Source organism: Pristiophorus japonicus, chromosome 9 (genome assembly GCF_044704955.1).
Source record: "Pristiophorus japonicus isolate sPriJap1 chromosome 9, sPriJap1.hap1, whole genome shotgun sequence".
Classification (NCBI taxonomy): Eukaryota; Metazoa; Chordata; class Chondrichthyes; family Pristiophoridae; genus Pristiophorus; species Pristiophorus japonicus.
In genome coordinates this window covers 67236051-67351424 of record NC_091985.1, presented here as the reverse complement: position 1 = coordinate 67351424, position 115374 = coordinate 67236051, and the positions used below count along the sequence as shown (strand labels likewise).

The window sequence follows — 115374 nt, the reverse complement described above, 5'->3', positions numbered from 1 at the left end:
ATGAGTCTTTTATCAACCAAAATCTCCACCCTTACAGATGCTATGAATGGAATAACATGCCCAGTATTAATGAATAACACATAATTAAAGTATTGCCCACTGGAGATTACCCACTGTGTTGATATGGCTTTAAATGGTAGGCGTGAGGCCACCTCCTGGGCAGCAATGCGGTCGGGTGCTGATGCCCTCTGTCCTGTGCAGCATCAGGTGATCGCGGAGAAGGCTGAACCAGACTGTTCGCAACCTTGGTGTCATATTTGACCCTGAAATGAGCTTTCGGCCACATATCTGCAGCATAACTAAGACTGCCTCTTTCCACCTCTAACATTGCCCATCTCCACCCTTGCCTCAGCTCATCCGTTGCTGAAGCCCTCATCCATGCCTTTATTACCTCTAGACTTAACTATTCCAATGCACTCCTGGCTGGCCTCCCACATTCTACCCTACATAAACTAGAGGTGATCCGAAACTCGGCTGCCCTTGTCCTAACTTGTACCACATCCCGATCACCCATCACCCCTGTGCAGGCTGATCTAAATTGGCTCCCGGTTAAGTAACGCCTCGATTTCAAAATTCTCATCCTTGTTTTCAAATCCCTCCATGGCCTCGCCCCTCCCTATCTCTAATCTCCTCCAGTCCCACAACCCTCCCAAGATGTTTGTGCTCCTCTAATTCTGCCCTCGAGCATCCCTGATTATAATCACTCAACCATGGTGGCCGTGCCTTCTGTTGCCTCGGCCTTCTGGCATTCCCTGTCTAAACCTCTCCGCCTCTCAAGACACTCCTTAAAACCTACCTCTTTGCCAAGCTTTTGGTCACCTGCCTTAAGTTCTCCTTATGCAGCTTGGTGTCAAAATTAAAAAATCTCAATACTCCTACTATGAAGTGCCTTGGGTCGGTTCACTATGTTAAAGACGCTATATAAATACACGTTGTTGTTGGTGCTGCTGGTGTTTGCCTTTTCCCCATGCGAGAGCCCCAATCTTAGTTTTGCTCTCTCTTAAAATTCTAATTTAAAAAAAATGTAAGAGCTTACTCACTTTTACCGGTTTGCTAAGAATTCTGCATTTTGATTGGCTGCTAAGACAGTTTGTTGCCATCACAGCAGCTCGCACTAGGGATCTCCTAGTTATGCTACGTTGATTTGAATTGCACATCAGAAAACCTGAACTTCTCGACACAGAGATCAGGAGAACTTACTGTGGGGGCCAACAGTGAATCCCTTTGCTTCGCAGCTGACCGCAAATTCCGGGCCATTGTAAATTGTCCATAATTGTTTACCTATAACGCTGACAATTACTGTGCACTCACTCAGCTCTCAAAAATTCTCGTAAACTTTCTGTAGGCAAGATTCTTTGCATTCAGGTAAATTATGCATAAGGCCATAAGATTGGGCTGCTGCATCAATGCATTTTACTTCTTATAGAAAAAAGGCTCTAACAGATATATGGAACGAAGCAATAGACCAAACATCTTTACCTCTTCAAAGATGCCATCATGGAGGGCAACTGTGCAAAACACAAACTGGAGGTGCACAAGAAAATCCTGGTTTGTATAATTATAATCGTATGCCTTCATTGTACAAATGTGTTTCAGCAGCTATAAAGCAGTGACTGGTGAGTGCACTGTAAAAATGTCATATTCTGTTTGCACGGCAACAGGAACATGCCTATGTCTAATGAGTTACGAAGGTAAACTTTGCAAAGACATTTGCTGCCAATAAAGCTTTACATACAGCAGGCACAGATTGAAAAATCACAGCACGCTACTCAGAATTTTCTATTCATTGATTTTCAATGGAAAAGCATGGGCAGTGCATCCGTGACTTTACAACGTTCTGGCTGTGCTCGAGGCCCCATTGGCAGCATGGGGCCTCACAAAATTGACCCTAACATGTGCCTTTTTGTTTTGTTCCAGACACTTCAGCAAAACCAAATCAGTATCAATTCTCTTGCAGAGAGGGTAAATGGAGTAGTGACAAAGGATTTAAACTGGTAACACAGGGAAGGGCAAATCTTAGAGCATATTGGGACGAGGTTTACAGTAAGTAGTGAGGAATAATATACAAGCATTATATGAGGAACGCAGTACCCCAGATGGGATCTCACCATTGCTGTATACAACTGAAGCATAACTTCTTCCCCATTGTATTTCAGCCCCCTTGAGATAAAGGGCAACATTTGTCAATTCCCTTTGCAACTTCCTGCTCCCATTTTCACTACTTACTGTTCCTCCCAACTTAGTGTCATCTCCAAACTTGTATGTACAACTCTCTCTTCCTTCTTCCAAGTCATTGATAAATATAATGAAAATCTGAGGTCCCAGTACAGATCCCTGGGAACGCCACTCGTCACATCCTGCCAGTCAAGAGTGTATACCATTTATCCCTAGTCTGCCTTCTATCTCCCAATCTATTTCCAACTCGTGTCGCAATGTTGTCTCCAAGTCTGTTCACTTTTAGTACACATTACGCAAGAATAGCTAGGTTAGATGTCAGTTAAGTTCTTCTTTGGCATAATCACAGACCCTCTGGAATAAGTTGCTGGCACTTAAGAGTCTGGATTCACTGCAAGCATTCAAAAAGGAACTGGACAAGTTCATTAGCAGTGTGTGACCACTCAAATTATAGAACAGAGGTGGGTTGATGGGGATAGTGGTGGCAGTCATCGTGGGCACCTGAAGCTTGCTTGATCGCCTATTGAGGTTGGAGAGGAACTTCCCAGGTTTTTCCTAAATTGGCCAACTATTTTCTTCCCTTTTTTGCCTCTCCCAAGAGATTGTATGTTCGCTTCTGAGAAGTGGGTGGAGATGTAATGGGTTTAATAGTGAGAGTAGGTTGTACCATGTGGGGACGTGCTTGATGGACCAGCTCGTCTTTTCTTGACCTTTATTGTATGTTTATAATTGCATCTGTCACCTAATTACTAAAAGATTGAACATCTTTTGAATCTGATTGCATTGTGGCTCATTATTGCTTTTGCCATCGTGTCTAGTTTAGTATAATCTACATACATGGGATATTCTGCTCATTATACCCTCATCCAAGGTGAAGAAAAGTAATTTTTATATTAGCAGTCTTTAATAATTAAATATATTGTATACCTATAAACTTAGTTTTAAAATGGAGACCGGAAACAACATTCCGAATGGAAGATCAGAAACATACAGGCTGCAAGAGAAATGCAAAAGTCTATAGATCAGGAATTAAAGGTGCTTTGATCTAGGTGCGAACTGAATTGTATTCTATAGGGTTATTGGTGCTTTGGATCTTTGATAATGTGTGTTTAGCTTTAGGATTCCATGGGATTGTCTTCCATGTTATGGTGAGTTGGCATGGCTGTCTGAACAATTGGCTGTATTTTTGATTCCAGTCTACAGTTGTGAATTAGATGATGGGATGGGAGTGGTGCAGAAGCCATTTCCTGTGCCTATTAAAAGTGGAATTTCTCATCACCAATAGTGCGAGCTCCTTCCTTTTATTGATGTAGAAGCAGCCAAATGTTGCTTGGTCCTCCACATTTATTTAACTTTTTGTAATATATATTTAAAAATGTAAGAAAATATAATGAGGTTGTTCCAATCAGATTGCTCTCCTATTTAACTTGCCGAATTAGATAACTGCAGGTATAAGTTGGAATATAAGATTTTATGAAATTTCATTCTGACCTCTAAAGGTAATTAATAAAAAGTCAGGATATCAATTTAATATGGATTGAATTCTACGCATGGTATCTGATAAATGTGAAAATGAGTTGTTGCCCTTGAGGAATAGCTTTCTCCAAAGAATTCAAGAGGTTCTTACTTATAGAAGATTACAACCAATGCTTGGAATATAGGGCAATTCCCACCAAAAGTGATTATAGCAAGGAATGGATCCTACTACTTGACCCGTTAATAATGATTTGCTTCTAGAATTGGCAGAATCTGAAACACCAGCAAAAGATGGCTCCAAAAAACACGTGTAAAATACAATTTAAAATTTGTAATCTGTATGCAGGAGCTGCCATTTTGTCAAAAGATCAGACAGCACTGTTTGGGATGCCTTTCTTCACTATTCTGCAACTAGAATTTGAAATCCATAATCTGAGCATGGTTCGCAGGATGTTTGCCCTACGTCCACCAGTAAATGGGTCTTTTCTTAGCTGACCAGACTCGTTGTAATGCTGTGTTCATGTTCTGCAAGGAGACCTTAATTGAACTGCTACTAGCACCGGTAGGGAAAGCCACTTTGTGTTAAAGAAAACTAACCACATGGTAGAGCAGATTCTCGATGGCTAACGTCAGTGTTATAAATGATGGCTCACAGCAGTCCCAGAATGGGGAAGGGATTCCACTTGAATACTTTTCCATTCCTTCTTTTCTGAGAAGAGTATGAGGTGAGGCTACTTTCATTTATGTGCCAGAGTCAAGTTACATCAGCACCTCACCATGGAAACTATGTCGGTCAGTGATAACAAATCCAGTGCCGGGGACAAGGTAAATCACAAACATCAGCAGCTAGGTCGTCAAAACATTTTCTTTAAATCAATTTTAAATGCAATTGTCAGAAAATAGCTTGATTCTAAAATGTAGAAGCAAACAAATTATGGGCAAGTAATTGTTTTTGTTTAGAAATGCATTTTTCTGCATTTTTTTCATTATTTTTGGATCATGGTAAAGATCTTGGAAATTTTCCCCAAACTGTTTTTTTATAGATAACATTTACCCCCTTCCCAGTTTCTCCAACCCTTGGATTTTAGTAATAATTTATTACACTGCTTAAACCAAACAACACACACACACACACACAAAGATAAATCTATTCATTAAAGATTTATTAAGTAGGATATCTGTAATAGATGTATTTTTGACAGTCAATAGCCCTAGGGGTTTTGTCTTTGTTATTCATAAGGTTTATTTCTTATAACTGGATAAAAATACACAAAAAGGTGAAAGTAATTGTCATTGGTTAGTCTTATAAAAACATTTATAGTCAAAGACATGATCTTCCCATACTTTGTATCTTCACTAGTAACTGCGGCCAAAAAGTACATAGTTTTGGGCAGGCTCCTTGCCACTGACGCATATGGCTCCAGACTGTAACTCACGAAGAGGCTTGAAAGGGATACAGAGACTCTTGGCTCCCATGGATGGTGCACCTGGCTCAATATCCTGATCCCTGCAGCACAAAAATAAAATCTATGAGAACAAATGAAATATTAAAAATACCTCAAAGTTAATTCTCCTTCCTCAAAAATAAGATGGTCGGAGATAGACATTGGACATTTTATACGTGGATGAATCCAGCACATTTCCCTTTTGATATACAAAATCAAGATCGCTAAATGTGCGTAGAAAAACTGCAAAAGGGAATTATATGGATCCACAAAAGCAAAAAAAAAAAGGACATATACCTTTCATGGCCTCAGGATGTCCCAAAGCACTTTATAGCCACTGTATTTATAGCAAAAATGTCAGCCAATTTGCACACAGCAATGTCTCACAAACAGCAGAGATAATGACCAGATAATCTGTTTTTTTAATAACATTGGTTGAGGGATAAATATTGCTCTTTTGAAATTGTGCCATGCGATCTTGTACATCCACCAGAGGGCAGAAGGGGCAATCTCATCGAAAAGATTTTAATATTGTCACCTCGAGTTGAAGCTAACATTCAAACTGAAGTTAAAAAATAAGCCCACGTTTTTAAAAATATATTCAAGAATTAATTCTAGGTCAGTTTATTTGTGACTCTTACTCTGCAGATTCCTTAGACCTGGTTCAAATACTACATCAGACAGCAGCAATGGATACAGAATGAAGAAGATTGACATTTGCTTTTACCTTGTTGTCATTTTCTTGATCCAGTCTTCACATTCTATATTGCCACAAAAAGGAATCTGTACAATCTGAAATGAGGTGAGAAAACTATATAAACTAACAATCCTATAATCAGCAGTTGTACTTAAGGTGGGAGATGTAGTGCTGGAGAACTTTTGGTATTGTTTATCAAGTACAGACTAAATGCAGTGTAAAGTTTCCTGTGGACAATATGCCTTTAATCGCTACTATACTGGAGAGATTATTCCCTATATTTCCCATGCTAACCACACTTTGGCCTGAGATTACTGAGAGTGTTAGTATGTAGTAGCTTTGTTCAACAGGTCTATGCCTCAGAAGACTGGGTTGAAAACCCCAAATATTTCATGTAGGACCCTTGTATCTGACAGGCAGGGGATGAGGAAGACTTTCATACCATTAATCTTACCTGCGTTACCGCAAGATCCTGCAAATCCCCTGGGAGGACAGGCACACTATCAGTGTCCTCGTCCAGGCTAACATCCCCCAGCATTGAAGCACTGACCACACTATCAGCTTCGCTGGGCAGGCCACATTGTTCGCATGCCAGACAAGAGACTCCCTAAGCAAATGCTCTATGCAGAGCTCCTTCATGGCAAATGAGCCAAAGGTGGGCAGCGGAAACGTTACAAGGACACCCTCAAAGCCTCCCTGATAAAGTGCGACATCGCCACTGACACCTGGGAGTCCTTGTCTGAAGACCGCCCTAGGTGAAGAAAATGCATCCGGGAGGGCGTTGACCTCTTCGAATCTCAACGCCAAGAGCGTGAAGAGGTCAAGCGCAGGCAGTGGAAGGAGCGTGCAGTAAATCAGTCATTCCCTCGGCGAATATCCGTCCCACCTGTGACAGAGTCTGTGGCTCTCGTATTGGACTGTTCAGCCACCAGAGAACTCACTTCAGGAGTCTTCCTCGATTCCGAGGGACTGCCTATGATGATGATTCAAATCTAAGCCCCACAGGTGCTAACCAGCTGTGCTAAGTATCCCACATGAATATCTTAAAGTCAGCAAAAGTAGAAGGCAATTAAGTGAGGTCATACCTTTCCTGAATCTAACTCCTGCTGAAATTGTTCCATTGTATCAGCCAAAACCATATGCTCCTTTAGATCCAGAGCAGCCCTTATTGTAAAAGAGGAAGAAAAATAAAATGGTCAGAAATTACTACAATCTCTACCATGGAACAGAATAGCTAAAGGGAAATGAACGAGTCTCCCTATTGCACCGACTTTGCCCTTGGTAGTCGGTTCACTGTTAATAGTACAAAACAGTGAGTTGAACAGACAGTGCAACTAATGGCAAAACAATATCCTTTTCCTAGTGAACAGAAAAGGAAAGAATAGTTGAACCTTTACTTGTACTAGAATATAAAAAATGTGTACTGTAAACTAAGAAAAGTTATCAGTAATGTTCAACAATTGAGATATTCATTTTAAAACTTGAATGGTAGTGAAAAGAAAATACAAATATAGTATTTATAACAAAGTAATGTATATAATGTACTTGCCCTTCTTGGAAACATTATACTACGGTGTGATATTTCATCCAGTAAATAAAGAGACGTGCATTTATCTGGCACCTTTCACGACCACCAGATGTCTCAAAGCACTTTACAGCCAATGAAGTACTTTTCTAATGTAGTCACTGTTATAATTTGGGAAATGCAGCAGCCAATGTGCGCACAGCAAACTCCCATAAATAGCAATGTGATCATGACAAGATAATCTGTTTTTTATGTTGTTGTTTGAGGGATAAATATTGGCGAGGACACCAGGAATAACTCTTCTGCTCTTCTTCGAAATAGTGCCATGGGATCTTTTACGTTCACTTGAGAGAACAGACAGGGCCTCGGTTTAACGTCTCATCCAAAAGACGGCACCTCCTTCAGTGCAGTGGTCCCTCAGCACTGCACTGGAGTGTCAGCCTAGATTTCTTTGTTCTTAACTTCCCGGAGTGGGATTTGAACCCACAACCTTCTGACTCAGGCAAGAGTGCTACCCACTGAGCCACAGCTGACACAGATATCATAAGACTATTATGATAAAATGTTAATCATTGAGGAACTGAGCTAACAATTATTCATATTGAATTGCTCTGCTAAACTACTATGCAGACCAGCGACTGAAATGAAAAGGAATATTTGAAAAGAATCCAGGATATTATAATATTCACAAGATTTCCAGTATTAAAATGTTGTATTACCTAATTGGTTTACTGCATTTCAGCCACCAGCCACTATACATGCTATTATCCAAACAGAAGACACTGGGATATTCGCTTTGAGAGTTTGGCAGCTTACAGTAAATGTGATAACATGTTACTGGAGATGAAAATGGTTAAGTGATCTGAGGTGTCTAAAATAATGATGGAGAATTGTCAGCAGATAGGAAACAACTCTTCCCACTAGTAGGGAATCCAGAACACTGGGACATAATTTAAAAATTAAGTTAAGGCAATTAAAAACAAACCCATAAGAAACCTCTTTATACAAAGGATTGCAAGAAAGCCATAGATGCCAAAAGCAACCGAAGTGATTACAAGGGAGATACATGGGAAGTAAAGTTATTAATGGTTTGGAGAAAAGACGGGGAACTGGAATTACAAAGATAGAACATCCGGACTAGTACAGGCTCGATGGGCTGAATGGCCCTACTCCAGTTCCTAAAGTGAGCCCTTGTGGGGTTTGAGAGCATGACTTACTGATTTTGCTAAGTTACTGATCACCTTACTCAGGGAGGAGGTTGAATCGGTCATGCAGTCTGCTTTCCACTTGTCAAACTCCATGGCCTCGCCCCACTAATTCTGCCCTCTTGAGCATCCCTGATTATAATCGCTCAACCATTGATGGCTGTGCCTTCTGTTGCCTAGGCCTCAATTTCGAACTCCCTACCTAAATCTCTCCACCTCTCTTTCCTCCTTCAAGACCCTCCTTAAAACAAGGGCTAGAAAGTAGTCAAAAAGGAGGTCTGGCTGTACTAAATGGTTTATACTCCAATGCAAGGAGTGTAGTGAATAAGGCAGATGAGCTGAGAGCACAGGTAGAAACTTGGGAGTATGATATTATAGCTATTAGAGACATGGCTAAAAGAGGGGCAGGTACAGCAGCTCAACATTCCTGGTTACAGGATCTTCAAACGGGATTGGGGGGGGAAGATCGCGGTATTGATTAAAGAAACTATTACAGCGGTGAGGAGGGATGATATGTTAGAGGGATCATCAAATAAGGCCATATGGGTCGAACTGAAAAACAAACGGGGTGATCACACTGCTGGAAGTGTACTATGGACCCCAATGAGGGAGATAGAAGAACAAAGATGTGGGCAAATTTCTGAGAAGTGCAAAAACTATAGGGCAGTAATAGTAGGGGATTTCAACTATCCTAATATTAACTGGGACAAAATTAGTGTGAAGGGTATAGAGGGTGTGAAATTTCTAAAATGCATTCAAGGGTACTTTTTTTAGCCAGTATGTAGCAAGTCCAACACGGGAGGGGACGGTTCTGGATTTAGTTTTAGGAAATGAAGCTGGGCAGGTGGCAGGGGGCAGGGGTATCAGTGGGAGAGCATTTAGGTGCTAGTGACCATAATTCAATTAGATTTAAAGGTAGTTATGGACGAGGACAAGGATAGACCAGGAATAAAAGTTCTAAATTGGGGAATTCACTGGAGTTCAGAAGAATGAGAGGGGACCTCATAGAAACGTTTAAAATTCTGACGGGTTTAGACAGGTTAGATGCAGGAAGAATGTTCCCAATGTTGGGGAAGTCCAGAACCAGGGGTCACAGTCTGAGGATAAGGGGTAAGCCATTTAGGACCGAGATGAGGAGAAACTTCTTCACCCAGAGAGTGGTGAACCTGTGGAATTCTCTACCACAGAAAGTAGTTGAGGCCAATTCACTAAATATATTCAAAAGGGAGTTAGATGAAGTCCTTACTACTCGGGGGATCAAGGGTTATGGCGAGAAAGCAGGAAGGGGGTACTGAAGTTTCATGTTCAGCCATGAACTCATTGAATGGCGGTGCAGGCTAGAAGGGCTGAATGGCCTGCTCCTGCACCTATTTTCTATGTTTCTATGTTTCTAAACGCCAACTTTGTAAGCTGAGAAGTGATTTAGCCATAGTGGACTGGAAACAGCTACTTGAAGGTAAATCAGCGCCAGAGCAGTGGGAGGCTTCAAGGAGGAGATCTGGAGGGTTCAAGCCAAATATGTGCCCTTAAAGAAAAAGGGTGAGTAACAAATCTAGAGCCCCCTGAATGTCGAGGGACATACAGGGTAGGATAAAGAAAAAAAGGGAGGCTTATGACAAATACTAAGGGCTAAATGCTGCAGAATCTCTAGAGGAGTATAGAAAGTTCAGGGGTGAAATTAAAAAAGGATATTAGCAAAACAAAGAGCATGAAAAATTCTTGGCAAGGAAATCCCAAAGATGTTTTATAAACATATTAAGAGCAAGAGGATAACTAAAGAAAGGGTAGGGCCTATTAGAGACCATGAGGGTAATCTGTGTGTGGAGGCGGAAGATGTGGGTATGGTTCTTAATGAATACTTTGCGTCTGTTTTCACAAAAGAGAGGGGCGATGCAGACACTACTATCAAGGAGGAGAAGTGTGAAATATTAGATGAAATAAACAGAGAGAGAGGAGGTATTAAGGGGTTTAGCAGATTTGAAAGTGGATAAGTCCCCAGGCCCGGATGAAATGTATCCCAGGCTGTTAAGCGAAGCAAAAGAGGAAATAGCAGAGGCTCTGACGATCATTTTTCAATCCTCTCTGGCTTCAGGTGTGGTGCTGGAGGACTGCTAATATGGTACCTTTGTTTCAGAAGGGAGAAAGGGATAGACTGAGTAATAACAGGCCAGTCAGCCTAACCTCAGTGGTGGGAAAATTATTGGAAAAAATCCTGAAGGACAAGATAAATCTTAGAAAGACACGGATTAATCAAGGACAGTCAGCACAGATTTGTCAAGGGAAGGTCATGTCTGAATAACTTGATTGAATTTTTCGAGGAAGTAACCAGGAGGGTCGATGAAGGCAAAGCGTATGATGTAGTGTATATGGATTTTAGTAAAGTTTTTGATAAGGTCCCACGTGGCAGACTGGTCACAAGAGTAAAAGCCCATGGGATCCAGGGCAAAGTGGCAAGTTGGATCCAAAATTGGTTCAGGCAGGAAGCAAAGGGTTATGGTTGATGGGTGTTTTTGCGACTGGAAGAGGGGTTCCGCAGGGTTCAGTATTAGGTCCCTTGCTTTTTGTGATATACATCAATGACCTAGACTTGAATATAGGAGGTATGATTAAGAAGTTTGCAGATGATACTAAAATTGGCTGCATGGTTGATAATGAAGAAAGCTGCGAATTGCAGGAAGATATCAATCAACTGGTCAGGTAGGCAGAACAGTGGCAAATGGAATTTAATCCAGAGAAGTGTGAGGTAATGTATTTGGGGAGGGCTAACAAGGAAAGGGAATACACATTAAATGGTATGATACCAAGAAGTGCAGAGGAACAAAAGGACTTTGGAGTGCATGTCCACAGATCCCTGAACGTAGCAGGCCAGGTAGATAAGCTGGTTAAGAAGGCATACGGAATGCTTGCCTTTATTAGCTGAGGCATAGAATACAAGAGCAGGGAGATTATGCTTGAACTGTATAAAACACTGATTAGGCCACAGCTGGAGTACTGCGTGCAGTTCTGGTCACCACATTACAGGAAGGACATGATTGCACTGGAGAGGGTAGATTTATGAGGATGTTGCCGGGAGTGGAGAACCTAAGCTACGAGGACAGATTAGATAGGCTGGATTTATTTTCATTGGAACAGATGAAGCTAAGGGGAGACCTCATTGAGGTGTATAAAATTATGAGGGGCCAAGATATAGTGGATAGAAAGGACCTATTTCCCTTAGCAGAGGGGTCAACAACCAGGGGACATAAATTTAAAGTAATTGGTAGGTTTAGTGGGGATATGAGGGGAAATTTCTTCACAGAGGGTTGTGGGGATCTGGAACTCACTGCCTGAAAAGGTGGAGAGGCAGAAACCCTGACCACATTGAAAAAGTACTTGGATGTGCATCTGAAGTGCCTTAAACTGCAGGGTTACGGACCTAAAGCTGGAAAGTGAGATTAGGCTGGATAGCCTCTTGTTGGCCGGCATGGACACACTAGGCTGAAATGGCCTCTTTCCATGCTGAAAACTTCTATAATTCTATGAAAACATACCTCTTCGACCAAGCTTTTGGTCACCTGCGCTAAATTCTACTTATGAGGTTCGGTATGAAATTTGTAGCTCATAATACTCCTGTGAAGCGCCTCGGGACATTTCACTATGTTAACGGTGCTATATAAATACAAGTTGTTGTTGTTCCTTGAGATGCTCCTCACCAGAGGGAGTCCATGGATGTTTCAGAAGAATGGCCCCCAATGAAAATGGTGCAGATGGGTAACATTAGGTAGAACAATATTTAGTTCAAATACATGTATAGCGTGAAATCTAAAAGTTGATTTATATTTTCTGATAATTGGTACCTGTTATAAAGATTGGTTTGGATTTCCTCCAATAAATTATTCAGTTTTGTTTCAGCAGCAGCCTCGGGAATTGTAAGTTTGGTGGCAGTGTCTCGTCTGACAGCCACAAACTGATGATTTTTCATATCTCGGGGTCCAACCTCCAGCCGAATGGGTACGCCCTAAAATTGCAATAAATTAAAATATCTTAGCTTTATTGAAAATAGCATGTAATACTTGCTGCAATACAATGAAGCTGGATGAGGTGCTGCTATAGTTGCTCATGAATCTTTAATAAACCAGGTGAAAGATTCAGAGAGTGCTAACTAAGATAAAGGATACTCCTAATACTACACATCAGAGTTGAGTTTGTTTGACAAACACCAGACAAACCTTTTCTCTTAGCTATAAGCATAATTATATTTACTGAGTTTGATGATAAATTAGAACTCTTGGCTGGTAGCATTTTCGAATATTCTTATTTTAGGACATTCTTATTTTAGGATAATTAGGCTAGATGAGTTACTAGTCATACTGATGGCAGCAGGTATTTTGTGGTCATTTAAACCTACAATGCACATAGGTTAAAGCTATTCAGAGTGCATTTTAATCAAAGCTGCATCCAAAGTTCATGCTGTTAAAAGTAAATAGTAGAAAATGCATAAGTAACTATGAATCCGTTCCAATTACAAGTAAAAGTACCCTCAATAACTTACAAGTGTTGATGACTCAAAACATCAAAGTCAGCAAGAATGGTTTCAAAACATAAACACTGTACTACAGTATCCATCTAGCTCGCACTATGTAGAAAAATGAGCAGCGTATGGAAATTAATTCTGGTCCTAGAAATTGAACACATGTGCATCTTCTTTTCATATAGTGCAAAAGTCTACTGCTTACCTGCTGTTCACTATCTGTACCTTTATGCATTGTGGGCACTATACAGTAATTTGTCACAAGTCAAAACCTGTAATGCCAACAAAACTAACTAGAGAGGGTTCATGCATTTCAATACAAATAGAAGTTAGCCACTTACTTTCAACTCCCAGTGATTGAACTTCCAGCCAGGTGAGTAATTATCCCTCAAGTCAGCCCGGGCACGGATTCCAACATTAGTCAGCCGGTCAAGATACTGACTGCACTTCTTCATTAAAGAGTCTTTGTCTTCTTCTGAGAGACTGTTTGTGATCCCACAAGGTATTATTACAATCTGTAAAATGAGCAATTAATCATGAAACAAATTGGATAAATACTCCTTGATTTTTTTGTTGTAAATTCGGTGCTCACGAGGTAAAAGATGGAAACATTTTTTTATTTATGGCATTTATTGTCAGCATCACCTATCTCCAGATAAGGTATAAAATTAAATGCAAAATTATTTACAATCTGAATCAATTATCTTTATATGTGTGTAGTTCTCTGGCTCTCAGTGGACCATTCTTTTTAATGAGTTGGTTCTCAGCCATACTCATGACATCAGCCATTGAAACTGCTGTTTTATAAAGATAGGACCATCATAATATAGAATGACCAATGTGAATGTGATGTCTATTAAGGTGAAGCTGTGTCATTTTAAATGCACAAGCAAGGAATGACTCCTGTATTTTGCACATTACTGAGCAGAAGATAGAGAAGTCTAAGAAATTCAGCCATACCCAGTTTAATATCACTGAATACATCTCAGTCATATAGTACTGAACATTATTCCCTTTAGCGTTGAGAGTTTAAGACCCTGAGGCATCTTGAACTGTGACCAGCAAACCTCTTAATTAAGCTTCTCACAAACAAAGTCAGGGTTATAATTTTTTTTGCCTGAAAAGCAATTAACCTTGGAATGAATTTGCACAATTGGACATTCTAGCCTTAAATAAACGGAGCTTCACCTGTGCAGAATACACTGAGTGTTACACGATAAAGTATTTGTTCCTTTCAAAACAGTGCATCATCAGATTTACTGTGAGTAATGCCATGGGAGATCTGCTTGCATAGTAATACACAATGGAAACCCCGATTGTTGTGTTTTCTAGCAATCCTTTTTACTTACTTTTCCCACAAGTTTGTAACATAGGTCAGAAGCACTTCATTTGTAAATATGCAATTGAATCCTGCCCCACCCCCAAAAAAATACATTTGTAGGAACAGCAAGTTTCAAAGAACAAGTGAGAAACTACTATTTCAGTGAATTCAAAGGCCAAGTTCACTCACCCAGCTGAGTTTCAATGTCCCCTCCTCCAATTTCCCCAGTGCCCATGTTAAAAATATATTTTGTTGCCTGCCGTTTATAGTTGTACTTTATACAATCCCAGATTTAAAACTAGAAAATCCATCAACTATGCAGCTAATGATATTTAAACAGTTTATATTATGATTGTTGATTTGATGAAGGGCACTATAATTTTAGACCTCCATTTCGCAATGATGACTGCCTAGAATTCTGATTAAGTTCATAAACAAGTTTCGCAAGGAATTATCACTCGTCAAATAATTTTGCAGATTATTAGACTATAAACAGAAACTATAGTACATTAGAGTGTTATTTTAGATTATGGATTTCAATGCATTATTTTACCAGCATCATTTATCCTTGTACAAGGTCTATTCAGGCATTAATAATGTAAACTGCTCATGCCTAATTCTTATCTTCCAGGTACTTTGTTATTAAAATAAAATACATACCTGCAAACAAGCAACTTTCGGAGGCAATACTAAACCCTGGTTATCACCATGAACCATGGTCATAACCCCAATAGTTCGAGTTGTAATTCCCCAGGAGTTTTGGTATGCAAACTGCTTCTCTCCAGGTTTCGTTGGATCTTCAAACACAATCTCAAACATCTTAGAAAAATTCTGTCCCAAGTGGTGTGAAGTGGCTCCCTACAATTTAAAAAACAGCACTTCAATTACTACATCAATACTGGAGAAAGTTTATCTCATACAAATTTTCAGACTAAACCTGCAATACAATGTTGTATAAGATCACAAGAGACGAGGGGGTGAATTTTAACACTGAAAAACAGTGGGTTGGGGTCGGTTCAAGTGTTAAAATTGTAAAAATCTGAAACCCGACCTAACCTGCCCACTTCCAGGTTTACATAAGAACATAAGAAATAGGAGCAGGAGTAGGCCATACGCCCCCTCGAGCCTGCTCCGCCATTCAATAAGATCATGGCTGATCTGATCATGGACTCAGTTCCACTTCCCTGCCTGCTCCCCATAACCCCTTATCGCTTAAGAAACTGTCTATTTCTGTTTTAAATTTATTCACTGTCCCAGCTTCCACAGGCAGCGAATTCCACAGATTTACAACCCTCAGAAGAAATTTCTCCTCATCTCTTTTTAAATGGGCGGCCCCTTATTCTAAGATCATGCCCTCTAGTTCTAGTCTTCCCCATCAGTGGAAACATCCTCTTTGCATCCACCTTGTCAAGCCCCCCTCATAATCTTATACGTTTCGATAAGATCACCTCTCATGCTTCTGAATTCCAATGAGTAGAGGCCCAACCTACTCAACCTTTCCTCATAAGTCAACCCCCTCATCCCTGGAATCAACCTAGTGAACCTTCTCTGAACTGCTTCCAAAGCAAGTATATCCTTTCGTAAATATGGAAACCAAAACTGCTCGCAGTACTCCAGGTGTGGCCTCACCAATATCCTGTAAAGCTGTAGCAAGACTTCCCTGCTTTTATACTCCATCCCCTTTGCAATAAAGGCCAAGATTCCATTGGGTGGGGAGAGGGAAACACTCGCTCCTCCTATCCCACAAGCAGTGCTGTAAAGGCACTTGCCTTTATCAGAGGTGGCTCAAGGAGCGTGCAGCCAAGCCGCTCCCAGGTGGCAGGTTGACATTTTAAATGTTTTAATGAAGCTGGCAGATTCTGAGTTAGCCTGCTTTGCAGTTTAAACAGTGGCCGGCCAGGATTCCCAGCCTTCAGAAAACCCGGCAGCTGAAGGGAGGCAAAGACAACAAGAAGCCTTTACAGCACAGCTTGTGGGGTAGGAGCAGGAGTGTTTGTTTCCCTCGCCCCACCCAAGCTCTCACCCCCATCAGATTCTCCCCCTTACACAAAGACCCCCGTGGTCAGGGATCGGATTTACTTGCTCCTGCGGCCTGCTGGAACCCAAGCCTGTCAAACAGGATGACCTCTGGGCGGGGAATCTGTCAAGTACAAAAGACATATGCTGTGGTTAAATCTCCACAACATGCAGAGAAACCCGGATTTCCTGTCAGAGACTCCAGCCCCCAGTCTATGTAACCCGCCTCTATTAATATCCAGGCTGAGGTCTTTGAAACCCACCCTTAATTTTATCTCCCTCTTGATATCAAATATTTTTCACTTGCCATGTAGAATTAGTTATACTTTCTCTGTTCTGTACTCTTCTTTCAGCTCACCTCCCAGCAAAAATTGAAAGTGGCAAAATAAGATTTGAAATGGTTAAAAGACTTCAGCGACCCTAAATAAATAATTTATTTTTGTGGTTTAAGTATAAAATTCCAGTGGCTTTAAATCTAAAATCTCTCTCTCTTTTAGGCAGTCCCTCTGAGTCGAGGATGACTTGCTGCCAGACTAATATGAGTTCTCAGGTGACTGATGAGTCCAATTCAGGACCAACAGTCTCTGTCACAGGTGGGGCAGACGGTGGTTGAAGGGACGGGTGGGTGGGGGTGCTTGGGTTGTTGTGCGCTCTTTCTGCTGTTTGTGCTTGGCTTCTGCTTGCTCCCGGCGAAGAGACTCGAGATGTTCAGCGCCTTCCTGGATGCTTTAAGCGGTCTTGGGCCAGGAATTCCCAGATGTCGGTGGGGATGTTGCACTTTTTCAAGAAGGTTTTCAGGGTGTCCTTGAAGCGTTTCCTCTGTACACTAGGGGCTTGTTTGCCACGTCGAAGCTCTGAGTAGAGCGCGTGTTTTGGGAGTCGAGTATCGGGCATGCGGACGATGTGGCCCATCCATCGGAGTTATTCGAGTGTGGTCAATGCTTCGATACTGGGGATGTTGGCCTGAGCGAGAACACGGACGTTGGTGCACCTATCGTACCAATGGATTTGCAAGATCTTGTGGAGGCAGCGCTGGTGGTACTTCTCTAGTGCTTTGAGGTGCCTGCTGTACATAGTCCATATCTCTGAAGCATATAGGAGGGCGGGTATCACTGCTGCTCTGTAGACCACGAGCTTGGTGCTGGGTTTGAGGTCCTGGTCTTCAAACACTCTCTTCCTCAGATGACCGAAGGCTGCACTGGCACACTGAAGGTGGTGTTGGACTTCGTCATCGACGTCTGTCCTTGTTGACGGTAGGTATGGAAAATGGTCCATATTGTCCAAGGCCTCGTCATGGATCTTGATAATCGGGGGGAGTACTGTGTGACGAGGGATCTACCAAATCTAAAATACACTTCAGATTTAAATCAGTTTTAGCTACATAGTTACCTGTAAAGCTCAGGCCGTGCTGTACAAATTGTATTTTCAATTTTAAGTGTGTACACACCTGGATGGCTCGTCCACTGGCCGATACAAAGGCCTCCACTGTAGTTGTATAGTCACCACCTGCAAACTTTTCTTTTTCAGTCTTTCTTCCTTTTACTACAGGGATTGCAAGTAGTTCCTCGTATACTCGTGCGTACAGTTCCAGAATTTGCAAGACCTATGATGGTAGATATCAGCCAGCAAAAGTTAAGACAGCCATGGTATGCAAATCATAATACAAGAGTGCTTGGAAATAAGGCAACCTTGGCGTGGATGTTAATATTTAGGGAATCTAATATATTAAGAGGGGGTATCCCCTCATTGAATTCCCAAACTTACACCCTCCAAAATAAAACTGAAAATAATAGAAATACACAGATCAATTAGCATATGAAAAAAAGACACAGTGGTCTTTTGGCTTTGACCCTTCACAATGTATCTGTGGTGTAATGATTTGGGCATTGCGCTTCTAAGGTTCCGACATCAGTGACTGAAAAGATTCAGAAATGCTTATGATCTCCCCAGGTAATCTTTTACCGCCACCTAACAAGTAATTCTTCCATTCAGATAAGTTCTTTCTTGATCAATTGAAGGCAATAAAATTGTCACGTACAGTGACAAGTGAGAGCCAAATGAATGGGTTAATTCAGTTTGTAACTGCCGGTCTCAAGGGCAATTAGCAACTATTAAGATCTAGCCCCACCTTGTGGCCTGCAGTAGCAACTAACTTACTTTTAAAAAAAAATAGAAATCATACAGAAAATAAAAACCCAAGCTACATAGTACATGCTCCCAACTAAAAAGATACCATTAAACCATTTCTTTCATAACCGGTTTTAGACCAACAATTTAATTAATGCTAAATTATGACTATTTTAAAAAAGTGTATTCATATCCACCAAGAATATAGCCAACATTATTCAAAATTATTTTGTTTAGGGTTTGTTTTGCAGAAAAAATACCCCAAATTGAAGTGTATACCTCCTGCCGACCCCCTCCAATGTCTTACCTCCTCTGTGGCCTCCTCACGAGTAGCAAATGCTGTATGCCCTTCCTGCCATAAGAACTCACGAGTGCGTAGAAATGGCTGTGGGTGTTTGAATTCCCAACGCTGTGGAGTAAAGAAATCACATACAATTACGCACGACCAATATTAAATCACTGAGAAAACAGAAAATGCTGGAAATAACAACTTGCATTTATATAGTATCTTTCATGTAGAAACCAGCCAAAGGGACACAAGAGCACAAGGAACAGACGCCAAGCTAAGGTTAACCAAAAATTTGGTTGCAAAAGTGGGTTTTGAGAAGGTTTTAAAGATGGAGATAAAGAGAGGCAGAGGTACTTAGGGATGGAGTTCAAGAGAGAAGGGACAAGGAGGCTGAAGCTCTGCCACCAATGGCAGATGGGCAAAAAGCCAGAGTTGGAGAACTGAAGGGTGCAGGGGGATAAAAGTTTGGAGGAGGTGGCAGAGATACGGCAGCAGAGGCTGTGGAAGGATGTAAGGATTGGGATTTGAAATTCAGCATGTTGGAGGAATATGAAACTAATGTATGTAGGTAAAGATAGGGCAAGCAAGATTTAGTTACTCATATTTTGTCCTGTGCCGAGCTTTAACAAGTTTATGAAAGGTGAAGGACAGAATGCCAGAAAGGAAGACATTGAAGTAATTGATTCGTAAAAATGACTAAGATAGGCAAGGGTTTCAGCACTATTGGGGCTGAAGGCAATGTTGTAAAGGTAGAAGTAAGCAGTTTTGGTGATGGACAGAATGAAGGGCTTGAAGCTCAGCTATGCATTGAACAGGACAGTAACCATCTCTCACACCCCTGAGGAACTAGTTGAATTTTGACTGGTTTTGAGGAATTACAATTCACATCTTGTTCCAGCAACAACAATTTGCATTTATATAGCACCTTTAACGTAGTAAAACGTCCCAAGGCGCTTCACAGGCCCATTAAGAAACAAGATTTGACACGGAGCCACATCAGGATATTAGAACAGGTGACCAAAAGCTGGTCAAAGGGTTAGGTTTTAAGGAGCGGCTTAAAGGACCTAGGCAGCTGTAGGCATAGCAGAAATAGTGGAGCGATTAAAATCAGCGTTGCTCAAGAGGCCGGAATTGGGAGGAGCACAGCGATCTTGGAGGATTGTAGGGCTAGAGGAGATTACAGAGACAGTGAGGGGAGAGGTCATCGACAGATTTGAAAACAAGGATGAGAATTTTTAAATCGCAGCTTTGCCGGACCGGGAGCCAATGTAGATCAGTGAGTGTAGGGGTGATGGGTGAACAGAGCTTGGTGTGAGGTGGGATAAGGGCAGCAGAGTTTTGGATGAGTTCAAGTTTATGAAGGGTGGAAGATGGGAAGCCGGCCAGAATAACATTGGAAGTGTCAAGTTTAGATGTAACAAAGGGCAGCATGTAGATGAGAATAGGAGGGGGCCAAGGATAGATCCTTGGGGGATTCCAGCGATAACCGTGCGGGAGTGAGAAGAGAAGCCATTGCAGTTGATTCTCAGGCAACGATTAGATAGAGAAGAATGGAACCAGTTGAGAGCAGTCCCACCCAGCTGGATGATGGAGAAACATTGAGGAGGATGGTGTGGTCAACCGCGTCAAACACTGCAGACATGTTGAGAAGGATAAAGAGGGATATTTTACCACAGTCACAGTGGATGTCATTTGTGACTTTGATGAGGGCCGTTTCAATGCTGTAGCAGAGACGGAAATGGGATTGGATGGGTTCAGATATGAAAGTGCGGGAGAGGAAAGGGAGATTGGAGATGGGGCAGTAGCTTATAAGAACAGAGGGGTCAAGGGTGGGTTCTTTTTGAGGAGGGGGATATTGACAGCAGATTTGAAAGGGGGAGGGGGGGAAAATCAGTGCCTGAGGAAAAGGAACCATTAACAATATCAGCTAACATGAAGGCCAAGAAGGGAAACTGGCTGTTCAGCAGTTTGCTGGCAATAGGGTCAAGGGAGCAGGAGGTGGGTATCATGGACAAAATGAGCTTGGTAAGGGCATGAGGAGAAATAATGGGAGAAACTAGTGAAAGATGAGAGTTCAGGGGGAAACTTAGGGAAAGTTTGGCTGGGTGGGCGAGGGAAGTGGAGGGAAGCAGCAGAGGCAGCTGAACGGATGGTCTCAATCTTAATGACCAAAAAGTCCCAGAGCTCCTCACACTAGTTGTTAGAGGTGAGGGTGAAGGAGGCAGGCTTGCACTAGGTTTTCATTTGACTTCATATATTAAGATCTGTACAGCTTTTTATAAAAGCTTTAAGTAAATTGTATAGATTTTATTTTAATATACTTTTTTAAAAAAGACTTAAAGGGCTAGAATTTCCCCAGTCTGTCGTTATTTGATAAATAATGTCATTTTAGTGAAGAAATAAGAACAATTTCGCCTTTTTTAAATGGGGGTTAATTTGGCCACAAAATACGCCCATCAACACCAAAAATACAGGCCCTGGAAGGGGAGAACACACAAAAAAAAATTGCAAAAAGCAATCAAAACACATTTACAAGGCTCTTAACTAAGTAATCGCTGCAAAAGAATTAAAAAATAAAAATTTTAACTTACTTTTTTTGCAGGTCTTCCTACTTACCGACAGTTCTGAGGCTGCAACACTTGCTTTTCTCGTGCGTTTTTTTCATCCGAGAACGGGTTTTCGAATGGCCAAACTTAGGCGGTGCATTTCTTTTTTCGCATTGCACATTGGTGATCCGCTTTATGGCGATATTTTGAAAACGCCATTCTTAAACTTTGGGGCATTTTGTGCTCTTCATTTTAGGAACAAAAAAGCACTTTTAATGCGGAAAAAAATCGCATTAAAACGCGAGTTAGGCTGGGGAAATTCTAGCCCAAAGTATTTGAATTACCTTTTTTAAAAAAAAAACAATCTCAGGTTTAGGGGTTTAAGACGACAATTTGTAGTGAAGAGAAGCCGGAGGTTATCTTGGCATTACAGGATGATTCTGGAATAGTGAGCAGTTTTGGCAGAGGACAGCATGTATGGGATTGCCCACATAGCACCCTGTTCCCAAACTATATAAAGGATGAATATCAGCAAAATTGTTCAGTTCTTTTTGAACTAGGAACCAACCTAAAAACAACCTCCTTCAAAATATTTTCATAATAAAACAACAAACCCTATGAGCAGGGTAACATGTGGTAGTTGAGAGGAATCAGAGTGTGATGTATTCTACATGGTAGGCAATCTCACTTTCTTAATCATGCAAGTACTCTTCGCACATCTTCCAAGCTATACCAAAGTAGTGCCAATTTAGGGGAAGATAGCCGAGATCCTCAACTCCCATCACCAAAACAAGTCTACTAAAAACATTGTCCTGGAGTTGGTCAAATTTAAACAGTAAATTCGGGTAAACACAAGAGGTATTCCATGCAACTGCCTTACAGATATCGTCAATGGAAACAAGAGAAACCCACATAGCAACTGTGGAACAAGTCGAATGGCCCTTTACTCGAGGATATTCACCTGCAAAGTGATATAGTGGGGAATGCACTTGATTAGCCATTTTGCAATACACTGTCTCATCACTGAAATACCCAGGTCTTTTGGCCACATGACAACTCCTGGTGTTCCCCCGAGTTCAGTGAACATAAAAATAAAACATTCTGTGGCTATTTATATTTACACTCTTCATTTGATTGAAATGACATGTATATAAACAGTCCCTCACCCAAATCAAACCGTCACTAACTAGGGGAAAAATCCTGGGCGAGTCCAAAAACTATGCTATCCTCATGCCAAATAAGGCTAGTCTACAACTCACTGACCCTGCAGGCTGAAGGGAGAACATGGAGAATGACCAGAGTCTGGTACTAGTATCTGATCTAAAAGGTTTGCTGATCCCAGGTGTATCTCAGACTACCACGCAAACCCAAGGGTACACTCTTGAAGGGACGAGGGCATGAAAAACCCATTGACAAGCTGTGCCTACTACAATAGCTGAAGATAGGGATTCACTTGGGCGTCTAGAACCACAGCAATAGTATTTATTCCCTGCACCACTTAGACATAAAATGCCTCACTAAACCTAGTACTATCCTCAATACCGTCACTCCCTTCATTTTCTCTTCCATCGTTCACTTAGGCCATCCTGACGGGAAAAATGGATGCAACAGAATTATTGATGAACAGACTGATGGAGACAATTTGTTTAATCAGCCACTGCCAGTCACCAATAGCCCAATCACTGCCTAAGCAGCTCTCTCCAAGTGTTGGAATCACCTGTGGCAGAGAGAGTGAGTGAAGAGCTCCAGATAGTAACCACTCTCAATCTCTCCCAAGAAGCAGCTAACAGAAGCTGTTGAACAACCTTCAAATCGTAGCTCCCTCCCTCAAACTTCTGAGTAAGTCATGATTGCTTGTAATGGATTCCAGCAGAAATCGATCCAGTCCACACTCATCATTTAATATTAATAATCCCATGTACTCTGTCTAGGTGCAATGTATCCTTTTTTAGAATGATCATCTACATGGCAACTGGAAAGTGACAGGGTGAAAGGTCTGGTACATTTCCCCTGCAACCCAAGATTGACAGTCCGCGTTGCGGAGTTGGAGCTGAGGGTGGATTCACTCTGGAGCATCCACGATGCTGAGAATGACGTGAGTATCACGTGTAGCGAGTTGGTCGTACCGCAGGGAAAGGGTCCACAGCCAGATAGGGAATGGAAGACCAACAGGAAGAGCAGTGCAAGGAAGGTAGTGCAGGAGTCCTCTGTGGTCATCCCCCTGCAAAACAGATACACTGCTTTGGGTACTGTTGAGGGGGACAACTCATCAGGGGAGGGCAGCAGCAGCCAAGTTCATGGCACCGTGGCTGGCTCTGTTGCACAGGAAGGCAGGAAAAAGAGTGGGAGAGCGATAGTGATAGGGGATTCAATTGTAAGGGGAATAGATAGGCGTTTCTGCGGCCGCAACCGAGACTCCAGGATGGTATGTTGCCTCCCTGGTGCAAAGGTCAAGGATGTCTCGGAGCGGGTGCAGGACATTCTAAAAAGGGAGGGAGATCAGCCAGTTGTCGTGGTGCACATTGGTACCAACGACATAGGTTAAAAAAAAAGGGATGAGGTCCTACGAAACGAATTTAAGGAGCTAGGAGCTAAATTAAAAAGTAGGACCTCAAAAGTAGTAATCTCGGGATTGCTACCAGTGCCACGTGATAGTCAGAGTAGGAATCGCAGGATAGCGCAGATGAATACGTGGCTTGAGCAGTGGTGCAGCAGGGAGGGATTCAAATTCCTGGGGCATTGGAACCGGTTCTGGGGGAGGTGGGACCAGTACAAACCGGAAGGTCTGCACCTGGGCAGGACCGGAACCAATGTCCTAGGGGGAGTGTTTGCTAGTGCTGTTGGGGAGGAGTTAAACTAATATGGCAGGGGGATGGGAACCAATGCAGGGAGACAGAGGGAAACAAAAAGGAGGCAAAAGCAAAAGACAGAAAGGAGATGAGGAAAAGTGGAGGGCAGAGAAACCCAAGACAAAGAACAAAATGGGCCATTGTACAGCAAAATTCTAAAAGGACAAAGGGTGTTAAAAAAACAAGCCTGAAGGCTTTGTGTCTTAATGCAAGGAGTATCCGCAATAAGGTGGATGAATTAACTGTGCAAATAGATGTTAACAAATATGATGTGATTGGGATTACGGAGACGTGGCTCCAGGATGATCAGGGCTGGGAACTCAACATCCAGGGGTATTCAACATTCAGGAAAGATAGAATAAAAGGAAAAGGAGGTGGGGTAGCATTGCTGGTTAAGGAGGAAATTAAGGCAATAGTTCGGAAGGACATTAGCTTGGATGATGTGGAATCTATATGGGTAGAGCTGCAGAACACCAAAGGGCAAAAAACATTAGTGGGAGTTGTGTACAGACCTCCAAACAGTAGTAGTGATGTTGGGGAGGGCATCAAACATGAAATTAGGGGTGCGTGCAATAAAGGTGCAGCAGTTATAATGGGTGACTTTAATATGCACATAGATTGGGCTAACCAAACTGGAAGCAATACGGTGGAGGAGGATTTCCTGGAGTGCATAAGGGATGGTTTTTTAGACCAATATGTCGAGGAACCAACTAGGGGGGAGGCCATCTTAGACTGGGTGTTGTGTAATGAGAGAGGATTAATTAGCAATCTCGTTGTGCGAGGCCCCTTGGGGAAGAGTGACCATAATATGGTGGAATTCTGCATTAGGATGGAGAATGAAACAGTTAATTCAGAGACCATGGTCCAGAACTTAAAGAAGGGTAACTTTGAAGGTATGAGGCGTGAATTGGCTAGGATAGATTGGCGAATTATACTAAAGGGGTTGACTGTGGACGGGCAATGGCAGACATTTAGAGACCGCATGGATGAACTACAACAATTGTACATTCCTGTCTGGCGTAAAAATAAAAAAGGGAAGGTGGCTCAACCATGGCTATCAAGGGAAATCAGGGATAGTATTAAAGCCAAGGAAGTGGCATACAAATTGGTCAGAAATAGCAGCGAACCCAGGGACTGGGAGAAATTTAGAACTCAGCAGAGGAGGACAAAGGGTTTGATTAGGGCAAGGAAAAATGGAGTACGAGAAGAAGCTTGCAAGGAACATTAAGACGGATTGCAAAAGTTTCTATAGATATGTAAAGAGAAAAAGGTTAGTAAAGACAAACGTAGGTCCTCTGCAGTCAAAATCAGGGGAAGTCATAACGGGGAACAAAGAAATGGCGGACCAATTGAACAAGTACTTTGGTTCGGTATTCACTAAGGAGGACACAAACAACCTTCCGGATATAAAAGGGGTAGGAGGGTCTAGTAAGGAGGAGGAACTGAGGGAAATCCTTATTAGTCGGGAAATTGTGTTGGGGAAATTGATGGGATTGAAGGCCGATAAATCCCCAGGGCCTGATGGACTGCATCCCAGAGTACTTAAGGAGGTGGCCTTGGAAATAGTGGATGCATTGACAGTCATTTTCCAACATTCCATTGACTCTGGATCAGTTCCTATGGAGTGGAAGGTAGCCAATGTAACCCCACTTTTTAAAAAAGGAGGGAGAGAGATAACAGGGAATTATCGACCGGTCAGCCTGACATCAGTAGTGGGTAAAATGATGGAATCAATTATTAAGGATGTCATAGCAGTGCATTTGGAAAGAGGTGATATGATAGGTCCAAGTCAGCATGGATTTGTGAAAGGGAAATCATGCTTGACAAATCTTCTGGAATTTTTTGAGGATGTTTCCAGTAAAGTGGACAAGGGAGAACCAGTTGATGTGGTATATTTGGACTTTCAGAAGGCTTTCGACAAGGTCCCACACAAGAGATTAATGTGCAAAGTTAAAGCACATGGGATTGGGGGTAGTGTGCTGACATGGATTGAGAACTGGTTGTCAGACAGGAAGCAGAGTAGGAGTAAATGGGGACTTTTCAGAATGGCAGGCAGTGACTAGTGGGGTACCGCAAGGTTCTGTGCTGGGGCCCCAGCTGTTTACACTGTACATTAATGATTTAGACGAGGGGATTAAATGTAGCATCTCCAAATTTGCGGATGACACTAAGTTGGGTGGCAGTGTGAGCTGCGAGGAGGATGCTGTGAGGCTGCAGAGCGACTTGGATAGGTTAGGTGAGTGGGCAAATGTATGGCAGATGAAGTATAATGTGGATAAATGTGAGGTTATCCACTTTGGTGGTAAAAACAGAGAGACAGACTATTATCTGAATGGTGACAGATTAGGAAAAGGGGAGGTGCAAAGAGACCTGGGTGTCATGGTACATCAGTCATTGAAGGTTGGCATGCAGGTACAGCAGGCGGTTAAGAAAGCAAATGGCATGTTGGCCTTCATAGCGAGGGGATTTGAGTACAGGGGCAGGGAGGTGTTGCTACAATTGTACAGGGCCTTGGTGAGGCCACACCTGGAGTATTGTGTACAGTTTTGGTCTCCTAACCTGAGGATGGACATTCTTGCTATTGAGGGAGTGCAGCGAAGGTTCACCAGACTGATTCCCGGGATGGCGGGACTGACCTATCAAGAAAGACTGGATCAACTGGGCTTGTATTCACTGGAGTTCAGAAGAATGAGAGGGGACCTCATAGAAACGTTTAAAATTCTGACGGGGTTAGACAGGTTAGATGCAGGAAGAATGTTCCCAATGTTGGGGAAGTCCAGAACCAGGGGACACAGTCTAAGGATAAGGGGTAAGCCATTTAGGACCGGGATGAGGAGGAATTTCTTCACCCAGAGTGGTGAACCTGTGGAATTCTCTACCACAGAAAGTAGTTGAGGCCAATTCACTAAATATATTCAAAAGGGAGTTAGATGAAGTCCTTGCTACTAGGGGGATCAAGGGGTATGGCGAGAAAGCAGGAATGGGGTACTGAAGTTGCATGTTCAGCCATGAACTCATTGAATGGCGGTGCAGGCTAGAAGGGCCGAATGGCCTACTCCTGCACCTATTTTCTATGTTTCTATGACATATGTAAGGAAGCTTCTCTCTTTGGCAGAATAAACCACTTACTGGATCTTCGGCTGAATGATCATCCAAGTAGTGCTGTTTCCCCCCCCCCCCCCCGCCCGCCCAAATCTCTAAGCACAACAGCTGAAGAACAAAAAAGTCCCATGAGTATCCTGCTCCCATCAGATTATGGTTTTGCACTAGAGTCTGTGCCCCTGCTTGAAGTCAGAGTACTTGGTGTTAAATTTTATATGCATCTATGAGATTGGATCCAAGAAGAATCTAAGGTACTGAGCTCTATTTTGGGGCACCCAGCAGCACAGCTGAATGATTTTTTTTATTTCTTTGTTTTAGGAGAGGAGCTACTTTCTGGAGCGATCACTGGTGCAACAAAAACTCCACTGGATCACCCAAGTATCTGAGGTAGCTACTGCTTTAAAGATTAAACCTGCTGAAGGCACCAGCCTTTGAGAGCAGCATATAGCTTGTGCCCAAAGTGAGCAATTTTCTAGATTAGTTCAACCAGTGTCCTTGAGGTGACAGCTTCAGCTATGGTCGCACACAATGAGTTAACTAAAACAGAAACATATGCAAGTATAATTAAGCACTTAAAAGCTGAAAACTATACCTTCCTCTGCTCCAGAGAGTCGAGAAGTCAAATAAAAATAATGCTGGTAGCTGAGAAAACCTTAAAAGAACTTCATCAAAGATTATAGGCCTTTGTATAGTGCAGGAGCAGGGGGGGGGGGTCACATCGGGGTCGTCATGATAGTTAAAAACAAAAACAGAACCAAGCAAGATTGAATAAATTCCTACAATGTAAGAGGGATGCTTGAATGGTGAAAAACACACAGATTTATCCTATTCCATGTGTCATTTCCATACCATCCCAGTCAAGGGGAAAGTAGCCCATTCCCAGGATCCCACCAACGGTGGATATAAATTAGTTACTGAAAGGTACACAAAGAGCCCAGGATAATTTTGCTGTCCACTCCCTATAATCCTTCCTTATTTATGCACTTTACAAAGTTTCCACTGGTCACACTAGGGGTTTCGTGCATTCATACTTGAAATGAAACACGAAACATTACACATATTTATGCAGGTAAACATGGCTTTCAATACCTACCACCACGTTGCACCATTGATTGAGTTTGATTGGTAAATCACGATGTGACTGCACCCATTTGGCATAGGCTGGGTACATGGCTGACAAAATGAACACAAACAAGAGAATTAGTTATTTTTGTTAAGACTGGAAGATCCTCTTTATAAACGGTTTTTCTGTAACATCTCCTAGTTCTGATGAAAGGTCATTGACCTGAAATGTTAACCCATCTTTCCTCTCTCCAAAGATGCTGCCTGACCTGATGAGTGTTTCCAGCATTTTCTGTTTTTATTTCACGAAAATGATGCCAGGGATGAGAGATTTATGATTAGAGGAACTTGGGCTCTTTTCATTAAAGCAAAGACAATTACGGGACCTTATAGATGTTAACAAAATTATGAGGGGTTTCAATAAGGTAAATCAGAAAAAACTATTTTCACTGATTGGTGAGCCTGTAATTACAGGTCATATATTTAAGATCATCACCAAAACAAAAGGAAGAGATTAGGAGAATGTTTTTAAGCAGGTGGCTGTAAGGATATGGAATGTCCTACCAGAATATCCTAGTGGAAGCAGATTCTATGATAACTTTTAAAAGAGTAGATAAATATTTCAAAAAGAAACATTTTAAAAGGGAATGCTTGTTCAAATGGATAGCTCATTCTCGAGCCAGCAAAGGGGCAATGAGCTGAATGGTCTCTTGCTGTAAAGTTCTGTGACTGTACTGTAGGTCAAGAGACTGTGCGTTCAAGTCACACCCCAGATTTTAAGCACAAACTAGGCTGACACTCCAGTGCATCACTAAGGGATAACTGCATTGTAGGAGCTACTGTACTTCATGTAAAGTCTGAAAAGTGCTCCAGTCTGTCTGTTCAAGTGGATGTTAGAGATCCCGTAGCACTATGTGAAGATGGACAGAGAAGATCATGGAGTTTGCCGTGTCCGGTTTAATATTCCACCGTCAACTAGCAATACCAAAAGCAGATCAACAGGTCATTTATCTCATTGGCAGTTTGTGGAATCTTGCGTTGTACAAACTGGCTTCTGCATTTATCTATATAATGGTTACACAATTAATTGGATATGAAGCACAGATTTCTGGAGGACATGCTAAGATACTCTTTAATTCAAGTTCCTCATCTTCATAACTACAAGATGCACTCAGTAGCAAATCAATAAACAGTCAGAAATTTCCGATTACATTCTTTCCTACCTGTTTCACTTGTTGGTCGAACAGCAATTGGTTCTGCTAACTCGGTTTTTCCTGATCTTGTTACCCAAGCAACCTTATTTTGAAAAAGTAAAATTATTAATTCCTCCATGGAACAAAACAGTTTACGTGAAGAAAGTTTATATCATAAATTAATATTGCTCAGTCATATGCATCACTGGACTTAATTTCAATATCACTCACATTAGAATGCAGTATTCCATACAAAATTTTAAATGAAACAATCATATTTTGGATCAAATACAACAAAACATAACTTTATATCACTCATACATAGGCAAGCCACAGAGTCAAGTCGTGTTTGATGGCCGAATTTTCAATACACGCTTTGTTTTCTCAATCAACTTTCGACCTAGAGACCCAGTGTAAAATTAAGCGTTGTTGCATGCAAACATAAAAGTCACAATCCAGATTTCTAAAATCAGAACTATGCCAAACCTTTACAAAATACATTACACAATCATACGTCTTTAAATGGAGCACTGAAAGTGATTTGATTTTGAAGGAAATATATTTATGTTCTTACCTCAGGTGCAAAGTCTGCTATATGTGACTTCTCCTTCTCCAGGGCTGCCTGAGACACAAACATGGGGAAGTAACAGTTCTCCACACCAAGTTTCTTAATCTCACAGTCAAAGAACTCTTTGATAGCTTCCCAGATAGTATAAGACCATGGTCGGAGAACATAGCAGCCACTGACATCATAATATTCAATCAATTCTGATTTCGTAATGACCTAGGTACAGCAAAAAAGACAAATTGCATGACTGTTACGAATTCAAAAAACTGCACTTGTCAGAGTAATTGCTTGAAGTTGGTTCAAAAGGATTGCTCAATTCAAAAGCAAGAGACAGCAGTAATTTGGCATCTCAATGGCATTATCTTTATATTTTTCTAGTATATGCAACCTAGTTTATATCCATTTACTTTATTACGATATTATCTTTCACTCTTCCTTTTACTATACAGTTTAACTTTCCATTCCCTGATCAAAGCTTTCCTCACCGACTGCTTTCTAGGTATACCAGTAATTAATGTCTACTGATGTGGTAGACAATATCTTGGTACCATCAGCTAATAATCTGCTGCAAACCTACAGGGCTAACTTTCAACTTCGCTACCTGGGTGGTAACCCGGCAGAGTGGATTTCCCACCATTGAAGTCCATGAAATGAAAATTAGGGGCTCGGAAAATTAGCGGCAGGCAATCTGCAGCAACTTTGGCCTGGCCACAGGACAATTTTCTAACAGCCTGGGCATGCAGCTTCACCCAACTGGTAGAGGTTTTTAGGGTCAGTCAGTTCTTAGGCTAGTCTGAATTTACAACCACCACTGAAAGGAATGGAGCTGTTCTGGACACATGCAATTCCTCCCAGTCAGTGATGCTGCCAGAAGAGGAGAAAAGATACACAAAGGTTACTAAAATCGTAAATTTATTATATGAGGTTCTATTCTTGTCAGTTTTCTCTCAGACAGCAAGATTCAGGGGCTACTTTGAAAAGAAAAGTATTCAATCTGGAACTTTCTTCCCATTAAAAAATGTAAATGTTTTAACTACTGGGTTTACTTTCCAGAAAGTGCCATCAATTTATAGCTAAATTGAAACAAACATGTATTTCTCCAACAATTCAAATACAAATGACCCAAAAAGACTTTCGAAAAAACACACACTTACTTGTGAATACCACTCTGCTAGATTCTCTTCTTTTTTAGCCTCTAGGCCCAATCTACAAACAAGATCACATCATTTAGAATCAACAAACAAGAACATACATTAATAAGTGAACCAACCCCATATTTCATGTTTTACATATCTGGTTTCATATACTAGAAGTGTAACTTAAAGTAGTGAACATTTTATTGATCACATAGTGCTTTCACCATCATGTCTCCATTTGGACTACATAGGCTAAATGTCAGACGAGTCTTCAAACTCTTGTCAAATCTATACCTTTAAGGTATCCGTGTATATTATTATCTTACTGCAGTTGTACTAGGCTTATATTCACTGGAATTTAGAAGAATGAGGGGGGGGATCTCATAGAAACATATCAAATTCTGACAGGATTGGACAGGTTAGATGCATGAGGAATGTTCCCAATGTTGAAGTCCAGAACTAGGGGTCACTGTCTAAGGATAAGGGGTAAGCCATTTAGGACCGAGAAGAGGAGAAACCTCTTCACCCAGAGAGGGGGGAACCTGTGGATTTCTCTACCACAGAAAGTTGTTGAGGCCAGTTCGTTCGATATATTCAAAAGGGAGTTAGATTTGGCTCTTACAGCTAAAGGGATCAAGGGGTATGGAGAGAAAGCAGGAATGGGGTACTGAAGTTGCATGATCAGCCATGATCATATTGAATGGTGGTGCAGGCTCGAAGGGCCGACTGGCCTACTCCTGCACCTATTTTCTATGTTTCTATTAAAAATGCTGCCCAAACTCCCAGACCTTGAGACCAAGGGAAATGCCACAGGTAATTTACTAGTATATTAATATAAATGTACATATCTAATCAATGTATGAGATATTTTTTGAGATTACGGGAACCTCAGGGACACAGTGGGTTTGTACAGTACTGGTGCAACCTCCCAAATCCGGAGTTCCAGAAACCAGACATCGTGCAGATCGGAGGAGGGGTCGTCCGAAATCTGGAAATATGTTCCGTAAACCGGACATTTAAAAAAAAAAATAGGCAGCAAAGTAACTCTCCGCTGCCTCCAGTGTTCCTTCCCAAGTAGGGTCAGCGCGCTATGTCCTGGGGCTGATTGCTCCTCTTCTCCCCGCTGCCTCCGGCGTTCCCTCCTTAGTCGGGTCAACGCGCCGTCGGAAAATACAGATACACGAAAGTCGAGATTCGGGACTTCGAATTTCTGTTCAGAAATCTAGAAATACCAGAACCTCAGCCCAAGCGTTTCCGGATTCGGGACATCAGAAATATGTTCTGGAATCTGGAAATACCCAAATCCGGAACGGTCTCGGTCCCAAGGTTTCCGGATTTGGGAGGTTGCACCTTTTAGCTCTAGAACCAAAACCTCATTCCAGCCAGTCACATGACAGAAAAGTGCCTTCTCGTCTGTCTATACAGATTGCGTGAAATTATTTTGAGCAGCAGCATTTCAATTCATAGAATCATACAGCACAGGAGGCCATGCAACCCATCATGCCTGTTTCTGCTCTTTTAAAGAACTATCCAATTAGTCTCACTCCACCTGCTCTTTCCCCATAGCCCTGCAAATTCTTAGTGTTTGCAAATCTACAACATAAATCTAAAAGCTCAGTTATGAAGACTATGAAAATGCTCAGTTTGGGAAGTAAAAAATAAAACTGACACTGGTGCAGCAGAAGGTGCTCAGGCTGAGGGTTAGGTGCATTGTTGAGGCAGAATAGAGGGAACTTTACTCAGCACCTGCCATGTGCTATACCCAATCATTTCTGCTAACAATTGGGAACAAATGTAGTAAACTTTCCATTATTTAGCACAGATGTCCCTCGCTTTCATGAGAGCAAAACATGTTTTTTTTTCTTTTAAAAGAATTAGATTAAAGAAACTAAACATTTAAGTTATTTCAAATTTCAAAATTGCCACAATTATCATGCGTTCATATTTCTCCCCGTCACTGGCCAAGAAATGTATGGCCGTTTAAAAATGTATATAAATGTCCGCGCATAAATATAATACATGCACCAATTATTTAGGGCTTTAACAGAACAGTATTTGCAAAGGAAAAGAAAAAAAAATGGAATCCAAAACTCAATCACAATATAGGACAAATTTCACAAGGCTCTGCCCCCAATCTCAGATCTCTCACAGATCGATATCAATCACTCCCAGGCGGATGGGTGTGACTGCCTGATCGGCGAGGTTTTCAGATTGACAGCTGGACGGGAGCAAGAATTAGACAACTGAGTCTACACTGCCTTGCCTTATTTCCAACTCAGGCTCTTGTCTAGCAAGGTTCCGCTCTTAGCGCAACCTTGCTGAATTTCTCTAAATAGTTACTAAATAGCGTGGCCATGCTCACCAGCTTTTAAATAGACGGAATCACACATGCGGGAAAATTAGAATGGGGCGCGCTGCTAGTTAAAGGGACCGCGCACCAATCAAAAAATTAGAGGGAACATTGCTCACCGGGTTTGTTTCTTCGGCCCCTGACCTTCTCCTGCACCTCCGTTGCTTGATCCCATCTCTTGTTCTTTCGCTGCATCTTTCTTGTGCCCTTCAGATTTTTCAGACTTATTCTGTTTCTCAGATTTGTTCTGCTTCTCTTTTTTGTTTTTGTTTTTGTTTTTGTCATCACTGCCTGCAGCCGGTTTATACTCCATCCCTGTTAGAGCTTTATACTGGCACTTCAAATCAAGGAGCAAGGCGATAGCAGCATCTATTATCCCCTGGAGAAATTAATAGGAGAGTGGAGGTTACGAGAAGGAAAACAAAACCAAATTTGGAACGTGTAACAAGGAAGTTAACTAATTTCCTGCATGAAAGTATAGTACACACTAATTTCTAGGCATCCAAAACTGGAATATCTAATCTTACACAAATGTTTGCTCGGGCTGGGGAAGAGACACTTTTTACCATAGTTAGGTGCAAAGTAAGGCTCCCTCTAATCTGCTCAAGCAGTGTGCCTTTCTGACTGAGACTGGTAAACTGAGTCCAGCTCGCTAGGAAAAGGTTGCCGAAACATTTGGATAAAGCACGATTTCAGGCTTTTAATGGAATTTAGCACCCTGAATTTCAGTGCAATTGTACAAATGTTTTCATTTTATTTATGAATCTTACTACCTTCATAACCTCCTGAGTTGAACAATGTTCACTCCAGTTTGAAAGGGGGAGGGTGGGGATCTTGCTCTTGAAGGGTGCTCTTGACCTGAAATAGACCGTCTGCTAATTTCTTTCTCCCCGTGTGAATTAAGCAACAAACCTTGTGAGTCTAACATTTTAAAAGAATCCTGTCCTGTTACCTTAGAACCTTTCTCTGCTTTAAGTTTGCGTACAACTTCTCCTTGTTCTGCCACCTTGCTGTGTAGTGCTTTCTCATCAAGTACTGGGGCTTCTGTAGAGGCGATGATGGCTGCAGTTGCTGGCACTGCTGCAGCACCAGGTGGTTTCCCTGGTTTGTACTCTTCACCAGTCTTCTGCTTATACTCCACTTTTATGGCTAGAAGTGCTTTTACAGCTTCATCTATCTCATGCTGCAACAGGAAGGAAGACGATTAAAAATAAACAGGAATAGAAAGTAAGAAAATTAAACAGAAACAGAAACAGAAAGCAAGACAATTAAATAGAAACAGAAATAGAAAGTTGGACAAACAAAAGCAGATATAGAAAGCAATGCAAAGATATACTGGTGCTGGAACTGCATGAACACTCATGTCTTTTGTATTTCATTACCATTACAAGGATTCTTGAATTAGAATAAAGTTCTTAGAAAAGAAAAAAACATTTACATTTATAAATTACACATGAAGAGGCCTCCTTAAACTTACATGAATCACAAAAGGTGACAGGAAAAGTAAAAAAACAGCTTTATCAATGATCTTTTCTCAGTCATAAGGTCAGGGATGTTCACTGACCATGCTAGGGTTCTGTTCCATTCACAACTCCTCTGATATTGAAGCAGCACATATCAGCCTATGACAGAACCTGGATAAATTACACATGAAGAGGCCTCTTTAAACGTATGAATCACTACAACATTACACATACCTTGGGGGCTTTTTCGGTTTTAAGTTTTCGGACTAACTCTCCTTGTTCAGCAACCTTGTCATACAAAGCTTTGTTGTCCAAACTACTTGAAGTTAATGGAACAGAGGCAGCATTTGAAGCTGATGATGGCACATTACCAGGCTTATAGTCCTGGCCAGTCTTTTGCTTGTACTCTGCTTTCAATGCTTGAAGCAACTTTACTGCTTCATCTACTTTTTCCTATAGATGAAGACATCAATATTTTCAAACACACATATAGACTAAACAATCTAATCTCATCAGTGTGAATAAATAAAAACTCTTTGTTTAGCACAATTAATCCAAAATGGCCTCATTTGTCATACAGGCTCCAGATAACATTGAGCACTGAAGCAACAGCGCACAACCATTAAATAAGATGTAGTTTTGAACTCCCACTCCACTAAGCCCCTAATCTTATTGACAATGTGGATCTAGATATGTAGTGCAACCAGAAATCTTTGTATTAGGGAAAGAAAGAAAAATCCTAAGAGCGTCTCCACACGTGCACCTCTGGCAGTTCCCTGGCTCCAGGAAGGATGTGCTCTTCGACAGTATGGGAAGGGGGGTGGAAACAGAAGGGGAAAAGGTGCATGCCATCACCAGATCATACCTTGCATATCATACAAAACAATTAGCTAACATTTGGAAAACATGAATGAAAAAGGGATCGGAGATTCCCATTCTGAGGTTGCTTTTGTGAAATCATTATAGAAACATAGAAACATAGAAAATAGGTGCAGGAGTAGGCCATTCGGCCCTTCGAGCCTGCACCGCCATTCGATGAGTTCATGGCTGAACGTGTAACTTCAGTACCCCATTCCTGCTTTCTCCCCATACCCCTTGATCCCCCGAGTAGTAAGGACTTCATCTAACTCCTTTTTGAATATATTTAGTGAATTGGCTCATTGAAGTCTGTCTTCATTTATAAAGCCAAGGATCCCAAATTGCAGGCTTCCCATGTAGATATCCTCATCATCAATTGCTTCAGCCTTGCCAGTGGCCACAGCGATGCCCCTTCCCATGTTGGCCAGCATAGTCTTCTCCCTGGGTATTAAAATACGCAGACACACTTGTTTTCCCCCCCTCCAGTTAAATCCTTCTGCCTCCTATTACACGCTAGTTTCTCCTGCAAGAGGGAAGTGGGTCAGTAAGTGTGGTCATAGCTGCCCGAGCTGGGAGATGTGGGTGTAAGGCTTGCATGCAACAGTGCTAAGCGTGTGAGGGTGAGGTAAAACATTAATGGTAGAGTTATGTCCTGATTGCTAGAGATTTTGGTGAATGGGTGATGGGGAGGGAAGCAGTGATTTGAGCAATGGTGAGGCTCGTGGCGCAGTTGGTAGGATATCACATTTGAAGATAAAGACTCATTGACCTTGACAACTCCTGTGAGATCATTAAACGTCTTCCTGCAACACTCCTGGCATTGATCTCCGCTGCCATGTTTTCCCACTGCCTGCAGAGCATGTGCCTGGAGGGCCTCCTGCCCCCCTGCAGATACAGGACATCTGCCTTGGCTTGTTGTACAACAGTACAGAGATACCAGGGTGTTGAACAATTCCAAAATGCATTATACAAGAATGTTTCACCAGTGAGACAAATTGGAGGATATGTGCAGAATAAGTTAGTGGAATTGCGGTTCAAATTAGCATATTACTACACTACCATATAAAGGCGTCAAGTCTCGGCCTGAGTTGCTCCTATTTTTTTGGAGCAACTAATTTAGAATGGAGTATCTTAGAAATTGCAATTCTCGGCATTTAGTTTGCTCCAGTTCTAGTGAGTTAGAACAGTTTCATTTTAGAACAGATTTTTTTTCCAAAAGGGGGCGTGTCCAGCCACTTACACCTGCTTTGCAAGTTTAGGCAGCGAAAACTTACTCCAAACTAACTTAGAATGGAGTAAGTGTAGATTTTTGTACGCTCAGAAAAACCTTGCCTACACTTAGAAATCAGGCGTAAGGAAGAGAGATGGAAGTGGGGGGGTGGGAGGGAGGGAAGTTTACAAACATGAAACACATCACTTTTACAAATAAAGAGCCATCATCAATAATTAATGATAAATAAATCAATCAAAAAAATTAAAAATTAAAAAAATTAAAAATTAAGTTTCTACTCACCGACTGCAGCATCGGGAGCCCTCCAACAGCGTGCTGGGACGGGGCCCCCCCAGTGTGTGTCTCCGTGTTTCTGACAGCAAGGGATGGGGGGAGGGGGTGGTGAGGAGAGGGGAGGGAGGGAGATGGGGAGAGGCAAAGGAGAGGAGAGGGGGGAAGAGAGAGAGAGAGAGAGAGAGAGAGAGAGGGGGAGGAAGAGGAGGGCAGGGGAAAGAGGAGAGGGGGGGGGGGGGGTGGGAAGGCTGAATGGACCCGGCCGACAAGAGGAAGCCGGGTCGAAGACGTCGGGTGGGGTGGGCGGGCCCCGCCGAAAACTTGGGGGGGGGGGGGGGGGAGGGAAAGAGAGCAGACCGGACCGGATCTGAAGGGTGGGGGGAAGAGAGTCAGGGGTATGGAAGAGAGCCAGACCGGGAGGGAGGTGGGAGAGAGTCGGATCAGGAGCGGGAGCTGAACAGGGGTGGGAGAGGAGCCGGAGCAGGAGGGAGCTCCAGTCCGATCTTTGCCGCCCCAGTGAGCCCATTCTGCCAGGGCTAGGGGCAGCATGCTTCGGGTCCCTCCCACACAGCCTCGGGCGCCTGGAGCTACTGCACATGCGTGCACACTGTAGCGCACATGTGCAGAGGTCCCGGCACTGTTTTCAGCGTCGGGACCTGGCTCCGCCCCCACAGCTTGTGCTGCGCCGCGCCGAGGGCCTGGATCGACCAGATGGAGGGGAGAATACCGAGGTAAGTTTTAGGGTTGGTTTTGAGCACGGAAATCAGGCGTGGCTCGCGGAGCTGCGCCATTCTAGGCGCGGACCAAAACTTGACTCCATAGTATGTATATAGTATTGCCATGTCACAACACATGCCAAATAAAACACCCTGGTGAATCCATATTTGCATTCACTGAAAGTTATTACACCATCATGGCACTGGATTGCCACAAAAAGTTTTAACAATTCAATAATGTTTCACCATAGGCACAAATTTAAGGACAAGTGGAGAGTTGGTTTTATCTGCTAACTCTACATATACCCTTAACTGCCACACTGGGGGAACCTGATAAATTAAAACGACAATTCACTCAATCCTACATCTCCTATGTCAGTGAAAGGGGAATTTTACACAAAAAAGTAGCAGAAGGGAGAGAGACATAAGTAGTATTATTTCAAAATTAGAAAGTACAAAAAAAAATACCTTGGGGGCTTTATCGGCTTTGTGCTTTCGAACTACCTCTCCTTGTTGAAACACCTCGTCATACAGAATTTTGCTATTCGTCAAGTCTGTGGTCTCGGGTGCAGAGACAGGGCTCGCAGTAGATGCTGGTGGCTTTCCAGGCTTGTATTCAATACCACTCTTCTGCTTATATTCTGCCTTCATGGTTAACAGTCCTTTTACTGCTGCATCAACCTCCTCTTTGGATGCTTTCTTAGTCTTCAGTTCGCGTACAACCTCACCTTGTTGAGTTATTTTGTTGTAAAGTGCAATAAGGTCCATAGTGTCACACGTTGAGGCAGAGGAAACAGCATGAGGTGATACAGTCGTAGCTACGGAGTCAGTTTTATTCTTAAAAAATAAAAATGTCTTTTACAAAACAAGTCAAACGATGACCTTGAATTTAGTTAGGTTGTTACATTTTGTTAAGCTATGCATTGTAAATAATCACATGTTAAAAGGAAGCAGGAAACTTCGAATTTCAATATGTGCTAATTTGTTTACACAGAAAGAGAGGTCATTTTCCCCCATAGAAATAGTAGCTGTGATTAGAAATAAACTTAACTGTCTACAGATGCTCAGTCACATTTGAAAAGCCACTCTTACCACCTTAACTGAATCAAGTTTACTCTTTTCCTTGGAACCAGAGGTTGGCATTTCCTTGGTATGACCATCAGGGATGTAGATCAGAACGCAAGGAGATTCTTTGCAACTGTATGGACTAAATCAAGACCGGTAAATCAACAAAATTCTAACATTAGGTCATGTTTTAGCTTTTCTTCAAGTAAAAAGCTGCGATATATAGCTATTTTAAATATGGAAATCATATAATGTAACATTTTATATTTGAGTTGCTCCAGAGTTCAGAAATCAATGTAGCACTTCATACAAATGTCTAAACATTTGCCAATATCAATACAGCAGATTGCTATTTCAATGAATGATCTGCCATATTCGAAAGATCTTTATCATTTTGCGTGAAAACTAATGGTAGATAGAAAGCTTAAAGAGAGTACATGCAACCAGTAGCACAACTAATCCCCAACAGTTGATACAAGTTTGATTTTATCATTATTGGGCAACATTTGATGCAAGCTTCTTACTGAAAGATTGTTAAACCAGAATTAACAATAATTATAGTTGAAACGTTTAGTCACTGGCAGTTTTCCTTCAGTCAGATATTCTTCCTCTACAAAAGATAGATTATCAGAATTGCTCACCTAACTGGTTCATATGACTGGTCACAGATAAAAAATCCTCTTCTTTGTAGTTGGATGATGTCTCCTTTTTTCAGATCTTTTAGACAGGGATCACCCAGCATTAGTTGTTCTTGCTGAAAAAGCAAGCATTTTATCCCCAATTAAATCATTCAAACCATACCCAATGTTAAACTATAATGTAAAGCTCCAAGATTTGAAGCTACTCAAATAACAAGATCACTCTGTGAACAAAAGGCTGCATCATTTATTCTTGGTGCAATTTTCACTTGAGTAGGTAATTGATCGTATTTGTGCACAAAACATTTGCACATTACTCAAGTTCAAAATTAAGCTGCCCACCATTATGGATTCTTGGTGGAGTAATCCCATTATTGTAGAGGAAAGTTACTTCTGCAAGAACTTCGTACAACGGGGGCAGTTATTTGAAACTGCAGAACACTGTTTGAACCTTGTATATCCAGATATAAAATGAAGTACAATTCAAAATTAAAGAAACTGAGTAAACAGAAATACCATTAATAAACTGTCTACCACGGAGAATTTGAAATAGGAATTGCCAGCTTCAACTGTATTAATGCTCAATAAGTTTCATCTGCTGCAATTCCAACAGTTTCATCATGACTGTTCAGCCACACTGAAAGTGCAGGGGCTAAAGGGGAAGAGAATTAGGGAATATATGCTCGTTTTTTGTGTTATGTACTAATGCAGCGACTAAACAATTTTAAATGACCGGTTAGACATCTTGTCAATGAGATCCTATAATTTTCAGAAGAGTTTGTAAAGTCAGTAAATAATTTTACTTGCCCAATTTTAAGCACAGTTTAAAAAAAAAAGAGTATGAACTCTAAACGGAAGCTCCTATTAAAAAAAAGAGTTGAATATTGTTACAATTGCTCTGTAATTCCTAGCATCTGACTAAGTTTAATAAATAATTTTTACTGATATTTGTCTAGCAACTTTAAGTTAACTATAACTAGGTGTTCACTACAAATAAGAATACCTTGCTGTTTCGATTAACATGTTCCTTGAAATCTTCTTCCTTGCCGATGACAGGTTTGCTGATTAGATGTTCATAGTAGACACATACTGCGGGAACCAATGGAGCTTGTGGAGTCTCAGTTAACCATGTAATCTTTGTTGTCTTCTTATAATCCTTGTTATCTAGATTTAATTTTGCCTCAAGTGTTGCAATCTTTCCTCTGGAATCTCTACAAGTAAAAATTAATGTTATTAAATCTTATACCTTTTGGTGTCTTACAAAGACTAGAAAGACAGTTCCGACTGAATAAGGCAGGAAATGTCATGCTTATAGTTTTCTCACCTATTAATTTTAGTGATGTTAATGTTACCCCAATTGATGAAAGTAACCATTTCTCCCTCCGTGAAAGTTTCTGCATCCGCTCCCTCAATTAACACTTTAGGTCCGTACCACACAGGCTTCATTCCTACATCCAGATTCTGACACAAAAAAGGTGTTGATGAGTAGGAAAGGAAAGAAACAGCAACACTCAGACCAACAATCAACAAAGGAGAGTTGCTACATTATGTCTGCATTTATAGCTTTGTAATTTGTATACATCTATGAAACCCAGTTTAACCTTGTATGCTCCTATTCGTACATGCAATGTAGGTGTGACAGATCAAACCTGTCAACACAAACTGATTTAAAACTATGTATCTCCTGTCGTAGGTTTCAGTACAGGTAAAATGAAATAGTAGAGCAAATAGATGCATGTTCCAAGATTAATTGTAAGCCTTGGATTTGCTCAACATATCCCGAGGCTACAGAGGATAGCAGTATTTATGTATGGCACACTTGTTTCACACCTATGTGGCTGGATTTTAAAATGACCTAATAGAGACGCCAGTCTTCAAATCTAGCCAGACTATTGGGATGATAGTATCTCTGGCCTTCAGGTTTATGGGTTCTAATCCTTGACTTGTCTGCAGCCTTTGACATGGTTGACCACTCTATCCTTCTCCAACGCATCTCCACCGTTGTCCAGCTGGGTGGAACTGCACTTGCCTGGTTCCATTCTTATCTATCTAATCGTAGCCAGAGAATCATCTGCAACAGCTTCTCTTCCCGCCCCCGCATCCTTACCTCTGGTGTCCTCCAAGGATCTATCCTTGACCCCCTCCTATTTCTCATCTACATGTTGCCTCTTGGCAACATCATGTGAAAACACAGCATTAGTTTTCACATTTACGTTGCTAACATGCAGCTCGACCTCAATCCCACTTCTCTCGACCCCTCCAGTCTCAATTGTCGGACTGCTTGTCCGACGTCCAGTTCTGGATGAGCAGAAATTTTCTCCAATTGAATATTGGGAAGACCGAAGCAATTGTTTTTGGTCCCCACCACAAACTTCGTTCCCTATCCACTGATTCCATCCATCTGCCCAACTTCTGCCTGAGGCTGAACCACATTGTTCGCAACCTTGGTGTCATAATTGACCCGGAAATGAACTTTTGACCACATATCCGCAGCATAACTAACACTGCCTATTGCCACCTCCGTAACATTGCCTGTCTTCTGCTGCTAAAGCCCTCATCCATGCCTTTGTTACCTCTAGACTTGACTATTCCAACACACTCGTGGCTGGCCTCCCATATTCTACCCTATGTAAACTAGAAGTGATCCAAAACTTCGCTGCCCGAGTACTAACTTGCACCATGTCCCGCTCACCCATCACCCCAAAGCCTGCTTCCGATTAAGCAACGCCTAGATTTCAAAATTCCCATCCTTATTTTTAAATACCTCCCTATCTCTAATCTCCTCCAGCCCCATAACACCATCCCCCCATGCACCCCCCACCCCCCTCCAGAGATGTCTGCACTCCTCTAATTCTGCTCTCTTGATCATCCCTGATAATATCGCTCAACCTTCTGTTGCCTAGGCCCCAAGCTCAGACTCCCTGTCTAAACCTCTCTACCTCTTTGTCCTCCTTCAAGACGCTCCTTAAAACCTACCACTTCGACCAAGCTTTTGGTCACCTGCGCTAATTTCTATTTAGGCGGCTCGATGTCAAATTTCTTATCTCATAATACTCCTGTGAAGCGCCTTGGGACATTTCACTACATTAAAAGGTGCTATATAAATACAAGTTGTTGTTCTATTTAAAATGAACATAAAATAAGTCTCAATGCAGCTCCTGCTAACTTTGACCCACAACAAATACCCACACCTAATTTGGTATTAATCGACCATCTCATTTAGAGGCCATAGGATGGCTAGTATAGGAAATGGAAAAAGATGACACGGGGCGCCCAAAAATCAAGTGTTCCATTCCTTAGCATAGACATCCCTCACCTTAGTGAATAAGAAACTCCTAGCAAAAAAGTTTTTTTTATAAATTAATTGTCTTCAGCCATGAGTACATAACAAACCAATGACAGTGAGCCCACTGGAAGAACGGTATAAATGCACCACTGATCTGTCTAGAAAGGATGGAATATTTTTACATGAATCGCTGATGCGTGAGCAACAAATAACTACTACTTTATAAAATCAGTATTCCTTAAAAGATGTTATAACAAATTTTCTTGGTTCTCAATAGCACTGAAAACATTTAATGGTTATATTTATGACATATTAAGGCCATTTAAAACACAAAATAGGATACACCTTCATTCATAAAGGTACAGGCAACTCTCGATTATCCGGGTCCCTCGGGGATTGGGCGATGCCGGGTAAACGATTTCTCCGTTAGAGCGATTGACATTATAAAGTTAAAACCCGACGCCTTCCCGGGCCGAGAGGACTCCGAACTCACCGGCCCGATGCTTTCCTGGGTCGAAAGGAATCCGAACTCACCGGCCCGATGCCTTCCCGTGCCGAAATTTTAAATCCCGTTACAATGGTTTCATATTGGATCAGTGTGCGGATAATCGAGAGTTGCCTGTATACAGTTAATCTCAAGAACATATATTTACCAACATAGCTCACGATGACATCAGCTACCTAGAATACTGGCTGAAGATTGTATGGGGAAGCTTTTTGTTCTATAACTATGGTCCATAACAAATGTTTGAACAATTTGAAAAAAACATACCAACTAAGAATGGGAGCTTAAACTCATTTTTGAAGTGCCAGCTATTTCTAATTTCACCTCTAAAGATTCAGACCACTCCTTTTTCAACATGACTCGCTGGCTTCCAATCCCACAGTTAAAATTGAGATTTCATATCCTTAATCCATCTGACTGAGAAATATGAAAAAAAATGTCCTATTTCAAAGCCTCCTTAACACTATGTATTAAAATACAATAAATTAATCCATCAGATTAAGAACTGGGGAGGGGCAAAAAAAATTAAACAAACCTTTTTACTCAGTTTGGTTCTCAACAGGTTCAAGTTTAAAAAAGTGCACTGTAAATAGCATTTGTTCCAACCTCCATTTTCAAACTTTATTACCTTGGGGTGCTTGGCCACATCTTTCTTCTCTTCCTTGGCCCCTGGCACGCTTACAGGCACCACTTCATCCTGCAATAATGCTGTATACCGAGGTGCCACTGGATCAATAACCTGAAGTAAATAGGAATGGTCATTTTATCTGTATAGTATAAAGTGATGCTCCATTTTCACCTGCATGCAATTTCCAAAAGGGGGCATATGCAATTGTTTAGCTTGTTGCATTCAACCAACAATTATGGTACAGTTAATAGTAAATATTTAAAAACTGGGAGATATTTCCAGAAAAGAGATCTGCTTATGCACTTAAAATTGTACTATTTTCTAGAAAGCTACATGCAGCGTTTATATGGATTGTAACAGTCTAATTCAATGATAATTATAAGCAAAGACCAATTAAACTTTTATGCATCTTAATTATTTGCAGTTAACTGCAACAACAAACAATCCTTAATGTGAGCAAAAAAGGTTTAAAAATTAACATAAAAAAGCCATTCCTTTTGAATTGATGACAGGAAAGAACAAATGTTACAAAGGTAGAAAAAGTGTTGCACTGAAGTACAAGCATATGGGAAAGTTAGCGAGAAGTCAAATTCAAATGGTTTAGATTAAGACCCCAGCCAAGCCAACAAAAGTCCTTGAATGGTCTTTCTGCACTCAATGAATTAAAGTCACTTGCTGTCTGTCCGACCAATTTTATAAAATTAATTCAAGGATTGTAAACTGCGCTGTGCTCCTTTTTCTGTCATGTCTATGTTGTTTAGTGCTGTACATTAGACATCATATGGTGCCACTTTTGTGGTACAAAATTTACAATCTAGATTGGACTTGGTACAGTATTTTTATAGTACACATTAATCTAAAACAGGAAACAAAGACAGACTGGTCTCTGAACAAAGTATTTAAAAAAATATAACTTCATCTGATTTTTCAGCACAAGACGTGAAATTATTAAGATATGAAAGCTCGCATATTTACAGAAGCACAGGAAGTTTGCGCCTCTCAGCAACCAATACACTTTCACACAGATTTTCTATGGAGAGAAAAAAAATCAGTAAAAACTGGTTCTACCAGTGGAACAAGACTGAATTTTTTTTTTAAAAAAGCAAAAAAAAAATTGGCTGCTCCAAATGTAGAGAGCAATAATTACTCGCACATTTATTACTTATCTATGCAAATATTCTAAACTGAGTATAGTTGTGTCACTGTCAAAATGTGCAGAAAACCATACCAGCTAAACCACACAATCACAAAAGTAGTTCACAAGGTGGCCGGCTTTGCACACACCTTGAACCTTAAAGTACTGTTGCCATGCTATTCAAGCTGTGAGGTAAACCTAATACTCTAGTTAAAGCAGAAAATTGTTAAGTAATACCTTGTTACAGTTAGCTTGCAGCTTGAAAGAAGCAGAAAATGCAATGCATAATTTGTGTTTAATTCACAATAAATTTGCACATGTTTTGAGGTTACAAAATATTTTTAAAGTAAATGTTTTTCATAGTGTTATTCCAACCCCAAAGTAAACATTTTTCACCCAAAATTGGATTTTTCATACTGTTTAAAGCAACAGAAAAAACACATTTGTCACCATGTAACCAGTCACAAGAACATTCCATTTTCCTCAGACAGCTGTGATATTTATACACTCTGAATTCACACACGTGTGAACAAAGGGCAAAGATTTCAAAAGAAAAAGAGCAATATAAAGCGGATGTTACTCAACAGACAAGAATAAGGTACAGAGATGTTCTGATTTACCTTTTTGTTAAAAGCCCAGATTTTGTCCCACTCCATGTTTACAACGGATCGGGAGCCACCCTGCAACACAATATTTATACAAACTTTTAAACAGAGGACAAGTAATAGCAATACCTTTACATCAAAATATATTTTACACAACAAATTGTGAATTATATTACAACGCATGATTTAGAAGGCAATGAAAGGGTTTCAGAGGGCAGGGGAGAGCGGAGAAGATGAATGAGTTTACCCTGATCACTGACACCAATACAAATGATAAGATACGATGGATCTATGTTGAAAAGCACCTAGCTCATATTCAACTTACTTGAGCAGCAATAAACTGTTTCAATCCCTCAACAGTCATCCCTCTCCGCAGGACTCCACGCACTGTTGGAAAGCGAGGATCATCCCTAAACACAAAATTGTGGACAAAGCAAGTTAATATTTCAAAAACCCATTACGCTCAGAAAAACTACTACATATTTTCAAATAATTTTAGAAATAAAACAAAAAGGATAGAGTAAAAGACAGTATTGCCAGTCTATAATAGAATCAGACACATTTTTTTTTATTTAAATAGCAAATCTTTATGCAAGCTAATTCAAAAAATAAGAGTCAAGTTTACAGTTTTAGTGCAACAGTACCATCCATCCACCAGTCCCTCGTTGACAAACCACGTAAGCTTCCTCTTTGAAAGTACAGTGTTATTTAGGTTAAGGCGGCTGTACTCCCAAATATAAGGTTTTCGAATCTCCAGAGCATCAATGATCCAGTAATATTGCTCATCCCGGTCATGATATTCAGTTGTCCTTAGTGCATGTGTGACATCTTCAATGCTGTCCACTATTGGACATGCAAAGTCATATATTGGGTAAACTCTGCAAATGGAAAAAAAATTGAAATTCAAACATGGCTTTGGTCCATAACATTATTTTACTATACCTGTACCTCTCAATTTATTAATGAAATGATTCATGGAATCAAATATTTACAGCACAGAAGGAAGCCATTCGGCCCATCGTGTCTGTGCATTACATCAGCATCTTTCAGGAATTGCTATAAGATAGTTCATAAGAACATAACATAAGAAATAGGAGCAGGAGTAGGCCACCTAGCCCCTCGAGCCTGCTCTGCCATTTAGTAAGATCATGGCTGATCTGATCTTGGGCTCAGCTCCACTTCCCTACCCACTCCCCATAATCCTTTATTCCCTTATCGCTCAAAAATCTGTCTATCTCCACCTTAAATATATTTAATGACCCAGTCTCCAAGGCATAGAATTCCAAAGATTTACAACCCTCTGAGGGAAGAAATTCCTCCTTATCTCAGTTTTAAATGGGCGGCCCCTTATTCTGAGACTATGTCCCCTATTTTTAGTTTCCCCTATGAGTGGAAATATCCTCTCTGCATCCACCTTGTCGAGCCCCCTTATTATCTTATAAATTTCGATAAGATCACCTCTCATTCTTCTGAACTCCAAAGGCCCAACCTACCTTCATAAGTCAACCCCCTCATCTCCGGAATCAATCTAGTGAATCTTCTCTGAACAGCCTCCAATGCAAGTAGATCTTTCCTTAAATACGGAGACCAAAACTGTACCCAGTACTCCAGGTGTACAGTTGTAGCAGGGCTTCTCTGCTTTTATACTATATCCCTCTTGCAATAAAGGTCGACATTCCATTTGCCTTCTTGATTACTTGCTGTACCTGCATACTAACTTTTTGTGTTTCATGCACGAGGACCCCCAGGTCTCTCTGTACTGCAGCACTTTGCAATTTTTCTCCATTTAAATTATAATTTGCTTTTCTATTTATTCTGCCAAAGTGGATAACCTCACATTTTCCCACATTATACTCCATCTGCAAAATTTTTGCCCACTTAGCTTGTCTATATCTCTGCAGATTTTGTGTGTCCTCCTCACAATTTGCTTTCCCACTCATCTTTGTCATCAGCAAACTTGGCTACATTACAACTCGGTCCCTTCATCCAAGTCATTAATATAGATTGTACATAGTTGAGGACCCAGCACCGATCCCTGCGGCACCCCACTAGTTACGGTTTGCTAACCGGAAAATGACCCATTTATCCCGACTCTCTGTTTTCTGTTAGTTAGACAATCCCCTATCCATGTTAATATATTGCCCCCAACCCAGTGAACTTTTATCTTGTGCAGTAACCTTTTATGTGGCATCTTATCGAAGCCCTTCTAGAAATCCAAATACACCACTGGTTCCCCCTTATCCAGCCTGCTCGTTACATCCTCAAAGAGCTCCAGCAAATTTGTCAAACATGATTTCCCTTTCATAAAACTATGCTGACTCGGCTTGATTGAATTATGCTTTTCCAAATGTCCTGCTACTGCTTCCTTAATAATGGACTCCAACATTTTCCCAACAACAGATGTTAGGCTAACTGGTCTATAGTTTCCTAATTTTTGTCTGCCTCCTTTTTTTAAAATGGGGCGTTACATTCGCGGTTTTCCAATCCGCTGGGACCACCCCAGAATCCAGGAAATTTTGGTAAATTACAACCAATGCATCCACTATCTCTGCAGCCACTTCTTTTAAGACCCTAGGATGTAAACCATCAGGTCCAGGGGACTTGTCCGCCTTTAGTCCCATTATTTTACCGAGTACTACTCATAAGTGATAGTGATTGTATTAAGTTCCTCCCTCCCTATAGCCCCTTCATTATCCACTGTTGGGGTTTTAGTGTCTTCTACCGTGAAGACCGATACAAAATATTTGTTCAAAGTCTCTGCCATTTTCCTGTTCTCCATTATTAATTCCCCAGTCTCATCTTCTAGAGGACCAACATTTACTTTAGCCACTCTGTTCCTTTTTATGTACCTGTAGAAACTCTTACTATCTGTTTTTTTATTCCTTGCTAGTTTACTTCAATAATCTATCTTCCCTCTCTATAATGTTTTCGTCGTTCTTTGCTGGCTTTTAAAAGTTTCCCAATCTTCTGGCCTCTCACTAGTCTTGGCTACAATGTATACCCTTGTTTTCAATTTGATACCATCCCTTATTTCCTTACTTAGCCATGGATGGTTATCTCTTCTCTTACAGTCTTTCCTTCTCATTGGGATATATTTTTGTTGCGAGTTATGAATTATCTCCTTAAATGTCTGCCACTGCTCATCAACCATCCCATACTTTAATCTATTTTCCCAGTCCACTTTAGCCAACTCTGCCTTCATACCTCTGTTGTCCCCTTTATTTAAGTTTAGGACACTGGTTTGAGAACCAACTTTCTTACCCTCCAACTGACTTTGAAATTCAACCATGTTATGCTCACTCATTCCTAGAGGATCCTTTACTACGAGATCATTTATTAATCCTGTCTCATTACAAAGTACCAGATCTAAGATAGCCTGCTCCGCAAAGTATTGTTCAAGGAAACTATCCTGTATACACTCTCTGAACTCTTCCTCTAGGCTGCCCTGGCCAATTTGCTTTGTCCAATCAATATGAAGGTTAAAATCGCCCACGATTATTGCCGTTCCTTTTTTACAAGCTATTATTTCTTGATTTATACTCCGTCCAACAGTATAGCTACTGTTAGGGGGCCTATAGACTATGCTCATCAACAATTTTTTCCCCTTATTATTCCTTATCTCCACCCAAACTGATTCAATATCTTGATCTTCTGAGCCAAAATCGTTTCTCACTAACACACTGATCTCATCCTTTATTAACAGTGCTAGCCCACCTCCTTTTCCGTTCTGTCCTTCTGAATTGTTCAAAGGTCTTTCAGTTCATTTTATTGCATCCTTCCATAATATGAACCCTATTATTTTCTGATCACATCTAGCTGTTATTTTACTGTCTTCATGATAACACATTCCAGCTGTTCAAGTTTTGCTTAAAGAAATACATCCTGATGTCTGTCCTTCTGCCCAGTGCAAGCAGCGTTTCAGGTTTATTAAATATTTATTTTTTGAGAATGATGAACTCTGACTTATTAAATTGTTCCTCGTAGGTCTACCCCCTGACACCAGTAACTAGTCGCTTTACTCTCTGTTGCACTGCCTCTAAGGCCTGGATGCCTCGCAGAACGTGATACAGTATTCTAGGTATAGCCTAATCAGGCAATACTACAACCTCAGCAACATTTGGGCATCTGAATTGAACTGATTTTGGCAATATAATTCTGCATCCTATTTATTTCATTTTTTCCACTTCACACCATTAGGATATGGATAACAAGTCAACTAACACCCATGGGTCTCTTATAACTTCCTCTTGTCAAGTTCTCTCCTACCCATGGAGCAGATTTTTACTTCCAGTATGCAATATCCTGCATTTGTTCATACTTAACTTAATTCACCATTGATCCTCCCAGGTATAAAGCCTATCAAATTATCTTTGTAGTATCTTTGCAATCTCCTCTGGGGATCTGTGATATCTATTTCTATCTTTCTGGATGTGCAACCAGAACTGCAGTCCTTCAGTTATGATCAATGTGAAGACTGAATAAATTATAAGATATGAACCTATCCCTCAGTTTAAAAAAAACAACAATTTGAATTATATAACTTCAGCTTATCTCATAATCCAATCAATATAATTGTTCTCCAGCTGTTCACCCTTATCCTAGCTAGTGGATGCGGTTCAGAATAAGAGCACGGAGAAAAATTTGACCACAATAGCAATCTACATTGTGCAGGTTAACTAGGTCGCAAAGAGAGTGAGGTAGATAATAAACTGCCTGTTGGCATACAATGAGAAGGAGAAACACTTTTAATCTGTATACATATTAGCCAGTTGTGGACTACAGCTGAGTTCTCATAAAACTCTAAATACAATTATGAAACAAATATTCCTTAATTTCACCACAGATCAGGACACCTTTGGGGAGATGCCTCAGTTTGCAAATAAATGTAAGGTTCCTTTGTCAATGGAAATATGTGCTAGTGAAATATTGTACCGACAATCAAAATAGAAAGGACAACAAAACTAATGCTGATGATTGCAATAATGAAAAGGAAAGCCAAGATAAAAGGAAAGTTTTTTTTAAAAACTGCAATTATTATAAGCATAGGTGCAGCTTAAGAAGTTTTGCATGCAAAGAATATTTGCCAAAAGAATGCAAGTCAAAGCAGTATCATGCAAGGCTATAGCTAGAAAAATAAATTTGGTCTGTCAATTGCCCTCCACAAAATCCTATTAGGATACATCAGAATCCCATTCTGGTCAGGTGAGGCAGAATTTACTGCAGCTGGCAAACAAGTCCTTGCCCATTTAATGTCTATGACCTTTTGCACTGCAAGTTGCTGCAAGTTAGAGATCCAAATGGTGCAGTGCCATCTAGAGGGCATCTGGGGTGTGTGTGAACAGGGCAAGGAAGTGTGTCTCCTTAACCAATTAGATTGAAGCATTATTAATGAACAGCCCAGTGTCTGAACCAGCAATGTAAGTTTGAACAGTGAATTCAATGCTAAATCAAATACAGAAAGCAAAATAAAAAGGGAGAAACAAAGATTGGATTAGGAGAATAAAAAGAGACAGAAATTAAAAGCAAGAAAGTAATTTTTTAAATCTCCAACGGCAATTAAAATCTGAAGGAATGAGACTCTACACTTGTAAAAGTTAATTTTCAGCTAGAGAGGTTGTTCGGCAGTAATTACCATCCACCATGCAAGTACAGGAACTTCAGGCCGTTCAATACATTTGAATGGGGAGCATGACCAAGAGATGCCGTTTTTGTACAGCTTATGGATAAACAACTTCCAGATTTTCGATGTTTAACTGTGCATCTGCGCTTGCCTGAAATTGCTATCTAAGTTACGAATATAGTGTTGAGTGCCTAGCCACACCATTACTTTTACAGTAAATTCTGGCCCATTAACTTGTCTTTTCTAAAATTTTCTGAATTATCTTAAATATTTTTCTGATCTCTACTTCACTTGGACAACTGACCTCTTGTATAGACTCCATTGTTATCAATTTCATCCTACAGTACAAAAAACTTAATATGAAGTCAGCAAGATTGCCACGGTCGTAGGCAGATAAGTGAGGAGCCGAAAGTCACATCAATCAGCTGCTGTGCTGAGAGCTTTTAAGGTGTTAGAATTGAGGGGTGTGGAGGAAAGACATATTGCTTTTAATTCTCACCTCTAGATCTGTATCAGTGTCTGGCATCGACACACTTACCAGCAGAACACCTGCATGAGAAAACTACGGCAAATGCCTCCTGATAATGCAGCACTATTGAGGCTTCATTGTGGGGGTCTAGTATGTATATATTTTTTTTAATTTAAAATACCAAAGAAATTAAATATCCTAGAGTGATATTTTCTGAACCTTAATGTGATTGATATATTTCACCTGTATTTGTGCCCTGTGCGAGGATGTGGCACGTTTTTGCATCGGTAGATTGTGGGGTCCCTGAGGCAACCATTGTTGGAGGTCATGTCAATTTTTGCTCGTAAACAGCAGGTTTGCCCATATTCTGTTCCAGTCTTCATCTCTTCCCACATGTGCATGTTCTGCTGCACAGCTGCAGGAAAGAAGTTACATGCAGTGTCAAGACAATAGGAATTTAACTCTAAGGAAGTTACTATTAAAGAATCCCCAGCCAAATAAATACAATAGGAAATCTTCCTCCATTACTACCATTCCTTGAAGCATCTGAAATCTATGGGTTTTCCCCATGTTACTACAATCCGAGACTGCTTGTGCACTATAAGGTGCAATAGTGAGTTGGTTCCTGCAGGGCTTCAACTCATGTTGTTGCATTAGAGATTGACTTTGTGTTCTGAACTTCCATCACCAAGCATGCCACTTTGCAGCTTCTTCCACCCCGAGAATACACTTCGCTTCCCCCAAGGTGGCCATTTTCTGAATGAAAAACAATCTATGGCTTTTTGGTGTATTTTTTTCTAATTGACAATTCAGGAAAAAAAGGCTATTAAACAAAAAATATATATATTTGTGTGTGATATTGAGCCACACAGATCGATCTGTGTCCTGTGCTGAATTAAGCCAATCATTGCACAATTAATTTCAATGCCACCAGGCTTGCAGGGGGGTGGCCAAGATTACTATTCAGGTGACTTTTGTTGGAAGCTGTATATGAATCATAGAATAGTACAGCACAGGAGGAGGCTATTCAGCCCATCGAGTGCACCAACATTCCCTCTTAAGTTGCCCGGGACCGGTTTTTCTAATGTTAAATTTCGAGCACATGTGAAACTGTGAATGGGCCGCGCAGCCCTTTAAAGGGGTCAAACGCCCAGAAAAAAAATTGGTAGGAATATTTATCCGCACCGGCTCTTTCGAACAGCAATCCAGTTAGTCTCACTCCCCCACTTTTTACCCATATCTTTGCAATTTTTTCTCCAAGTATTTATCCAATTCCCTTTTGAAGGCGACTATTGAATCTGTATCCACCACCCTATCAAGCAGTTTATTTTAAATCCTAACCACTCGTTGCATAAAAAAGATTTTCCTCATGTCACCTCTGGTTCTTTTGCCAATCACCTTAAATCTGTGCCCTCTCGTTATCAACCCTTCAGCCACGAGAAAGTCAAGCGAGGGCAGAATCGAGTTCAAATATGATGTCCACTGTAGTCAAAAAGCTTACTAACACATACCATGCAGGCTCATAAGACAAGGTGCAGGAACCATACTCCAGCATTAATCACTCTTTAGGAGAGGTGGGAAAACAAGTGCAGAGAAGAACTAAAGATTTGATAGCTAGTAACCCACACTGATACCAAGCAGAATTTTAATCATACTCACAATTTGCCCTGTGTTTAGATTCAATCCTTTGCTCACGTTCTTGTTTCATTTGATCTGGAGGTGTGTTATCCACGTAAGCGTTCCCATCTCTAATCATTTTGTCTGCATATTGCATTATAATATCAAAATGATCAGAGGTGTAGGTGAATCGATCAGGTTTTATCTGTAGCCTTGAAACATCTTCCAGTATAACCTACAGAAAGCAGTGAATGTTATACACAATTCAACTCCTTGTTAGAATGCAATGCAACATGCTTCAATTTAATTCTAAATACAGGTTGAGAAAAATCTTAAATTCCTCAACTCTGAAGAAAACGGAGATTTGAAAGGCTCGTACATGACACTGTTCTGAAAAGTTTCAAAGAAGGTAGCTAGGCTCTCAAGTGCCTCAGTTATGTGATGTAGGTTAAAGCTAGAAAGGGTAACATTGGAAGTTTTCTGCAGATATATTGCAACATTTTTGAAACTGAAGATGGGATACAGTTTGCTGTTTTATGTTCTGTGCCAGAGAGAGAATAAGTTTAGACCTGCAAGTTCTTAATGTTGGACGACCAAGGGGGGGAAAAAACAGATTAGGCAACTCGCTAGATTGGAAGAATTTACAGTTTCAAGGGGTTAAGTGACTAATTTTCGTCCTGGACTTTTTTCATGTTACCTGATTCGCTCAGAATTTTTTTTTTTTTGGGGGGGGGGGGGGGGGGGGAGATTTTAATTCACTTAGTAATGCAACATCTGTCGTGCTGGGAATCTAAACCATCTAGAAGACTTGGCATTCAGTATGGTCTCAAAACACTGAACCCATTGAACTTAGAAACATATTTTAAAAATTAAAGCTATCTAGATATTAAATTGACAATTTTCATAATCAAATGACATTGTCAAAATGAATGAACACCATGGTTTTATCTATGCACAGATGTATTTATTAAATGCATTTAAATAACAACCTTCTCAAAGTCTTCCTTTTCCTTTTCAGGATTGGTGTCATCAAACCTCATGATGAGTTTCCCCTTAAAGCTCACTTGATAATGCTGATTCAGGAGTGCAGCTTTGGCATGTCCAATGTGTAAATAACTGCAAAGAAATGATTGAAAAACAATGAATAACTACACAGGAGTGATAGGAGTGCTTACTTTCAACAAAATCAGATTATACAACACTGCAACATCTACAACTCGAAAACCCTACACTTGATTTAAGAACGATAACAACTTGCAATTATATAGCACCTTTAAAAGTAGGAAAACATATCAAGATGTTTTACCGAAACTTAATCAGACAGAAATGGAAGCAGAAGTATTCAGGGTGACCAAGAGCTTGTCAAAGAGGTGGGTTTTAAAGATGCCCAAGGTGGAAAAGCAAAATAATTTAGTGAAGGAATTTCAGGGCCTCAGTGGCTAAAGGCCCATCCATGAATGGTGAGGTATAGGGAGGGGTGGGAAATACACAAGAAATACACACAGAGGAGCAGAGAGTTCTGGAGGAGGGGTTTGTAGGCCTAAAATAGGTTAGAGAGAAGCAAGGCCATGAAGGGAATTAATAACAAGGGGGAAAATGTTTAATTTGAGGCACTGGAGGACTGGGAGCCATGGGCTCATTGATGCACCATCAATTTCATCCCACCACTGGACCTCCGACTTTGAACACTTTCATATCATTTCCTTCCTGTTCTTGTGTTCCAATCAGACATTTTTCAAATTCCTTCCCACCCCAAAGCATAGAGTTTAAACCTCCCCACCCAAAAGTCTGGGTCTCAAATACAACAGCTTTTTACTTCAATTCAAAATATTATCAAGTCCCTCTCTAGGGATACAGTGAGGTATCAAGATATTAATTTCAAAGTATATCTTCTTCCTTGTAATCACTATTTTAAGCTCACTATTCCTTTCCCATGACAATACTCCTTCACTTGTCCAGTCATGCTCACATTTTAATATCCTGATTTATCTCGTCACATTCAGTACCTTAAAACCTCCCTTCTATCTTACGTTCCCCAGTCCAAGATTTTGACATCATTCTAAAACAAGCAACAACTGAGATGAGAAAGATATATCTATCTTTTGTAATATTTTCCCAATATTCACCTTTCAGCTTAAAGTTAGACTCAAATGGCTCAACAAAAGTTAATACAAACAGATTTAAAGCCACTCAAGGCTCAGTTTTTTTTTAAAATAGGAAATTTGAAACCATTAACTCACCCACTGGCTTCAGGTGGAAACCTTACTACCACTTTCCCGATTTCTGCACCGGGCAGTTCAACAAATTTTCCACGATCCTCTTTTTTCTCATTCATCTGCAAAAATGATGATGCACAAAGATAAGCATTCCTCAACTGGAGCATATTAACTATAAACTGTCTTTATAAAAGTTTCATCTACCCAATTTAAACTTTTCTAAAACAATTAAGTGGAGGTAGAGATTTTAAAAAAGATTTGTTGCAGAGAAATCCATTTAAGGTCATGTGTTTGAAAAAAAGACACTGAGCCGTAAAGTATCGATCCCACAAAATGTATGGCTGAGCAAAATGGCATGTTTTTTCAGACTTCTCCAAATTGATTTGGCTAATTGCTCAACTGGCTTCACTATCAATTTACTGACACAAAAACATATTAGACAAGTATCAAATTTGCAAGTGACTTATTTTGTAGTGTATTATTTCCCTTTCTTCTCCTACATATCCCAGTGCTACATGCCTTCTGGACCAAGACGACAAGCTAGAAAGCAGGATGCACGCTTTTGCCACTCTTTCGCTAGCCACTTGGAGGCATGGGAGAACAATCCAGGGCAAGCAGCTCATCTAATTTTCCCTTCCACCCTGTAGAGAAGCTTCTTCTCATAGCAACTCTTGATACCAGTACTGGGAACTCATCAGTGGTGAATCACAGATGCAAATATGTCAATGGACAGTGCACTGGATCTGCAACATCCTGCACGGCCATGCCACTCATACTCACAAGTGTCTTTTCTGTAATCATATACTGCTGCATTAATACAGTTACATTAACATTGTATGCTTTCTGAATAAAATGTAAGGCTAGATCGACACATCTCTAATATTAGAGTAATGAAATGAGACAGACAACTAAAATAGGGAGGTTCAGTAAAACAAGAAATCCCTGGGAAAACGGGATACTTAAAATACTACAAATAAAATTGGATACAGTGAGGATATCTCAATGGAGACAGCAGTCAACTTATCTTAGCAGATTTAAAACAACAATTTCTATGCCAGCCCTTAAACTATACTACTATTTCAGTTGGTTTACACAAGATTTTAGAAAACTGCACACTTACCACTTTATTCTGTGGTGTTACGATTGCCCATTTTTTACCCACAGACTGAAATGCATCCTGTGAGCCAAGGAAGTTGTACCATCGTTTAACATGAGCTGGTATCTGGTTCTGACTTAGCTTCTTCTGACAAAGGCTACTTTCTGTTGATAAAAAATATACAGTATTTATAATAAACCTATTGTCTATCATTTAGATACTGGCCATTGAGTCATTTTTACTTTTTTGTCATTAGTTCAGCATTTAAGTTGTTTTCTGCACCCCTCTTAATTGGTAATGAAAGTAGAAAATAACCTGTGTAATAAAACACTTCTCCCCAATTATAATGCCAAAACAAAGTTAGTACAAAAACAGAATTTTTTGGGATACAGCATTTATGACAGTTCCTTATCCATTCCATTATATATTGTAGAAATAAAATCTAATCCCAATATAATTGGAAAAAAAACTTTACAAATTAAAAAAAAAAATACAATTTGGCTCCAGAATTCTGCCCAGCCCAAAAACACATCCTGCCAGACTTCTAAATATCCTAAACTCAAGGTATATCCTCCGTCCCTCTGCTACACTTCAAAATCCCCACCCAGCCAGCTGACTCTCCACATTCAGAGGCCTCACAATGCTGATTTCTACTTCGTACCATACCCTGTTCCGGTATCAATTACCCAAGACTAGAGTTAACAGAAACCGCTGTGTGTCACAGCTCCAAATTACATGCAAAAAGAACGGGCTTCTTTCTTCATATAAAGACACCAGCAGTCACTGCTTAGGCTGGCCATGACTTTCCCCAACTAACATTTAAAGTTATTTAATATGTCCATTATCTTTTCTTTGTGCTTTTTTTTTCAACAAACAGGTACACATTAATTAAGTTCTACTAAAGGCATCACTAAATTAGCAGCTTGGCTCCAACAAGTGTGCTTGTGTTTTGTACTTCCCGCAGATGACCAGTAAGTGTGCGCATTGCTTTTAAACCATGGCGTCGTCCATGTCCCTCATTTTCGCTTCATTTTGTTGACACTCATGATATAGCAGCCTTTGTGGATACCCATATATCTTTAATGTAACATTTTAATGTTTCAAGGAACTGTTATAATCTTAGTATCACTTTCAGCACAAAAAAAAATAATCAGCAGGAATTTGCCATATTTCAACCCTGCTGTCTATAAACATGGACATCAACAAGCCAGATGAGAAGAGTCACACAACAGCAGTACTGAGCAAGGACTGATATGTTTACATCCCCCAAGACCTGTGTGCAGAGTAAAATGCATCATTAAATGTTGAACCAAGTTACAGGTTAACTTAAGTCACACTAGACATAAAACTGTAGAAAAATTCTGAAAGACATGCCATGGAATATATTAAACAGTTCCATAACTCTCAACTGACAATCCCAATTGAGTTGATTAGTTTCACAAGTAGAGTTTTTTTTTGGGTGGTGGGGGGGGGGGGGAGAAGAGATTATGCCTCTGAAGGGATATTGGATTTTTTTCTACATTAAAGCCATTATAAAAATCCAGTTGTTGTTCTTGTAGTACTGTAGTAGTAGTTGTTAGAGAAATCTATCATATTACATGGTTGGCCAGGATATAGTCGATTCATCATATTTGTAGGTTTTCAATTGAAACAAATTTCTTTAAAAGGATTATTACTGTAGCCCAAGGAAAGTCAATTTAAACCATTGTGTAATGTCACTGTGAAGTCATGTCTGTAAAAGAATGATTATTTCCTTAAACAAGAGTTAGAAGAATGTTCAATATAATCACCTCATCTTCAAAATTATCAAGCTAAAACAGAGCTCTTCAAAAATACTAACATAAAATGTACTACACATACAACTTAACAAAAATAAATACATTTTAAACAATGCTATTCTCTTGCCAACCTTTCAATGCTGCCCATACACACAGATCAGCCAGGGTCAACTCATGTCCAACCAGGAACGTCCTGAGAGACAGTGCACGATCAAGCTCTTGTATTGCTGCAGGGAACAGAGCAGAGCTTGCCAATCTCGTGCTGCTGAACTCCAACCAGTGATCAACCTGCCAACAAAAGGATTATAATAAGGAACAGTTTTAAAATTCATAATTTGACTGCACAGTTGAAGTGCGAATGGTAGCTAGCTTAATATAGGGTTTTTATTAAGGTGAGGTGCTTGGTTCTTGACATTTATCAATTGTCATGTTTTTTATGTCAAAATTCCAAAAGAGATCCAAGAATCCTGCTACTTTGTGATATGCTAAAAATAACTTTTCACTAATAAAATAACTAAAAGCTGTTGATGTTATATTTTATTTAAGAAAGGCCAAGTGCCTCGGATCTAATCCCAAAAAGAATTACAGTTCTGTCTGATACAAATGTGACCAAGCTGATCATTTCTCAATGAGAATTATGAACCAGGCCAACAAAAGAGACTTGTTACTCCCAATTGTCTCAGCAGGAATTCATAAAATTTGTATTGTGATCAGTTTTTTTTAAACCATGTGGGAATTGAGGTCACTAGAAACTTGGACTATATGATCAGGAAAATTTATGACCTTTTAACATGCAGACAGTGCTATCATGAAGTTTGTACAGCGATACCAATACAAGTGCAGCATCCATAATCCGGAACCAAAATCGTTCAGGATTCTGCATTTTGCCGGACTCTGGATCGTCTTTCTGACATCACGAATCCGGAAACACTCTAGCCCAGATTCAGGTATTTCCGAATTTCAGAACGTCAGAAAGGGGCAGGCCCCGCCGCGGAGATGTCTGGGCGGGCCCCGCCATCCAGGAAGTGTTGGGTGGGCACCGCCATGGTGGAGCTATTTGAGCGGGTCCCGTCGTGGAGGTGGTGTTCAGGCAGGCCGGCGAGGAAGCCCCAAGGTAAGGGCAGAGGCGGCAAGCGGGGCGAGGCAAGGGGCAGTGGGGGCGAGGCCAGAGGTCAGGTAGCTGCGGGACCCCGAGGTTGGTGGGTCCTGATTCCGCAACATCTTACGGATTCCAGGCGACCCTGCCACCGATCAATCCGGAGTTCAGATTCCAGAACTCCGGATTTTGGATGCTGCACCTGTATGTGTAAGACAAAATACACGCAAGCCAATTTGCTTTAATGTTGTACAAATCTGCTTCTTCTGCAATACTTTTAATTGCTTTCCCACCACAGAGACCCGGAACCATTAACACATTGTTCCAGTGTTGCATAGTTCAAAACATTCTCTTCAAACACATCCCCCAACTTGGAAGGACTAAAGTTTATAACTGGGTGCGATTCACTATTCTAATGAACATGTTACAATCATTTCAGATATCCACCATTACAATTCACCAAACTCTTAATGGGAAAAAAACAGCATTGTAATTGCCAAGGAAATTTCATGTTTGCTATACATTCCTGAAAGCCTCATCACAACACAAAAATTCACTTCAACATTTGCAGTAGATTTCTTCTTCCACTCTGCTAATTCTTTTCTCTCAAAAGGCAAAAGAACTATTCTTCCAACCCTACCTAACTTTCTCCCCTGAAAGCAGTGACTCATGATGGGGTATGGATCCATAGCAGCGTTCATGAACCTTAACACACTGATTCAAATAGCCTGGCTACACTCTTTATCGAAGCTCATACATGAGCAATAGTCATTTGAGGAGGTACAATGGGTGATTGGAACTGCACCCCAAAGGAATCAATGCTTTCAGTAAAAGGAAAGAAAGAAAACTGCTGTTGGGAGTAGGGATGGGGGGGGGGAAGGGGCGGTTTAAAGAGAAGAACAAGTACAAGTTATGATAAAAATTGAAGTTTGTTTTCCCACAATAACTTACAGCTGACTTTTCTTATCAAAAGATGCTGAAAGATATAGGCCGCGAAATTTGGGGATGTAGAGTCAGCCCTTAAGGCCAGTTTTGTTGAAAAAATGGCGGCCGCTATTTTGGAAAGGTCGTTAACACTGCTGTTGTCTCTCATGTAAATATGCAGATTGTGACGTCAATCGACGTGCTACATCTGAATTGACGTACGACTGCGATTTTTGACGTTGCCGCTCTTCATACTACCCTCTACAAAGCACACATGGGAGAACATGCATGTAGCAGTACTGCGGAGATGCTGCCGGCGCTTCTTGAAAGGGACATGCACATATTTAAGTTTTGATTTCAGCTTTTGGACGATGTTTTTTACATTTTATTGGAGTAATGACTTGCTGCAATACATTTAAAAACTTATTGAAGTGTGCAGGGAATGCAGCTGGATGCTTGCAAGGCTTTAGATGTTAAAGGAAGACCTCTGGGAACACCACTTGCTCACAGTCCTGGGGGCTCTAGTTGCAGTCCCTTTGGGGCTGCGACATCACATGGAGATGAAGCAGAGGCAGCAAAGGAGACAAGCTACTCGCAGAAGACAGAGGAGGAAGCAGACGAGGAGGAAGCAGAAGGAAGGAGGCAACCCAGACAGTCACTTTCTGGCTGGGATCGAATCATCCGCCTGCGGTACCAGTGAACACAACCTCTTTTAACATGTCCGACACCTTACTGAGCAGCTGCAGGGCATTCTGGAGGGGAGAGAGTGAACAGCCAGAGGTCGTGGTCCACATTGGTACCAATGACATAGGTAGGAAGAGGGTTGAGGTCCTGCAGGCAGAGTTTAGAGAACTAGGAGATAAGATTAAAAAGCAGGACCTCAAAAAGGTAGTAATCTCCCAGTGCCACGAGCTAGTGACTACAGAAATAGGAGGATAGAGCAGATGAATACGTGGCTGGAGAGATGGTGCAGGCGGGAGGGCTTTAGTTTCCTGAGGCATTGGGACCGCTTCTGAGGGAGGTGGGACCTGTACAAGCCGGACGGATTGCACCTCAACAGAGCCGGGACCAATATCCTCACGGGGGGGTTGCTAGTGCTGTTGGGGAGGGGTTAAACTAGCTTGGCAGGGGGATGGAAACCTGAGAGTAGATTCAGTAGAGAGGGGAGTAAAGCTGGAATTAGAATGCAAAAATAAAGAAAGTGAGCTTGAAGGAGAGAGGAAACAAGCAGGAAAAAAGGGTAAAAGAACAAACTTAAAGGCATTTGTCTAAATGCACATAGCATTTGCAACAAACTAGATGAGTTCACAGCACAAATTGAGACAAATGGGTATGATCGGATAGCCATTACAGAGACGTGGTTGCAAGGTGATCAACTCTGGGAATTAAATATTCAGGGGTACTTGACAATCCGGAAGGACAGACAGAAAGTAAAATGAGGTGGGGTAGCTCTATTGATAAAGGATGGAATCACTGCAAGAGTAAGAAATGATATTGGCTCAAATGATAAGGGTGTTGAAACAGTTTGGTTGGAGATAAGGAACAACAAGGGGAAAAAGGGAAAAAAGGGAAAAAAGGGAAAAAGTCACTGGTGGGCGTAGTCTATAGGCCCGCTAACAGTAGCAATTCTGTTGGTCGGAGCATAAACCAGGAAATAGTGGGGGCTTGTAAAAAGGGAACAGCAATAATCATGGGTGATTTTAACCTCCATGTTGATTGGACAAATCAAATTGGTCAGGGTAGCCTTGAGGAGGAGTTTATTGAGTGCATAAGGCACGGGTTCCGTGAGCAGTATGTAACGGAACCAACCAGGGGGCAGGCTATCTTAGATCTGGTCCTGTGTAATGAGATAGGAGTAATAAACAATCTCCTAGTAAAAGGATCCCCTCGGAATGAGTGATCATAGCATGATTGAGCTTCAAATTCAGATGGAGGGCGAGAAAGTTGAATCTCTAACCAGCGTATTAAGCTTAAATAAAAGGAGATTATGAAGGTGTGAGAGCAGAGTTGGGGAAAGAGGACTGGGAAAATAGATTAAAGTGTAGGACGGTTGATGAACAGTAGTATACATCGAAGGAGATATTTCACAATTCTCAACAAAAATATATTCCAGTGAGGAGGAAAGGGTAGAGAAACATAGAAAATAGGCGCAGGAGTTGGCCATTCGGCCTTTTGAGCTTGCACCACCATTCAATAAGATTATGGCTTCTCATTCACCCCAGTACCCCTTTCCTGCTTTCTCTCCATACCCCTTTAGCCGTAAGGGCCATATCGAACAACCTCTTGAATATATCCAATCAACTGGCATCAACAACTCTCGGCGGTAGGGAATTTTACAGGTTCACAACTCTCTGAATGAAGAAGTTTCTCCTCATCTCAGTCCTAAATGGCTTACCCCTTATCCTTAGACTGTGTCCCCTGGTTCTGGACTTCCCCAACATCGGGAACGTTCTTCCTGCATCGAACCTGTCCAGTCCCGTCAGGATTTTAATATGTTTCAATGAGATCCCCTCTCATCCTTCTAAACTCCAGTGAATAAAGGCCCAATCGATCCAGTCCCTCCTCATATGTCAGTCCAGCCATCCCGGGAATCAATCTGGCGAACCTTCACTGCACTCCCTCAATAGCAAGAACGTCCTTCCTCAGATTAGGAGACCAAAACTGTACACAATATTCCAGGTCAGGCCTCATCAAGTCCCTGTACAACTGCAGTAAGACCTCCCTGCTCCTATACTCAAAACCCCTAGCTATGAAGGCCAAAATACCATTTGCCTTCTTCACCGCCTGCTGTATCTGCATGCCAACTTTCAATTACTGATGTACCATGACACCCAGGTCTCGTTGCACCTCTCCCCTTTTCCTAATCTGCTACCATTCAGATAATATTCTGCCTTCGTGTTTTTGCCCCCCAAAGTGGATAATCTCACATTTATCCATATTATACTGCATTTGCCCACTCACCTAACATGTCCAAGTCACCTTGCAGCCTCTTAGCTTCCTCCTCACAGCTCACACCGCCACCCAGTTTAATGTCATCTGCAAACATGGAGGTATTACACAATTCCTTCATCCAAATCATTAATGTATATTGTAAATAACTGGGGTCCCAGCACTGAGCCCTGCGGCACCCCACTAGTCACTGCCTGCCATTCTGAAAAGGACCAGTTTATCTCAATTCTCTGCTTCCTGTCTGTCAACCAGTTCTCTATCCACGTCAGTACATTACCCCCAATATCACGTGCTTTAATTTTGCACACCAATCTCTTGTGTGGGACCTTGTCAAAAGCCTTTTGAAAGTCCAAATACATTACATTCACTGGTTCTCCCTTGTCCACTCTACTAGTTACATCCTCAAAAAATTCCAGGTGGTTTGTCAAGCATGATTTTCCTTTCATAAATCCATGTTGACTTGTACCGATCCTGTCACTGCTTTCCAAATGCGCTGTTATTTCATCTTTAATAATTGATTCCAATATTTTCCCCACTACTGATGTCAGGCTAACCGGTCTATAATTACCCGTTTTTTTCTTTCCCTCCTTTTTTAAATCGTGGTGTTACATTAGCTACCCTCCAATCCATAGGAACTGATCCAGAGTCGATAATACTGTTGGAAAATGATCACCAATGCATGCACTATTTCTATGGCCACTTCCTTAAGTACTCTGGGATGCAGACTATCAAGCCCCGTAGATTTATCGGCCTTCAATCCCATCAATTTCCCTAACACAATTTCCCGCCTAATAAGGATATCCTTCAGTTCCTCCTTCTCACTAGACCCTCGGTCCCCTAGTATTTCCGGAAGGTTATTTGTGTCTTCCTTCGTGAAGACAGAACCAAAAGTATTTGTTCAACTGGTCTGCCATTTCCTTGTTCCCCATTATAAATTCACCTGAATCTGACTGCAAGGGACCTACATTTGTCTTCACTAATCATTTTCTCTTCACATATCTATTGAAGCTTTTGCAGTCAGTTTTTATGTTCCCGGCAAGCTTCCTCTCATACTCTATTCGCCCCCCTCCTAATTAAACCCTTTGTTCTCCTCTGCCGAATTCTAAATTTCTCCCAGTCCTCAGGTTTGCTGCTTTTTCTGGCCAATTTATATGCCTCTTCCTTGGATTTAACACTATCCTTAATTTCCCTTGTTAGCCACAGTTGAGCCACCTTCCCCATTTAATTTTTACTCCAGACAGGGATGTACAATTGTTGAAGTTCAACCATGTGATCTTTAAATGTTTGCCACTGCTTATCCACCGTCAACCCTTTAAGTATCATTTGCCAGTCTATTCTAGCCAATTCACGTCTCATACCATCGAAGTTACCTTTCCTTAAGTTCAGGATCCTAGTCTCTGAATTAACTGTGTCACTCTCCATCTTAATAAAGAATTCTACCATATTATGGTCACTCTTCCCCAAGGGGCCTGGCACAACATGTGTAATGAGAAAGGACTAATCTAGGATGGCCAGCCCTCTAATTGGTTCCTCAACATATTGGTCCAGAATACCATCCCTAAAACACTCCAGGAAATCCTCCTCCACCATATTGCTACCAGTTTGGTTAGCCCAATCTATATGTAGATTAAAGTCGCCCATGATAACTGCGGTACCTTTATTGCACACATCCCTATTTTCTTGTTTGATGCTGTCCCCAACCTCACTACTACTGTTTGGTGGTCTGTACACAACTCCCACTAGTGTGTTCTGCCCTTTGGTATTCCGCAGCTCCACCCATACAGATTACACATCATCCAAGTTAATGTCCTTCCTTACTATTGCGTTAATTTCCTCTTTAACCAGCAACGCTACCCCACCTCCTTTTCCTTTCTGTCTATCCTTCCTGAATGTTGAATACCCCTGGATGTTGAGTTCCCAGCCTTGATCACTCTGGAGCCATGTCTCCGTGATGCCAATTATATCATATTCATTAATTACGAATTACGAATGCTCCTTGCATTGAGGCACAAAGCCTTCAGGCCTGTCTTTCTAATACACTTTGCCCTTTTAGAATTTTGCTGCAATGTGGCCCTTTTTGATTTTTGCCTTGGGTTTCTCTGTCCTCCACTTTTACTATTCTTCTTTCTATCTTTTGTTTCTGCCCCCATTCTACTTCCCTCTGTCTCCCTGCATAGGTTCCCATCCCCCTGCCATATTAGTTTAACCCCTCCCCAACAGCACTAGCAAACACTCCCCCTAGGACATTGGTTCTGGTCCTGCCCAGGTGCAGACCGTCCGGTTTGTACTGGTCCCACCTCCCCCAGAACCGGTTCCAATGTCCCAGGAATTTGAATCTCTCACTTCTGCACTACTCCTCAAGCCACGTATTCATCTGAGCTATCTACTCTTAACTAGCATGTGGCACTGGTAGCAATCCTGAGATTACTACTTTTGAGGCCCTACTTTTTAATTGTAAGAGGAGAGATAGCCATCTGTGGCTAACTAAAGAAATAAAGGACGCTATCCAATTAAAAACAAGGGCATACAAAAGGTGGCCAAAACTAGTGTGAGGACAGAAGACTGGGTAGCTTTTAAAAGCCAGCAAAGAACAATGAAAAAAGTGATTAAGAAAGGGAAGATAGACTATGAAAGTAAACTAGCACAAAATATAAAAACAGATAGCAAGAGTTTCTATAGGTATATAAAAAGGAAGCGTGGCTAAAGTAAATGTTGGTCCCTTGGTAGAAGAGACCGGGGAATTAGTAATGGGGAACATGGAGATGGCAGAAACTCTGAACAAATATTTTGTATCAGTTTTTATGGTAGAGGACATTAACAATATTCCGACAGTGGATAGTCAAGGGGCTATGGGAAGGGAGGAACTTAACACAATCACAAAGGAGGTGGTACTTAGTAAGATAAGGGGACTAAAGAGAGATAAATCCCTTGGACCTGATGGCTTGCATTCTCGGGTCTTAAGAGAAGTAGCAGCAGGGATTGTGTGGATGCATTGGTTTAATTTACCAAAATTCCCTGGATTCTGAGGAGCTCCCAGCAGATTGGAAAACTGCAAATATAATGTCCCTATTTAAAAAAGGAGGCAGACAAAAAGCAGGAAACTATAGACCAGTTAGCCTAACATCTGTGGTTGAGAAAATGTTATTAAAGAAGCAGTAGCAGGACATTTGGAAAAGCAAAATTCGGTCAGACAGAACCAGCATGGATTCATAAAGGGGAAGTTATGTTTGACAAATTTGCTGGAGTTCTTTGAGGATGTAGCGAATAGGGTGGATAAATGGGAACCTTTTGGATGTGGTGTATTTGGACTTCCAGAAGGCATTTGACAAGGTGCCACATAAAAGGTTACTGCACAAGATAAAAGTTCACAGGGTTGGGGGTAACATATTAGCATGGAAGAGGATTGGTTAACTAACAGAGTGTTGGGATAATTGGTTCATTCTCTGGTTGGCAACCAGTAACTAGTGGGGTGCCGCAGGGATCAGTGCTGGGATCCCAACTATTTACAATATATATTAACGACTTGGAAGAAGGGACCGAGTGTAACATAGCCAAGTTTGCTGACGATACAAAGATGGGAGGAAGGGCAATGTGTGAGGAGGACACAAAAAATCTATAAAATTACATAGACAGGCTAAGCGAGTGGGCAAAAATTTGGCAGATGGAGTATAATGTCGAAAAGTGTGAGGTCATGCACTTTGGCAAAAAAAAATCAAAGAGCAAGTTATTATTTAAATAGAGAAAGATTGCAAAGTGCCGCAGTACAGCGGGACCTGGGGGTATTTGCGCATGAAACACAAAAGGATAGCATGCAGGTACAGCAAGTGATCAGGAAGGCCAATGGTATCTTGGCCTTTATTGCAAAGGGGATGGAGTATAAAAGCAGGGAAGTCTTGCTACAGTTGTACAGGGTATTGGTGAGGCCACACCTGGAATACTGCGTGCAGTTTTGATTTCCATATTTACAAAAAGGATATACTTGCTTTGGAGGCAGTTCAGAGAAGGTTCACTAGGTTGATTCCAGTGACGAGGGGTTGACTTATGAGGAAAGGTGAGTAGGTTGGGCCTCTACTCATTGGAATTCAGAAGAATGAGAGGTGATCTTATCGAAACTGATGGGGGAGACTAGAACTAGAGGGCATGATCTTCGAATAAGGGGCCGCCCATTTAAAACAGAGATGAGGAGAAATTTCTTCTCTGAGGGTTGTAAATCTGTGGAATTCGCTGCCTCAGAGAGTTGTGGAAGCTGGGACATTGAATAAATTTAAGACAGAAATAGACAGTTTCTTAAACGATAAGGAGTTATGGGGAGCGGGTAGGGAAGTGGAGCTGAGTCCATGATCAGATCAGCCATGATCTTATTGAATGGCGGAGCAGGCTCGAGAGGCCGTATGGCCTACTCCTGTTCCTATTTCTTATGTTCTTACCTTCCCTCTATTACTGACCATCACAGCGTCCTCTTGGCCACAATGCTGAAATAAAAACCACCACACAGCAAACTTTCCAATCCAACTTTATCCATACATGTATCCAATATTACATCAAAAAAATAACTAACCACCCTTGTGCATTCCCTTAGTGACCGTCTTGTGTGCCTTTACCTATCCCAGTGACCAAAGTGGCTGCAGCATGGTTGGTGGAAGGCTGCTGACTTTCAATGGGGGACATTGCAGATGGCCTTGCAGGACACCCTCGAGGAGCTGGTGACAGAGTGTGAAATCGAGTGACAGTGCTTCTTTTCTTATTCACTCTCCTCTATCTCTTCTGGTCAACCACTGGCTGGGCAGGCTGGATTTCTTAGGTATCTGAAGTGAGGAATATCCGGGATCGAATCATCGCCTGCAAAAGGGTAGGGTTGTGGCAAGGGGAGGGAAAGCAAGAAGTGCTTACATCATGTACAGCTTGTACATCAGAAGAGATTGTGGATAAAGGGGAAGTGGGATGTAAAAAGGAGGATAACACATGAGGATACCAGCATCTTGTAGTCTTTCAGCCCCACTGCTGGCCAAGGGCTCAGCCATGCCCCTGCCAAGAATGGACAGCACCGGGGGTGAGATGAAGCTAGGAATGTGAGGTGTGCCTCGTGTTTGGTAGAGATTGTTGGTAGGCGAGTGATTTAGGGTGGGGGTTCATTGACCAGTCTGTGAGGCAGTTGGTAGGAGGCGGCTTTTGAAGATGCATTCATTGACCTTGACCACTCGTCTGAGGTCATGAAACTTCTTTGGGCACTAGAACCAGGTCCTGGGGGCAACACTGCTGGACATGATGGCCTCGGCGATCTGGTCCCACATCTTTCTTTCTGGCCCAGTGAGTAGAGGACCTCTCTTCCAGTGTTGACCCCCTAAACAAAGCTTGTGTGCTGTGTCTGAGACCCTGGGTGCCCGTTCCCTGCCTGCTGAGCCATTTGTGAGAATGCTGAAGCACTTTTACTATTTTATTAGGTGCAGAAGACAGTTCAACATCAAACTACCTAGTTTGGAATTTTTTTTTTGTATTAATACAAACCAGTTCACCTCTAAGGGACAGAGACTGGCTTCAAAACTGACAGCCTTGCTTTAAAGGAAATACAAAGTCCTTAGGCCTCCTCCTGAGCCGACCAGCCGGTCAGCTGGATTTTGCGCTAAAATCATTTAAATTAGCAGGCAGCACCAAATTAATGTGCTGCCTGCGCTTTCTAGACGGATATGAGCAAATCACGCCCTGCGGTGCCCCCACCCATTTTCAGACCTTATTGAATTTCCCAGCCATAGTCTTAACAAAGTCAAACTTTTATATGTAAAACTGGCAAAAACTGTTACACAAAATAATTTTGTGCAGACATTTAGCTTTCTAATTTAACATTGTAACTCCATTGCACCAGCTAGGTAATATAGTAAGTGACACACTCAAATTGCTTCCATCTGTCTCGACTGGTGTAATATTACAGAATTTTACAAACAGGCAAGCTGACGTGGCAGTGGGGCCCTACTTTCACTGTACAGGCCCAGTGTTCTTCAGATTCACAAACAATCCCAACCATTGTAAACTACTAAGTGGGATTAATGTGCAACTTACATACAGCAAAGTCAATACCTTCAACACCATCTCAAAAAAATTGAAAGTAAAGATGAAGTTTCCATATTAATTTAAATCTGCAGAACCCACCTATTATTTAAACACCAGCAGGGGAGGGGGGGGGGGGGGGGGGAGGAAATTGGCCCATGCCCCGGTGGGGTGCACAATTCGAATTAAATAAAAATGTAACGCCCAGTGAAAGTAGAACAGACCCGGAATTGGGGTCTTGGTGAATGAAAAAACATCCAGGCAGTACCAGAGGCACTTCAATTTCCCCCATGGGACGTAAAGGCATCGGCGCGCATGGTAATGACATCATCGCCTTGCGCGCCGCCGCCCAGTGCAAACACTACAGGGCGCAGTGCTAGGCCATTTTCGGCAATGGAATCCCGTGGGCAATTCCGGGCAGGTCGCTTCCACCGCCTGCTCCCAGGCGAAAACTCCTAACGGGCATTTGGAAAGGGGGAATTTCGGCCCCCATGGGGTTTCAAAGCTAAAGATCTTTATGGCTTGTTCAAAATTGAAGATCTTTTACTTCAAATTTAAGCTTTAAAGATCAGTTTTAAGAATTATCAGACCAGAATGGTCCAAAAATAATTAAGACTACATGAAATATGAATAGTCTACCTTTCTTAAATTAAAACTGCTTAATTTGAATTCTGTTAATCAAAATTATACAAAAAAAATCATCTTGTGCTTTTAATTATTAAAATTTTTAAATTCATGCTATTGGACAATTTACATTTTTTATGAGCAACAGGAACAGACCGTACATTAGAATCTCACGCATAGAATCTCACGCACAAACTGTAAAAAAAAAAGGTACATACAAGTACTTTGTAGTGTGCATTTGATTGGTTGTTTCTCCATGAGATATAAACTGTTGCAATCACCATCCAAGACAGGTAAAAGAGAGAGCGCGACTGCACAACAGAGACAACTGCCCAACATACATCTGCCTAATACTTCATATTGCAGTCTCGCGTCATCCCATGTTCCCTAATTGTCTGTCCAACTCGTCCCACTACCCAATGGACACTTGGCATTCCTCACAACTCAGCCCATGCACTGCTAAATACACACAAGTCGGTGCACAATAATCTCCATTAGGACTGCATAAGGAACCTCTAAAAAGAATCCAGATAGAGTATTGCATATTCACAATATTCAACCATAGCATGGACAAGAAAATACTCAATTTATTACACCCAGTCAGGAGGCTTATCTCTAAAACTAGGCCACAAGGTAAAAAAGCCTTTCTGCACATGCTCTGGAAAGTGTTAATTTTAAACCATATACTGTGGGCCCATACCCACTAGAAATTGAATGCAGAATGCCCAAACTTAAAAACAAGATATTCGCTGAACTGAAATTTATGGAGGAAATGAAAATGCAGATTCTGCTGCTGTACTGTGTGAAGGCTGGATCTGAGCAAAGTTAAACAACTTGCATTTATATAGTGCCTTTAATGTAGTAAAATGTCCCAAGGTGCTTCACATGAGCGATTATCAAACAAAATTTGACACAAAGCCACATAAGGAGATATTAGGACAGGTGACCAAAAGTTTGGTCAAAGAGGTAGGTTTACAAAGTGGCTTAAAAGGAGGAGATGAAGAGGGTCAGAGCAGTTCAGGAGCTTAAGATCTCGGCAGCTGAATGCATGGCTGCCAATGGTAGAGCGAAGAAAATCGGATATAAGCAAAAGGCCAGAATTGGAGAACTGCAGAGATCTCGGAGGGTTGTAGCGCTGGGCGAGATTACAAAGATAGAGAGGAGCGAGGCCATGGAGAGAGTTGAAAACAAGGGTAAGAATTTTTTTTTAAATATATTGAGGCGTTGTCAAACCGGGAGCCAATGTAGGTCAGCAAACAATGGGGTAATGGGTGAACAGGACTTGGTGCAAGTTAGGATATGGGCAGCAGAGTTTTGGGATGAGCTCAAGTTTATGGAGGGTGCAAGGTAGGAGGCAGCAAAGAGAGCATTGGAAGGGTCAATCTAGAGGTAACAAAGGCAGATGAGCTGAGGCAGGAACAGAGATGGGCAATGTTACAGGTGCATCTTGGTGCTAGAGAGGAAATGAGGTCGGAACCTCATTTCAGGGTTAAATAGGACGCCAAGGCTGCAACAGTCTGGTTCAGCCTCAGACAGTGGCCAGGAAGAGGGATGGAGTCATTGGCTAAGGAGCGGAGTTTGTGACGGGGACCGAAGGCAATGGCTTCGGTCCTCCCAATATTTAATTGGAGGAAGCTTCTGTTCAAGCAATACTGGATGTTGAACAAGCAACATGACAAATCAGAGGCAGTGGAGGGTTCAAGAGAGGTGGCGGTGAGGTTTCGCTGGGTGTCATCAGTGTACACGTGGAACCTGATATGTTTTCAGATGATGTTGCCGAGGGCAGCATGTAAATGAGAAATAGGAGGGGGCCAAGGGATCCTTGGGAGACACCATCGGTAACGGTCCGGGAGTGGGAAAAGAAGCCATTGCAGGTGATTCTCTGGCTACAATTGGATAGATAGGAATGGAACCATGAACCAAAAAGCAAATAGGGCTGGGCAAGTGGAAGAAATTATTGATAAGAAGATGTAAAGAGATGAGAAAATTCAGAGCCCCGAATTAATGGAAAAAGAGCCAAAGGAAAAACGACATCATGTAGAGATTTATAGAGAAACTGGAAAGTTCAGTGGGAGACCATATTATTGTAACCAGTTTAGAAATGCAAAGAGCCAGATATTGTCAAAGGGAATGACAGTAATTTACTGTTCAAGAGCATTCTAGAGATGTACAAAATAGGTAATGTTAGTGGAATAGTCAAGCCTAAAATCATACTAGTGATCATGCACTAAAACGTAACTTTAAAAGAAACTGAGTAACTTTGAGAGAACATAAGAATTAGGAGCAGGAGTAGGCCAATGGGCCCCTCGAGCCTGCTCCACCATTCAATAATATGGCTGATCGGATCGTGGCCTCAACTCCACTTCCCTGCCTGCTCCCCATAACCCTTGACTCCCTTTTAAGGAGTTAAATTATCTTTAAGCGTTAACACAAACTTCCAGAACTTTAGAAAGTATCAATGCAAAAGAAATAGAGCAAGAGTTGAAAGCATAAGAGGGATCACCTTTCTTGCAGACTGATGCAGATTTTCAAGGAGAAAGAAACTTGCAGCAGGAGAAATTGAAGCAACAGTATAGCATGGGAGTGGGGGGCAGTATGGGCCCAAATTTCGGGTGGAGCAACTAGTTTAGTTTGGAGTACTTTAGAAATCGCAATTCTCGGCATTTAGTTTGCTCCAGTTCTAGTGAGTTAGTTTTGTTTCATTTTAGTTCAGTTTGTTTTTCAAAAGGGGGCATTATCAGCCACTTACATCTGTTTTGCAAGTTCAGGCACTGAAAAGTTACTCCAAACTAACTTAGAACAGAGTAAGTGTCAACTTTTGTACGCTCAGAAAAACCTTGCGTACACTTTAGAATTAGACGCAGGTAGCCAGAGATTGGGGCATGGGGGGGGGGGGGGGAGCAAAGTTAGAGGGAAGATAGGGGATTTCCCAAAGTATTAAACACTTCACTTTTAAAAATAAAGAACCATCAATAATAAATGAATAAATAAAAAATAAAAAGTTCCTACCTCACCTACCCGTTCGGGAGCATGGGAACCCGGCCAGGGCTAGGGGCTGCGTGCTGCAGGCTGGAAATCGGCACTCTGCAGGAGCCTATTCGGCCCGGGCTCGGGACTGCATGCTTCGGGCCTCTCCCACACAACCATCAGCACACGCACACAGAATCTGGGGGCCAGGAGCTATTGCGCAGACTCCACTGCCAGCACTCTTTTTGGCCCAGGGCTGTAACTCCGCCCCCCCCACCCCCTGGTTGCACTGACTGCTGAACAGGCTTGCTGCACTCGGAGAATCGCGAGGTTAAGTTTTTAGCACGCTTTTCATTCTACAAAATAGGCGGGCCTCTCGGAGGTGCGCCGTTCTAGCAGATATCGGAAACTTTGGCCCAAGGAGTGGGAGAGGAGAGAGAAAAAAAAAAGAAAAGATACAGCTATAGACAGAGACAGCTTGATTGGGATACCAGCTGCCAAGCATTGTAATGATAGAAAGAAATATTGATAAGTTATGAAGTCTGGTGAAGCAGGAACACCATGGTACTCGGTGAGTGGGAAAATGCCAGAAAAAGCAAATCCGGTGACCAAAGAAGCATGTCTGCAGCCCCAGGCCATTTAGAACAAGACTCCAGTGGGCTAAAACAAGGCAAAAGTTTAAAAAATGACTGCCGAGTCCAATCGGTTGTGGTTCCTATGGAAAGTAAATGCGCAGGTATTGCAGATTCCCACGACCAAAGGAGAGAATGGGTCACATGGTAGCTACAAACCATTAAAGATTTGTAGAAGCAGGCACTCATCACTTAGTTGCCACAACCAATCATAGTGTTGAAGTGACATTTTGAAAATTAATAACGTAAAGTTTTTTTTGTATGTCTTTCTACTTTCTAATGTTTATTTCAACAATTATATTCTACGGAAAATATTTACCTTTATGAATTTTCTGACCAACCACTCAATGGGCCCAAGTTTCCACATGATTTGCGCCTGGTTTTTAGGAGCAACTGGTGGAGAACGGACTATCTTAGAAATCGCAATTCTCCACATTTTTCTTTCTGCAGTTCTAGTCAGGTAGAACAGTTCTACTTTGGAACAGAATTTTTTCTTCAAAAGGGGGAGTGTCCGGCCAATGATGCCTGATTTCAAAGTTTCCACAGTGAAAACGTACTCCAAACTAAAGTAGAATGGAGCAAGTGAAGATTTTTGTAGAACTGAAAAAACCTGTTCTACACATTAAAAAAATCAGGCGCAGGTTACAAATTAGGCGTCCAGAACGAGGTGGGGGGGGGGGGGAGGGAACTCATTAAATTCTACAATAAATCCTTATTTATACTTCTACAAATATTATACAAATAAATCCAACCTGAATAAACATTTATAAGCCAAGAAAAGATTAAATAAACCATCTTCCTACCTGTGTGAAAGTGCTTCAGGCACAGAGAATTCTGCAGTCAGCCTGAGGCGCCCGTTCTTCCCGCCGGGGGGGAGGGGGGGGGGGGGGGGGGGGGAAGACGCCCGTTCTTTCCCGTGGGGGGGGCCGTTCTTCCCGCGGGGGGGGGGGGGGGGTAGGAGGCGCCCGTTGTTCCCGCCGGGTGGGGGGGGGAAGACGGGGACAGTGAGAAGGCTGCAATTGCTGATGGCAATGTTCAAAAATTAAACAGCTACAAAAATGGCCGAGTGCCGATATTTTTTTTCACACTGAGCGCACGCGCAGCGTTGCCGGCAGGAAAAAAAAAAAGAATTTAAATAGTACCCGCCCCCTCCCACTTACAAAATCGGCGCGAGTGTAGGCTCCGCCCCCCTGGGCGCCATGCCAGGCAGACAAGGAGCTGCAGAACGCTCCAGAATCACGATTTTTTTTTTAGGCGCCGTTTTACGCGCGAAAAACGGGCGCCCAGCTCGGAGGGGTGCCCGTTTTTTTATCGTGTGGAAACTTGGGCCCAATATCTATACAAAAAAAAAGTGTCCATGCCTGTCTAAACTTTAGTTCAAGAATCCCAACTGAAAGACGGATGTTGCTGATGAGACCACCTTGGCCCTGGCATCACACAATCTCAGGTTGAGCAGTGGCCACCCGTAAGAGCAGTGGCGCCAAGGTAAAAAGCCCAAGCCACACAAATCCATGTGTAAAGTCACAGGAAATTCACTATATTTATTTCAAAATCAAATGTGCTTTAAGGATCTGTAGAAGTCAAGCAAAAAAAATACATTTCTTTCCACTTTAGAAAGAGTAATTAAATCCTCATCTGAAAATACAGATAACAATTAGCCAGCAATCAGTACCTCCTGGAATTTAAGACAAATATAGCCACCAAGAGCCTTATTCTCACAAGCAACAATTTCCATCGAAAAAATTCTCCCCTTGAGAATGTATACCCTATCATTGCTGCTACCAGATAGAAAAATCTGCACAAAAGAGCCAATTGATTTTGAGAAGTTATTTTTTTCAGTTGTAGCACCTGCACAATCAAAGGCAGTTCAAATCATACTCAAGATTGGACACGTTTGTTCCAAATGAAGACAGGATTGGAGATTTAGTACTGCTTTGGCTGCATGTGGAAGTTATCCAAGGTGACGTATCAATCATTTTTTTCACCATCGTGAGGGTCAACCTCTTACCTCAGCGTGTTCCAGCAGATTGGAGCCATAGAGCTTATTTTCCATAGCAACTCGAGCCAGGTAGCGAACAATGGAATTCACATCATTAAACACCACATCTCTGTAAAATTGAAAATAAAGCATACTGCAGTGGCAACACAGTAATCAACAACGTTTTACTGTAAACTACTTGATATTCTATAGTTTTTTAAAATCCAAGTCAGCATGGATTTATGAAAGGGAAATCATACTTCACAAATCTTCTAGAATTTTTTGAGGATGTAACTGGTAGGAGTAGACAAGGGAGAACCAGTGGATGTGGTGTATTTGGACTTTCAAAAGGCTTTTGACAAGGTCCCACACAAGAGATTGGTGTGCAAAATCAAAGCACATGCTATTAGGGGTAATGTACTGACGTGGATAGAGAACTGGTTGGCAGACAGGAAGCAGAGAGTCGGGATAAACGGGTCCTTTTCAGAATGGCAGGCAGTGACTAGTAGGGTGCCGCAGGGCTCAGTGCTGGGACCCCAGCTATTTACAATATACATTAATGACTTAGATGAAGGAATTGAGTGTAATATCTCCAAGTTTGCAGATGACACTAAGCTGGGTGGCAGTGTGAGCTATGAGGAGGATGCCAAGAGGCTGCAGGTTGACTTGGACATGTTAGGTGAGTGGGCAAACGCATGGCAGATGCAGTATAATGTGGATAAATGAGAGATTATCCACTTTGGGGGGGGCAAAAACACGAAGGCAGATTATTATCTGAATGGCGACAGTTTAGGAAAGTGGAGGTGCAATGAGACCTGGGTGCCATGGTACATCAGTCATTGAAATTTAGCACGCAGGTACAGCAGGCAGTGAAGGCGGCAAATGGTATGCTGCCTTCATAGCAAGGGGTTTTGAGTGTAGGAGCAGGGAGGTCTTACTGCAGTTGTACAGGGCCATAGTGAGGCCTCACCTGGAATAGTGTTCAGTTTTGGTCTCCTAATCTGAGGAAGGACGTTCTTGCTATTGAGGGAGTGCAGCGAAGGTTCACCAGACTGATTCCTGGGATGGCAGGACTGACATATGAAGAGAGACTGGATCGACTGGGCTTGTATTCACTGGAGTTTAGAAGGATGAGAGGGGATCTCATAGAAACATATAAAATTCTGACGGGACCGGACAGGTTAGATGCAGGAAGAATGTTCCTGATTTTGGTGGAAGTCCAGAACCAGGGGACATAGTCTAAGGATAAGGGGTAAGCCATTTAGGACTGAGATGGGGAGAAACTTCTTCACTCAGAAAGTTGTTAACCTGTGGAATTCCCCACCGCAGAGAGTTCTGGATGCCAGTTCATTGGATATATTCAAGAGGGAGTTAGATATGGCCCTTACGGCTAAAGGGATCAAGGGGTATGGAGAGAAAGCAGGAAAGGGGTACTGAGGTGAATGATCAGCCATGATCTTATTGAATGCAGGCTCGAAGGGCCAAATGGCCTACTCCTGCACCTATTTTCTATGTTTCTATTTGGTAGCGCTATCCCATTAATCCCACTCCCCATAGCCCTGTAAATGTTTTTCCTACAAGTATTTATCTAATTCTCTTTTGAATGTCACACTTGAATCTGCTTCCATCACCATTTCAGGCAGTGCAATCCAGATCACAACAACTCGCTGTGTAAAAAAGTTTCCTCATGTCGCCTCTGGTTCTTTTGCCAATCACCTTAAATCTGTGCCCCCTGGTTTGCGACCCTTCTGGAGTAGAGGTCGAAGATCAGGTATGAGCATTCTGAATAGTGGAACAGGCTCGAGGGGCCGTATGACCTACTCCTAATTCTTTTGTCCTACCTACTATATTAAAAAGATAACACGGCTGAAAACCAAGTACATTTCTTTATGTTGCCAAATTAAGTTAATCTTGGGGTTAAGTCATGGCAGGAGAGCTCAGACACGTGTTATGCTCCTCCTGTACAATGTATGAAGTCAGGGACGCTTCCAGTGTCCCTGACAACTACATATGCGGGAAGTGTATCCGGCTGCAGCTCCTGACAGACCGCATTGCGGCACTGGAGCTGCAGGTGGATTCACTCTGGAGCATCCACGATGCTGAGAATGACATGAATAGCACGTTTAGTGAGTTGGTCTTACTGCACGTAAACGTTAGACAGCCAGATAGGGGATGGGTGACCAACAGTAAAAGCAGTGGAAGGTAGGTAGTGCAGGGGTCCCCTGCGGTCATCCCCCTGCAAAACAGATAACAGTACCCAAAGCGGTGTGAGGGGGATAACTCATCGGGGAGGGCAGCAGCAGCCAAGTCCATGGCACCGTGGGTGGCTCTGCTGCACAGGAGGGCAGAAAAAAGAGTGGGAGACCTATAGTGATAGGGGATTCTATTGTAAGGGGAATAGATAGACATTTCTGCAGCCACAACCGAGATACCAGGATGGTACGTTGCCACCCTGGTGCAAGGATCAAGGATGTCACGGAGCGGGTGCAGGACATTTTGAAGGGGGAGGGTAAACAGCCAGTTGTCGTGGTGCATATAGGTACCAACAATATAGGTAAAAAACGGGATGAGGGCCTACAAGACGAATTCGGGGAACTAGGAGCTAAATTAAAAAGTAGGACCTCAAAAGTAGTAATCTCAGGATTGCTACCAGTGCCACGTGCGAGTCAGAGTAGGAATCGCAGGATAGCTCAGATGAATACGTGGCTTGAGGAGTGGTGCAGAAGGGAGGGATTCAAATTCCTGGGATATTGGAACCAGTTCTGGGGGAGGTGGGACCAGTACAAACCGGACGGTCTGCACTTGGGCAGGACCGGAAGCAATGTCCTGGGGGGAGTGTTTGCTAGTGTTGTTGGGGAGGGGTTAAACTAACATAGCAGGGGGATGGGAACCTATGCAGGGAGACAGAGGGAAGTAGGATGGGGGCAGACGCAAAAGATAGAAAGAAGAAAAATAAAAGTGGAGGGCAGAGAAACCCAAGGCAAAAAACAAAAAGGGCCACATTACAGCAAAATCTTAAAGGGGCAAAGGGTGTTAAAAAGACAAGCCTGAAGGGTCTGTGCCTCAATGCGAGGAGTATTCAGAATAAGGTGGACAAATAAACTGCGCAGATAGCAGTTAACGGATATGATGTAATTGGCATCACGGAGACACGGCTCCAGGGTGACCAAGGCTGAGAACTCAACATCCAGGGGTATTCAACATTCAGGAAGGATAGACAGAAAGGAAAAAGGAGGTGGGGTGGCGTTGCTGGTTAAAGAGGAAATTAATGTAATAGTAAGGAAGGACATTAGCTTGGATGATGTGTAATCTGTATGGGTGGAGCTACGGAATACCAAAGGGCAGAAAACGCTAGTGGGAGTTGTGTACAGACCACCAAACAGTAGTAGCAAGGTTGGGGACAGCATCAAACAAGAAATTAGGCATGCGTGCAATAAAGGTACAGCAGTTATCATGGACGACTTTTATCTACATATTGACTGGGCTAACCAAACTGGTAGCAATGCGGTGGAGGAGGATTTCCTGGAGTGTATTAGGGATGGTTTTCTAGACCAATATGTCAAGGAACCAACTAGAGGGCTGGCCATCCTAGACTGGGTGATGTGTAATGAGAAAGGACTAATTAACAATCTTGTTGTGCGAGGCCCCTTGGGGAAGAGTGAACATAATATGGTAGAATTCTTTATTAAGATGGAGTGTGATACAGTTAATTCAGAAACTCGGGTCCTGAACTTGAGGAAAGGTAACTTCGATGGTATGAGACGTGAATTGACTAGAATAGACTGGCGAGTGATACTTAAAGGGTTGACGGTGGATAGGCATTGACAAACATTTAAAGATCACATGGATGAGCTTCAACAATTGTACATCCCTGTCTGGAGTAAAAATAAAACCAGGAAGGTGGCTCAACCGTGGCTAACAAGGGAAATTAAGGATAGTGTTAAATCCAAGGAAGAGGCATATAAATTGGCCAGAAAAAGCAGCAAACCTGAGGACTGGGAGAATTTTGTAATACAGCAGAGGAGGACAAAGGATTTAATAGGTAGGGGGAAAAGAGAGTATGAAAGGAAGCTTGCTGGGAACATAAAAAACTGCAAAACCTTCTATAGATATGTGAAGAGAAAAACATTAGTGAAAACAAACATAGGTCCCTTGCAGTCAGATTCAGGTGAATTTATAATGGGGAACAAAGAAATGGCGGACCAGTTAAACAAATACTTTGGTTCTGTTTTCACGAAGGAAGACACAAATAACCTTCCGGAAATACTAGGTGACCGAGGGTCTAGTGAGAAGGAGGAACTGAAAGATATCCTTATAAAGTGGGAAATTGTGTTAGGGAAATTGGTGGGATCAAAGGCCAATAAATCCCCGGGTCCTGATAGTCAGCATCCGAGAGTACTTAAGGAAGTGGCCATAGAAATAGTGGATGCATTGGTGATCATTTTCCAACAGTCTATCGACTCTGGATCAGTTCCTATGGACTGGAGGGTAGCTAATGTAACACCACTGTTTAAAAAAGGAGGGAGAGAGAAAATGGTTAATTATAGACCGGTTAGTCTGACATCAGTAGTGGGAAAAATGTTGTAATCAATTATTAAAGATGAAATACCAGCGCATTTGGAAAGCAGTGACAGGATCGGTCCAAGTCAGCATGGATTTATGAAAGGGAAATCATGCTTGACAAATCTTCTGGAATTTTTTGAGGATGTAACTAGTAGAGTGGACAAGGGAGAACCAGTGGATGTGATGTATTTGGACTTTCAAAAGGCTTTTGACAAGGTCCCACACAAGAGATTGGTGTGCAAAATCAAAGCACATGCTATTGGGGGTAATGTACTGACATGGATAAAGAACAGGTTGGCAGACAGGAAGCAGAGAGTCGGGATAAACGGGTTCTTTTCAGAATGGCAGGCAGTGACTAATGGGGTGCCGCAGGGCTCAGTGCTGGGACCCCAGCTATTTACAATATACATTAATGATGTAGATGAAGGAATTGAGTGTAATATCTCCAAGTTTGCAGATGACACTAAACTGGGTGGCAGTGTGAGCTGTGAAGAGGACGCTAAAAGGCTGCAGGGTGACGTGGGCAGGTTAGATGAGTGGGCAAATGCATGGCAGATGCAGTATAATGTGGATAAATGTGAGGTTATCCACTTTGGGGGCAAAAACACGAAGGCAGAATATTAACTGAATGGCGGCAGATTAGGAAAGGGGGAGGTCCAATGAGACCTGGGTGTCATGGTTCATCAGTCATTGAAAGTTGGCATGTAGGTACAGCAGGTGGTGAAGGCGGCAAATGGTATGTTGGCCTTTGTAGCTAGGGAATTTGAGTATAGGAGCAGGGAGTTCTTACTGCAGTTGTACAGGGCCTTGGTGAGGCCTCACCTGGAATATTGTGTTAGTTTTGGTCTCCTAATCTGAGGAAGGAAGTTCTTGCTATTGAGGGAGTGCAGCGAAGGTTCACCAGACTGATTCCTGGGATGGCGGGACTGACATATGAGGAGAGACTTTATCAACTGGGCTTTTAAATACTGGAGTTTAGAAGCATGAGAGGGGATCTCATGGAAACTTACAAGATTCTGATGGGACCGGACAGGTTAGATGCAGGAAGAATGTTCCCGATGATGGGGAAGTCCAGAACCAGGGGACACAGTCTTAGGATAAGGGGTAGGCCATTTAGGACTGAGATGAGGAGAAACTTCTTCTTCAGAGAGTTGTTAACCTATGGAATTCCCTACCACCGAGAGTTGTTGATGCCAGTTCATTGGATATATTCAAGAGAGAGAGTTAGATATGGCCCTTACGGCTAAAGGGATCAAGGGGTATGGAGAGAAAGCAGGAAAGGGGTACTGAGGGAATGATCAGCCATGATCTTATTGAATAGTGGTGCAGGCTCGAAGGGCCGAATGGCCAACTCCTGCACCTATTTTCTATGTTTCTATAGTAACATAGGAACTGGGGTAGGCCTGTTCCACCATTTATTCAGATCATGGATTATCTGTACCTGAACTACATTTAACCACCATTGCTCCATATCCTTTCATACCCTCACGTAATAAAAATATATCAATCTCCATTTTGAAAGTTTCAATTGACCTCGAATCCAAAGCTGACAGAGTTTGAGATTTCCACTATCCTTTGTGTGAAAAAGTGATTTCACTCCTCAATGGCCAGGCTCTAATTTTAAGATTATGCCCTCTTGTTCTAGTTGATAATGAAATTTTATCAACTAAAACACTAATGCTTGTTGCAGCTTTGAGGGAATTAATCAGCTAGTACAACAGCTTACATCTATGGAACACATTTCACACAAAACATCTTAAAATGCATCGTAGAAGCAGCAGTAGACGTTAAGCAGGAAGTGGTAGAGAAAATGGGGGTAAGGGATCAAAAGCACAGACAAGAATATCGATTCTGAGCAGTCTTTTGAAAGAGTTGAAATAGGTACAACAACAAAGCGAACAAGAAAGCACAAGGCAAGGTAGCTTCATCCTTATCAAAATAGGTCTGTGTCAGTTAATGGAATCTGACGTATTGATCAACTGAAAATGTTATCACCAATCTATCAACAGTCCGTTTGTGTATGGTACAACACTACTCTTACATTTACTCGAGGCGGTGTTGGACCGCGTTGTCGATGTCTGCCCTTGCTGATAGTCGGCTCCTGAGGTATGGAAAGTGGTCCACGTTGTCCAAGGCCGCGCCATGGATTTTGATGACCGGGGGGCAGTGCTGTGTGGTGGGGTCAGGTTGGTGGCGGACCTTTGTCTTATGGATGTTTAGTGTAAGGTTTGATGATGATGGCTTGGAGTTCAGCCTCTGAATGTGCGCAGACGCAAGCGTCGTCTCCGCACTGTAGTTCGATGACAGAGGATGGGACGGTCTTGGATCTCGTCTGGAGGCGAAAAAGGTTGAACAGGTTCCCACTTGGTCTATTGTTTAGTTCCACTCTAGCGGGGAGCTTGTTGAGCATGAGATGGAGCATTGCGACGACGAGGTCCAACACCGCCTCCAATGCACCAGTGCAGTCTTCGGTCGCCTGAGGAAGAGAGTGTTCGAGGACCAGGCCCTCTAATCGGACACCAGGCTTATGGCCTACAGGGCTGCAGTGATACCCACCCTCTTGTATGGCTCAGAGACGTGGACCATATACAGTAGACACCTCAAATCGCTGGAGAAATATCACCAACGATGTCTCCGCAAGATCCTGCAAATCCCCTGGGAGGACAGACGCACCAACGTCAGTTTTCTCGATCAGGCCAACATTCCCACGATCGAAGCATTGACCACACTCGACCAGCTCCATTGGGTGGGCCGCATTGTCCGTATGCCCGACACAAGACTCCCAAAGTAAGCGCTCTATTCAGAACTCCTACATGGCAGGCGAGCCCCAGGTGGGCGGAGGACATTTTTCAAGGACACCCTCAAAGCCTTCTTGATAAAGTGCAACATCCCCACCGACACTTGAGAATCCCTGGCCAAAGGCTGCCCTAGGTGGGAGAGGGGCATCCGGGAGGGTGCTGAGCACCCAGAGTCTCTCGCCAAGAGCATGCAGAAAACAAGCAGAGGCAGCGGAAGGAGCGTGCGGTAAACCAGACTTCCCACCCACCAATTCCTTAAACGACTCTCTGTTCCACTTGTGACAGAGACTGCCATTCCCGTATTGGACTATCCAGTCACCTGAGAACTCACATTTAGAGTGGAAGCAAGACGTCCTCAATTTCGAGGGGCTGCCTATGATAATGAACTCCTACATTTAACCCCATCAGCGAGTTTCTGTTCTACAGTAATGCTGACATTTCAGTAACAGCGGATATTCAAAAGTAATTTTAGTTTGCTCGCGGGGCATTTAAATATTTATTGACTTAAGCATACAATCTTAAGTGAAACGATTGTGAATGACCCAGATGCACATTACCAGCATGCAAAGCATAAATCAGCCAGGTCACTGTTACATACCTCCTAGTGGTCAGTTGCAGAGCAGCATTGACAAGAGGCCTAGAAACTGATTTCCTGCCCATTTTCCCCCCCATGCATGGAGAGCATCTCTAAGCACTAATATTTCATTCGTACAGCATATTGTAAGAGGTAATCCATAATTTCCAGAAGATTGAAATAGTGAGCTGTTAAATTTTGAACTGATAACAATCCCATGTTTAATAAGCCTGGCTGCAATGGCAGCAGCAGCCAAGTCTCCACCTACTGGGACACTTACTCAGAGATTCGTAGAATGTTCTCTTTGCCCTCTTCAACCAACACGTTGACATAATCTTTTACGTGTTCCACAGTTAGTAATGCACCTGAAAGAGAGAACAACTTCATTCTAAACTCATGTCCACATCAGTTTTATATCAAATACCCAATTTGAGAACATAACGACTATTCACACACACTGAATAAAAGCACAAAGTTAGAGTATGGAAATTACATCTACACGCAATACCGTACTTAGTACACAAATGCTCCTATGATTTTTACAGTAAATAGCTAGAGTGTAAATTGAGATGCACTGACCATAAGTAAATTATAGCAGCTTCTTAAATATTAATTGTCTGTTCCGGAACAAACAATTCTTCTTGTCAATGTTTATAACGTCTTGATTTGAACACCAAAATTAACTCATGCTTGATATAGATTTAAATCTATACTTGCTATCGCAAACTCTCCCTTCCCTTTATTTGCAAAAATAATTTCTTTACTGACCCTGCATGTAAAAGGTTTACCGTTTCTTCCCTAAAAATAAATGTAGTGACAATTGCCAACTCCAACCAGAAATTTAATTTGGTGTTTCAAAAAAAATAATTGTACAAACGGATTGGTTTCTGATTATCTAGAAATTGGCTGATTAGAGACATTATAGGGCTCAAAATTGCTAAGATACTTGAAATAATGGCTTCCATAATAGTTTTGCAAATACAGCTGCACTGGCGTTTCAAAATAACACATTCAATCCTCCCTAAAAGCTTTCTGCTCGTGTTTCTGCTCTTATCCAGCAAAATCTTACATTATTCACGTATAGCTCCCATCTAAATAGTGAAAAGGATATGAACTTCCTTAATTTCACGCTGCATTTTAATAGGTCTGGAACAGGTCATCTGCTATCTCATAGTTAAGAATGGGGGAACCTCAAAGCCACAGGAATGGGAAGGTTTTGAGAGATTAAGCTGTACATCGAACAGAATAATAAAGCATAAATACCAGCTTATTTACTTAAGTTTCAAAAGTGAAAATAAAAATGCATCAATCATTATTTCAGCATTCAGCCTGGCTCTACTGGCTAGTGGAATTGCTGCATTGCAGATTGGATGCAAGGTGAAATGTCATCTGCAGTAATATGTAAGCCACTGACCTACCAACCCAATCCTCTGATGCTAGACAGCACTACAGGTGTGTAGAACGAGGAGTCACCATTTACTAGCAGCCACCTCATACTAACTGTTTACTGGATCGGTCAAGGATCAGAGTTGGATGTGGTATTTCAGTAGTACCTCACCTTGCCAGTGTGCACCTCATCTGCACTGCAGCAATTCCACTAATCAGAGCAGCTAGACTGGCTGCTCCCACAATCAATGCTGACAGTCTCTTAGTACTTTAAGAAAAATCTATTTTAGTTGCAAATTAACAGGTTAGAAGACTTGTAAATGGATCCAGCTTTTAAAACTTCTTTACACAATACTGCAGTATCATTCCAGAACCAATCCAAGCAGATTATAGTTGTTATATAATTGTAGGAGAGACAAGTGACCTGTTCATCTTACTAAGTCACCTACTTCATACGGAGAAGCCTATGGCCAACACAGTTTAATTTTTTCCACTGGATGTGATAATGGATCCATAATACAGAGGGGATGGGGTTTTTTTTCAAACTAAAGAATTAAGTAATTAACCTCAATTTTTTTTTAAAAAGCACATATTAGGAATTTTGCCCATTGTTCCTCGCAAACCTAATTTTTGTTTGTATTCAGTTAAGCTAATAGTGAACTATATTACGAATTGGCACATGGTAAATGTTATACAAAATAGAGTTCTGTACAGTTTTTAGTCATTCTTAGTTATGTGTTATATTGGAGGGAAACTGAAAGCAGAAATTTTGTTTAGACCTCTCTCTTTCCGCATCACATTTTGGGATAGCAGGCTATCAACAATACTCCCCACTGACATCACTGCATATTCTGCATAAAACGAAAAGCAGATGTTTTAAAGAATGTACATAAATCACAGCAATAAAGAGTGAGACACACCAGTAAGTACACACAAACTCCCTTTATCAAAACTATTAAAATTACAGATCTAGTTTAAAAAAATATAAATGCCTTCAATTCCAAATAATCAACATAATCAACTGAAATTGACTCCAGTCATCAATGTTGTAAATTTCTTAAACAATGTATTTGGTTTGCAGCATCTGAACTTCCAAAAGAAATGTACTATAATGCAATTTCAAGGAATACTGTTGAAAAGTGTAAATTTTGACAAGTACTTGGGCATTGAAAGCACCATCTTTCAGCAATCGGCCAGTGCCAGAGAGACATTTAAGACTCTTGTCCAATACTAGTACATTAAACATACTAAAAACCCTTGGTGCCACAGGATAGTTTGAGTCTCACTGAATGAATGGCAAAGTGAATCAATCACCAAAAAGAGAGTTTCTCTAGAAACAGAACTTCAATATTTCTATAATATTTCTTAGATTTCTAAAATGCACTGTATGGTGCAGCAAGAAGCTATGCAGGTAATGAGAGTGTAAGCCCAAGGAGTGTGCGTCAGCAGGCTATTCCATATTGGACAGCTAAGGCCAATCCTGACCCCACCCGAGACACACACTAATGTGTTTATATGCTCTCCAATATGTAGACTTAATCCCCAATGTTCCTAATTTTGCTGATTTCAAACAGGATAGCAGTGACCATTAAAACTGGTTTTCGTGTGGGTAAGGAACAACAGAAATTTTTTTTTTTTAAGTCAGCACTCCCATTTATTACTAACCCCTGATGGAGAGGGTACATATGGGTACATGAAATTAACAGGATTGGGTACAGAAATACCATCAATCCTCACAGTCCAAAGGCCTGCTGAGATTTACTGTTGAGGTTAACCCAGGAAGAGCAGCCTTTAAGTGGAGTACTGAAGGGCAGCTGGCACTACAATAACTATACCCAGCACAAGTTACCACCTTCAGAAGAGGGTAGGTCATCTCAGTACAGAATGACATAGCAATGATCAAGAATCTTCAAATTAAATTGCAGAAATTTCCTGCTTGCTCAATATGGAATGCATGCTCTCACCCTACAAGTACATACCCCATTTACCTAAATGCAGAGTACTTGGGTACAGATGACAAGAGTCACAGTTCAGAGTCTCCCCCAACCCATCCCCCTGCCGAAGTGTGTATAGAATACTCATATCAACGAGTACTGGTTTAATATCAGATTGCTCATCAGTTTTTTGCTGCTTGTACAGCTAGCGTCACTAGCAGTTAGGGCACTGGGTTGCAACATTAGCTGTAGACAATTTAGAAGAATCCACTACAATGACAGGTCTATCTCTCCAAGTCCCAGTGAGCAAAACCATCATCACTGCCCTACAGTACTACAGACTTGTGTGTCCAAAGAAATGCTGACGATCTCCTTCCCCCTCCCTTTGCAGGAGCATAAAAATAAATACGAACCCATTCCTTCCCCACTATTGCCATCCTACTTTCTTTATCTGGAAATATTAAAAGGAGATTTCCATAAATAAATCAATGCTACTATTATAGAACAGACTTTTTAACGATAGGCAGTTTGTTATAAGCAACAGGTTTTTTTTAAATAAATAAAAGACACACCCATTCATCGTCCAATTAAAAATTAGACTGCGTAGCACGATACGTGGTTATTAAACCTCCAGAAAATAAATTTCACCACATTCACCCCCTTAAAAAGATGTAAACTCATGAGTTTTCAATAAAATCTAAGATCATAATGTTATTAAAAGATTGAGAATAATTAAACTTGCATGCTAAGTATCACTGATTGAAATCATTTTAGAAGAAATAATAACTTTAAAAAATATATTTTATCTAAAAAGTGATTATAACACAAGGATTCAGTCATAATTAATGCAGAAAATAATAAAAGTGCCAAACCAATTAAAATGGACAAATCCAAAGTATATTAACAAAACTGGTTTTATATGTTTAGACAGCTTCCTTAAGAAATACTAACTGCAATATTGGGCATATGCAACAAACATAAAGAGTGAAAAAGTGACAGCAGATTAAAATGACTAAAAAAAATGCAGACGTTGTAAAACTGAGAGAAAAAACTGGCGAAGGGTCTGTGCCCGAAACGGTAACTCGTATTTGCTCTTTTCAGATACGAGTTCACAAAATGTTCTGATATTTTATGTCAGAAGATGAACACAATCCGTCAATTTTACTTCAGGGCTCGCCATACTGTGCATACTGAAGCGCAGAGCTCGCTCCGCCAGGACATGCCTGCACTGCCGGTAATCGCAGGCTCTACAATCCGGCTGGAGCTGCCTTCCCCACACATGATGCAATACCGTGTGCCGGGCCCGAGCGGTGCAGGCGACTGGACTCCTGGCCGGCAGTCCGCGCCGGCCGCTTGACCACCACACACTCACCTAATGGAGGATTGGAGACGTTCACTGACAGACTCAGAGCCATCTGCTGTCCCGTTAGTCACCGCAGTCCTACTGACAGCCGCCGCTCACCAGCTGCTTTCCTCAGGCTGGCTCGTTCCCGCGGTGAAGCGACACCGGCACCACTTCCGGGCGCTACAGCCAAAGCCTTCCCCTCCCTCAAACACACCACTTCCGGCACCACCATCATCCCCCGCCCCATCACAATCTCTGCCCAGTCATCGCTGGGGAATTAAAACAGTTATGGTGCTAAAACCAGTTTAATCTATTGAAACCAGTGTAGGGAGATTAAAAAAGCAACAGGAATATCAGTGAAAAGCTATTTACACCTGGGTTTATTTTTAGACGGAGATCGTCAGCTGGTGAAATGTTCCACTGTTGTGCACATTTGATCTGCCACGTATTTATCAAGCTGGGCAGGCAAGGGGGTTGGAGAGGGGAGGCTGAGCATTAGAACTGATCGTCGTCGCTGCAACTCTTCAAAAGCGAGCATTTTCACATCATAAATCACAGAAGCCAATAGATTTCTATTTTGAAAACTGCATATGATAAATTTGGGGCTAACGGTAGTGGTGGAAAGAAACATTAAAAGAGCCAGCAGTAGTATAAAAGAAAATAGGGAGGGTATGAATCCATGGATGAAGAACAAATCTTATTGCGGAGGATGCAGGTATAGCAGGGGTATTAAATATTTAGCCTAATTTTTCAAATAATGCTGGAAGTGAGAATGCATGTGTACTCGAGGCGGATATAGAATTGATAATTTAAAAGGAATTGATTCTGATTTTAAAAAGTAGAACTCAAAGGAATAAGTCACCGAGACCTGATGGCACATAACCTAAGCTTTTAAAGGAAGCCTAAATGGAGGCAACAGGTTCTGACCTCTTAATCCTCTTTACCAATGCACATTGTGTCAGGGTATTTGAATGTAGCCAATGTAACATATCTTAAAGAAGTAGAGAATACTACATAAAAAGGATGAGTTAGTCTAACACCAATAACTTGTTTCTAAATTCACATTCATTTGATATCATGTGGGATAATCATGGACATCCACCATGGATTTTTTAAAAGGCAATTTAGTTTTTTTCGAATAACTGACGTAATTGGATAAAGGTAATACAGTGTATATGGATTTTCAAAATGGATGTCTCATTACAAAAAGTCAGGTGTACGAACATATGAAAAATTACAGACAGGTAAAGACCATCTGGTCCATCTAGCCTATCCCACACAATTGCAATACTTTGTGTATCACAACATATACACTCCACCCCACTCAACCATGTGATTTCCTGGGAGCGGCAAAAAAAAATTAAAAAACCCAGGCCAACTTGAGAAACAAAGTCTAGGAAATTCCTCTCCGACCCATATAGGCAATCAAAACTAGTCCAGGTCACTCTGGCCATTAAATTACCTACAGTACCAACCTTTTGTAAGAGTTGATCTCCACCGCAGCCAGAAATAAATCTAGCTTTTGCTTGAAGAAATTCAGTGAGTCAGCATCTAACACATGAAAGGGCAGCTTGTTCCAGAAGTCAACTATTCTCTCTGAAAAGAACAACCTGACATCTAGCCTTATACAACTTAAATTTGTGCTCCCTGATCCTGCCTAACTTATTTAATTAAAATAAACTTATCAGCTGGAACACGTGTCTATTCCCTTCATTATCTTATAAACTTCAATCATATCCCCCCTAAGTATATGCTGCTCTAAGGTAAAGAGTCCCAACTCTTTCAGCCTATCTTGATAACTAAGATGCTTTAGAAACATAGATATTTACAGCGCAGAAGGAAGCCATGTCGGCCCATCGTGTCCACAGCGGCCGGCAATGGGCCTAAAGGTTACATAGAAACCTATGAACAATGACAGAAAGGCAAAGAGCACCCAGCCCAACCAGTCCGCCTCACACAACTGCGGCACTCCTTACACTGGAACATCTACATTCCACCCCAACCGGAGCCATGTTTTCTCCTGGGAGAGGCAAAAACCAGATAAAACCCCAGGTCAATTTTGGGAGAAACAAATCTGGGAAAATTCCTCTCCAACCCATCTAGACGATCAAAACTAGTCCAGGAGATTACCCTGGCAGTATTCAGTTCCCTGCAGTACTTACCATTAATACTGCGTCGGCCAACAAAAGGTCATCCAGTCTAATCCCAATTACCAGTTCTAGGTCCGTAACCCTGCAGGTTACGGCACTTTAAGTGCCCATCCAGCATCTCTTAAAAGTGGTGAGGGTTTCTGCATCCACCACTCTTCCACGCAGTGAGTTCCAGATCCCCACAACTCTTTGCGTAAAGAAAGCCCCCCTCAAATCCCATCTAAACCTTCCACCAACCATCTTAAAACTATGCCCCCTCGTAATAGACCCCTCCACTAATGGAAATAGGCTCTTACTATGCACTATGTTCAGGCCCCTCAATATTTTGTACACCTCAATGAGGTTTCCTCTCAACCTCCTCTGTTCCAATGAGAACAACCCAGCCTATCCAATCTGTCCTCATAACTAAGATTCTTCATTCCAGGCAGCATCCTAGTACATCTCCTCTGCACCCTCTCTAGTGCAATCACATCCTTCCTATATTACGGCGACCAGAACTGCACACAGTATTCCAGCTGTGGCCTAACAAAAGTATTATACAATTTTAACATAACCTCCCTGCTTTTATATTCTATGCCTCGGCCAATAAAGGCAAGCATTCCGTATGCCTTCTTAACCACCTTATCCACCTGGCCTGCTATTTTCAGGGAATCTGTGGACCAATGGTGGAGCTTTGGAGGCGCGGCCTATTCAGTTGGAGCCTGGAGCAGTGAGAGAAGGAGCTTGCTGTTGTTGCTCCTGCCTGGGAGGCCTTGAGTGAGCCCTGTGAAACAGCCCAGGAAGAGGAGGAAGGGGCTTTCTACAATTCCAATTTATCCAGAGGGAGAGGAGGAGAGCAGAAAATTCAACAACCTTTAATACTGCTGCAGAGAGTTGGAGAGAGGGGGAAAAAAACAACTATCCAGTGTGGAAGGAGGGAGAAACTTCATCAACCAAAGGTGGGTGTGTTTTGGTGCATTCCCCTAAAGACTTTGTTATATCGGTGGGGGGAGGAAAGAAGACTGGCTAGAGGGCCGGGACATCGCGGGGGGATGTCTGTGTGGGGGTCTTGCTTACAGCTAGGCCCCACACACCACAGAAGCACCCCTCCCCCATTGCCTAGCCTGGGATAGCTGGATCACCTGGCTGAAGAACTATTAAATCACCTATTTAACCTCGTTGGGAGTGTGTGCCTGGGTGGCTTCAGCTGTCCCAGGTGAAGACATCTTCTCCCCCCACCCGAAGACCATCTACAAAGACTGTTTGTTTTTCCATCATCTGGGGAGTGCACCCCAAGAAAAACACCCACCCATCGCTGTGAGGGGAGACCTGCCCTCACAGCTTCCCTCTTTCCCACCCCCCTCTTTCTCTCTCTCTCTGTCTCTGTCTCTCCCCTCTCTGAGAGCCCCTTTCCTCCTAATTGAAAAAACAATTAAGACAACTGAGCAGAGGGAGCAATTGTCAACGAGGGGAGAGGTGTGCCTCTTTTAGAGCTCCCTCTGTTCAAACACCAACGAGGCCATTTAAGACCATTAAGGCCTGTGACTTTAGGGTGGGTGTAGCCCTTAAAGGGACCCCGTGATGGCGACCCCATCCACGCCGGTGGCAGGGCCAGCAAAGACATATGCGCAGGCGGCGTCCACATCCACGGCGCCTCCTGCGCCTCCTGCTGCCCTGCCACCGTTCAGACCTATAACAAAAAAACACGGGGTCAAGAGCTACACTCACCCCACAATGAGCATCGAGGAGTGCGTGCGGGCGATGGCTGGGGTAGTCGGCCCCTCGGCCATTGTCGCGGCCTCCAAGATGTCTGGGAAGGCTGTATTCTTCCTGGGATCGGAGCGGGCGGTGTCCCTGGCCCTTGAAAAGGGGCTCACGGTGGGCGGGACGTTCCTGCCGGTGGACCCTCTCGAGGCCACCGCGCAGAGGGTCATCCTTTCTAACGTCCCGCCCTTTATTCCCGCTGGGCTCCTCCTCCCTCACCTACACCAACTGGGGGAGGTAAGGTCAGGGATCAACCCCATACCGCTCGGCCTCAGGGAGAATAGCCTGCGCCACATCTTCTCCTTCCGCCGCCAGCTCTTTGTCCGGCTGGCGCGGGAGGAGACGACAGAGGGTAGTTTTAATGTGGTGCACGAGGGGACTGCCTACCGCGTCTTCTGGACGGCGTGCGATGCCATGCCTGTAGGGAGGTGGGGCATGTTCGTAAGAACTGCCCCGCCTCCAAGGCCGCCAAACCACCGAGGGCAGCCAAGGCTGGCGCCGCCGCCACCCCTCCCCCTAATAGCGTCCGCGTGCCGGGAGCTGTGGGTGCGCGGGCATCGTCGGGGGCCTTTGTTTTCACGGCCTCCAACGGGGAGGAGGGAGAGCGTCCGATCGGAAAGAAGGCGTGGAGGAAGGCGAAACATCTCGAGGCGGGTCCCCTCAGTGCGCCAGACAGTTTGATCACCACGCTCAGCCCAACCCAGTCATCGGCGAGCGCGGGGTGCCCTGAGCCCGTGCACGAGCCCTTGACCAATACCGCAGAGGGGCTCGGGCGCGGGCAAGATAAGAAAAAGGGGGGAGTGGAGCGGGAGGCCTCGGCAGACATGGAGGTCTCCCTGCCTCCGCGTACTCCTAGGAACAAAAGGAGGCGCGCTCCAATGAGGCGGAGGGGGAACAACATCCCTCCGCGGAGGAGTCGTTGCCCGCCGCGTGTCCCGCGTCCCCCACCAGCTGACCGGCGCCCTCGACCGGCTCTCGAGGCGAAAAGCCCCGGGGCTGGACGGGCTGACCGTGGAGTTCCACAGGGCGTTCTGGGACGTCCTGGGGGGCGACTACGTGCGGGTCCTGGGGGAAAGTCTGGCGACCGGGGAGATGCCCCTCTCTTGGCGCAGGGCAGTCATCGTCCTGCTGCCTAAGAAGAGCGATCTCCGCCTCCTTAAGAACTGGCATCCGGTCTCCCTCCTCAGCACGTACTACAAAATCTTTGCCAGGGCGATGTCTGCTCGCCTTGGCGCCGTGCTGGACCACATGATCCACCCCGACCAGTCCAACATGGTCCCGGGCTGGACAATCCACGATAACATCCATCTGGTCCGGGACCTCATCCATCATTCCCAGGAGACTGGTCTATCGGTCACCTTCCTATCTCTCGACCAAGAGAAGGCATTCGACAGGGTAGATCACGACTATCTGTTCGGAACTCTGCGCGCTTTCGGGTTCGGGACGCATTTCGTCACCCGGATCCGACTTTTGTACGCCGCCGCGGAGTGTCTGATTAAGGTTAACGGGTCCTTGACGGCGCCCCTTCGCTTTGGGAGAGGGGTGCGCCAGGGATGCCCCATGTCCGGCCAGTTATATACCATCTGCGTGGAGGCTTTCCTGCGCCTCCTGCGGACGAGGTTGACGGGACTGGCTCTGCAAGGGCCGGGCGTGGAGGTCGTCCTCTCGGCTTATGCCGATGACATGCTCCTCGCGGTAGAGGATCCCGCTGACCTGCGGAGGATGCATGAGTGCCAGGAGATTTACTCGGCCGCATCCTCCGCCAGGATCAACTGGGAGAAATGTTCCGGACTCCTGGTGGGTCAGTGGCGGGTGGATTCCCTGCCGGAGGAGCTCAGGCCTTTTGCCTGGAGCACGACCCATCTCCTCTATCTGGGAGTCTACCTTAGCCCCGATGTGGAAGCCTGGCCGGCGAACTGGCAAGAGCTGGAAGCCAAGGTCGCCGCTCGCCTAGGGCGCTGGACAGGACTGCTCCGAGTGCTGTCCTACAGGGGTCGAGCGCTAGTCATAAACCAGCTGGTGGCCGCCATGCTGTGGTACCGGCTGGTCACTTTGACCCCTCCCCCTGCGTTTGTCACCAAGATACAAAAGAAGCTGGTGAACTTCTTCTGGAACAACAGGAAGCACTGGGTCTCTGCGGCAGTCTTGAGTCTCCTGCTTGGGGAGGGCGGTCAGTCGTTGGTGTGCGTCAGCACCCAGCTCACGACTTTCCGTCTTCAGACCCTGCAGAGATACCTTTACGTCGAGCCCCCTCCTAGGTGGTGTGCTCTGGCGACGTATTTCTTCCGCCAGCAGCACGGCCTCAACTACGACACGCAGCTCCTGTTTGTGAGCATGGGGGGCGTCAGGATTGCCGTCCAGGAGCTGCCTGTCTTTTACAAGGAACTCACCAAGGTCTGGAACAAAGTCTCCACCAAGCGCAGCTCTCCACCGGCTGGAGTGGCGGCCGTCCTGCAGGAGCCGCTGCTCAGGAATCCGTACCTCCACGACCGAGGTTTTAGGTGGCGGTCGGACGAGAGGGCTGTGGCTGGTGAGGTGACCAGGGTCAGGGACCTGCTCGATAACGAAGGAGCGGGCTGGATGGCGCCGGACATGCTGGCGCGGCACCTAAATTCGGCCGACGTCCGCCGCGCGGCCGATGCCATCGAGTCGCTAAAAACAGCTCTGGGCCCTGACTCCGTTAGGTGCATCGAGGAGGCTCGAGCACGTGGGGAGATCCCATCCAAACTGACCTCCGTCCAGACGGAATTCCTCATCGGCGCCAAACCCCGGAACCTCCCTCGGGAGCTGGCGCCTCACAACTTGAGCCCCCTCGGGGAAATCCCCTCTGTGCCTTTCAGTTCCGCGCGGAGGGGTTTCCTGTACGGGCTGCTTTTGCACACTCTCAACTTTGCCATCCTCGCCTGCCGTCCGGACACGCCATGGCGTACCATCTTGCCGTCCGGAGGAGGCGGGTGTCCCCGATGGAGGGCACTCTACACGGGAGTCCTCCCACTATTTATCGGGGACTTGTCCTGGAGGGTGGTGCACGGAGCAGTGCCGTGCAATAAATCTTTAAGCCGGTTCACGGGCTCCCAGGCCGCCTGCAATTTCTGCGGTCTGGAAGAGTCCGTGTTCCACGTTTTTATCGAATGCACGAGGTTGCAGCCCCTGTTTTATTATTTAAAGGGGCTGCTCCTGAAATTCTGGCTGCACTTCAGTCCCACTCTCCTGATCTTTGGGCACCCTGTGCGGAGGGGAGCGGGTAGGTCCGAGGACCTCCTCGTAGGACTGCTCCTGGGCACGGCCAAGGGTGCCATCAGCCGGTCCAGGCAGCGGGCGGTCGAGGGGGTCGTTCAGCCTGACTGCCTGCCTCTCTTCCGCGCGTACATCCGCGCCACGGTGTCCTTGGAGATGGAGCACGCGGTGTCCACCGGTACGCTCGCGGCCTTCTGCGAGAGGTGGGCACCGGAGAGACTGGAGTGCATCATCATGCCCGGCAACCAAATTTTAATTTGATTTTATGTTTTAAAGTTTAATTTGTTTTAATTGCCGGTGCTTTTAGTGTCCCCCTCCCCTTTTGTAGGGGGCACTTGGAGGAAAAAAAATATATGATTTTAGTGCCCCAAAAAAAAACTAAAAACAAAACAAAAACACAAAAACCCCCCCCAAAAAAAACACAACAAAAACGGGCCTTGAAAATGTTTGGTGTGTCCCCCAGATCGGGGGGACACGATTTAATGTTTTAGTTTCCTCCCAAAAAGAGTTCTGTGGACCAATGGTGGAGCTGTTGGAGGCGTGGCCTATTCACTTGGAGCTGTGAGAGAAGGAGCTCCCTGCTAAAGCTCCTGTCTGGAAGGCCTTTGTGAGCCCTGTGAAACAGCCCAGGAAGAGGAGGAAGGGGCTTACTACAATTTCAATTCATCCAGAGGGAGAGGAGCAGAGCAGAAAATTTAACATCATTATTACTTTTACAAAGAGTTGGAGAGAGGGGGAAAAAGAACAACAACTATCCAGTTTGGAAGGAGGGAGAGACTTCATCATCCAAAGGTGGGTGTATTTTGGTGCATTCCCCAAAAGACTTTGTTATATCGGTGGGGGGAGGAAAGAAGACCATTTCGAGGGCCGCAACATCACGGGGGGTGTGTGTGTGGGGGGGTCTTGCCCACAACTAGGCCCCACACACCACTGAAGCACCCCTCCCCCATTGCCTAGCCTGGGATAGCTGGAGCTACCTGGCCGAAGACTCATTGAGGCCCCAATTAACATCGTTGGGAGTGCTGTGCCTGGGTGGCTCCAGCTGCCCCAGGTGAAGACATCTTCTCCCCCCACCGAAGACCATCCCAAAGACTTTGTTTTTTGCTTACCATCTGGGGGGTGCACTCACCCATCACTGTGAGGTGAGACCTGCCCTCACAGCTTCCCTCTTTCCCACCCCTCACTCTTTCTCTGTCACTCTCTCTGTCTCTCCCCTCTCTCTCTGAGAGCCCCTTTCTCCGAATTGGAAAAATCAATTACAAGACAACTGAGCAGAGGGAGCAAGACCCCTCCCCAATTGTCAACTAGGGGAGAGGTGTGCCTCTTTCAGAGCTCCCTCTGTTCAAACGCCAACGAGGCCATTTAAGACCATTAAGGCCTGTGACTTTGGGGTGGATGTAGCCCTTAAAGGGACCCCATGATGGCGACCCCTTCCACGCCGGTGGCAGGGCCAGCAAAGACATATGCGCAGGCGGCGTCCACATCCACGGCGCCTCCTGCGCCTCCTGCTGCCCTGCCATCTTTCAGACTAATAACAAAGAAACACGGGGTCAACAGCTACACTCACCCCATGATGAGCATTGAGGAGTCCACTTGGCCTCAGGGAGAACAGCCTGCGCCACGTGTTCTCCTTCCGCCGCCAGCTCTTTGTCCGGCTGGCGCGGGAGGAGACAACAGAGGGATCATTTAATGTGGTGCACGAGGGGACTGCCTACCGCGTCTTCTGGACGTCGGACGGCATGCGGTGCCATGCCTGTAGGGAGGTGGGGCACGTTCGCAAGAACTGCCCCACCTCCAAGGCCGCCAAACCACCAAAGGCGGCCAAGGCTGGCGCCGCCGCCACCCCTCCCCCTAGTTGCGTCCGCGTACCGGGAGCCGTAGGTGCGCGGGCATCATCGGAGGCCTTTCTCTTCACGGCCTCCGGCGGGGGGGAGGGAGAGCGTCCGACCGGAAAGAGGGCGTGGAGGAAGGCGAAACACCTCGAGACGGGTCCCCTCAGTGCGGCAGACAATTTGATCACCGCGCTCAGCCCAACCCTGTCACCGGCGAGCGCGGGGTGCCCTGAGCCCATGCCCGAACCCTTGACCAATATCACAGAGGGGCTCAGGCACGGGCAAGAAAAGGAAAAGGGGGAAGTGGAGCAGGAGGCCTCGGCAGACATGGAGGTCTCCCTGCCTCCGCGCCCCCCCAGGAACAAAAGGAGGCGCCGCTCCAATGAGGCGGAGGGGGAGCAACATCCCTCCGCGGAGGAGTCGGTGCCCGCTGCGTGTCCCGCGTCCCCCACCAGCGCCCCCAAACTGCGCCGTAGGCGAGAGGAATCTGTCCTCGGGGAGGGTGGGGCAGTCGTGGCTGCCCAGCCTCTGCCTCCCGGGGATGGCGTGGAAAATCTGCCTGTCGTGGGGGGCGCGGAGCCAGCGGAGGAATGCGTTGCCGCCGGGCCGAGCGTCCTGGGGACTGAGGCGGGCGGGGCCGAAAAGGCCGAACCTGAGCCCGCCCAGCTATTAACCAACTTTCCCCGGGACCTGCACGAATCGGCAGAAAATGAAAATTTAAAAAATGTTGATGTACATCCACACGCTGGGCCGGGGGGTGGCGGCGGGGAGGGGGAGGAACACCAACCCTCGCCCCCTACTTTGGAGCTGGGGTAATTGGAGGACCTGAAACATTTCTTTGACCAGGTCTCTCCGGTTTCCCCGGTTCCTGGGGCGGAGGAGGAACCCCTTCCGCTGTCGCTTCCTGACCCAGCACCACTTTTAAAAGAGCCCAGTGGGGTCTCCTCTGCCGACGATCCTGGGGGTGGGATCGGGGCAGAGCCAGGGTCGGATGGAGCGGCCGGGTCGTTTGCCGTACCTCGTGTGGTCGACGGGCCGGCTGCAGGCGGAGACCTCCCGAAGGGGGACGGGGACTCGGTGGGGGATGCGGGAGAAGATCTCGAGTCCATCGCCAGTGAGGCGGTGGATCTCCTCGGGCCCGCCATTGAGTCCCCCCTCATTCCTGTAAAGGAACTCCGGGACTTTTTGGTCCAGAGCCAGGGTCGCCGCAACCGAGCCCATCTGGCCCTGGAAAAATGGTCCGAGCCGGGGCTGCTCATCGCGTCCGTCCGCGCCGCCGCTAAAACCATGGCCGCGGGCGGGCCCTTACCAAAGGCGCAAAGCCTTGAGCTGCGCCGGCTCAAAAGGTTCCTCACTGGGCTGCTGAGGGAGTGGAGGTCAAAAAACGACTCCACTCCGCCCCCCCCCCACAATAGGTTAGGTAGAGGTTGCACTCTGCTTTTGTCATGAAGATAACCATCGCCAGCCTCAACATCAACGGCGGAAGAGAGGCACTCTGTAGATTTAACAATTTTTCGCTCCTGCGGGAGGGGAAATATGCAGTGTGCTTCCTGCAAGAAACCCACACCGTTCCGGGAGACGAAGCCACGTGGCTCCTGGAATGGCAATGAGAGGTCCGCATGAGCCACCTCACCGCCACTTCTTGTGGGGTGGCCATCTTGCTGGCCCCGCATTTTCAGCCGGAGATCTTGGGGGTCGAGGAGCCCGTGCCAGGCCACTTGCTGCACGTCACGGTTCGCCTGGGGGACGTGCCGCCCCATCTCGTGAACGTGTACGCCCCTCAGCCCGGCCCGCAGCAAACGCGCCTCTTCGAAGAAGTGTCCGCTCTTCTTGGCTCCGTCGACGTCGGCGACTGCATTGTCCTCGGGGGGGGGATTTTAACTGCACCCTCGAGGCGAGGGACCGCTCCGGTGCCCCGCAGAGCATGACGGCGATCGAGAAGTTGAGGGACCTGGTCGTGTCCTTCGACTTGGTGGACATCTGGCGAAATCTCCACCCCGACCAGCACCTTTACTTGGGTGAGGCCTGGAGCAGGATGGTCCAGAATCGACCGCCTTTACGTGTCTCGGGCGTACGTTTCCTGCGTCCCGGCGGCCTCCATGCGGCCGGTGCAGTGTTCGGACCACCACCTGGTGTGGGCGGAGCTCGCTTCGCTCCGCGCGAGGACGGGGTCCGCGTACTGGCATTTTAACACCCAGCTGCTGGAGGACGTGCGGTTCCAGGACTCGTTCCGTCGATTCTGGTCCGACTGGAGAAGGAAGCAGGGGGGCTTCCCCTCCTTGAGGCTATGGTGGGACGTGGGCAAGGCTCACGTCCGCGTCTTCTGTCAAGAGTACGCGAGGGGGTCGACCAAGAGGCGGGCGCCCAGGGTCGGGCGCCTAGAAAAAGAGGTGCTCGACCTGGAGTCCCGTCTCGGTCAAGTCGTTGAGGACCCGGCCCTGCGGACGGTGTACGAAGCGAAGAAGGCCGCACTGAAGGACCTGCAGCTCGTCGGGTCCCGAGGCGCGTTCGTGAGGTCGCGGATCTGGTTCCTGCGGGATCTGGACCGCGGCTCCCCCTTCTTCTACTCGCTGGAAAAAAGACAGAGTGTCCGTAAGCAGCTCTTGACGCTGCTGGCCGACGACGGCTCTCTCGTCTCGGATCCGGAGGGCGTCAACAACAGGGCCCGTGAATATTACGGGGCTCTGTTCTCTCCGGTGCCGTCCAGCAAGGAAGCGCGCAGAGTTTTGTGGGAGGACCTGCCGAAGGTCAGCCCGCAGGGCGCCGAAAATCTGGAAGCTCCGCTAAGCCTGGCGGAACTGACCGGCGCCCTCAACCGGCTCTTGAGGGGAAAAGCCCCGGGGCTGGACGGGCTGACCGTGGAGTTCCACAGGGCGTTCTGGGAGTACGCGCGGGTCCTGGGGGAAAGTCTGGCGACCGGGGAGATGCAGTCATCGTCCTGCTGCCTAAGAAGGGCGATCTCCGCCTTCTTAAGAACTGGCGCCCGGTCTCCCTCCTCAGCACGGACTACAATATCTTCGGCAGGTCCCGGGCCGGACAATCCATCTGGTTCGGGACCTCATCCATCATTCCCAGGAGGCTGGTCTGTCGGTCGCCTTCCCATCTCTCGACCAAGAGAAGGCGTTCGACAGGGTGGGTCACGACTATCTGTTCAGGACTCTGCGCGCTTTCGGGTTCGGGACGCAATTCGTCGCCCGGATCCGACTTTTGTACGCCGCTGCGGAGTGTCTGATTAAGGTTAACGGGTCCTTGACGGCGCCCCTTCGCTTTGGGAGAGGGGTGCGCCAGGGATGCCCCATGTCCGGCCAGTTATATGCCATCTGCGTGGAGCCTTTCCTGCGCCTCCTGCGGACGAGGTTGACGGGACTGGCTCTGCAAGGGCCGGGCATGGAGGTCGTCCTCTCGGCTTACGCCGATGACATGCTCCTCGCGGTAGAGGATCCCGTTGACCTGCGGAGGCTGCGTGAGTGCCAGGAGATTTACTCAGCCGCATCCTCCGCCAGGATCAACTGGGAGAAATGTTCCGGACTCCTGGTGGGTCAGTGGCGGGTGGACTCCCTCCCGGAGGAGCTCAGGCCTTTTGCCTGAAGCACGACCCATCTCCTCTACCTGGGAGTCTACCTTAGCCCCGACGAGGAAGCCTGGCCGGCGAACTGGCAAGAGCTGGAGGCCAAGGTCGCCGCTCGCCTAGGGCGCTGGACAGGAATGCTCCGAATGCTGTCATACAGGGGTCGAGCACTAGTCATAAACCAGCTGGTGGCTGCCATGCTGTGGTACCGGCTGGTCACTTTGACCCCTCCCCCTGCGTTTGTCACCAAGATACAGAAGAAGCTGGTGGACTTCTTCTGGAACAACAGGAAGCACTGGGTCTCTGCCGTGGTCCTGAGTCTCCCGCTTGGGAAGGGCGGTCAGTCGTTGGTGTGCGTCAGCACCCAGCTCGCGACTTTCCGTCTTCAGACCCTGCAGAGATACCTTTATGTCGAGCCCCCTCCTTGGTGCTGTGCTTTGACAACATATTTCTTCCGCCAGCAGCACGGCCTCAACTACGACACGCAGCTCCTGTTTGTGAGCATGGGGGGCGTCAGGACCGCCATCCAGGAGCTGCCTGTCTTTTACAAGGAACTCACCAGGGTCTGGAACAACGTCTCCACCAAGCGCAGCTCTCCGCCGGCTGGAGTGCCGGCTGTCCTGCAGGAGCCGCTGCTCGGGAATCCGTACCTCCACGACCGAGGTTTTAGGTGGCAGTCGGACGAGAGGGCTGTGGCTGGTGAGGTGACCAGGGTCAGGGACCTGCTCGATGGCAGAGGAGCGGGCTGGATGGCGCCAGATACGCTGGCGCGACGCCTAAATTTGGCCGACATCCGCCGCGCGGCCGATGCCATCGAGTCGTTAAAAACAGCTCTGGGCTCTGACTCCGTTAGGTGCATCGAGGAGGCTCAAGCACGTGGGGCGATCCCGTCCGAACTGACCCCCGTCCGGACGGAATTCCTCATCGACGCCAAACCCCGGAACCTCCCTCGGAAGCCGGCGCCTCACAACTTGAGCCCCCTCGGGGAAATCCCCTCCGTGCCTTTCAGTTCCGCGCGGAGGGGTTTCCTGTACGGGCTGCTCCTGCACACTCTCAACTTTACCATCCTCGCCTGCCATCCGGACACGCCATGGCGTACCATCTTGCCGTCCAGAGGAGGCGGGTGTCCCCGATGGAGGGCACTCTACGCGGGAGTCCTCCCACTATTTATCGGGGACTTGTCCTGGAGGGTGGTGCACGGAGCAGTGCCGTGCAATAAATCTTTAAGCCGGTTCACGGGCTCCCAGGCCGCCTGCAATTTCTGCGGTCTGGAAGAGTCCGTGTTCTATGTTTTTATCGAATGCACAAGGTTGCAGCCCCTGTTTTATTATTTAAAGGGGCTGCTCCTGAAATTCTGGCTGCACTTCAGTCCCACACTCCTGATCTTTGGGCACCCTGTGCAGAGGGGAGCGGGTAGGTCCGAGGGCCCCCTCGTAGGACTGCTCCTGGGCACGGCCACGGGTGCCATCAGCTGGTCCAGGCAGCGGGCGGTCGAGGGGGTCGTTCAGCCTGACTGCCTGCCTCTCTTCCGCGCGTACATCCGCGCCAGGGTGTCCTTGGAGATGGAGCACGCGGTGTCCACCGGTACGCTCGCGGCCTTCCGCGAGAGGTGGGCACCGGAGGGACTGGAGTCCATCAGCACGCCCGGCAACCAAATTTTAATTTGATTTTATGTTTTCAAGTTTAATTTGTTTTAATTGCCAGTGTTTTTAGTGTCCCCCTCCCCTTTTATAGGGGGCACTTGGAGAAAAAAAATATATGATTTTAGTGCCCAAAAAAACAAAAAAAAACATTAAAAAAGGGCCTTGAAAATGTTTGGTTTGTCCCCCAGATTGGTTGACACAATTTAATGTTTTAGTTTCCTACCAAAAAGAGTTCTGTGGACCAATGGTGGAGGTGTTGGAGGCGTGGTCTGATCATTTGGAGCCTGTAGCAGTGAGGGAAGGAGCTCCCTGCTATAGCTCCTGCCTGGAAGGACTTTGTGAGCCCGGTGAAACAGCCCAGGAAGAGGAGGAAGGGGCTTACTACAATTCCAATTCATCCAGAGGGAGAGGAGGAGAGCAGAAAATTTAACATCATTATTACTTTTACAAAGAGTTGGAGAGAGGGGGAAAAAGAACAACAACTATCCAGTGTAGAAGGAGGGAGAGACTTCATCATCCAAAGATGGGTGTATTTTGGTGCATTCCCCGAAAGACTTTGTTGTATCGGTGGAGGGAGGAAAGAAGACCATTTCGAGCGCCGGAACATCGCGGGGGGTGCGTGTGTGTGGAAGTGTGTGTGGGGGTCTTGCCCACAACTAGGCCCCACACACCACTGAAGCACCCCTCCCAAATTGCCAAGCCTGGGATAGCTGGAGCTACCTGGCCGAAGACTCATTAAGGCCCCAATTAACATCGTTGGGAGTGCTGTGCCTGGGTGGCTCCAGCTGCCCCAGGTGAAGACATCTTCTCCCCCCACCCGAAGACCACCCCAAAGACTTTGTTTTTTGCTTACCATCTGTGGGGTGCACCCACCCATCACTGTGAGGGGAGACCTGCCCTCACAGCTTCCCTCTTTCCCACCCCTCACTCTTTCTCTGTCACTCTCTCTGTCTCTCCCCTCTCTCTCTGAGAGCCCCTTTCTCCGAATTGGAAAAATCCATTGCAAGACAACTGAGCAGAGGGAGCAAGGCCCCTCCCCAATTGTCAACTAGGGGAGAGGTGTGCCTCTTTCAGAGCTCCCTCTGTTCAAACGCCAACGAGGCCATTTAAGACCATTAAGGCCTGTGACTTTGGGGTGGATGTAGCCCTTAAAGGGACCCCATGATGGCGACCCCTTCCACGCCGGTGGCAGGGCCAGCAAAGACATATGCGCAGGCGGCGTCCACATCCACGGCGCCTCCTGCGCCTCCTGCTGCCCTGCCACCTTTCAGACTAATAACAAAGAAACACGGGGTCAACAGCTACACTCACCCCACGATGAGCATTGAGGAGTCCACTTGGCCTCAGGGAGAACAGCCTGCGCCACGTGTTCTCCTTCCGCCGCCAGCTCTTTGTCCGGCTGGTGCGGGAGCAGACAACAGAGGGATCATTTAATGTGGTGCACGAGGGGACTGCCTACCGCGTCTTCTGGACGTCGGACGGCGTGCGGTGCCATGCCTGCAGGGAGGTGGGGCACGTTCGCAAGAACTGCCCCACCTCCAAGGCCACCAAACCACCGAATGCGGCCAAGGCTGGCGCCGCCGCCACCCCTCCCCCTAGTTGCGTCCGCGTACCGGGAGCCGTAGGTGCGCGGGCATCGTCGGAGGCCTTTGTGTTTACGGCCTCCGGCGGGGGGGAGGGAGAGCGTCCGACCGGAAAGAAGGCGCGGAGGAGGGTGAAACACCTCGAGGCGGGTCGCCTCAGTGCGCCAGACAATTTGATCACCGCGCTCAGCCCAACCCTGTCACCGGCGAGCGCGGGGTGCACTGAGCCCGTGCCTGAGCCCTTGACCAATATCACAGAGGGGCTCAGGCGCGGGCAAAAAAAGAAAAAGGGGGGAGTGGAGCGGGAGGCATCGGCAGACATGGAGGTCTCCCTGCCTCCGTGCCCACCCCAGGAATAAAAGGAGGCGCCGCTCCAATGAGGCGGAGGGGGAACAACATCCCTCCGCGGAGGAGTCGGTGCCCGCCACGTGTCCCGCGTCCCCCACCAGCGCCCCCAAACTGCGCAGCAGGCGAGAGGAATCTGTACCCAGGGAGGGTGAGACAGTCGAGGCTGCCCAGCCTCTGCCTCCCGGGGATGGCGTGGAAGATCTGCCTGTCGTGGGGGGCATGGGGCCAGCGGAGGAATGCGTTGCCGCCGGGTCGAGCGTCCCGGGGACTGAGGTGGGCGGGGCCGAAAAGGCCGACCTGACCCCGCCCAGCCAATATCCAACTTCCCCTGGGACTTGCTCGACTCTGCAGAAAATGAAAATTAAAATTTTTTTAATATACATCCACACGCTGGGCCGGGGGGTGGCGGCGGGGAGGGGGAGGAACACCAACCCTCGCCCCCTACTTTGGAGCTGGGGGAATGGGAGGACCTGGAACATTTCTTTGACCGGGTCTCTCCATGTTCCCCGGCTCCTGGGGCGGAGGAGGAACCCCTTCCGCTGTCGCTTCCTAACCCAGCACCGCTTTCAAAAGAGCCCAATGGGGACTCCTCTGTCGACGATCCTGGGGATGGGATCGGGGTAGAGCCAGGGTCGGATGGAGCGGCCGGGCCGTGTTCCGTACCTCGTGCGGTCGACGTGGCCGGCTGCTGGCGGCGACCTCCCGGAGGGGGACGGGGACTCAGTGGAGGACGCGGGAGAAGATCTCGCATCCATCGCCAGTGAGGCGGTGGATCTTCTCACGCCCGTCGCTGGGTCCCCCCTCATTCCTGTAAAGGAACTCCGGGACTTTTTGGGCCCAGAGCCAGGGTCGCCACAACCGAGCCCATCTGGCCTGGGAAAAATAGTCCGAGCCGGGGCTGCTCATCGCGTCCGTCCGCGCCGCCGCTAAAACCATGGCCGCGGGCGGGCCCTTATCAAAGGCGCAAGGCCTTGAGCTGTGCCGGCTCAAAGGGTTCCTCGCTGGGCTGCTGAGGGAGTGGAGTTCAACAAACGACTCCACTCCCCCCCCACAATAGGTTAGGTAGAGTTTGCACTATGCTTTTGTAATGAAGATAACCATCGCCAGCCTCAACATCAACGGCTGCAGAGAGGCACGCCGTAGATTTAACAATTTTTCGTTCCTGCGGGAGGGGAAATATGCAGTGTGCTTCCTGCAAGAAACCCACACCGTTCCGGGAGACGAAGCCACGTGGCTCCTGGAATGGCAAGGAGAGGTCCGCATGAGCCACCTCACCGCCACTTCTTGTGGGGTGGCCATCTTGCTGGCCCCGCATTTTCAGCCGGAGATCTTGGGGGTCGAGGAGCCCATGCCAGGCCACTTGCTGCATGTCACGGTTCGCCTGGGGGACGTGCCGCTCCATCTCGTGAACGTGTACGCCCCTCAGCCTGGCCCGCAGCAAGCGCGCTTCTTCGAAGAAGTGTCCGCTCTTCTTGGCTCCGTCGACGTCGGCGACTGCATTGTCCTCGGGGGGGATTTTAACTGCACCCTCGAGGCGAGGGACCACTCCGGTGCCCTGCAGAGCATGACAGCGATCGAGAAGTTGAGGGACCTGGTCGTGTCCTTCGACTTGGTGGACGTCTGGCGAAATCTTCACCCCGACTCCAGCGCCTTTACTTGGGTGAGGCCTGGAGTAGGATGGTCCAGAATCGACCGCCTTTACGTGTTTCGGGCGTACGTTTCCTGCGTCCCGGCGGCCTCCATGCGGCCGGTGCCGTGTTCGGACCACCACCTGGTGTGGGCGGAGCTCGCTTCGCTCCGCGCGAGGACGGGGTCCGCGTACTGGCACTTTAACAACCGGCTGCTGGAGGACGTGCGGTTCCAGGACTCGTTCTGTCGATTCTGGTCCGACTGGAGAAGGAAGCAGGGGGGCTTCCCCTCTTTGAGGCTACGGTGGGACGTGGGCAAGGCTCACGTCCGCGTCTTCTGTCAAGTGTACGCGAGGGGATCGACCAAGAGGCGGGCGGCCAGGGTCGGGCGCCTAGAAAAAGAGGTGCTCGACCTGGAGTCCCGTCTCGGTCAAGTCGTCGAGGACCCGGCGCTGCGGACGGTGTACGAAGCGAAGAAGGCCGCGCTGAAGGACCTGCAGCTCGTCGCGTCCCGAGGCGCGTTCGTGAGGTCGCGGATCCGGTTCCTGCGGGATCTGGACCGCGGCTCCCCCTTCTTCTACTCGCTAGAAAAAAGACAGAGTGTCCGTAAGCAGCTCTTGACGCTGCTGGCCGACGACGGCTCTCTCGTCTCGGATCCGGAGGGCGTCAACAACAGGGCCCGTGAATATTATGGGGCTCTGTTCTCTCCGGAGCTGTCCAGCAAGGAAGCGTGCAGAGTTTTGTGGGAGGACCTGCCGAAGGTCAGCCCAGAGGGCGCCGAAAATCTGGAAGCTCCGCTAAGCCTGGCGGAGCTGACCGGTGCCCTCGACCGGCTCTCGAGGGGAAAAGCCCCGGGGCTGGACGGGCTGACCGTGGAGTTCCACAGGGCGTTCTGGGAGTACGCGCGGGTCCTGGGGGAAAGTCTGGCGACCAGGGAGATGCCCCTCTCTTGGCGCAGGGCAGTCATCGTCCTGCTGCCTAAGAAGGGCGATCTCCGCCTCCTTAAGAACTGGCGCCCGGTCTCCTTCCTCAGCACGGACTACAATATCTTTGCCAGGGCGATGTCTGCTCGCCTTGGCGCCATGCTGGACCACATGATCCACCCCGACCAGTCCTACACGGTCCCGGGCCGGACAATCCACGACAACATCCATCTGGTCCGGGACCTCATCCATCATTCCCAGGAGGCTGGTCTGTCAGTCGCCTTCCTATCTCTCGACCAAGAGAAGGCGTTCGATAGGGTGGGTCACGACTATCTGTTCGGGACTCTGCGCGCTTTCGGGTTCGGGACGCATTTCGTCGCCCGGATCCGACTTTTGTACGCCGCCGCGGACTGTCTGATTAAGGTTAACGGGTCCTTGACGGCGCCCCTTCGCTTTGGGAGAGGGGTGCACCAGGGATGCCCCATGTCCGGCCAGTTATATGCCATCTGCGTGGAGCCTTTCCTGCGCCTCTTGCGGACGAGGTTGACGGGACTGGCTCTGCAAGGGCCGGGCGTGGAGGTCGTCCTCTCGGCTTACGCCGATGACGTGCTCCTCGCGGTAGAGGATCCCGCTGACCTGCGGAGGATGCGTGAGTGCCAGGAGATTTACTCGGCCGCATCCTCCGCCAGGATCAACTGGGAGAAATGTTCCGGACTCCTGGTGGGTCAGTGGCGGGTGGACTTCCTGCCGGAGGAGCTCAGGCCTTTTGCCTGGAGCACGACCCATCTCTTCTATCTGGGAGTCTACCTTAGCCCCGACGAGGAAGCCTGGCCGGCGAACTGGCAAGAGCTGGAGGCCAAGGTCGCCGCTCGCCTAGGGCGTTGGACAGGACTGCTCCGAGTGCTGTCCTACAGGGGTCGAGCGCTAGTCATAAACCAGCTGGTGGCCGCCATGCTGTGGTACCGGCTGGTCACTTTGACCCCTCCCCCTGCGTTTGTCACCAAGATACAGAAGAAGCTGGTGGATTTCTTCTGGAACAACAGGAAGCACTGGGTCTCTGCCGCGATCTTGAGTCTCCCGCTTGGGGAGGGCAGTCAGTCGTTGGTGTGCGTCAGCACCCAGCTCGCGACTTTCCGTCTTCAGACCCTGCAGAGATACCTTTACGTCGCGCCCCCTCATTGGTGGCGTGCTCTGGCGACGTATTTCTTCCGCCAGCAGCATGGCCTCAACTACAACACGCAGCTCCTGTTTGTGAACATGGGGGGCGTCAGTACCGCCGTCCAGGAGCTGACTGTTTTTTACAAGCAACTCACCAGGGTCTGGAACAAAGTCTCCACCAAGCGCAGCTCTCCACCGGCTGGAGTGCCGGCTGTCCTGCAGGAGCCGCTGCTCAGGAATCCGTACCTCCACGACCGAGGTTTTAGGTGGCGGTCGGACGAGAGGGCTGTGGCTGGTGAGGTGACCAGGGTCAGGGACCTGCTCGATGGCGGAGGAGCAGGCTGGATGGCGCCAGACAAGCTGGCGCGGCGCCTAAATTCGGCCGACGTCCGCCGCGCGGCCGATGCCATCGAGTCGCTAAAAAGAGCTCTGGGCCCTGACTCCGTTAGGTGCATCGAGGAGGCTCAAGCACGTGGGGAGATCCCGTCCGAACTGACCCCCGTCCGGGCGGAATTCCTCATCGGCGCCAAACCCCGGAACCTCCCTCGGGAGCCGGCGCCTCACAACTTGAGCCACCTCGGGGAAATCCCCTCCGTGCCTTTCAGTTCCGCGCGGAGGGGTTTCCTGTACGGGCTGCTCCTGCACACTCTCAACTTTGCCATCCTCGCCTGCTGTCCGGACACGCCATGGCGTACCATCTTGCCGTCCGGAGGAGGCAGGGGGTCCCCGATGGAGGGCACTCTACGCGGGAGTCCTCCCACTATTTATCGGGGACTTGGCCTGGAGTGTGGTGCATGGAGCAGTGCCGTGCAATAAATTTTTAAGCCGGTTCACGGGCTCCCAGGCCGCCTGCAATTTCTGCGGTCTGGAAGAGTCCGTGTTCCATGTTTTTATCGAATGCACGAGGTTGCAGCCCCTGTTTTATTATTTAAAGGGGCTGCTCCTGAAATTCTGGCTGCACTTCAGTCCCACACTCCTGATCTTTGGGCATCCTGTGCGCAGGGGAGCGGGTAGGTCCGAGGGCCTCCTCGTAGGACTGCTCCTGGGCACGGCCAAGGGTGCCATCAGCCGGTCCAGGCAGCGGGCGGTCGAGGGGGTCGTTCAGCCTGACTGCCTGCCTCTCTTCCGCGCGTACATCCACGCCAGGGTGTCCTTGGAGATGGAGCACGCGGTGTCCACCGGTACGCTCGCGGCCTTCCGCGAGAGGTGGGCGCCGGAGGGACTGGAGTGCATTGTTACCCCCGGCAACCAAATTTTAATTTGATTTTATTTATTTTACAGTTTGATTTGTTTTAATTGCCGGTTTTTGTGTCCCCCTCCCCTTTTATAGGGGGCACTTGCAGAATTAATGATTTTATGGACCCAAAAATTTTTTTTAAAAAGTCAAAAAAAAAAGGGCAGTTTGAAAAATGTTTGGAGTGTCCCCCAGATTGGGGGGCATCTGATTTAATGTTTATTTCGTTATCCAACCAAAAAGAGTTCTGTGGACAAGCACTCCAAGGTCCCTTTGTTCATCTACACTATTAAGTGGCCTATCGCTTAATGTGTATACCCTTTCCTTCTTAGCCCTCCCAAAGTGCATCACCTGACAATTCTCTGAATTGAATTCCATTTGCCACTTCTCTGCCCACCTGACCAGCAGATTGATATCCTCCTGCAGCCCATGACTTTTTTCTTCATTATCAACCACACAGCCAATTTTAGTGTCGTCTGCAAACTTCTTAATCATACTCCCTATATTCAAATCTAAATCATTGATATATACCACAAAAAGTAAGGGACCCAGTACTGAGCCCTGCGGAACCTCACTGGGTTAACATTAAACACTTCACTTTTACAAATAAAGAGCCATCGTCAATAATAAATGATAAATCAATAAATCAATCAAAAATAAAAAATTTTAAAATTTAAAAAAATTAAAAATCAATCAATAAATAAAAAATTAAGTTTCTACTGACCTACTGCAGCACCGGGAGCCATCCATCAGTGTGCTGGGATGGGGATCCCCCCAGTGTCTATCTCTCTGTCTCTGTCAGTGTCTCTCTTTCTGCCTCTGTCAGTGTCTCTCTCTGTCGGTATCAGTGTTTCTCTGTGTTTCCGACAGCGAGGGGTGGGGGGAGAGAGAAGGGGGAGGGATGGGGAGGGGGAGGGATGGAGAGGAGGGGGGAGGGAGGTTGGGGGGAGAGGGGAGAGGGGGGAGGGAGGGAGAGAGGTGGGGGGGAGAGGGGGAGAGGAGAAGGGGGAGGGGAGAGGAGGAGGGGGAGGGAGTGGAGGGGGGGAGAGGGGAGGAGGAAGAGGCTGAACAGGCCCCGCCGACGACGCAGATGCCTGGCCGGGCCACCGAAGACTTCGGGCGGGGCCCGCCCCCAGCAAGATGCCGGGTGGGCAGGCCCCGCCGAGGATGTGGAGGGAGAGGAGGGGGAGCGGGCGCTGAACTGGCGGGGTGCGTGGGTGCTGAATGGGAGGAGGGGGACCGGGAGCTGAATAGAAGGGAGGGAGGCCTGAGTCCTGCTCTTCGCCCGGGTTGCCCATTCGGCCAGGGCTAGGGCCAGCGTGCTTCGGGTCCCTCCCAAGCAGCCTCCGGGGCCTGGAGCTACTGCACATGCGCGCACACTCTAGCGCGCATGTGCAGAGGTCCTGGCACTGTTTTCAGCGCTGGGACCTAGGTCCGCCCCCAACCCCTTGTGCTGCGCCACGCCGAGCACGAAGACATCCTGAGGAGCTTGCAAAATCACAAGGTAAGGTTTAGGCGCCCTTTTTATTCCAGAAAATCGGCGCACATTATGGAGGTGCGCCGTTCTTACAGAGGGCGGAAACTTGGGCCCATTATTCCCAACCTTTTTCTTTAAGGGCACATGTTTGGCCTGCGCCTTCCGGATCTCCTCCTTGAATGCCTCCCACTGTTCCAACACTGATTTACCCACAAGTAGCTGTTTCCAGTCCACTATGGCCAAATCACTCATTAACTTAGCAAAATTAGCTTTTCCCCCAATTCGGCTTGGAATTAGTTGAGTGGCCCTCTTCTGCACCCTTTCCAGAGTCTCGATATCACCCACCATGAGGAGATCAAAACTGGACACAGTGCGGCCTGACCAAGGTCTTGTACAAGGACAAGGCAGTACACCTCATCTTATACTTAATTGTCCTATGGATACACCCCAACACCCTATTTGCTCTAGCTATCGCTGCACAGCATTGCTTGTGTACCTTGAAGGATGTGTGCACTAGAATGCCCAAATCTCTTTCTATCTCCACTATCTCTAATGCCTTTCCCTGGAGGGTGTATGAATGTTGAGCATTTGCCCTGCCCACATGCATAACACTGTACTTATCTAAGTTATACATAATTTTCCAATCTTGAGCCCAGTTTCCCAGCACATTAAGATGTGCCTGAATCAGATAAGCCTCTTCTATCGTTCTAGCACTCGCACAAATCTTGGTATCATCCGCAAATTTGCAAATTGTGCCAACCCCTGAATCCCGATCATTAATAAAAATAGTAAAAAGCAACAGTCCCAACACTGATCCCTGCGGGATACCACTGGTGACCCTTCTCCAAACAGATCCAAATCCATCTTTAACTGCTCTTTGCCTGCATCCTGTCAGCCAGTTCTGAATCCAGCTCAATATATTTCCACTCATACCGGAGGCTCCCATCTTATAGAGAAGCCTTTTATGCGGTACCTTGTCAAAACTGTCATGTATGTAACCACAATGTAACACCACTGTATTACTGTATACACTCAACCTAGATGCACACCTTGACCACAACGGGTGAACTTGTGGGAAACACTCCTTACCTGATCACACTGATATAAAAAGAGAGGTCCCACGCAGGGTCATCACTTGGAGTCCTGTGAATAAAGAGTTAAGGTCACAGAGTGACCTTATTCCAAGAATGTGCCTCGTGTGGTTTCATGCTGTAGAGTAAGGACTTTACATTGGCGACGAGAAATGGGAATTCACGACCCACGAGAATGGCCACTGGTAGCACAGAGGAACAATACTGTGTTGGGGAAGACTGGGACGATTTTGTTGAGAGGCTTCAGCAAAGCTTCGTTACGAAAGAATGGCTGGGGGAAGCAGCAGCCGACAAGCGAAGGGCTCAAATTTTGACCAGCTGCGGACCAAAGACTTACGCGCTCATAAAGGACTTACTAGCACCTGAAAAGCCGGCGGGCAAAACCTTTGAAGAACTTAGCAAATTGATCGGGCTGCACCTCAAACCGGCAAGTAGCATACATATGGCCCGACACAGATTCTATACCCACTGACATCAGGAAGGACAGAGCATACTGAACTTCGTAGCGGACCTCCGGCGTTTGGCCAGCCTCTGTAAGTTCACAGACGCCTGTAGAGGGGAGATGCTAAGGGACTTGTTTATCGAGGGCATTGGTTATGCGGGGATTTTCCGCAAGTTAATTGAGACCAAGGATTTGACCTTGGAAGCGGCGGCGTTGCTAGCTCAAACTTTCATGGCGGGGGAGGAACAAATGAAAATAATATACGCCCGCAATTCTGCTTCTAAAGCGGCGAGGGATCAGGGAGTCAACATCATCAATGCGGCTCAGAGCCCCGCAGGCAGGCTGGGGCAGTTTGACACCCCCAGGCAGCAATAGACCCCAGAGTAGGACTTCAACAGAGACAATGGCAGGCTGAACAGACATTCACGCCATCACAGTGGACAATACGGACTGGGATGGGGCCATTGACACCCACTAATAGGGTACTTAAGAGCAGTCAAAGGGACAGTCAGCGTGGAATGCCTAACCATAGTCCCTTTGTCCCCAACAATGGAAGCTTTAACTCATGCTGGAGGTGTGGAGGAAAACACCCAGCCAGATTTTGCAGATTTCAACAGTTTGTCTGCAGGAACTGCAATCTCAGTGGCCATTTAGCTCGAATGTGCAGAAAGCCTGCAACCAGACTAATATGAGGCGGATGGACCAGAAGAGGGTCCTCTGAGGCAGGATGACTTTTGAGGCGAATCGATGGACGCCAAGGTTCAGCAGGTCCATGTGGCGAATATTCACAGTTCATACACCAAAACGCCACCCATGATGATGAAGGTTTTGTTAAATGGTATCCCTGTACACATGGAGCTGGACACTGGGGCCAGCCAGTCACTCATGGGCATTCAGCAATTTGAGAAGCTATGGCCATTTAAAGCCAGTAAACCAAAATTAGCATGTGTTGAGACACAATTACGGACTTACACTAAAGAAATCATTCCGGTCCTAGGCAGTGCAATGTTGGCTGTCACACACAACGGGTTAGTGAATCGGCTGCCACTCTGGATTGTTCCGGCAATGGTCCCGCACTGTTGGGGAGGAGCTGGTTAGCCGAGATGAACTGGAAATGGGGGGATGTTCACGCAATGCCATCTGTGGAGCGAAGTTCGTGCTCACAAGTTCTGCAACAATTCGATTCACTATTCCAACCTGGCGTCGGGACTTTCAAAGGCTATAAAGTAGTGATACACATCACCCCGGACGCCAGGCCAGTGCACCACAAAGCCAGAGTGGTGCTGTATATAATGCGGGAAAAGATCGAGAGCGAATTGGACCGGCTGTTGAGAGGGGGCATCATCTCGCCTGTTGAATTCAGCGACTGGGCGAGCCCCATCGTTCCAGTCCTAAAAGCGGATGGCTCTGTCAGGATCTGTGGCGACTACAAGGCCACCATCAATCGGGTGTCCCTACAAGATCAATACTCGCTCCCGAAAGTGGAGGACCTTTTCACCACGCTGGCAGGCGGCAAGCTGTTCACCAAGTTGGACCTCACTTCAGCCTATATGACCCAGGAACTGGCCGACGAATCCAAACTACTGACCACCATCACCATGCACAAGGGACTGTCGTTTATAACAGGTGCCCATTTGGCATTCGATCAGCGGCTGCGATTTTTCAACGAAACACGGAAAGCCTGCTTAAATCCATTCCCGGAACGATCGTATTCCAGGACGACATCCTCATCATGGGTCGAGACACCAAGGAACACCTCCACAACCTGGAGGAGGTGCTACACCGACTGAACCGGGTAGGCTTGCGACTCAAGAAGTCTGAATGTGTGTTTTTAGCCCCTGAGGTTGAGTTTCTGGGCAGGAGGGTTGCTGCAGATGGATTCGGCCCACCAAATCCAAAACAGAGGCGATTCAACAAGCACCCAGGCCCTGCAACACATCAGAATTGCGTTCATTCCTGGAACTGTTGAACTATTTCGGGAACTTTCTGCCGAACTTGAGCACGTTGTTGGAGCTGCTACACGTGCTCCTGTGTAAGGGTTGCGATTGGTTTGGGGGGGACTGTCAGGAACGGGCTTTTGATCGGGCGCGAAACCTACTTTGTTCAAACAAGTTGTTGACCCTGTACGACCCTTGTAAAAAATTGGTTCTGACATGTGATGCATCGTCCTATGGGGTTGAATGCATGTTGCAGCAGGGCAATGCCGAGGGTCAACTACAACCTTTGGCTTATGCCTCCAGGTCGCTCTCTTAAGCAGAACGGGGATATGACATGGTCAAGAAGGAAGTGCTTGCATGTGTCTATGGTGTAACAAAAAGGCATCAGTACCTCTTTGCTCGAAAGTTTGAGTTAGAGACGAACCATAAGCCATTAACATTCTTGTTATCTGACAGCAAGGCTATCAATGCCAACGCATCAGCTCGCATACAGTGATGGGCTCTCACGCTGGCTGCTTATGACTACTCCATCTGGCACCGGCCCGGCACTGAAAATTGCACTGACGCGCTCAGCAGGCTTCCGCTGGCCACCACTGAGGGGGCAGTGGAGCAAAGCGCCGAGATGGTCATGGCTGTTAATGCCTTTGACAGTGCAGGCTCCCATATCACAGCCCGCCAGATCAAAATCTGGACAGAGGTCCCCTCCTATCCCTGATTAAGAAATGTGTCCTGACTGGGGATTGGGCGCTCGCACACGGAGCATGCCCTAAGGAGGTC

General features: G+C 45.1%; 1 protein-coding gene across 2 annotated transcripts; it reads right to left on the bottom strand.

Moving 5' to 3' along the window:
• Positions 1–4797: 4797 nt before the first annotated feature.
• eprs1 (glutamyl-prolyl-tRNA synthetase 1) lies at positions 4798–88794 on the bottom strand. 2 transcript variants are annotated; one of them, XM_070889437.1, is made up of 33 exons: positions 88631–88794; positions 84219–84303; positions 76034–76133; positions 58923–59079; positions 57038–57177; positions 55942–56036; positions 54691–54817; positions 53744–53936; positions 52328–52499; positions 46640–46873; positions 46321–46405; positions 46011–46070; positions 44256–44366; positions 41161–41297; positions 40840–41047; positions 39840–39952; positions 39229–39340; positions 38602–38970; positions 35290–35508; positions 34545–34775; positions 33712–33971; positions 31261–31312; positions 30113–30322; positions 29569–29641; positions 28377–28456; positions 18805–18906; positions 17818–17973; positions 15015–15212; positions 13375–13548; positions 12360–12520; positions 6879–6957; positions 5824–5888; positions 4798–5158 (listed from the first exon to the last, which is right to left on the bottom strand). In XM_070889437.1, exons 1-33 carry the CDS (start codon positions 88671–88673, stop codon positions 5008–5010), a joined length of 4752 nt encoding a protein of 1583 aa, XP_070745538.1. In that variant the 5' UTR covers positions 88674–88794; the 3' UTR covers positions 4798–5007. The 2 variants fall into 2 exon arrangements, with proteins under 2 accessions (XP_070745538.1, XP_070745537.1); XM_070889436.1 differs by having other exon boundaries at positions 39226–39340; positions 88631–88793.
• Between the last annotated feature and the right edge of the window lie 26580 nt (positions 88795–115374).

Excerpts from the sequence above, each read along its gene's own strand:
- eprs1 (XM_070889436.1), bottom strand. The coding sequence starts at position 88,673 with ATGGCTCTGAGTCTGTCAGTGAACGTCTCCAATCCTCCATTAG. Across the intron at positions 76,134-84,218 it reads AACATTCTACGAATCTCTGA|AGATGTGGTGTTTAATGATG; the intron begins GTAAGTGTCCCA and ends TCAATTTTACAG. Across the intron at positions 6,958-12,359 it reads CAAACCAATCTTTATAACAG|GGCTGCTCTGGATCTAAAGG; the intron begins GTACCAATTATC and ends TTTTACAATAAG.